At 46.9% G+C, this 140,000-nt stretch overlaps 3 protein-coding genes across 4 annotated transcripts in view; 2 read left to right on the top strand and 1 right to left on the bottom strand.

Annotated features, from left to right (window-relative positions):
• Nucleotides 1-31,571, top strand: part of LOC110531175 (semaphorin-3G) — a 76,333-nt gene extending 44,762 nt beyond the window's left edge. The window contains exons 5-18 of the mRNA XM_090184306.1: nt 5,135-5,142; nt 7,522-7,550; nt 19,653-19,709; nt 21,180-21,296; nt 21,540-21,682; nt 23,253-23,367; nt 23,471-23,540; nt 23,765-23,909; nt 25,362-25,593; nt 25,719-25,810; nt 25,954-25,995; nt 26,136-26,361; nt 27,742-27,875; nt 28,714-31,571. Coding sequence (XP_090040432.1) covers nt 5,135-5,142; nt 7,522-7,550; nt 19,653-19,709; nt 21,180-21,296; nt 21,540-21,682; nt 23,253-23,367; nt 23,471-23,540; nt 23,765-23,909; nt 25,362-25,593; nt 25,719-25,810; nt 25,954-25,995; nt 26,136-26,361; nt 27,742-27,875; nt 28,714-29,208 — 1,905 coding nt within the window. The 3' untranslated portion in view covers nt 29,209-31,571. The remainder of the gene's footprint in view (nt 1-5,134; nt 5,143-7,521; nt 7,551-19,652; nt 19,710-21,179; nt 21,297-21,539; nt 21,683-23,252; nt 23,368-23,470; nt 23,541-23,764; nt 23,910-25,361; nt 25,594-25,718; nt 25,811-25,953; nt 25,996-26,135; nt 26,362-27,741; nt 27,876-28,713) is intronic.
• Nucleotides 31,572-50,172: 18,601 nt separating this feature from the next.
• Nucleotides 50,173-118,887, bottom strand: LOC110532072 (semaphorin-3B). 2 transcript variants are annotated; one of them, XM_036987986.2, is made up of 18 exons: nt 118,091-118,887; nt 70,927-71,310; nt 69,788-69,945; nt 66,408-66,470; nt 59,207-59,326; nt 58,894-58,987; nt 58,535-58,654; nt 57,012-57,154; nt 56,638-56,752; nt 56,391-56,460; nt 56,075-56,219; nt 55,635-55,854; nt 55,269-55,360; nt 54,937-54,978; nt 54,608-54,765; nt 54,221-54,276; nt 53,565-53,704; nt 50,173-53,433 (listed from the first exon to the last, which is right to left on the bottom strand). In XM_036987986.2, the coding sequence occupies exons 2-18, from the start codon at nt 71,093-71,095 to the stop codon at nt 52,930-52,932; spliced, it is 2,409 nt and encodes an 802-aa protein (XP_036843881.1). In that variant the 5' UTR covers nt 71,096-71,310; nt 118,091-118,887; the 3' UTR covers nt 50,173-52,929. The 2 variants fall into 2 exon arrangements, with proteins under 2 accessions (XP_036843881.1, XP_036843882.1); XM_036987987.2 differs by lacking the exon at nt 118,091-118,887 and adding an exon at nt 76,066-76,425.
• Nucleotides 118,888-128,295: 9,408 nt separating this feature from the next.
• LOC149981226 (uncharacterized) lies at nt 128,296-129,451 on the top strand. The gene is given in 2 exon segments (XM_090185798.1): nt 128,296-128,996; nt 129,031-129,451. Coding segments are annotated over 2 exon segments (1,122 nt in total).
• Nucleotides 129,452-140,000: the final 10,549 nt, after the last annotated feature.

Raw genomic sequence — 140,000 nt, 5'->3', positions numbered from 1 at the left:
TGAATTGATTGCGGGTCATGTTTTATATATATATATATATATATATATATGTGTGTGTTTAGGAGTAAGACCGCCCCTTGTCTCTAGTCTGAGTCATATTGAGGGGAGACAGAAAGCAGCTGACCACAGGCCTATCCTGGGGAGGACTGGAACAGAGATGAAACACCCTGGGGGCCAAAGGTCATCCCACCCACGGCCTGACCTTGAAGGTTCACGACCAACCTTCTCAGAAGCGAGGGAAGGCAAACAGACGAGTGTGTTCCTAAATGAGTTAGTGACTGGTTAAATAAATGGAGGGTTCCCCGTGACTCTGCCCGCCGTAGGGTGGCATGGACTCCCAGGGTGCCGTGTAGGCTTGGTGCTAGTGACACACACACACACACGCTGGAGCTAGGAAAATAAAGCCCATTGGAGGAATGACAACATCCAGAGGTTCCAGCCTCTTACACACACACACACAACACACACACACACACACACACAGAGATAGGGCACGGTCACCGTCAGAGTCTCAACCAGGGCTCATCTTGCTCTCTTTCGTTCTATCTGTATTCCCCTCTTTACCTTCCATTTTTCTCTTTCTATCTCCGTATCGCTCGGTTCCTGTCTCCCTACTGTTCTGACTGTGGTGGTGGGCAACGTGAGGGATGGACAGAGAGCGGAGAGGACAGAGAGTGCATCTTTCGCACGCTGTCCCGCCTTAAAGAGATCATGAGCGAGGAAGCAAGCTGGAAAAGGAAGGAAAGGAGAAGGGAAAAGTTGTAGGTGCAGACAGAAGACAGAATACTCTTACTTGTAGAGCGAAAGAGAGTGAGAGAAGGAGGATATAAGAGCTGGAGGATGAAGATAGACACATTGACCCAAGGAGTAGAGAGAGAGCAGCTTAGCGTATGTGTGTGTGTGCTAGCGTGCACATGAATATGTGTGTGTGTGTGTGTGTGTGTGTCTGTGTGTGTCAGTGGCCCAGGTTCGGTAGTGGGGTGGCTGGGCTGTTTGGCTTGGCAGGGCTGAGTAGAGAACGACCTGGACATTCTTATCAACAGCAGACACGACCAGCACCAGTCTCCTGTCTCTACCATGAGTCAACACAGAGGGAAGGAGGAAGGGAGAGAGAGAAGGGGGTGGTAGAGAGAAAGAGAGGGAAAGAGAGAACTACGAAGTGCCTAGAGAGGGAGAGAAAGAGAGAGAGAGAGAGGGCGGGGAGAGGCAAACGAGAGTTGCTGAAAGAGTAAGGATGACAAATGAGGTATAGCCAAAAATAGCCATTATTGAGAGAGAGGGAAAGTGAGACTGACAAAGGTAGAGTTGTACATCAGAATGAGGAGAGATAAAGGATGGAAAAGGAAAAAGGGTTGAGAGCAGTTGATTATGGGAAAATATAAGTGACATTGAATTATGAAGATTCAGAACGCAGTGGAGAGACATAAGTGGAATTTGAAGATTGTCTGCTCACGATAATTACTAAATTGATTTGATACAAAAATAGTCTAGTGTGCGTGCATAGTACTGTGAACTGGAAGTGTGTGTGCGTGCATAGTACTGTGAACTGGAAGTGTGATGCCCAGAGAGTAACATCTGGTGTTTCTGTGTTTATTTAGATCACTGAGAGAAACAGCAGAGATCCTCTACCGCTTGCTAAAGGGAGAGAGAGAGACCGAGAGAGAGACCGAGAGAGAGACCGAGAGAGAGACCGAGAGAGAGACCGAGAGAGAGACAGAGAGAGAGTGAGACAGAGAGAGAGCAAGACAGAGAGAGACTGAGAGCGAGACAGAGAGAGAGAGACAGAGAGAGAGAGACAGAGCGAGACAGAGAGAGAGAGAGACAGAGAGAGAGAGACAGAGAGAGAGAGAGACACAGAGAGAGAGAGACATAGAGAGAGAGAGAGACACAGAGAGAGAGAGAGAGAGAGAGAGACAGAGAGAGACATAGAGACAGACATAGAGAGAGAGAGACATGGAGAGAGAGACATGGAGAGAGAGACAGAGAGAGAGAGACAGAGAGAGAGAGATAGATAGAGAGAGAGACAGAGAGAAAGAGAGAGAGAGTGTTACGGTGCGTGAATGAGGACCCAAAAGCGAATTAACTTAAACAGAGCTTCTTTAATTACCAAACATAGGTAGGCTCAGACGGACCGGCAGATTCCGACAGGACAAGACAAGGTTACAGCAAACATGACGACAGTCTGGTTCAGGCATGAAACACAACAAACAAGAATCCGACAAAGACAGGAGCAGAAACAGAGAGAGATATAGGGACCTAATCAGAGGGAAAAAGGGAACAGGTGGGAAAAGGGGTGACGAGGTGGTTAGGAGGAGACAAGGCACAGCTGGGGGAAAGAGGGGGAGAGAAGGTAACCTAACAACGACCAGCAGAGGGAGACAGGGTGAAGGGAAAGGACAGAGACAAGACACAACATGACAATACATGACAGTACCCCCCCACTCACCGAGCGCCTCCTGGCGCACTCGAGGAGGAAACCTGGCGGCAACGGAGGAAATCCTCGATCAGCGCACGGTCCAGCACGTCCCGAGAGGGAACCCAACTCCTCTCCTCAGGACCGTACCCCTCCCAATCTACGAGGTACTGGTGACCACGGCCCCGAGGACGCATGTCCAAAATTCTACGGACCCTGTAGATGGGTGCGCCCTCGACAAGGATGGGGGGGGGGGGGGGGAAGACGAGCGGGGGCGCGAAGGACGGGCTTGATGCAGGAGACATGGAAGACCGGGTGGACGCGACGAAGGTATCGCGGAAGAAGAAGTCGAACTGCGACAGGATTAATGACCCGAGAAATACGGAACGGACCAATGAACCGCGGGGTCAACTTGCGAGAAGCCGTCTTAAGGGGAAGGTTCTGAGTGGAGAGCCAAACTCTCTGACCGCGACAATATCTAGGACTCTTAGTTCTAAGCTTATTAGCAGCCCTCACAGTCTGCGTCCTATAACGGCAAAGTGCAGACCTGACCCTCTTCCAGGTGCGCTCGCAACGTTGGACAAAAGCCTGAGCGGAGGGGACGCTGGACTCGGCGAACTGAGATGAGAACAGCGGAGGCTGGTACCCGAGGCTACTCTGAAAAGGAGATAGCCCGGTCGCAGACGAAGGAAGCGAGTTGTGGGCGTATTCTGCCCAGGGGAGCTGTTCTGACCAAGACGCAGGGTTGCGAAAAGAAAGACTGCGTAAGATGCGACCAATAGTCTGATTGGCCCGTTCTGCTTGACCGTTAGACTGGGGGTGAAAGCCGGAAGAGAGACTGACGGAAGCCCCAATCAAACGGCAAAACTCCCTCCAAAATTGAGACGTGAATTGCGGACCTCTGTCCGAAACGACGTCTGACGGAAGGCCATGAATTCTGAAAACATTCTCGATGATGATTTGTGCCGTCTCTTTAGCAGAAGGAAGCTTAGCAAGGGGAATGAAATGAGCCGCCTTAGAGAACCTATCGACAACCGTAAGAATAACAGTCTTCCCCGCTGACGAAGGCAGTCCGGTGACAAAATCTAAGGCGATGTGAGACCACGGTCGAGAGGGAATAGGAAGCGGCCTGAGACGGCCGGCAGGAGGAGAGTTACCGGACTTAGTCTGCGCGCAGACCGAACAAGCAGCCACGAAACGACGCGTGTCATGCTCCCGGGTGGGCCACCAAAAACGCTGGCGAATGGAAGCAAGCGTACCCCGAACGCCAGGGTGGCCGGCTAACTTGGCAGAGTGAGCCCACTGAAGAACGGCCAGACGAGTAGGAACGGGAACGAAAAGAAGGTTCCTAGGACAAGCGCGCGGCGACGGAGTGTGAGTGAGCGCTTGCTTTACCTGCCTCTCAATTCCCCAGACAGTCAACCCGACAACACGCCCCTCAGGGAGAATCCCCTCGGGGTCAGTGGAGGCTACTGAAGAACTGAAGAGACGAGACAAAGCATCAGGCTTGGTGTTCTTAGAGCCCGGACGATAAGAAATCACGAACTCGAAACGAGCGAAAAACAGCGCCCAACGCGCCTGACGCGCATTAAGTCGTTTGGCAGAACGGATGTACTCAAGGTTCCTATGGTCAGTCCAAACGACAAAAGGAACGGTCGCCCCCTCCAACCACTGTCGCCATTCGCCTAGGGCTAACCGGATGGCGAGCAGTTCGCGGTTACCCACATCATAGTTACGTTCCGACGGCGACAGGCGATGAGAAAAATACGCGCATGGGTGGACCTTGTCGTCAGAGAGGGAGCGCTGAGAAAGAATGGCTCCCACGCCCACCTCTGACGCGTCAACCTCGACAACGAACTGTCTAGAGACGTCAGGTGTAACAAGGATAGGAGCGGATGTAAAACGATTCTTGAGGAGATCAAAAGCTCCCTGGGCGGAAACGGACCACTTAAAGCACGTCTTGACAGAAGTAAGGGCTGTGAGAGGAGCTGCCACCTGACCGAAATTACGGATGAAACGACGATAGAAGTTCGCGAAGCCGAGAAAGCGCTGCAGCTCGACGCGTGACTTAGGGACGGGCCAATCAATGACAGCTTGGACCTTAGCGGGATCCATCTTAATGCCTTCAGCGGAAATAACAGAACCGAGAAATGTGACGGAGGAGGCATGAAAAGTGCACTTCTCAGCCTTCACAAAAAGACAATTCTCTAAAAGGCGCTGGAGGACACGTCGAACGTGCTGAACATGAATCTGGAGTGACGGTGAAAAAATCAGGATATCGTCAAGGTAAACGAAAACAAAGATGTTCAGCATGTCTCTCAGGACATCATTGACTAATGCCTGAAAGACAGCTGGAGCGTTAGCGAGGCCGAAAGGAAGAACCCGGTATTCAAAGTGCCCTAACGGAGTGTTAAACGCCGTCTTCCACTCGTCCCCCTCCCTGATGCGCACGAGATGGTAAGCGTTACGAAGGTCCAACTTAGTGAAAAACCTGGCTCCCTGCAGGATCTCGAAGGCTGAAGACATAAGAGGAAGCGGATAACGATTCTTCACTGTTATGTCATTCAGCCCTCGATAATCTATGCAGGGGCGCAGAGACCCGTCCTTCTTCTTGACAAAAAAAAACCCCGCTCCGGCGGGAGAGGAGGAGGGGACTATGGTACCGGCGTCAAGAGCTACAGACAAATAATCTTCGAGAGCCTTACGTTCGGGAGCCGACAGAGAGTATAGTCTACCCCAGGGGGGGGGTGGTTCCCGGAAGGAGATCAATACTACAATCATACGACCGGTGTGGAGGAAGAGAGGTGGCCCTGGACCGACTGAACACCGTGCGCAGATCGTGATATTCCTCCGGCACCCCTGTCAAATCACCAGGCTCCTCCTGTGAAGAAGAGACAGAGGAAACAGGAGGGATAGCAGACATTAAACATTTCACATGACAAGAGACGTTCCAGGAGAGGATAGAATTACTAGACCAATTAATGGAAGGATTATGACAAACTAGCCAGGGATGGCCCAAAACAACAGGTGTAAAAGGTGAACGAAAAATTAAAAAAAAATGGTTTCACTATGATTACCAGAAACAGTGAGGGTTAAAGGTAGCGTCTCACGCTGAATCCTGGGGAGAGGACTACCATCCAGGGCGAACAAGGCCGTGGGCTCCTTTAACTGTCTGAGAGGAATGTCATGTTCCCGAGCCCAGGTCTCGTCCATAAAACAGCCCTCCGCCCCAGAGTCTATTAAGGCACTGCAGGAAGCTGACGAACCGGTCCAGCGTAGATGGACCGACAAGGTAGTGCAGGATCTTGAAGGAGAGACAGGAGTAGTAGCGCTCACCAGTAGCCCTCCGCTTACTGACGAGCTCTGGCCTCTTACTGGACATGAAGTGACAAAATGACCAGCGGAACCGCAATAGAGACAGAGGCGGTTGGTGATTCTCCGTTCCCTCTCCTTAGTCGAGATGCGGATACCTCCCAGCTGCATGGGCTCAGCACCCGAGCCGGCGGAGGAAGATGGTAGTGATGCGGAGAGGGGGGCAACGGAGAACGCAAGCTCCTTTCCACGAGCTCGGTGACGAAGATCAACCCGTCGCTCAATGCGAATAGCGAGTTCAATCAAGGAATCCACGCTGGAAGGAACCTCCCGGGAGAGAATCTCATCCTTTACCTCTGCGCGGAGACCCTCCAGAAAACGAGCGAGCAAAGCCGGCTCGTTCCAGCCACTGGAGGCAGCAAGAGTGCGAAACTCAATAGAGTAGTCTGTTATGGATCGATTATCTTGACATAGGGAAGACAGGGCCCTGGAAGCCTCCTCCCCAAAAACAGATCGATCAAAAACCCGTATCATCTCCTCCTTAAAGTCCTGATACTGGTTAGTACACTCAGCCCTTGCCTCCCAGATTGCCGTGCCCCACTCACGAGCCCGTCCAATAAGGAGAGATATGACGTAGGCGACACGAGCAGTGCTCCTGGAGTAAGTGTTGGGCTGGAGAGTAAACACTATATCACACTGGGTGAGGAACGAGCGGCATTCAGTGGGCTCCCCAGAGTAACACGGCGGGTTATTGATTCTGGGCTCCGGAGATTCGAAAGCCCTGGAAGTGGCCGGTGGATCGAGGCGGAGATGGTGAACCTGTTCTGTGAGGTTGGAGACTTGGGTGGCCAGGGTCTCAACGGCATGTCGAGCAGCAGACACTTCCTGCTCGTGTCTGCCTAGCATCGCTCCCTGGATCCCGACGGCTGAGTGGAGAGGATCCGAAGTCGCTGGGTCCATTCTTGGTCGGATTCTTCTGTTACGGTGCGTGAATGAGGACCCAAAAGCGAATTAACTTAAACAGAGCTTCTTTAATTACCAAACATAGGTAGGCTCAGACGGACCGGCAGATTCCGACAGGACAAGACAAGGTTACAGCAAACATGACGACAGTCTGGTTCAGGCATGAAACACAACAAACAAGAATCCGACAAAGACAGGAGCAGAAACAGAGAGAGATATAGGGACCTAATCAGAGGGAAAAAGGGAACAGGTGGGAAAAGGGGTGACGAGGTGGTTAGGAGGAGACAAGGCACAGCTGGGGGAAAGAGGGGGAGAAAAGGTAACCTAACAACGACCAGCAGAGGGAGACAGGGTGAAGGGAAAGGACAGAGACAAGACACAACATGACAATACATGACAGAGAGAGAGAGTTTGAGTTTTAAATACTCTTTATTGGGTCTGGGGGCCCACCACACAATAAATACTCATACAAAACCAGAGTTACACATCAATTAAAAACACAACTCCAATTCCTTCTCCACAGTAACTACACACAACAGCTTCTGAATACCCCATATACTCAAAAACAGATCAATATTGTTGACATGTTGATAATAGGCAAACTCAACCCTTAGTCTCGCTGCCAACATTCCCTCCAGCATTCCCACCACATCCACAGACCCCTGTCCCCGAATGCTGTTCTTTCGGGTCTTCCATATCGCTAATTTTGCTGCCCCTAACACAGAATTAAGCAACACAACTACACCCCTTTGACTGAACCTGTACTTTGGCCCAAATATATACAGTTGGGATGAGAAAACCTCTCCCAACCTTGAGAACCAATCAGTGATCAGTTCAATCATCCCAACCAACCTGGGACACAGTAAAAACAGATGTGCCAGAGATTCAGACTCAGCACAGAATGGACACCCCTCCCCAACAGTAGGATCCAGGTGTATCAGATGCATGTTAGTGGCTATAGCTCCATGTATTATCCTCCATTGGAGGTCAGCTGTCCTCTTATCAATAGGCAGTTTGTATAATGATCGCCAACAGCCTTTTGGAGAGGCACCTGGACCAAGAACATCCGCCCACCTCGTCGATTTTACCCCTTCCAGGGAAGTGGCATGGGACACCTTTACACATATTCTGTACATGGCCTTCTTTCCCACCTCCTTGAACTCCCCCAGCTCCAGGGTATCGAAGGAAAGCAGCATCCTCACGTCCTCTTCAAATGCCCCCATCGCAGCACTAACAATCAGTGCAGGGTACACATAATTCAGACCCTCCTTCCACCGATCAGAATTGGAAGTATCAGTCACATAATGCAGATTAAGCACTGGCAAGGAGTCACAGACCTCATCGACGACCTTCCTCAGTAGGCGAGATGATCCCCGCTCTTTCTCCCAGCTCCTGCTCCGCATCAAATGACCCAGCTTGGTACACCCCACGCCTAACAGGCATGAACGTAGGCTAGCTGAACCCAGAACACGGGACTGGATGGCAGTGTTATGAAAAAGAGGCTCTTCAAAAAGCCACATCCCTGGTGGTGTGCCGGCCTTACGGGACTTGACAAAGACTCCCCAAGCCTGCATAACAGACTCATAAAATGGAGTCAGGCCAGTCAAATCACCCCCCTCCAGCTTTAAGAGGAAAAGGTGCTTGTCTAAGCCCAAACAGCCCACTCTCCTCATCAATATGTAGGCTGTTTCGACCCAGCTAGAACAGTCTCTGTTCAACAATCTCTGGGCTGCTTGGAGCCGGAAAGCCGTGATCCTAGAGGAAATGTCCACCAGGCCTTGCCCACCCTCGTGCAGGTACAGGGCTGCAGCTTTAATCCAGTGTTGTCCAGACCAGAAGAAATTGACAAGGGTCCTCTGAAGCTCTTGTATCAGACCCTTTGGTGGCTGTAAAATCATTAGTCTGTGCCACAGGGTAGAAGCAGCAAGATTATTAGCTACCAGGACAGCTGGGGCAACACCCATTTCCACCTTGACAGTCTGGCACACACTTTCTCCGCTACACCCTCCCAGTTCTTTTTCTGAAAGACATCGGAGCCTAGAAAAACCCCCAAAGTCTTAATTCCATCTCTGCCCCACTGAAGCCCCCCTGGTAACCGTGGAGTGGACCCCATCTGGAGCTGACCTGCCCACAGCGCTTCACTCTTTCCCCAATTGACTAGCTGAGGAGGCCCCCTCATACACCTTTAAAGTGTTTGAGAGAACCTTAACATCCTCACCCCCTGTAATAAAAACTATCACGTCATCTGCATACGCAGACAGTGCTATCGTGGGACCCTTCATTACACCTGGCACAGAGAAACCAGTAAGCTTCGCTCTTAAAAAACAAAGCATTGGTTCAATCGCCAGACTATATAACTGCCCTGAAATTGGGCATCCCTGCCTGATGCCCATTTCGACAGGGATGGGGCAACTCAAGCCACCACCAACCTTCACCATACACGAGGCTCCAGCATACAGTAAATTCACCCAAGACAGAAAAACATCCCCAAACCCAAAGGCTTTCATTGTTTTAAACAAGTACTGGTGGTCCACACGATCAAAAGCCTTCTCCTGATCCAACGAAAGTAAACTCACATTTACATCAGACAGTTTACAAATGTCTAAAACATCTCTTATCAGAAACAAGTTGTCAACAATTGAGCGATCAGGTACACAGTAGGACTGGTCCTTGTGGATCAACAATCCCAGATACTCTTTCAACCTGTTTGAGAGACACTTAGAAACAATTTTGTATTCTGTGCACAGCAAAGCAACAGGTCTCCAATTTTTTATGAGAGCCAAATCCCCCTTTTTTGGCAACAGTGAAAGCACCGTACGTTGACAGGATACAGGAAGAGAACCCTCATGAAAAGATTCACACAGCACTTCATAAAAATCCTCCCCAATAGACCCCCAAAAGTGCTTATAAAACTCAGATGGTAAACCATCGATGCCAGGGGCTCGGCCTGTTGAGAGCTGCATAACTGCTGTGGACAGCTCTTGCAGTGTAATGTCAGCGTCCAATGCGACTCTCTGCTCAGGTCCCAATTGAGGAAGACCGTGTAACAACTGTTCAGTACATAAAGAGTCACAATCCTCCGCCTTATAAAGGGACGAGTAGAAATCCATGGCATGTTGACGCATTTCAATATCATTCGTGGTCACCTTCCCATCAGGGAGACGAAGGCAGACCATCTGTTTGCGTTGAAATTTCGACTGTCCTAGGTTTTTTTTTAAAGCGCTAGGAGCATCCATATCCTTGAGGGAAGCGAAACGAGACCTAATCAAGGCACCCTTCACTCTTTCATGCAGAAACGACCTCAGTTCATGTCTCTTGTCCTGTAAGTTCATGACTAGTCCAGGGTCGTTCTGAGTGAGCAGCTTCAATTCAATAGATTTGATGTCCTGTTCAAGGGCCTAGATAGTCTCTTTAACTTCAATTTGAGACAGAGCAGTATACTGTTGACAAAATACTCGTATTTGGGCCTTCCCAACCTCCCACCATTGTCTCAAGGACTCAAAATTCCCTTTTATACCCCTCCATTTTTCCCAAAACAACAAAAATCTGTCACAAAACATGACATCATGTAACAATTCAACATTAAAATACCAGTAAGGCGATGACCTTTGTGGACAGGACAAGTGAATATCAACAGTAACAATATGATGATCAGAGAAACCCACAGGAGTAATGGCACACTTTCCAACCCTACTACAGTATTGCTCAGATACATACAACCTGTCTAACCTTGCTGCACTGACACGACCTTCATTAATTTTTAGCCATGTGTACTGCCTAACTTTTGCATTCCTTACTCTCCACACATCAGAAAGCTCAAACTCAGTTAATAGACCAGACAGGCAAGTGGCTGACCGCAGGTGAGGTTCTTGAGCGGTGCGATCAACAGTAAAATCCACTGTACAGTTCCAGTCACCCCCTAAAACCATACACCCCTCTTGATCACACTGTCTTAAGGTTTCTTTATTTGATCAAATATAGCAATACGCTCTGTACCCTCATTCGGAGCATAAACATTCAAAAAAACAAACAAAAACCCCATAACATCCACCTTGACCAATAAAACCCGACCCGTGACAATCTCTGTTGTAGATACCACAGTCACCCCTAAGCCTGAGGAAAACAAGATTGCCACCCCAGCACTGAAATTAGTACCATGACTGAGTACATGCTGCCCCTCCCACCACATACCCCAGTCAACCTCATTTTCCTCATCGCTATGTGTCTCCTGTAAGAAAACTACATGAAGCTTTTTCTGTTTTATTACTTCTAATACCCAAGCCCTCTTATTCCTGTCCCTTCCCCCATTAATATTGAGAGAACCTACCCTTAGTACCTCCATATAGAAAAGAGAAAAGAAAAGCAGAAGAAACCACAGAGAAACCAACGAGAAAAAAGACACCCTATGAAGCATGATCATCATCATTATTTTTTTTTCTTCTCTTAACCTGAACAGGTTTCCCACCACCTTTTGCTGCTGCAACAGCAATAATACATTTCCTCAAGCGAAACCGCTTCTTCTCACTCAATTGGTCTAACCCCACCGTCTTCTGTAACATCACAGCTGACCTCACAAACTTATCAACATCAAAATAATCTGCCAATTTGACAGATTTCCCAAAAGTCTGATCCAGAAACTCATTTACCTCCTCTAGATCATAAACTGAGTCCTCACCAGCAGCTGTCATATCTAAAGAGATATCCATATCATTCTCCTGATCCTCAGCTGAGACCACAGACAACTGACTCCCCTCTACCACATCCCTTTCAGCACTCCCCAGTTGCACCTCATCACTCGTACCAGGCATCTCCTCCACTACCTGGGAGACTAGCCCCACCTGAACATCACTACTCATAGTGGGCATCTCCTCCACTAACTGGGAGCCTAGCTCCACATGAACCCCAGCACTCGTAGTGGGCATCTCCTCCACTACCTGGGAGCTTAGCTCCACATGAAAACCCTCCTGTACCTCATTACTCGTAGTGGGCATCTCCTCCACTACCTGGGAGCCTAGCTCCACATGAAAACCCTCCTGTACCTCATTACTCGTAGTGGGCATCTCCTCCACTACCTGGAAGCCTAGCTCTACATGAACCCCAGCACTCGTAGTGGGCATCTCCTCCACTCCCTGGGAGCCTAGCTCCACATGAACCCCCTCCTGTACCCCGTTACTCACAGTGGGCATCTCCTCCACTACCTGGGAGCCTAGCTCCACATGAACCCCCTCCTTTACCCCAGCACTCATACTGGGCACCTGCTCACCAGTCTGAGGAACTGGCTCTTCAGATACATCCTTACCTTCTACAACAATACTTTTCTGTAGCATAACTTTTCCCTCTAATACAAGTTGCAACCCCGTGCCCTCAACACGGATAACTTGTTCCTCAGCAACAGGTGCTTGTGGCTGCTCTACCTCTGTCGGCCCACCTCTCCCTACATCAGTGGGCCCAGGCGTTACGATGACCACCTGCGCCCCTCCCTTGGCCTTCTCCCTTTTCGGGCAAGCATGTCGCTTATGACCAACATCCCCACACTCAAAACACTGTTGACTACCCATACTAGCATAAGCCATATACAGTCTATTGTCATACTTGACTTTAAACAATAACTCTAAAGTCTGCTCCGGTGAATCCAAAAACATAAACACCTGTCGCCGAAACGACATAACCTGTTTCAGAGCCGGGTGTTTGAAACGACATAACCTGTTTCAGAGCCGGGTGTTTGAAACGACATAACCTGTTTCAGAGCCGGGTGTTTGAAACGACATAACCTGTTTCAGAGCCGGGTGTTTGAAACGACATAACCTGTTTCAACGCCGGGTGTTTGCAACCCAACGGGACAACCTTAATTGAACTGGCGAACTTCCCAAAGCCCCATAACTCGCGCTCCAATAGCTCATTTGGAATAATCAGTGGTACATTTGAAATCGTTACCCTTGTTGACGGAGAAAAAAGCGGCGTAACTTGAATAAACATTCCTTTAAGAAGTACACCATGCTCAACCATCCGATCAACCAGACACTCTTCTTTAAGAAGTACACCATGCTCAACCATACGGTCAACAAGACACTCTTCTTTAAGAAGTACACCATGCTCAACCATCCGATCAACAAGACACTCTTCTTTAAGAAGTACACCATGCTCAACCATACGATCAACCAGACACTCTTCTTTAAGAAGTACACCATGCTCAACCATCCGATCAACCAGACACTCTTCTTTAAGAAGTACACCATGCTCAACCATCCGATCAACAAGACACTCTTCTTTAAGAAGTACACCATGCTCAACCATACGATCTACAAGACGCTCTTCTTTAAGAAGTACACCATGCTCAACCATCCGATCTACAAGACGCTCTTCTTTAAGAAGTACACCATGCTCAACCATCCGATCAACCAGACACTCTTCTTTAAGAAGTACACCATGCTCAACCATACGATCTACAAGACGCTCTTCTTTAAGAAGTACACCAAGCTCAACCATCCGATCAACCAGACACTCTTCTTTAAAAAGTACACCATACTCAACCATCCGATCAACCAGACACTCTTCTTTAAGAAGTACACCATGCTCAACCATCCGATCAACCAGACACTCTTCTTTAAGAAGTACACCATGCTCAACCATCCGATCAACCAGACACTCTTCTTTAAGAAGTACGCCATGCTCAACCATACGATCAACAAGACACTCTTCTTTAAGAAGTACACCATGCTCAACCATCCGATCAACAAGACACTCTTCTTTAAGAAGTACACCATGCTCAACCATCCGATCAACCAGACACTCTTCTTTAAGAAGTACGCCATGCTCAACCAGACGATCAACAAGACACTCTTCTTTAAGAAGTACACCATGCTCAACCATCCGATCAACCAGACACTCTTCTTTAAGAAGTACACCATGCTCAACCATCCGATCAACCAGACACTCTTCTTTAAGAAGTACACCATGCTCAACCAGACGGTCTACAAGACGCTCTTCTTTAAGAAGTACACCATGCTCAACCATCCGATCAACAAGACACTCTTCTTTAAGAAATACCACCACAGCTTTATTCATCCGGGATGCATAAGCAATATTCTCATAGCCTACCTTCTCTCCTACGGCGACCAGAAACTCCTCCACCGTGACAGTAGCTTCAGTAACACACCTAAAGCCGTGCCGAAGTGACAGGGACGGCGTCCCCATTCGGGCTGCCATCCCCATTCGGGCTGCCATCCCCATTCGGCCTGAGGCCAAAATCAGGGTCATTTCCATACGAAAAACAAAATACTTCATTCTACCACAACAAAAAAATAATAACCTTAATCATGCACAGAAGAAAACCAAAAAATGCCACCAAGAAATAGCAAACCGAAAGAAAGTTGAGAATATCTAACTCTCCACAACACACACACTCCTTCACTCAAACAATTCCCAGCATGCACCAATCACTCCCAGCATGCAGAGAGAGAGAGAGAGAGAGAGAGAGAGAGAGAGAGAGCAAAAAAAACAGAGCAAACTAGAATGCTATTTGGCCCTAAACAGAGAGTACACAGTGGCAGAATACCTGTCCACTGTGACTGACCCAAACTTAAGGAAAGCTTTGACTATGTACAGACTTAGTGAGCATAGCCTTGCTATTGAGAAAGGCCGCCGTAGACAGACCTGGCTCTCAAGAGAAGACAGGCTATGTGCACATTGCCCACAAAATAAGGTGGAAACTGAGCTGCACTTCCTAACCTCCTGTCCAACGTATGACCATATTTCCCTCAGATTACACAGATCCACAAAGAATTCGAAAACAAATCCAATTTTGATAAACTCCCATATCTACTGGGGGAAATTCCACAGTGTGCCATCACAGCAGCAAGATTTGTGGCCTGTTGCCACAAGAAAAGGGCAACCAGTGAAGAACAAACACCATTGTAAATACAACCCATATTTATGCTTATTTATTTTCCCGTGTGTTCTTTAACCATTTGTTAATTGTTACAACACTGTATATATATATATATATATATATATATTACACATACAGAAGTTTCAAAACAATAAAGACATTGTCTTTATTGTTTTGAAACTTCTGTATGTGTAATGTTTACTGTTAATTGTTATTGTTTATTTCACTTTTGTATATTATCTACCTCACTTGCTTTGACAATGTTAACACACGTTTCCCATGCCAGTAAAGCTCCTTGAATTGAATTGAATTGAGAGAGAGAGACAGACAGACAGACAGACAGACAGACAGACAGACAGAGAGAGAGAGAGAGAAGAGAGAGAGAGAGAGAGAGAGAGAGAGAGAGAGAGAAGAGAGAGAGAGAGAGAGAGAGAGAGAGGAGAGAGAGAGAGAGAGAGAGAGAGAGAGAGAGAGGAGAGAGAGAGAGAGAGAGAGAAGAGAGGAGAGAGAGAGTGACATACACAGAGACACAGACAGACAGAGAGAGAGTGACATACACAGAGACAGAGACAGACAGACAGAGAGAGAGACAGAAAGAGAGAGAGAGAGAAGAGAGAGAGAGAGAGAGAGAGAGACAATACGTGCACATTAAAATTGGCAAGAAAATAACATAATTCTTCAACCAGGGGCGGGGCCTTCATCAGGGTTGCAATCTGAGCCCTGCATTCTTCAATATTTACATCAACGAATTGGCCACTATTCTAGAGAAATCCTCAGCCACTGGTGTTAGTCTCCACAATTCAGAAGTTAAATGCCTACTCTTCGCAGATTACCTATGCCTGCTGTCACTCATAGCACATGGCGTACAGCAGAGCCTGGACCTGCTAGAGCAGTACTGGCCAGAACTGGGCCCTGGCAGTAAACCCCAAAAATACTAAAATAATGATTTTCCAGAGAAGATCCAGATCTCAGGGTATTAGACCAAAGTTCTCAATTGGTACAAAATATATAGAGTACTGCACACACTACAATTACTTAGGTTTAAAAATAAGCTCAACTGGACACCTTAATGAGGCAGTGAATGAACTGAGAGAGAAAGCACACAGGGCATTCTACGCCATTAAAAAGCAAATTGAAATTGAAATACCTATTCAAATTTGGCTAAAACTAATTGAAAATGTCATTGAAACCAATTGCACTTTATGGCAGCGAGGTGTGGGGTCCACTTGCAAAACAAGATTTCATCAAATGGGAAAGACACCCCATTGAAACCCTGCATGCAGAGTTCTGTAAGATTCTCCTACATTTCTCCAGAGGAAAACTACAAACAATGCATGCAGGGCAGAATTAGGCCAATATCCACTAATAATACAAACTCAAAAAAGAGCAATTAAGTTTTGGAAACATCTAAAATACAATGCCAAGAGCTGAGCAAAGAAAAGAGTCCCCTCATCCAGCTGGTCCTGGGGCTGAGTTCACAAACCTGTTCTACTAACACACTGAAGCCTAAGGACCAGAACATCCAATCAATCAGGATAAACCAAATTACAACACAGTCAAAACATATATATATATATATATATCCCATATATTGCTTATTGGGAAAACACAACACAAGCACAAAACACAAAGCAAAATGCAGTGCTATCTGGCCCTAAATCGACAGTACACTGTGGCTAAATATTTGACCATGGTTACAGGCTCAGTGAGCACAGCCTTGCCATTGAGAAGGGTAAGACACAGGAAAACCTGTCTCCCTGTAGAGGAAAGGCTGTGCAACCACTGCACAACAGCAGAACCTGAGACGGAGCTGCATTACCTGACAAAATGTCAAAAATAAAAACAATTAGAGAGTGTCATTTCCCCAAATTTGAAACCCTTATTCAAGGTTTCAAAGACCTCTCTGATGAGAGTAGGCTACCCGTGCTGTTGGGGGAGGACGCAGAGAGCTGTGGGTTGGCAGCGCAGTACATTGCTGCCTGCCATAAGATGGAGACAGTGTCTGACAGACCAATCAACCTGCACATGTTACTCTACTGTATGCTTATTGTTATTGTTCAATGTATGGTTATTTTGACCCTTGGTTATTGTTGTTACTGTTGTCCTGTTGACAATTTGATTCTCATTTTTATATTGTAAATATCCCAAATAAGCTTTGGCAATATCTACATTGTTACGTCATGCCAATAAAGTGAATTGAGAGAGAGAGAGAGAGAGAGAGAGAGAGAGAGAGAGAGACAGACAGACAGACAGACAAGACAGACTACTGACTTAGCGAGGGAACTATTGACCTGCTGCTCTCAATGCTGGGGCCACTACATACCCTGGGACTGTCCCATATTCAGTATACTGTACATTACTGTACTGTTAATAGTGACCCTTCCTAGAGGTCAAGGCCCTGACATTCCACATGCAGAAACCATAGGAAAGACACATTGTGGAGATCAAAGTCAACCTTCAACCTCACATCCTCCTCACTGAGCATCTGTGACACAAGTGGAGGTGTCATAGTACCTCTGGGAATCCCTACCAGCTAGCACATTGAGTTCTGAGAACCATATGTTTCTTAGACCTTGGTGAGAGCATATTGTGCTATGGTTATTTTGCATACAATTGTGCAGGATACCCAGCTAACACAGAACATTCTGAGAACCATATGTTTCTTAGGTGGGAACTTCAGTACTTCAGCATAACGTTTCCTACAGGCTTCTTCATGGTTCTATTTAAAGGCATGTTCTCAGAACATTCAGAGAACGTTAAGAAACAACGTTCTTCTGTGGGAATTTCAGAAGACTTTAGTAACATTCTACAATCGGTGGACGAATGTTAATTAACAACATATACATTCCGGGGCATGGACTCTAGAAGGTGTCAAGCCTTCCACGAGGATGCTGGCACATGTTGACTACGATGCTTCCTACAGTATCAAGTTGGCTGGATGTCCCTTCGGGTTGTGGACAGTTCTTGATACACACGGGGAACTGCTGAACGTGAAAAACCCCAGTGGCATTACAGTTCTCAAACCTAGTACTAACATACCCCGTTCAAAGGAACTTGAATCTTTTGTCTTGCCCATTCACTCTCAGAATGGCACACATACACAATCCATGTCTCAATTGTCTCAAAAATCCTTCTTGAACCCTTCTCCTATAATTCCCCCCCGCAAATCAAATTAGCATAATAAAATCATCCTCATCAAAATCCGTTTGTTTAAACTAGAGATATCTGGTTTTATTTTGGCATGGGCTGCATCGCCATCCACCGCGTCCGCCGATATCGCCCTTCTGCATCTGCAGTGAAAGCGGTGTGTTTGTCAAGACCGTAAGACCTCTGGAAAATCAATCTTCTCACGGGAAACGTCTCAGTGCCCGAACGGTTTGGCCTAGAAACGATGATGATCACTATCGACTCTCACAAACACGATGGCGTTCTCCGTTTGCTCTGCGACCCCCGCGAGCCGGACTTGTGTGAAGTCGGGTACAGCCTCTTCTGCCAACTTCTGTCTGTAGCGTCCGGACAGTTTGGGTTACACACTAATGGAAAGGTGAGACTCTCACGAACACGTACCTGTCAGTTGTTTTGCTCACAACCCCATAAGACTTGTCTGAAGGTCTCCGTTACTCGTTTAAAAACCATTATTGGAAGTACTGTACAGTATATATGGAGATAGTTTAGTGCCTAAAATAAAGGGTTAAATACATGTTAAAAAAAAATACATAAAAATTGTTTCCTGGTCTTTTCTTATCTCAGATATACTGTAGGATCGACACTTTGGGGGACTATCTGTTGTTCCGTGTAGTGAATCTGTTATTCAATGCATTTCTTTGGGCTACTAGCAGTAATTCAATGTTTCATCAATATACATTTTTTTATATCTTGAGTGGTCTTAAAATTCAAAATCAAATAGCTAAATGATCCTTGTCATGACCATCTTAAAACAATTCTATATGTTAGCTTCAACTTAGACAGGGCTAAAACTCTAGGAGGGTTTCCTCTCCTTCATCTACACTGACTGAAGTGGATTTAACATGAGACATCAATAAGGGATCCTAGCAAATTAATTTTCCATGTATCCTATCTGTGCGTGTAGTTCCTAAACAGTTACCTAAGCTAGCAGTGTTATAAAGTGTCATTGAAACATTCAGTGAAAGAAGAGAAAAATCTAAATAACCTTTACATTTCATTAGAAGCGTTCACAGAATTCAGAAATATTCTCAGAACATTATTTAATTATCTTCAAATAACCTACAAATAACCTACAAACATCCCAGGAAAACTTTCAGGGAACCATAGTAAAACATTCTTAGAACCTCCCTGCAACCTAAAAATGAACGTTCTCAGAACAGGCAACATTTTTCACTTTACGTTCTCGTAACGCTTAAAAAAAAAAATGTTTTACCCGTCAGGAAACGTATGGCTTCATTCCCAGAACCAACGTGAAACCTAAAACGCACGTTCCACGACTTCCAAGGAATCAAATGTGCTAGCTGGGCTGTATGTGCCGAAGCCAAGGGAAGGGCACTTACTGGAAAGAGATATTAAATCAAGGAAATGTACAGCGTTATTTTATCATAATGTTGGGCGTTGCGTTAGTAAGTGTATTTTTATCCTGCTGACTTCAATGTCATACAACCAGAGGACCACAATGCTCCTATTGTCTGTACTTAGGAACTTACACCCAGAGCTGGAGACTAGTGGAGACTCACAGGGAGGACATTCATACTGGGTCCTGATTCACTTGGAGCTCATCCTGTCGTCCCAGCCTGTCTATATGTGTCCACACTCTCCCTGTGTACCCATGTCCTGTCCCTCACTGATGACATCACCACAGTCAAAGAGTCACTACCATCTGGGGCCCAGAGATGCATTCAATTAAGTGTTTTATTTGATGACGTACTAGAGCGATGTACTGTATCTAAATGTTGAAACACTTACAATTAGTTCAGGAATTGAAGCCAGTTTGCCTTAGGGCGCATAAAGGTAACATTTAAATATATCTTTAATAATATGTGATATCTAACTTTGCTAATACCCATGTTTTCCTAACAGCATGTTTTAGTGACTGCCAATCCAAAGCAAGGGGGAAGGTTCCTCACGACCCAGCCTCCCCTTGCGAGCACCTTCTATTGGTAGGTCCTGTCCTCTTTGTTATTAAATAGTATGTTTATTATCAATGCAACAGAGAGGTTATTGGCTCTGGGAGATATCACTGCAGTGAGGGTGTTCTTCTTTTTTTTTTTTTGTTGTCATTTGACATTTAGCTTGTGAATCCGTGATATATACACATGGACATGCAGGGTGAAAGACAGTGCGTGTGTGTGTCTTCCCACCCCGCTCGATCCACTTTGCGCCTGAACCCCACAAACCTGAGGATCTGTCCCAAGATGCATTTCATCTGGCAGGCAGACACACAGGGACGGCCAAAGGCCCAGCAGAACATTGGACTGATATACTGACAAATAACCCTACAAAGACAAAGACATACAGTATTCCACCAAAGCTCACTCACATACACTGTGTGAAGCTAGCGTGGAAAAAACCCATACTAAACATAGACACGCGCACTAACATAATGCAGATGCAAGTTACGTACATGTTTTACACTGTCACCCACACATATATTATCCTCTTTGTTCCTTCTGAAGGGACCTTCTAGTCAGGATGAAGGAAATGCTGCTGAGTCATGGCCGTTGAGTTCCAGGTTTTCCGAGGAGCTCTTGGCAGGAGGACATGGAGGTCAGACCACCTTATTCCTTCTCCTTCCCTCCTCCTCACAAACACACACATAAGCCCTGATGTATCTCTGGGTCAGCTATCATAAGAAGCTATTGCCTTTCGGTGGAGCCAAAGTCTGTATTAATCACACAGCTCAGAACGCGGTGGAACTAGGACCCAGACTGCCTATCTGTTTGTGCATACTCAGGGGTGTAAGGCAACCCCACTGTCTCTGCTATTACAATTCAGCTCCTTGGCTGGGATACGATCATTGGAGCCATAGACACATACACAGGCACGCACACACACACACACACACAGGCACACACACGCACACAGGCACATACATCCTCAGTCAGTGAAGTGATGACAGGGCTTAGGGAGCAGTGCTCTACCTGTGACACGGCTAATTTAGGCGAAGATGCTCTTGTTAGGAACAGGACCTGAGCTCTTATCATGCAGAGCAGGGATACTGTAGCATCTCATTTGATCCTAGTTCATTTGGGGATGCTGTCTGATTCAGTGGGAGTGCTTACAGACGGGTTGATCTGATCTCTGTTCAGTCTATGAACCTTCTCTAGGGAAGCAGGACATGTGGTTTGGGGTTCAGGAGGGGTAGTGTTTCACTATGTTGGCCACTTTTGCATTTCTCTCATCATGCAAGTTCTTCCCTGCCGTTCCTTATTTCCTCATCCTTCCACATCTCCTTTCTTTTCTGTTCGCTTCCCATTGTCCCCCCTCCCTCTCCCCACTCTTCTCTTCTCCTCACCTTTAATCATCTCTGTTGTCTTCTCTTTTTCTTTTCTGTCTCTGCTACCCCCCCCCCCCCCCCCCCCCAACCCCCCTCCTCCGCTCTCCCTCCATCCTGCTCACCCTGTCTGTTCCCAGGTGGGGAGCTTTACACAGGGCTGACTGCAGACTTCCTGGGTAGAGACTCAGTGATCTTCCGTAGTCTGGGAGGTCGCTCCACCATGAGGACTGAGACGGACCAGAAACTACTGCACGGTGCTGGAACTGTATTGTACTCACTGCCCACACTGAATACACACCTAAAACAAATACATTATAGACATATTTTATACAACTTGGTTCTTACAACTTCCATAGACACCACCTGGTAAACAAGTCAAACTAATTCCTGTTCTCGCTCTCTTTCCGCTTTCCCTCCCTCCCTCTCTCTCTCTCTCTCTCTCTCTCTCTCTCTCTCTCTCTCTCGCTCTGTCTCCTTCCCTCTCTCCCTCTCTCCAGATCCTAAGTTTGTTGCGGCCCACCTCATCCCTGATAACGATGACCGTGACAATGACAAGGTGTACTTCTTCTTCACGGAGAAGGCCATGGAGGCCGGAGACAGGGAGGGAGCCATCCACACCCGCGTGGGACGAGTATGTGCGGTAAGGGAACCATACATTCTCATGATTTATTATTGACTCTGGTGCCTGATGGTTCATTCTCCAGGTCAGCCTTCAACCCCTCTTAGACCATGTCATGATCTGGGGCTATGGGAACTGGATCATGGCTGTGGGTGATTTCCACAGTAGGGCTTCAGCCCTGACATAGTGAGAGTTTAACATTTCTCTGCGGGGAGCTGTGATTGTAGTATTGCCTTACAGAGAGGGTCTGTAATGGTTAATCCAGGCCACAGAGGCAGATGGAGAGGGAGAGACAAGCGTCCGGCTGGCGGGCTGGGGAGCTGACATTCCCCAGCAATTGGCGTCTCTCTATGTCCATACACACACAGCTGTCGGATGTGCTCTGGTATGGAGAGTCAGAGCGTGCATACCTCCCATCTCTCTCACACAGTCATACATCCCTTCTGACATGCATACGCACGTGCACATGCACATGCACGCACACCACAGCTAACTACAGGTGTCCCCAAGAGACTCTGCTCCGGAGTCGAGACAATAGAGTAGCATTCCTATGCTCACACTTAAAAGTGTATGGTTCACACACACAACACACGCACACACACACACGCACACGCACACACACACACACACACACCACACACACACGCACGCACGCACGCACGCACAGGCCCGCCAATCCCCCTCAAAATATCTCTCCGTACATATACAGTGTATTTCTTCCCCTGTACTCCTCCCCAAGTCATTGTTAAACACTGTCTGTTATTATCAGTTCCACCAGAACAGAACCAGATCCTGCCAAGAAAACAAGAAAGCAATTATCTGTGTTTGATCTGATCCCGGACAGCTCACACAGACCTGGTGTCTATTAAACAACCATGTCTGCCTGTGAGCTAGCGCTACAATAATACTGTACAATACAGTATGGAGGAGAAGAAAAGCTCCTGTGATTATATCTCCACAACCCGTGCTCTCTGGCATCCCCGCTGTCCAGCGTGTGGTTGTAGAAGGGCTTACGAGACAACTTTCCCACAGGAGAGGCCAGCCAGCGGTAGTTAGCCGTGTGCTCCTGTGATCTATTGTGTTGTTGTGTGAATGTGCTCTACAGGTGCTCTGCTCTGCTCTTTATGTGTCCTGCTGCTGAATAGATAATGGTTATTCTTTGTTTGTCTCGTATTGAGAATGATACTGTATGTCTAGACAGAGCCACTAGGCTCGCTCTCTCTGTCTCTCTCTGTCTCTGTCTCTCTCTCTTTCTGTCTCTCTTTATCTCTGTCTCTCTCTGTCTATGTCTCTCTCTCTCTCTCTCTGTCTCTCTCTCTTTCTGTCTCTCTCTATCTCTGTCTCTCTCTGTCTCTGTCTCTGTCTCTCTCTGTCTCTCTCTGTCTCTCTCTATCTCAGTCTCTGTCTCTCTCTGTCTCTGTCTCTCTCTGTCTCTGTCTCTCTCTCTCTCTGTCTCTCTCTCTCTCTGTCTCTATCTCTCTCTCTCTCTCTCTTGGTCGCTCGCTCGTGTGTTCTCTGCACGATAGAGATGCGTTGGTGACGGTGGTGACGATCACGGTGATGGTGGTGTGTTGTCTGTGTCCCCCTGCAGAATGACGCAGGTGGACAGAGAGTTCTGGTGAATAAATGGAGCACCTTCATCAAGGCCAGGCTGGTGTGTTCTGTACCCGGGCCTCATGGAATCAACACACACTTCGACGAGCTGGGTGAGACACACACCTCACACTTGCACAAATCATTAATGCAAATAATTTACTCTCGCAGGCACAACATCTGAACGCACTCACAAAAGTACTCTGTATTTCACAGAGGGTATTTTCCTGCTCAAAGGCAAGGATGAGAAGAACCCAGATGTTTACGCCATCTTCAGCACCATCAGGTGAGCGCCACACACACACGGTTGCACACATCCACAGCTCCGTCTAGGAATTTGAGAGCGGCTACATTTCTCCGGCTCCATCACTCGGCCGTTTACCAAAACAAGCGACAGGGCGGCCATTTTGTTGTGTTTCGACTCCCAGTCTGTAGCTTTAACATGTACCATAGAGGAAATCAACATTGGCGAAGTCAGTCACTGACATTATACGCTCCTCTCTCCCCTAGTAACGTGTTCCAGGGCTTTGCAGTGTGCGTGTATCGTATGGCAGACATCCGGGAAGCCTTCAATGGGCCGTTTGCGCACAAGGAGGGACCTGACTACCAGTGGGGGGCTTACGAGGGCAGAGTGCCCTATCCAAGACCTGGGGTGGTGAGTAGTACCCTCAGAATAACCTACTGCAGGCTACTGTGCCGTATCGACACAATAGCAATATATTTCAGCCTCCTTGTCAGCTTGCTTGTGTGAGAGAGAGAGCAGGTGTTCAAACCGGAGAGAGAGAGAGAGAGAGCGAGAGAGGGGGAGAGAGAGAAATGAGAAAAAAAGAGCGGGATAAACTCCAACAGAGGGATAAAGAGCTAGTCCAGCTGAGACCTTGTGGTTTCTGTTGGTCCTCCTGGTTTTCCTCTCCCCTCAGCAGCTCTGTCTCATGTTCTCCTCTCATCCGCATCGCTGTAATTTAGCCTCATTTAGGGCCCTAGTGTCAGAACAGTCTGTGGTTTTACTCCACACACACAGGCCTGATTAAGAAGAATGTCCTGGCCCAGAACAACCCAGAGAGAGAGGGAGGGAAGGAGGGAGGGAGAGCGAGAAACCTCACTATAAACCCCTGCCATCAAGTCACTCAGGGTTCCACCCTCACCCTTCTCTCTTCCAACCACTTTGAATGAAAACTCACTGGAAAGGTTAAGAGAAGAAGACACAATGGAAGCAATCTCACCTGGATTCCTGTCCAGGGATTCTGTCCAGCCTTTAGCTCCATTCACCAACAGAGCCTGGTTTTAGCTTGTTGTAGTTCATTCTGATATCCCACAGCCATTCTGATATCTCCCCAGGTCTACCCGCCCTCACATTGTTACTGTAAGGCTCTACCAGGGTTATCTAAATGGTCTTATACCGACACTTTCCTTATGCTGGTAGGGTGCCATAGGGTGCCATAGGGTGCCAGCTATCTCTGTTTTGCACTGTGGAGACATGTGGCTGTCATCTCTCGACCGCTAACAGAGAACACTGTACTGTTTCTGAAGGCTATTGTGTAATTGTGCACTTTGCTGTGATTTAGCGCTTAGTGGCTGTGCACACTTAGTAGATAGGGTAGATGAAATGTAGATAGAAATGCACCCGTTTTCACTTACTGTAGCTCTTTCCAGTGATTGCAAGCGGTTAGAGTGCTTAGTTACTGCTTGGTCAGACATCAGAGTTGGGATCAGTTCCTCATGAATTCCAGTCAATTCAGGAATTTAAAATAGGCTTCTGTGGTGAAATTCCATGTCAATTCCAACCTACACGAACTGAAATAATACGTTTCAACGCTGTCAAAAAGGCCTAATGGTTAGTCAATGTTATGGCAGGATTTGACGAAATCTTCTCAAGCACAGTGTTGAATAGGACTCCCAGCTAAAACGTTGTCAGGGAGTCACAGAAAAACACATTCCTAACTTACAATATGACATATCAGGTGACCTCTAAAAACGCCGCTGCGTAAAGCCTTCATGTCACATTCCCCGAAAACCCTTTTACGTTTCAGGCAAATCCTACGTTTATTTCGTGACATGATTACCTAAGAGCTCCTCTCTCTCTCTCTCTCTCTCCTCCTGTCTCCAGTGCCCCAGTAAAATAACCAACCAGCCTGGCAGACAGTTTGGCAGTACCAAGGACTTCCCAGACACAGTGCTTCAGTTTGCCCGGGGGCACCCCTTGATGTGGCGCCCGGTGTACCCAGCCATGAGGCAGCCTGTGCTGATCAAGGCCAACGTGCCCTACCGCCTCAAACAAATCGTGGTGGACCGCGTGGAGGCTGAGGACGGACAGTATGACGTCATGTTCATAGGCACAGGTCGGTCACAAATATATCCCACTTTTACCGTTTTCTGTCGTTAGACATAGCGGTGACTGGTGAGGAAACCAGGTTGTCTTGTGATTGCTCAGTTGACCGTTTTTTTTTTTTACCCTCGACCCCAGACACAGGCACGGTGCTGAAGGTCATCGCCCTGCGCAGCGGCAACTCTCTGGACACAGAGGAGGTCACTCTGGAGGAGCTGCAGGTCTTTAAGGTAACTAGATAACGCCGTACTTCTCCTCCTCCTTCTCCCCTATTCCTCCTCCTCCACTTCATATCCCCACTGTCTATTTCAAAGCCAAACCCTTTCACAAAGGCTGAATGCGAATTAAATGTAAGATTCTCATTTCTATCAAGGTGCCAACTCCCATTACCTCTTTGGACATCTCAGTAAAAAGGGTGAGGAAATCTTCATTCTTTGTCCCAGTTCACATTTAGTTTGAGAAGGCCAGAACGCACTGAAGCTTTATGATAAATCCTATAGCCTAGACTTTCCATTCTCATTCTCTGCTTGTACTCTGATCCCTTTCCCCACATAGCAAGCACTGTTCGTGGGTTCTCCATTGGGTGTGGCTCAGCTGAGGCTCCACAGGTGTGAGACGTATGGGAAGGCCTGTGCTGAGTGCTGCCTGGCCAGAGACCCCTATTGCGCCTGGGACGGCACCTCCTGCACCCGCTACACCTCGCTCAGCAAACGCCGCTATCGCCGCCAGGACATCAGGCACGGCAACCCGGCCCTGCAGTGTATGGACCAGAACCTCAGTGGTGAGAGAGGGGGGGGCGGGGGGCGGGGGCTGAGGGCGGCCGGCCAACTTGGCTCTGCAGTGTATGGACCATAGCCTCAGTGGTGAGGGAGGGGGAGGGAGAGGGAGGAAAGGAGGGTGGAACGAGGGAGTGAGGGGGTGGGGGGAGAAAGAGGGAGCAGTGACTTAAAGAGAAAGGGGGTGGAGGAGAGAAAAAGGAAGAGAGAGAGGGAAATAAAGAGAAAAGATTTGTAAAAAGGAAGGAATGTGGAAATTAAAAAAGAGTGAAGATGATAGAGTATGTGAAAATTAGATACAGTTCTGAGACAACAAGCCAAGTGCCCCTGTGGAAAAGTAGGGCACGCTAATATCCTGTTTAGAAATGGTTATTACAATGGTGTGTATACTGAGGGGTGGGGGGGTCTGGCTGTCATGGTGGCCAAGCGGAAATGAACCCAGAGTATTTGTTCCTGGAGGTCACAGAGGTCAAACTCGTCCATTGAGAAGCAGTTGACTCTGAGAGGTGAGGGAGGACAAACACCGGGTCTTTATCCCAAATGACACCCTGTTCCCTACATAGTGCACTACTTTTGACCAGGTCTCGGTAAACAGCTTATAGGTTGAACGACCCAAGGCCAGTGTAAATCATGTGTAGTGTATATTGTATAGCCCAATGTCAGGTCTAGAGGAAAGTTGTTATCAGCTGGAATACAAGCTGTGTTTGACTGAGGCGTGATGTCCATGTCTATCCCTCTGTAGGGACCCAGAGGGATAACAACATGAAACATGCTTTATGTTAACTCTCATTTGTATATACTGTACACAGACATTTAACACAACCTGGAAACACAGACGATCTCAAATATGCACACGGTGTGCTGTATTTTGCTTCCTTGTCCCTTTTGAGTATGAAACACACTTGAAATGCACACTCATACTGGTAATGCTGTATAGGAAATTACATGACACACACACACACATCTTGGGCTGAAGGAGAGGGTGGTCATTTGAAGGACCTTTGAATTGACCAAGTAATGTTTTGTTTACTCACCTGCGCTGAGACGACAGATCCTCGTCGGTCTGTCATCGTGTGAGAGAGGGGAGCGTCGCTTGAAAAGACAGAAATCTGTAGCAGTCAGAGGAGCGGAGGATGTTGTTTGCTCACCTGAAGACGTGCATGAGGGGTGATGAAAGTTCTCTCCCAGGTCAAGGAGTGGTTTCGTTTTGGATTGAGTTACGCTGACATGGAATAAAGACGCTATGAAGGGAGATTTAGTGTCTGCCATAGCTGAAGACGGCACCACCAAAGCCACAGGGCCTACTTGAGACCCCAACATGCTCTGCAGACCGCAGTTTTAAGTGTATGTGGTTTAATGCCTATTGTACCTATTGTGTGTTGCAGTGGAGGGATTGGATGTGACAGAGGAAAGGGTTGTGTACGGAGCAGAGAACAACAGCACCTTCCTGGAGTGTATCCCTCGCTCCCCCCAGGCCACCGTCACATGGCTGCTCCAACGGGACGACCGCAAGGAGGAGGTGAGAGAGAGCGATGGGTGGAGGGGGAGAGAGAGAGTGTGTGGAAGACAGAGGTGGAGGGATCGCGAGAGCGTTAGAGAGTGAGGCAGAGGGAGAGAGAGAGAGTCTGACGGAGGACAGAGCGAGAGATGGAGCAATACGGGGTATGAGAGAGAAAGAGAACTAGGGAAGAAACTGAAACGAGAGGGCCGAGTCAGTACTTCAGGGGACGATTTAAGGGGGTGTTTGAGAGAGACTGAGAGATGGGAAGTTTTAGTAGGAGCGGGAGTGAAGTCAGGTCCACTCCTGCTCAGTGACCTGTGACATGTACAGTAAAGCTCCAGTTTCTCCCATGGCAGGGTTTCTGCGGTTTCCCGAGGCTTAAACGAGTGTTTCAGTCAAGCATGTAAGTACAGTATTAAGGCATTAGAGCAGCTCTCTATTTCCCACCAAATAATCGTTGGCTCTCAGCTGTTCATTTGGAGAGAACAGGCTGCCCTGTTTGCTTTGGCACGCAACACATGCCCCGGCAGAGAGATCGGACGAAAAAACAAGAGTTGATGAATTTCATGGCAAAATTCTTCTTAGCCACCCAAGCTGAGAAAATAACACAAAAAAAAGCGCAGCTTGGACTTTGCCCCCTCCCCATCTCATCCCCCTCCTCCCCTCCTCCATCTTTGTGCCATACCTCATCATCCCTCCATCTCACTTAACCCCTCTTTCTTCTTTCTGTTCTTCTTATCCCAATACGTTCCCCTCTTTTCTCCCTCCCTCCCTCCCTCCCTCCCTCCCTCCCTCCCTCCCTCCCTCCCTCCCTCCCTCCCTCCCTCCCCTCCCTCCCTCCCTCCCTCCCTCTCAGGTGAAGCTAGATGAGCGGGTGATGCGTACGGAGCAGGGCCTGCTGTTCCGCCGTGTGCTCCGTCAGGACGAGGGTGTGTACGTGTGTCGCTCTCGTGAGCACGGCTTCACCCAGACCCTCACCCGCCTCTCCCTGGAGGTCCTGCAGGGGGACACACTGAGCGAGCTGCTGGCCCGTGACGACGCCCCCCTCGATGGTCCCCAGGGGGCGAAGGGCTACCGGGCCTGGCCTCCCTGCCACGCTCACAGGAGCACCGGCCCCCTCAGCCAACAGCGCTCCTGGTTCAAGGACATCATGCAGCTGATTGGCCCGTCCAACCTGCCGCACGTGGAGGAGTACTGCGAGAGGTTGTGGTGCAACGACAAGCTGCGGCGCAAACACAAGAGCATGCTGGACAAGTACCGGCAGGCGCAGGACAGCGCACGCAAGGCCCGCAACAAGGGCTCCGGGGAACGCAACCGGACGCCGCGGGACGTCAGCAGCCGACAGCCGTAGAGGGGAGGGAGGAACGGAGAGGGGGAGGAAATAGAGGACTGGGAGAAGGACCACATGACACGATAAATGAGAGACTGAGAGAGAAAAGGAAGAGGTGGTAGTTCCATGTATTGCAGGAAGAGAGACACTGCCAACAGTGGTGTTAAGGGTTGAGACTGATGTGGATGGGGGGGGGGGGGGGGGGGGGGGGGGGGGGGGGGGGGACTCATCAACTCTCCTTGACTTCATGAAGAAACCCTCAACTGTTTTCACCAAGGGACCCCTCCTCTCCATTGCATCATCAGTGACGTTGTATATGACTATTGACTGACTATACTGTGCTGTAAATACTGTGTGGGGTTGGACTGCTACAACTGATGACCTTTGACCCCTTATGGCGCCCATCTCTCTTTGGTCCGTGAGCCCATTCCACACGATGTACCCCTTATGGCGCCCATCTCTCTTTGGTCCGTGAGCCCATTCCACACGTTGTACCCCTTATGGTGCCCATCTCCAGTCTGTTTGCCTCACCCTGCACCTCATCATACTTCTTCTGGAAGAAATGGGGCTTAATATAATTTTTTTTAAAGGGTTCTGTGGCTCACTTCCTGCACAGTATTGCCTTCAAAGAGGTCCTAGAACACCGAAGCGCCGTAGTTTTTAGCAGTGTAATCCCATCACCCTGAAAGTCATTCACAACCGTACAGTACGTTCGCAAGCATGCAGTGTTGAGTGGACATCTAAGTGCACTCACACATCATCCATCACACACTCAGCCATAACAACGCACCAGAGCATTGCTTTAACTGAACGTTTTCATGAGACGATTGTTGACGGTTCAACAGAGAAAAGGCCTGTTTGTTTTATCAGCTAGACTCCAGTTCCCACCATTCCTAGTTGTGTCGTTCCTAACAATGGAAGGAGAAGAACGGGTCGTTGGAGCTGGCTGAATGTTCTGCTGGTGCTTTGTAAACACTGCTTCATTATTTAAATACAGGGTTAGCTATGATATTTCTCTCTCTGTTGTTATAATGCAATGTTTTCACAGACTTCGCTGAAAAGCGCTCCTTTCAAGGGCACTGGTTGTAGGGAAAGGTGGGGGTCAGAGGAGTGAAGGGACAGGGAGGATGGGACGGGGTGAGGGTATGAAATTGGGCTGGGTTCTAAATAAGGAATAGGGGGTAGTGAATGGGGTCGTAGAAGTTGTGGGTGGGTTTTTGTTTTTTTACAATGGGTGGTGGCGTGATATTAAATTAGTTGGGTTAATGTGGGTGGGTGGGGGTCAGGGGATAGCTATGCGATCCTCCTTGGTTGGCTTGCGAAGGCTAGCCAGGAGAAGTGTGGGGTTTAACAACTCCCACTTGCTCCCATGCCTTGGTTGCTTTCACTGGCATACAAACTTGCCTGTAAATGAGGAAGAGGTGGTGGTGGTGGTGGTGGTGGGGGGGGGGGGGGGGGGAGGAAAGGGTGGTGGAGGAATACGGGCACTGACAGAAAAAAAAGGAGAGCTTAAAGTGCCAGTGTACACAACACACAGTTCTGTAAAAATCCCGAATCCGTTCGTGTGAAGTAACTATTTGGAAATGTGGCACGTTGTGTCCTGCCCATGAGAGTGACTTCAGAATATGCAACGCAAGCATGGCTCAATCTTCCGCTTTATTTTCCTAGTTTGAGAAAAGTGAGCCCTGTTGCTTTCTCTCCAAATATTGTTTCTGATCGTATCTTCGTAAAACCAACCAGAATGTGACGGAGGAGAGAGCGTTGTTAAATAGCCCAAGTCCCCTAGGCCTTTTTTTGTTGTTGTCAATTCTTTCTAAATCCTAACGTTTTAGTTCATGATTGGCGTGTCAATGAGTTAACATGAGATAAAGCATTATATCTCGAGCAGTCGTCCCTTCTAATCATGTTTCTACTGTTGATGACTTGAGTAGATTAGGGCTGCTATACAGAGGCCCACCAGGTCTTATTCTGATATAGCCTTGGATAAAAGAGAAAATGCTTTGCTCCACACAACACAATAGCTTATGGTTCACAGCTATGGGGGAAAAAAAACAGTATTCAAGGGGTATCAACACAAATTGTACAGTGAATATGAATAAAACAATGAAAAAGCTGTTGCTGCCAAAATGTCATTTGTTTTTGCCTGTTTTTAGATTTTTGTGGAAAAAAATTGTGTTTCTGACATACTTTGTGTTCAAAGTGTCAATGTTGAACTGTAACAAAGTGAGAATTCCAGTCGTTGATGTGTGGTTTGTAACTCATTGGAGGGGACTCTTTTATAGGGCCTAATGTAAATGTTTGCTGTATTTATGTCTTATTTAATGAGCTCTCCTGCATGCGGTGTAAGTGTATGCTATTTAACATATTAATACAGTTGTTTGTTTCTAACGTAAACCTCTGACTCCGCATTCTCTTTCTGATTCCCAGACGTCTTTCTGTGGTCAAAAACTCTTAGGGTGGCGAGCTTTGGTGCGGTGACGTTAAGAGCCGTGGGTTTGTGGAGCTGGGTGTGGTTTAAGGGAGTGGGTTTCGAGCAGTTGTGGGAGAGGTGGGGGTTGAGGTGTGGGGTGTTGTTGATCTGAGCCAGGGATCCTGTATCACTCAGACAGACCAGACTCTGTGTGTGTGTGTGTGTGTGTGTGTGTGTGTGTGTGTGTGTGTGTGTGTGTGTGTGCGGGGGGGGGGACGATTGCACATGCGCTCGTGTGTGTACACGTGCGCCCACGTGTGTGTGCGCATGCATTCTTGCTTGCGTGCATCCATCCATGTGTTTGCAGTACTTATTTGTGTCTCTGGATCAGCGGCTGCTTTGTGTTTGAGTTTGTCTGTTGGTCGTCTGGCAGCGCAGTGTTCAATGTTTTGTCTGTTGTTGGCTCTGTTTGGAGCAGGCTAATGAAGCATGTCGAATCAATTTAAATGCGATCATTGAGCAGCGTCTCAATGAGTCTGAAAGAGACTGAATTGAGTCTGGGTTTAAAAAAAAACAAAAAAACAATTGGTTTAGGGAGAAGAAAAGAACCATTTTACTCCGTAAAGACCCATTTTATTCTGTGAATAAACACGGCTGCCAAAGCAGAGCTTGTCCACTGGCAATGAAGACATAAATAAGTAAATACAACGAAAGTGCCTAGAAATGAGCCTCTAGTTATCAACCATCTGTTTTAACAATGCTAAGCATAGAGACTATTTGAGTGTAAATCAACAACAACCTGCAAAGGTTTGGTGCATTTTCTGTTTGCTTTTCCCAGGATTTTCTTTTATGGTCACACTTTTCAACTCCCAGTTGGCGAACCCCAGCCCTCACCGTTGTCAACTAAGGTACCTGTGCATGTAATTGTAGCGTACTTGCCACAGTAATATGTGTATGACAGCTTCGAAGCAGTGGAGTTTGTTGTCGGTGTTGCGACAGGCATGCTCTCCTAGACCCGACCCCAAACCAACCACCTAAACGCCTTGACACACTGAGCATATCCACAGATCCTGTCCTGGAATGGCAAGACACCCTAGCCAATTCTGTCGCCATTCTCCACTGTGTGAAAGGAAGCTCCAGAGTGGCACAACGTTGCTGCCTTCGTCAAAGGGCCTTAGCGAGTTAGACCTACGGGCGGCAGAATGAACCGTAGAGGCTCCGTTGGACCCACATCCCCCATAAGCCCCCTTTAGCCACGCAGCAGCGGGTGATGGGAACTCCAGCTGCTGGAGCCATTTTTCACTTAAAGCCTTTAGCTCGTTACAAATCAGCCTTGCACACCGGTTACAGTCACAGCTCATTACCTGCCACCAGGGCTTAGCTTAAACAGGTGCGTCTCCTCCAATGCTTTTCCCTCTGTTGAGGAAGCCTGGGTGCTAGGGTGGGACAGAGCCTCTCGCACACTGTCCGAAGATGAAGCCATAACGCATTGAGAGATTTGCTAACATGGATGCTGTGGAAATGTTGTGTAGTGATATGCCGTAGTGATATGCCGGAGTGATATGCCGGACCACAATTGTCAACCTATTCCATTGCGTTAAAGACATATCAACTAAAATGTACTCTAAAAACTGTCTTCTGAGCAAAACAGAATAACAACGTCTTAACGTCCAAGCTAACAGTTTCAGGAGCGGGTTACTTACACAAACCCCTATCCCTGTATAACATCCCACAAACACACTTTACATAAACCCAATACCCTATAAAACACTACAATCCCACAACCACAGGTCCAATCAAGCATCCCTCAAAAGCACTCGTAAACTGTTGGTTGTCTCATAGACAAAACACACCCTGTCTGTTGATGCTGTCTTAATAAGAGATGCTGCTGCTCCGTGAATGTGCCGTGTTCAGACTAATGTTCACATTGTGGTTTACTAAGGTCTACAAATACCAGCGCGTTTATCTGCAACAACACGCCGTCATGTGTTTTGTTTGCCATCACTTTACCATAGAGTATAGCTTCATGAAAACCCTAGTAGTCATCGCTTTAACAAGAGTCAGTCAGTCGTGCCGCAGCGTAATCAATGAAAATACACCAGGGAGAAAGACCAACATCCACCGAGCCCAATCCAAACAGCCCAACAGTCTTTGACAACTGTGTAGTCTCTTAAGTCCTTAAAGTGTTCACCTTAATCAGACGTGAGAGGAGTTGAGGAGTCTGTTCCCGGATCAGATTTCAGTCTCAAGCCCCAACCTGCAGTCAAACTCACTGCCTCGTGTTCTGGCACACAGGAGATGGGGACAGAGTCCTAGGTCTAACAGTCAGTTTGTGTGACTGACACTTCACATCAGCCAGCAGAGCCAGGGGCAGACAGAGCCAGGGGCAGACAGAGCCAGGGGCAGACAGAGCCAAGGGCAGACAGAGCAGAGCCAGGGGCAGACAGAGCCAGGGGCAGACAGAACCAAGGGCAGACAGAGCCAGGGGCAGACAGAGCCAGGGGCAGACAGAGCCAGGGGCAGACAGAGCCAAGGGCAGACAGAGCCAGGGGCAGACAGAGCCAGGGGCAGACAGAGCCAGGGGCAGACAGAGCCAGGGGCAGACAGAGCCAAGGGCAGACAGAGCCAGGGGCAGACAGAGCAGAGCCAGGGGCAGACAGAGCCAGGGGCAGACAGAGCCAAGGGCAGACAGAGCCAAGGGCAGACAGAGCCAGGGGCAGACAGAGCAGAGCCAGGGGCAGACAGAGCCAGGGGCAGACAGAGCCAGGGGCAGACAGAGCCAAGGGCAGACAGAGCCAGGGGCAGACAGAGCCAGGGGCAGACAGAGCCAGGGGCAGACAGAGCCAGGGGCAGACAGAGCAGAGCCAGGGGCAGACAGAGCAGAGCCAGGGGCAGACAGAGCAGAGCCAGGGGCAGACAGAGCCAGGGGCAGACAGAGCCAAGGGCAGACAGAGCCAGGGGCAGACAGAGCAGAGCCAGGGGCAGACCTTTTTTTATTTTGCCTGAGTAGCCTTATTTCACTGGCAAAAATAAAACTCAACCATCTAACGAAATATCAACTCAATGTCAAATACAGGTAGCCTAGACAAATAATTATCATCCAATCACATTAACTGTTACTCTCGTGAGAATTCCACTAACTGTCCGTATGTTGCCAAACGTAGCTGCTGCTCATTCCATTTGCTAAAACATTTATAAATGGTTAAATACAGTGAGGCATAGACACACATACCAGCTCTACTGGTAGTACTGATACTACCAGCAGTACTACACCTGCACCTGTTGACGACACAAGCTGTTCTGCTTCCACGAACACATCCAATGCTAGCATCAGTAATTCTACATTTGTTGTTAGCCCAGCTAGCATGGACACTGACAGTTGTGAACCTGATGCAGCCAAAGAGCTACTGCCCCTTACGCAGGAAAGCACCGAACAACAGACAGGGACCTTCGAAGAGGTGCAAATATGATGAGAACTACATTGATTTGGGGTTCACTTATATTGGGAGTAGTGCCTTTCCTAAGCCACAGTGTGTTATATGTGCAAAAGTACTATCTCACAACTCGATGAAACTTCACACTTGAGCAGAAACAAAACATGCCAATTTGAAAAATAAGCCACAAGAGTTTTTTGAGCGAGAATTAAGACGACTTTCGAGTAGTAACACATGTATAAAAGCAACAGATACCATTAATAAGAAGGTGCTAGAAGCATCTTATATGGTGAGCTACCGAGTGGCTAGGACAGGTAAGCCCCATACTATTGTGGAGGACTTAATTCTTCCTGCTGCCACGGATATGGCTGGGACAATGCTGGGGGAAAAGGCCCAAAAAACTATACAGACAATGTCTTCATCAAACAATACTGTTTCACGACACATCGGTGACATGGCAGGAGATGTTTTGAAACAATTACTGCTTCTCATACAAGTCAGTGAATTCTATGCGTTACAGCTGGATGAATCAACAGACGTGGCAGGCCTGGCACAGCTCCTGGTATATGTCCGTTACGTTTATGGGGGGTCAATTAAGGAAGACATCCTCTTCTGCAAACCACTGGAAACCAAGACAACAGGAGAGGATATTTTTAAAGTACTGGACAGCTTTGTGACATCAAATGGACTTTGGTGGTCAAGATGTGTTGGTATCTGTACTGATGGCGCAAAAGCCATGACAGGGAGACATATACTTATATACATATACTCATTGTTTTTCCCGACGTGGCTTGGGTACACTGCAGCATCCACTGAGAGGCTGTTGCTACCAAAGGAATGCCTGACAGCTTGAAAGACGTTTTGGACACTACAGTGAAAATGGTTAACTTTGTTAAAGCAAGGCCCCTGAACTCTTGTGTATTTTCTGCACTATGCTATGATACGGGCAGCGACCATGTAACGCTTTTACAACATATGCTGGTTATCAAGGGGCAAAGTATTGACACATTTTTTGGAATTGAGAGATGAGCTTAAAGTTTTCTTTACTGACCATAATTTTCACATGTCAGACCGCTTGCATGATGACGAGTTTCTCACACGACTGGCCTATCTGGCTGATACTTTTTGAAACGTATCAAGCTGATACGCTTGAATCTAGGATTACAGGGACTCTCCGCAACTATATTCAAGGTGCGGGACAAAATTGAGGCTATGATTAAGAAGTTGGAGCTCTTCTCTGTCTGTATTCACAAGTACAACACACAGGTCTTTCAATCATTGTCTGATTTTTTTTGTGTGCAAATGAACTCAAGCTTACGGACAACGTCAAACGTGAATATGACTCAGGCTGCTGGAGCCAAATCTACATTGGGATTTAGGTTACATCCCAATGTAGATTTGGCTCCGGCAGCCTGAGTCACGAACTGTATCCCGTCTAGCGCAAAGTATCACATATAGAAAAGTATATTAGTAACGTAACTCATCATAGTTAGTCAGGTCCAAAGGACAAGAGCAAGTAAAGAGGTCCCCAGAGTGAACGTTATACGTCGGTCAGTCTATGGGACTGGGACTGATCAGTCTATGGGACTGATCTACTGGACTGATATGACATATTCCATCCCTCCATCCCTGATCCCAGGCCTGCGTTACTGTCACTGGGTCCAGGGCCACGTCCTCCCTCTCCCCTGCAGTTTGTTCTTAGTGGTGTGTGGTTGAGTGTGAGGGACAGATGACTGGGGGGAACCAGTAACATGAGAGGCATAACAAGTAATGGCTCTGGGTCTGTCAGACAGACAGAGCTGGGCTATGGGCCTACTGCCTCACAGTGAGTCGCTATGCAGGCTCCACAGTGAAAGATTTAAGATGAGTCACCATGAGGGGACAGATGGAAGGAGGGATGGAAGGCGGTAGAAAGGGACGTGGGGGTAATTCATCTCACGGAGGGGTCTGGTTTTTGGCCCCACGCCTCCCTGGAGAGAGCGAGGGAAGACTTTCACATTGCGTCACAAATTAGGGGGAGCGAGAACTGGGTCTGCTGTGGACAGCTCCTACGCACTCTCTCAATCTGTTCCATTATTAACACTGTGGTCATGCATGAGCAAAACATTCCTACTGTACAGCATTATGGCATCAGTCTCTATGGTCGACTGTAGTTATTATTCATTTGACCACTTACATTACTTTGGCTGTCTGTCGAGACCAGACCAACATATTGTGGTCATCTACACATGGCCAATCTGACCACATACATTTACTTTGGTTCTCAGTAGAGACCAGTGGAGGCTGCTGAGGGGAGGACGGCTCACAATAATGGCTGGAAGGGAGCGAATGGAATGGCATCAAACACATGGAAAACTTTGATACCATTCCACCCATTCCTCTCCAGCCATTGCACACAATCCCCGTCCTCCCCAATTAAGGTGCCACCAACCTCCTGTGGTAGAGACCAACATTGTTGTGGCCATCTCAGCTCTGTCTTCATCACACATCGACCACACAATCCTAACCCAACTCTGTAATTATTTCCCAACATCTCAGTGCCTTCGATAGAAAACCTCATGCTGTGCAACTATTGCTGAGGCGGAGCTTTTCGTACCGATAATGACACATTTTGGCTGTACATTCACCATTGATCATTTTTCGCAATTTCATTCTTCCTAGGACATGTCTTACTGGGAAGAACTCTTGTAATTTACTGACATGCATGTGTCCTGGGCCAATATGGGAATCTCTCAGTGCATGAGACTGGTAGTCAGTATACTGCGAACCGAGCGTCCTCCGTGGAGCCCTCCGGTGAACCAGAACAACAACCATAGCACCTGGTCCATTAGACAGCGTATTGGAGGTAAACATCGCCTGACTAAATTCTCTTACAGGAAGTCGATTAGACAACACAAATACTGTCGGCGGGTTGTTTACCGTCACACACACTTATGACCCACTTCCTGTTCTCTTCCTGTTTAGGGAACAGGGCACCTTGGGTCCATCAGGAGTCAGTTAATCACCCGAGTGGGACCCTGTGCGTGTGGCGTGCGCGTGTGCACGTGCGTGTGTTTTCTCAGGACTAATGACCAAAGTGGGCTGCAGGCTGGGTATAGTGAGAGAGCAGGAACAGGCAGTGTGTGACTCCAGTCCTGTGATAACTTCTGAGCAACAACACAGCCACCAATAGCGCAATTGACAATTAAAGGCAATATGGCTATAGTGGAGACTGCATTCACGGTAAACACTGCATATGTCGGCTCATTGGGAAATGATCTTTACATTTTACCCTCGGGTCTTCCGCGACACTTCGGCGATATGGATTGAATCCAGCGTTAATTCATTGCATTTTATTTGATTTATTTCACCTTTATTTAACCAGGTAGGCAAGTTGAGAACAAGTTCTCATTTACAATTGCGACCTGGCCAAGATAAAGCAAAGCAGTTCGACACATACAACGACACAGAGTTACACATGGAGTAAAACAAACATACAGTCAATAGTACAGTATAAACAAGTCTGTATACGATGTGAGCAAATGAGGTGAGATAAGGGAGCTGAAGGCAAAAAAGGCCATGGTGGCAAAGTAAATACAATATAGCAAATAAAACACTGGAATGGTAGATTTGCAATGGAAGAATGTGCGTAGAAGTATAAATAAAAATAATGGGGTGCAAAGGAGCAAAATAAATAAATAAATTAAATACAGTAGGGATAGAGGTAGTTGTTTGGGCTAAATTATAGGTGGGCTATGTACAGGTGCAGTAATCTGTGAGCTGCTCTGACAGTTGGTGCTTAAAGCTAGTGAGGGAGATAAGTGTTTCCAGTTTCAGAGATTTTATAATGAATGGCTTATGATTCAAATCATTTCCCCCACGTCAGTGTCGTCACAGCTCACTTAAGCGTTCTTCATTGTAGTCACAGGATGTGTCCAGTTCAGAGCATCACGTTCTCCTGCTACTTCCTTCCTGTGGGTGTGGGCACTGCCGTAAGCATTGTCCACAATAGCCATATCTTCCTGTCAAATCCATTACAGTAGCTCAAACACACTGCCCTGCTCTGTCTACTTTACACAGCACAGTTCAATGGAGCGAAAAGCAGCACAGAGTTTGTATAGCTTTGAAAAGTACATCACTGCACAAAGGTGAAGTCATTGGTGGAATGGATAGTTAGAGAATGCAACTTTCTCTGAGAGTGGGTGCCAGTTTAGTCTATCCACCATACAGTTCCATGCAGGAGAAAATATTAGTTGTATTAAATTGAGGCCACCGCCATGCAATCTCCATAGACAAACATTGACAGTAGAATGGCCTTACTGAAGAGCTCAGTGACCGCCATAGGATGCCACCTTTCCAACAAGTCAGTTCGTCAAATTTCTGCCCTGCTAGAACTGCCCCGGTCAACTGTAAGTGCTGTTATTGTGAAGTAGAAACGTCTAGGAGCAACAACGGCTCAGCCGCGAAGTGGTAGGCCACACAAGCTCACAGAATGGGACCGCCGAGTGCTGAAGCGCGTAACGCATTCAAATCGTCTGCCCTCGGTTGCAACACTCACTTCCCGAGTTCCAAACTGCCTCTGGAAGCAACTTCAGCAGAACTGTTTGTCGGGAGCTTCATGAAATGGGTTTCCATGGCCGAGCAGCCTAAGACTAAGATCGCCATGCGCAATGCCAAGTGTTGGCTGGAGTGGTGTAAAGCTCGCTGCCATTGGACACTGGGGTAGTGGGAAAGCATTCTCTGGAGTGATGAATCATGCTTCACCATCTGTCAATCCGATGGACAAATCTGGGTTTGGCAGATGCTAGGAGAACGCTACCTGCCCGAATGCATAGTGCCAACTGTAAAGTTTGGTGGAGGAGGAATAATGGTCTGGGGCTGTCTTTCATGGTTCGGGCTAGGCCTCTTAGTTCTGGTGAAGGGAAATCTTAATGCTTCAGCATACAATGACATTCTAGATTATTCGCTGCTTCCAACTTTGTGGCATCAGTTTGGGAAGGCCCTTTCCTTTTTCCACATGACAATGCCCCCGTGCACACAGCAAGGTCCATACAGATGTGGTTTGTTGAGATTGGAACTTTTGGGATGGATTGGAACGACCGACTGCCAGGCCTAATCGCCCAACAGAGTTTCCCGACCTCACTAATGGTCTTGTGGCTGAATGGAAGTAAGTCCCCACAGCAATGTTCCTAGTGGAAAGCCTTCCCGGAAGAGTGGAGGTTGTCATAGTAGCAAAGGGGGGACCAACTCCACATTAATGCCCCTGATTTTGGAATGAGATGGTCGACGGACAGGTGTCCACATACTTCTGGTCATGTGGTGTAACATAGTAAATGTATGTCCGGGATATGTTACGTTTGATATGGTTACATAAGACAGATGGTTACTTAAAGCAAAAACTACAGTAGAATGGATGGGTCGGCGTATAATGTGAATATTTAGCAACCCAAAGGTTGCGAGTTTGAATCTCATGACAGAAAACTTTATCATTTTAGCTAATTAGCAACTTTTCAACTACTTACTACTTTTTAGCTACTTTGTAACTACTTAGCTAACCCTTCCCCTAACCCTAACCCTTACCTTAACCCTGTGAGTTAACCCTTCCCCTAACCTCAACCATTTACCCTTTAACCTAACTCCTAAGCCACCTAACTAGAATTCGTAAAATATTATAATAACATATCATACAAAATGGGTGATGGACATCCACAAATGAATACATCCCACACGAAACGTAACATATCATTCAAGATAGATGGATTAACGTACAGCATAAAACGAAATGCTCTGAGACCAGGTCGGTGGTCTGTACCCAACCCTCAGAGATGAGACCACAGATACTCCATATCACAGAGAAGCAGACAGCTGGATGACACCACATTATTTCCCATGACATTACCCCCCCCCTCCCCACCAACTAACATCTATTCAGCAGCTCATCCATCCGATCCTTTAAGATAATGTTGTTCAAGCCCAAACGAAACAGAATCATTTAAAGTGGTAATTTGAGGTAAGGTTTCCATCCGTTCTGTGTAAACTGCTCTGGCGGCTGTGTAAGCACCCTCATGCTTCTCCCCGGCCTCTCCCCCCCCCCCACACACTCTGCTCTTTGTACTGTCCTCTCCTCCCTCTCCTCCCTCGCTCTCTGCCCACCTCTCCCTGTTTGTTTTTTGAAGAAACACTTTCTGTTGTGGTTTGGGTTGTGTGGCGTTGCAGCGGGCGGCAGAGCAGCCTGATCACTAGAAGTAGACTTGGATTTTGGTTGTTTGAAAAGGTCCTGGGAACGTCAATACATGCCTACCTCGGTGCTCACTAAAAAATAAAAATAAGAATTGCCCAGCACTGGGCGTGAACTCGCTTAGACCACTGTGCAGCCGCTTCACAATGCTCTAGCAAGCCATGAGAATACTTATAGCAAGTTGTTTTTTTTCATTTTTTGTTTTGTTTTAAGCCTTTCCCAAACCATAGCCCTAACCTTAACCAATCTGCATTTATAACTGCATTTATACTGAATTTATCCACTGAATTTCAAAGGGAACGTATGAGCTCTTGTTGGGCAGAGATCCGTCAGTGCTGCTCAAAGCCCAGGGCTTGGAGAGGGGAGTGGACTGAGAGAAGGCTGACACTGAAACCCTGTCTCCTTTATGTCAACACTCTCCCCAACACCACACAATGGGGCTAATCACTCCATCAAGAGGGAGGTAATTAATGCTAATTAGAACCATTAATCATTAGACCTGTTGCTGCATGGTCACTCCCTTTGTATAGCTGTGTGTGTGTGGGTGGGGGTGGGGGGGGGGGGGGGGGGGGTTGTTAAGTAGTTGTTACAATACACAAGTGAGTGAATGAGAGGGAGAGTGAGAGATTTTCCAGGGTTTTTTCCTGCTTAGGTTTGATGGCATTCATGCGTCCAGGTTAAGCATTGAGAGGAAAATAAAGCTTTCTGTCACGTTATAAAAACTGTCAGAGAGGCCTGTGGGAAGTTTGGTCCAGGTGCACAACGTGCCGCTGAACACTGGTCCTCTCTTTAACTTAACCAGAGAGGCCGGTGGGACTCATTCAAGACCAGTGACGTGCGGGGATGTCGGTGGGCACAGGCTATTATCAAAGGCAGATTTACTCACCAATAAACCTTGATAAAGCCCAAGTTCACCATGCAACAGATAGCGCCAACAACCAGAGGGACATAGGCTATTTAATGAAACTGACAAACAATGTTCACCAAATGTAAATACCAATGTAGCCAAGACACACAAGCGTTAGCTTTGAATTTCTCCGATGGCGGAAATACGTTTAATTTCCTTACTGTGAACTGCTTACTTTACAAGCCCTTCTTAACCAACAACGCAGTTCGAAGAAAATATTTACTATCTACTAAATTTAAAAAAAGTTACGCAATAAAATAACAGTAACGAGGCTATATACAGGGGGTACAGTTACCGAGTCAATGTGCAGGGGTAGAGGTTAGTCAACGTAATTGAGGTAATATGTACATGTAAGTAGGAATAAAGTGAGCCATTTGATGAACTGTTCAGTAGTCTTATGGCTTAGGGGTTAAGGAGCCATTTGGACGGCGTACAAATCACAGACAAACTGAATTGGTCCACCCACACAGACAGCATCGTCCTCAGGAGGCTGAAGAAATTTGGCTTGTCACCAAAAGCACTCACAAACTTCTACAGATGCACAATCGAGAGCATCCTGTCGGGCTGTATCACCGCCTGGTACGGCTCCCACAACCGTAAGGCTCTCCAGAGGGTAGTGAGGTCTGCACAACGCATCACCGGGGGCAAACTACCTGCCCTCCAGGACACCTACACCACCCGATGTCACAGGAAGGCCATAAAGATCATCAAGGACAACAACCACCCGAGCCACTGCCTGTTCACCCCGCTATCATCCAGAAGGCGAGGTCAGTACAGGTGCATCAAAGCTGGGACCGAGAGACTGAAAAACAGCTTCTATCTCAAGGTCATCAGACTGTTAAACAGCCACATTGAGTGGCTGCTGCCAACACACTGACTCAACTCCAGCCACTTTAATAATGGGAATTGATGGGAAATGATGTAAAATATATCACTAGCCACTTTAAACAATGCTACCTAATATAATGTTACATATCCTACATTATTCATCTCATATGTATATGTATATACTGTACTCTATATCATCTACTGTATCTTTATGTAATACATGTATCACTAGCCACTTTAACTATGCCACTTTGTTTACATACTCATCTCATATGTATATACTGTACTCTATATCATCTACTGTATCTTTATGTAATACATGTATCACTAGCCACTTTAACTATGCCACTTTGTTTACATACTCATCTCATATGTATATACTGTACTCTATATCATCTACTGTATCTTTATGTAATACATGTATCACTAGCCACTTTAACTATGCCACTTTGTTTACATACTCATCTCATATGTATATACTGCACTCAATACCATCTACTGTATCTTGCCTATGCTGCTCTGTACCATCACTCATTCATATATCTTTATGTACATATTCTTTATGCCCTTACACTTGTGTCTATAAGGTAGTAGTTTTGGAATTGTTAGCTAGATTACTTGTTGGTTATTACTGCATTGACGGAACTAGAAGCACAAGCATTTCGCTACACTCACATTAACATCTGCTAACCATGTGTATGTGACAAATAACATTTGTTTTGATTTGATTTGGTACTCCGGTACTGTTTGCAGTGCGTTAGCAGAGAGAACAGTCTATGACTTGAGAGGTTGGAGTCTTTGACAATTTTTAGGGCCTTCCTCTGACACCGCCTGGTATTGAGGTTCTGGATTGCAGGAAGCTTGACCCCAGTGATGTACTGGGCCGTACGCACGATCCTCTGTAGCGCCTTGTGGTTGGATGCCGAGCAGTTGCCATACCAGGCGATAATGCTCTCGATGGTGCAGCTGTATAACTTTTTTGAGGAGCTGAAGACCCATGACAAATCTTTTCAATCTCCCGAGGGGAATAGGCGTTGTAGTGCCCTCTTCACGACTGTCTTGGTGTGATTGGACCATGACAGTTTGTTGGTCATGTGGACACCAAGGAACTTAGAGCTCTCGACCTGCTCCACTATAACCCCAGTGATGTGAATGGGGGCGTACTCTTTTGTCTTGATCACGTTGAGGGAGAGGTTGTTGTCCTGGTACCACACTGCCAGGTCTCTGGCTGTCTCATGATTGTCGGTGATCAGGCCTACCACCGTTGTGTAGTTGCCAAACTTAATGACGGTATTGGAGTCGTGGGTCGCCACGCAGTCGTGGGTTAACTGAATAGTTTGCAACACAAACAGATTAACAATTCTTCCAATGCACACACACACACAAACACACACACACACACACACACACACACACACACACACACACACACACACACACACACACACACACACACACACAATACAATTATTATTATGTGAGATATTATTACACACACATAATAAAAACAAGTTCTCACAGTGTCACTGCAGAATTAGCCATTCATCCATGTTCTCCAAACGTTAACGGTTAGGTTTAGGCACTCATTCCGAATGGTTAAGGTTAGGGTTAAGGTTTGGGAAAGGGTTAAAACATTAAGTTTAGGCACTCATTCTGAATGGTTAAGGTAAGTGTTAAGGTTTGGGAAAGGGTTAAACACAAAAATAAAAAAAGCAGTGTCCACGACTGGGATCGAACACACAACCTTCTGATCCAGACTCATAGCCCATCCACATCACCCTAGCAAAACCCAAGCCAACTTGATGGTAATATCGCTCACTGTTGCCCCTAGTGGACGGTTTTCCGACGCCCACAGGACAAATTGAATGACCTGGCTGCATGATAAAGAAGGTTCTACTGAAATTTCCATATCAACAATTGAAATGACTGAAAAATGTCGTTCCAAACGTCAAAAAAGCTCTAAAACAAAATTCTAGCTTGATAAATCAAATGCATCAAAGGGATGTTCTGTATTCTCAGCTTCATTCAACAGTAGCATAACCGGCAAATTGCAAAGGAAATGCATTTAGGCTTCTCTATCCTTGCAAATTAAGTCCATTTGTCTTTCCTTCAGGGTGGACTCTCAGTGACAGCATTGTGGAAGACACAGCAGACCCCTTGTCATTGATGTAATTCTGCATGCAAACAGCAGGCCCACTTTCATATGGAAGGCGCATCCCCAATGCCTCATTTTATTCCATTTTCAAACTGACACAAAAAGTCACACACACACAAACAGTATCTCCCACTCAGCGAACAGGCAGGCAGTTTCATCCATTAGGGCATCCAGACGGTCGGAGAGCAGAATCATCCCGTGAGAGTGCACCCCCATGCAGCCACGCAAGTAAAATTGTTGTAGTCAGTCGCATCCATCGTGTAGAAGTCAAGGCTCTGGCCCGCATTGAGTGGCAGGAGAATCCCCATTCCCAGTACGTCCAAAGGTAAATGTCCAAGTCTGGGTAAAAGAAAAATGTAATTGGTAATGACTTTTCAGACAAGTATAACGTCCAGTCCTCACTGTTCACCTCGACAGCTGGCAGTGAGGGAGATGGTGGTCGCCTGTCATGAATAAAATGAGGAGCTCCTGTGTATATATAGTCGACGTTGCGCTCTTCGATCCCTACAACCTGGAGACATTTTCAGGTGCGGCATAGTGTCCATTTGTCAGGTTGTTTTTGTGATATATGAATAAATCGTCTCAATGCAACGAATGGAGCTACTTCAAGCGAGGCAAAGCAGCGACGCCTACGCTGACCCAGTCCCTCAGCAGTGACTGGAGTCAAGGACAGCTGTGCGTGTCAACGATTTGAATCGATTCGAATGACTGGAAAGGAAGGAATGAACACTGTGGCACTGAGGTTTTAATGCAGTTTTAGCACATTTGGAGAATTCTAGCTTAAAAACCACAATAATCATATTTTTATTTTTTATTTGAAAAACATAGGGTAAGCCCTGCCTACCCTGCCTACCCTGCCTGCACGTCACTGACTCAGACTGCACATTTAATTAAACCCATGGATACACACTGAAACGCACGTTTACATGTCCGCACCCAACATTCAAATCACATATAAACCAGCTCAGCACATTTCCTAGTCCATCCACTCTCACTTATTGGCTCTTTGAGTAATGAAAACAACAACAATAAGCTAAGTAAGTAAGCTACACTAAAAAGTCATGGAGAACCAGTGAGTAATACACAGTCAATGAAGAGACTTGGCCTCTCCTCAGGCAGTGAAGCACAGTGATTAAATAATTGAGTGAGAGACAGAGATGTCGTGATTCTTCTGGGTCTAGGATGACTGCTGGATTTAGAAGTCACTTGCCTCAGTCCCCTCTGTCTCTCTGCCAGATGACTCTCTCTCTCTCTCTCTCTCTCTCTCCGTCTCTCACTCGCTCTGTCTCTCTCTATATATATCATATGCCTGTGTGATTGAGGGGATGATGTGCCAGGCCAGGAAGCTGAGAGCTGAGATGAGGAGATGGCTCTCCTGGACAATGCTCCAACGGCCCAGTGAAGGACTCACAGAGCCTGGCACTAAAGTTTCCCCCTCTGCCTGCCAAAGCAGAAAGCCAAAAAATGTTTTTTGATAGGATGTTTTAATTTATTCTTAATGTATACATTTAGGGCAGTAGTTGTAATCATGTGCCATAGCAACAGTGCCATCATAATGATGAGTCCTTTATTTATAGGGGGAGATCAAGCTGACCCTGTTTATCAAAAGTGTTTGAAAAACTTGTCAATAATCAACTGACTGGCTATTTGGTTTCTGCTCAGGTTATGGATGTGTCACTGCTACCGTAAAGGTCCTAAATGATGTTACCACTTCCCTTGACTGTAAGAAATGTTGTGCTGCTATTTTTATTGACTTGACCGAAGCTTTTTAAATGGTAGACCATTCCATTCCTGTGGGTCGGCTAAGGAGCATTGGTGTCTCTGAGGGGTTTTTGGCCTGGTTTGCTAACTACCTCTCTCAAAGAGTGCACTGTATAAAGTCCGAACATCTGCTGTCTCAGCCATTGCCTGTCACCAAGGGAGTACCCCAAGGCTTGATCCTAGGCCCCACGCTCTTCTCAATTTACATAAACAACATAGCTCAGGCAATACAAGCCATTTACATGCAGATGATGCAGCCTTATACTCAGCTCGTCCCTAAATGTTGTGTTGAACGCTCTACAACACGTGTCAAACTCATTCCACGTAGGGCCGAATGTCTGCGGGTTTTCGCTCTTCCCTTGTACTTGATTGATGAATTAAGGTCACTAATTATTAAGGAACCCCCCACACCTGATAGTCTAGGTCTTATTGAAAGGAAAAAACTAAAACCTGCAGACACTAGGCACTCTATGGAATGAGTTTGACACCCCGGCTCTACAACAGAGGTTTTGTTTTGTCCAGCAAGCTTGCAAGTACTTTGGAGTACTTTGAACATATCAAAGCTGCTGGCTAAGGTTAAATCTCGACTTGGTTTCCTCTACCATAATCGCGCCTCTTTCACCCCAGCTGCCAAACCCTGATTCAGATGACCATCCTACCCATGCTAGATTACGGAGACATAATTCATAGATCGGCAGGTAAGGGTGCTCTGTAGTGGCTAGCCTCACTCCCCCAAATCTGAGATACCTACTGCAAACCTCATCCTCCACATACAGCACCCGTTCTGCCAGTCACATTCCGGTATAAGGTCCCCAAAGCACACACATCCCTGGGTCGCTCCTCTTTTCAGTTCGCTGCAGTTAGCGACTGGAACAAGCTGCAAAAAAAACACTCAAACTGGAAAGTTTTATCTCCATTTCTACATTCAAAGACTCGATCACACTGACACGTGTGGCTGCTTCACGTGATGTATTGTTGTCTCTACCTTTTTGCTGTCTGTGCCTCGCAATATTTGTACCACGTTTGTGCTACTACCATGTTGTCATGTTGTGTTGCTACCATGTTGTGTTGCTACCATGTTGTGTTGTTGTCATGTTGTGTTGCTCACCGTTTTGTGTTGTCAAGTTGTGCTGCCGCCATGCTACATACAGTATGTTGTCGTCTTAGGTCTCTCTTCATGTTGTTGTGGTGTCTCTTTTGTCGTGAGGTGTGTTTTGTCCTGCTTTAAAAAAAATCTCAGCCCCTATCCCCACAGGAGGCTTTTTGCATCTTGGTAGGCCGTCATTGTCAAGAAGAATTTGTTCAGATAAAGGTTAAATACAAATCAAGGTGCAATTAGATCCTTCATGATGTAGTTAGCTTTCTCTTAGGATCACTGAAACAGGCACTTACTGTCCTATTTTAACCAGTGAGGCAAATCAGCTGTAGAATTGTAAAAACGTTTAGAAGAGGTATGTTGGGGGGGGGCTGTTTGCCTCCCCGAGTGTGCCCCATAATTGTTCTCAGGTGGGGGGGCATGAGGTACTCACCTGCATGTTAATCTAAGCCCCTCTGTAACCCTGCGGAAATGAGTCCTCAATTAGGCCTGCTGGTCCTAGGACCCCACGGACCCCCCGGCCCATGAGTACATACATACATACCGATCCCTGCTCTACTAACAAGCAGAGTAAGGGACACAGAGGGGGGCTAATGGGTTCCCAGTTTGAGTAATACATGTGTTTATAACTGCATTCTGTGTGTGTGTGTGTGTGTGTGTGTGTGTGTGTGTGTGTGTGTGTGTGTGTGTGTGTGTGTGTGTGTGTGTGTGTGTGTGTGTGTGTGTGTGTGTGTGTGTGTGTGTGTATGTGCGTGCGTCCGTGCATGTGTGTGCACGCGCTCGTGGCTGTATGTCGCATGGGCATGAACATTCCAAACTGGGAAAAGTTGGGTTCAGCGGTGACAGCAGGGTCATTGTGATATTTCTATGAAGAATGTGAGTCATAATGTTTGGATGGTTGCTCCACTACCCCCCCCCCCGTTTCCCACAGCAGCCCCTCCTGGAGAATGTCAGGGAGCCAGTACTATGAAAGGTTAAGGGGCAGTGGTGGGATGTAAGGTGTTGGGGGACATGACAGCACAGATTTGTTTGTAGATAATGGGGAGAGGTGAGTCAAAAGGGACTCACAGTTCCTCACAGTACAGTCAACAGTCAACCTCTCTTCTGTTAACAGTGTTGGGGAGTAGTGACCTACATATAATTCAACTAGTGATTAGTAACTACATTTTGCAGTAGCTCAGTGGAAGTTGAACCACATTCAAACCTAGGTAGGTGTTTTCAGTGGTTAATTACTTTTTGTTGTTGTTGCCATGTAGCAGTGTAGCTAAACATGGGTGAAGTAGGCAAGAATCTCCTTTCCTTTTCGGCAACTTCAGTCAACTATTTTCTTCTTAAGGGTAGATGTAGTGTAGTTTGACTTCTTCCAAGTGTGAAGTCACTGGGTGTGTCTGAGTGGTAGTCGAGGAGTGAAGTCGGGGAACGTGCATTTGCGACAGCCGAAACTTGGACACTAATGTGGTTTTCCAACAGGCACTGCCGTTGTTTATATATATGTATTTAAAAAAAAAATCGTAACCCCTATATCACACAATCACAAACTGAAATCTTATGTGTGTACATTGTACACTCAATTTGTAAGAGAGAGCCTCAAACATCACATTCATTTGTATATATCCACTATATATCCACTGGTTTCAGTCATGTATTTGGTCACGCCTGCGTGATTCAAAAAAAAGAAGAATTGGTTGACAACAACGCCTCCCACAACGCAAGCTATGGCTGGCTGCAGGATGAAGTCGGTGGAGTGAAACTGCGGAAACTTGCAGTCAACTTCATGATTTTTGATCACATGATTTTTGTAAAGTTCATGCAGTCGGACAATTTTTTTCCCCATAATGCAACACACTGAAGGGCGGTGACTTGTCAAATGTGATCGCCTGGAACGGGCCTGGTAGCTTGATAAACTATATTTCCAGGTACATTCCCCAACTCTCTGTAAATACTGTGACGCCACCCTGTGTACGAAATAGGAATGTCATCCTTGTTGTCCATTAACACAAGGCAGCAAGCCTGAAGACCATAGACTGTGAAAAAAAGTGAAAAGTAAGTGAATAAGTGAAAAAAATATAGGAAATGGGCTGCCTGTGTGAATGCAGCCATCGTTGTGCTGTAATACTCAGTAGTGTATAAAACAGTAGATGTTAAGCTATGCCATATGACAATAAACTACTCAGACGTAAAGTAACTGGGCACTTTATTGTGTTAATCAAAAACAATCCGGCACAACAATCCACAAAGAACTCTGGAAGTAATACAGTGCACCATGTCAACTTTGGCCTCTGAACTTTGAACTGTTTCTACAGACTACCTCTCCTCCTAAGCCAAAATGTAAAGAGCTCTCCTTTCCTCCAAACACACACACACACGCACACACACACACACACACACACACACACACACACACACACACACACACACACACACACACACACACACACACACACACACACACACACACACACACACACACACACACACACACACACACACACACACACACACACACAGTTGGGGTGCGTAACATAGCATGGAATAGAAAGGATCAGCGGTTGGAGGGCAGCGTGAAGAACAATGATGCTAATTGGACAACCGGATCAACATTTAGAGTGTTTTTTTGAATGATGATAGCTTTTGCAGAACGTGTATGGTACAACTGCAAGGGCTCCACTCAATCGGTAAGGCTGTAGTTTAGCGTGACAGCTTGATTTCAATTTAAAAGCAACGTCCCCACATTAGCAGAGACTGCGTTCACAGTAAACACTGTCACCTCAATTGGAAATCGCCTTTAGGTTTCTGTCGCGCATTCTGTAACGCTTCATCGATACAGATTGAATAGAGCCCCAAGTCTCTACATGAAAAGAAAAAAAATATCCACCACAACATATCAGCTTATTTGTGCACATGAATACATAGGATAACCATATTGAACATATTGAACACAAGACCCTCTCGCCTCTCAAAGGGTGTCTCCCAAATGGCACTCTATTCCCTATATGGTGCACTACTTTTGACCAGGACCCTATGGGCCCTGAGTGCCATTCAGATAGGCAGCCAAAGTCTCCATTGTGCACCGTCTAGTCCCTAACCTTGGTCATGCAATTGGAGAGCACAAAACTACAGCCCACCTAACTTATTGGCCTCAGTCGTTCAAAAGTTAATAATTACACCTTTATTAAGCAGCTATAAATAAAAGGCGGGATTCCTTACATCTGTACGCTCTCACAGACTTCACTGGTAAAAGGAGAAACATTTAAAGCGCGTTTTTATTTTAAGAAGCCGACAACAGACTGTATTGAATCGTACCGTAGGAAGTCAACGGACCAGGCCTATACATGGAAAGGAAGCTAGGTGGCGATCTACTCACACCATTTCACCGAGGACAAATGTGTTTCGCTGAACTGAAGGCATCAAAGACATGCTGTAAAATTGACACTCAGAGATGGGCCTACAGACACAGCACAGGAGGGAGGGATGTTTATTTACGCACGCACGCACGCATGCATGCACGCACGCACGCACACACACAGCTACTGATCATTTACCTAGGCAAACAGTGTAAGCCTAAAAGAACCATGTATGTACCATTTGGAATAAAAAAAAAATCGAGATGTTTTCTTTTCACATATAAATATCATGCTTTTTGCCCAAAGTTGGGACGTCGTATTCAAAGCCCACTATTGTTTGGCCACGTCCACATTGATGTTGTGCAGCCTGTCACTTGAACCATCTCAACCATCTCCCCCCATGTCAATGTGTCAGCACACAACACAAGTCATCCGAGTCAGAAAATACACACAGATCATTTAAATAAATGACTAAATAAAACACAAAACATTTTTCTTGTCACCCCATAAACACACAGGTAGAACATCGCCCACTTCCTCTACCTTGTCACCCCATAAACACACAGGTAGAACATCGCCCACTTCCTCTACCTTGTCAGCCATTTTGTAAAATAGAATCACAATGGAACCATTGTGTTGATCCTGTACGCTCTCTCTCTCTCTCTCTCTGCTTCAGAATCTCACCTCATTGTAACAGCTCTCTCTATACCCTGGAATGACAGTAGTGCTTTCTCCTATCTGTAGTGGTTTGGACCAAAAAAAAGAATATCAAAGCCTGCATCTGTCACAAAGCACACTTCCACGTGATGCTCTCTTTGCAAAACACGTGAAATGTGATTATACCTAAGTTGATCAATGTGCGTTTGGAGGTCTGCGGAGCCCATTGTTTTTGTCCCATCTCACAATTTGTAGTCCGTGTCATCAAAGGTACTGTCATCTCGGGTTGTAAACGTGTATCACAGGAGGCTGCTGAGGGGAGGACGGCTCATAAACACGGCCGGAAACGGAGCAAATGAAATGGCGTCAAACTATTGGAAACCACGTGTTTGATACCGTTCCACTGATTCCACTCCAGTCATTACCACGAGCCCGTCCTCCCTAATTAAGGTGCCACCAACCTCCTGTGGTGTGTATGTGTGTCTTTTTCCATTCGGATATTCCGGTTACGAGCCAGTTGTAATTCCAGTTGAGAGATTGAGTGACATACACTGAGCCATCTTTTAACTTGGGGACTCTGTTCAGTCTGTTCTGTAGAGGTGAGGTCTCCATCAGAAGTTCTCCAGGAGAGTACACCCAAAGGGATTGAGAGCTGGGACAGAGAATTAAGATAGGTGGAATAATAAGGGGCGGTACAAGTTATTCAGGGGTCAGGGGTCAGGGCAGAGTGAAGCATCATGGGGCAGTAGCTAGTGGGGTGTCGGAAGATAAATATTCACAAAGAAGGAGGTGCTGTGTATGTGTTGACACCCTCCAGAAGTCCTTGGTCTCTATCAGTCTCTGTCTCTCTCTTTTCCTCTTCCCTCTCTTCCCTCTCTTCCCTCTCTCGCCACCCTCAGTCTCTCTCCTTCTTTCTCTCCTCTCTCTCTGTTGTCACTCCCCTGCGCTGCGTGGTGCTCGTGGGGAGGGTTTCCCGTCGTGGGTTCGGCGGTTCCTCCCCTTGCGGATGTCCTGCAGATGCTTCCACTTCTTGTTAGGGGGACGGACCACGGGACCGATGGGCGGGGCCTGTTTGTCGGGAGAAGACGGGAAGCTCTTGTCCGATTGGGCGCTCTTGCGCGCCCACACCTGCTCACAGATCTGATCCACGGTGCTGAGGTTCGGGTGGTCCACCAGTTGCATGAAGTCCCGGTACCACAGCTTCTGATTGGTGGAAGGTGGGCCGCCGCCTCCGCTGCGGGGGTCCAATCGAAGGAGAGGGTCGGCGGGCGGGGAGGAAGAGGAGGAGGAGGGTACTACCTCCAGGGTGATGCCCAGTAGGGTCTGGGTGAAGCCGTGCTCCATGGCGTGGCACTGGTAGAGGCCCACATCCCGCTTCAGTACCCTCCTCACCAACAGCCCCCGCTCTGTCTGCAGCACACGGTCATCCAGACGCGGCTGGATGACATCACACACAGACAGAAACACACACAGCGGAGTATTAGAGCTTGAAACAGTCAATGTGAACCAAAAATCCTTTGAATACTGTTGAAAACAGTATGTCTCTTAACTGTGATTTTGCCTTTTACCTCTTCCTTGGCATTGTGGGGTTGTTTCTGGAAGGTCCAGGTCACTCTGGCCTGCAGGGATTTGGGGATACACTCCAGGAAGGTGCTGCTCCCTTCCACCCCGAACAGCCTCCTCTCTGCCACCCGGTGCTTGTGGTGGTCTACAGTGGGCGATACACACCATCAGATAACGTGAGCTAATGTGAGATTACAATTGTATATTTATTTTACAGTCTTGAGGTGGCCAACATATTATTCCAAGCAGTAAAAAAGTGTAAGGCAATCACCATGTGATTGTGTGCCGTTTTGTCCCTTGTCACAGCCAAAGATAATCCCACTGGCCTTTCCCTGTCTTGCGCAACACCCTCACCGAGCACGATATGACATAATTGTGTGGAATCGTCACGTCATGCCGTTTGTGTAACTCGTCTAATACGGCCCAAAGAGAGATTATGGCACAGAATCACGCTAATCACCCTGCCCTCTCTGGGTGGGAGCATGGGAGAGAGAGTTAGCTCCTTGGCACAGTGTTTCCCGAATCCTAACTCGAAATCCGAGTGCGTAACTAAAACGTTTGTCTAGTCTCCCATTGACATCAGCATGATTTATGAGTCTGAGTTCAGAGCTCAGTTTGTGAGTCCTGAGTTCAGACTTAGTACAGAGTGAAAGAGTCTTACCTCCTGAACACAGGGTGTTGGGGTCTCCATTCCTCACGTCCTGACGACGGAAACGCCTGGAGAACAAGGACAGATAAGTCTGATCGCTTGGGATGATAGTGACTAGGGTTCTACCAGGAACCAAAAAGGTTTCTCCTATGGGGACAGCTGAAAAAACCATTTAGGAACCCTAACTCTAAGAGTGTAGTCAGCTGGGGTTTGTATGAGTAGGGTTTGGGGTGTTTAGATTTGGCTGGTTATAGCGGATCAGGTTTGGTGAGTTTACAGTTTTAAAGGTGGTGGAGGAAGTTGGTTATGGTTCAACAGTTGGATAACTAGCGTGTTTACTGTTTGGTGTTGGGTGGGTAGCATGCTGGGTCGTAAGTTTGAGTTTGTGTATTTGTTTACCGCTTGGTGTTGGGTAGGTAGCGGGTGCAGGAGGTGCCGTCCCAGGCGCAGTAGGGGTCTCTGGCCAGGCAGCACTCAGCACAGGCCTTCCCATAGATACTGCAGCGATGCAGAGGAACCTGGGCCAGACCCGTGTCTGAGCCCACATACAGCTGTTGCTGTGGACAGAGAGAGAGAGCGGAGGAATGTTAGTGGCCCACAGTCAAATTACTTGATATTAAACATCTTGTGATTACAGTATTAGAGAGCTGGTCACATGTTCTCTTTTAGCTTCTAGTTGTTGCCCTGCAGCCCCTAAGATGATACGTTAGGGTTTAGGAGACTCTTACCCGTTTTGAGGATATCTGCATGTTGATGACGGATGAGGCATCCTGTAGAGCAGAATAAACGGTTAAGTATCACACTCTTAAATAGAAACGTAAACATAGACTTGCATGTCATGAAATATACACATACAAGCCAGAGGAGGCTGGTGGGAGGGGTTATTGGAGGACAGGCTCCGTGTCAAGGCTGGAATGGGATACGTGGAAGGATATCAAACACGTGGAAACCACGTTCGACTGCGCTCAATGTATTCCATTCCAACCACAATGAGTCCTCCTCTTGCTCCTCCCACCAGCCTCCTCTGACGCCAGCAGAACGATGGACAGGGCCCCCTCACCTTGAACACCTCTAGCTCCTCCAGTAGCAGGTCCTCCATGTTGTTCCAGCTCTCTTTCGGTACAGAGATCACTTTCAGCACCGTCCCTTTGTCTGCGACACACCCACACAGAGTTTCAGACTGGATCCCACAATCCATCCATATTCAATATACACTCTGCTCAGTAATATACATTCTATTTAGTATAACACATAGAATCCTAGGGTCAAGAGTACCATGTGGATGGCATGAATGACCCTGGGTGCCAGTCTGTTCCTGCTGTTTGGCTCGACAATGACAGCAAATGGAGTTGTCGAGAGCACAAGCAGATCTGGGACCAGGCCAAGCTTGAATCTTCACGGCCACCAGTAAGAGTAAGGTGGTTACCTGTGCCAATGAACATGACATCATAATGCCCGTCTGCGGCGCCCACCCGGTCCACGGCGATCTGGGTGAAGCTGTAGTCTACGTTGGTCCTCAGGAAGACGGGCCGGCGGTTCAGGGGGTACACGGGGTTAAACATGAGAGGGTGGTGACGGGCAAACTGGATCACGTCGTCAGGGAAACCCTTGGTGGACTCGAAGCTGCCGAATGTCTTGCTGGGGCACTAAGGGGTCACACAGGGTAACAGTACGGAGAGGTTATTATGAGGTTATTATAAGATTATTATGAGATAAGACGGGTCACATGGGCTCAGCCCAGGGTTTAACATCGGCCAAACAGAGCTATCATACAATGGTGATTGTTAGTATAGTTAATGAGCTAAACTACTGATGTTAAAATGTCCTATTCAGTAAATTCCTACAGAACTGATGTAGGCTACGTACCATGCCAGGGCGTGGGTAGGGGACTTTGCCCTGGAAGGGGACCCACTGGTAGTTTGGACCCTCTTTGTGGGCGAAGGGCCCCAAGAAGGCCCTGCGGATGTCATTCATGGTGTAGATACACACGGCTGATCCCTTGAATACACTGCTGCTGGGAGGCAGGGGACGCACAGTTAGAGACATAGCCTATTATAAAACACACAATCACAGTCAGGAACACAAACACACAAACACACACACACATGCACTAGCACTCATATGCACACACAAGCACAAGAGCACACAATAACTCAATCCATCCCCTGGTTTGAACTCTGACCTGGAGGTAGAGAAGACAGTGTAGACCAGAGGGTTCTTCCTGTCCTTGGTCTGCAGCAGGAACACATCCCCTGTGGGAGGAACACCGGTCAGAGGGTAGAGGTCAAAGGTCAGAGAAACACAAACATAACCTCCGGCTCTGTCCATTTAGCTCAGATGAATCTTCATTGGTTGAATCCCGTGCTCTGGCGGGGCCTGGGGCGACAGCTAGGATCAGATAACGCACTCGGAGTGTAGCGGCTACTTACGGAGCTCGTCAAAGTACGTGTCACTGCCGTCACTGCCCGGCACAGAACAGATGAGACGAGTCTTCAAGAACGTGGTCCACTTGTTGACCAGACTACGCTGGCCACCCATATCATTCTGCAACAACATTATAGACCAAAGTTCAAAGGTAAACATTCCGGTGATACTAAATCATTGCCGCACATACTTAAACATCAAAGAATTTTATGTACGCAAAAAAAAAAAAAGTGCCATTGAGACAGCATAGGGTATGTGTACGCCAGAGCCTAAGGAAAAGGTTACGAGTGTATGGCTATAGTATTAGCTACGTTACAATACGCCACACTTTAAGCTACGGTGTAATACAGGCACGGCGTAATCTGAGCGGCGTTCTCACCCTGCAGAGCTGTCCGATACGGGAGTAGGTGGACTTCCCCAGGCCCTGAGCCTCCACCGCCGTCTCCCGGAAGAAGAAGAAGATCTTATCATCGTCTGGGTTCTCACTCTCCGGCACCCAGAACGAACCCACAAACTTAGGCTCTGGTGGGGAAGGATATAGCGAGGGTTATTGCTCTAACAATTGTATTAGGCACTCACCGTGCATTCGGAACGTTTTCAGACCCCTTGGCTTTTTCCACATTTTGCTACGTTACAGCCTTGTTCTAAAATGGATTAAATCGTCCCCCCCCCCTCCCCCCCCGTCATCACGATACCCCATAATGACAAAACAAAAACAGGTTTTTGGAAATTGTTGCAAATAAAAACAGTTACAGCCTCGAGTCTTCTTTGGTATGACGCTACAAGCTTCTCCCATTCTTCCCTGCAGTTTCTCCCATTCTTCCCTGCAGATCCTCTCAAGCTCTGTCAGGTTGGACGGGGAGCGTCGCTGCACAGCTATTTTCAGGTCTCTCCAGAGATGATCAATCGGGTACAAGTCCGGGCTCTGGCTGGGCCACTCAAGGACATTCAGAGACTTGTCCCAAAGCCACTCCTAAGTTGTCTTGGCTGTGTGCGTAGGGTCGTTGTCCTGTTGGAAGGTGAACCTACGCCTCAGTCTGAGGTCCTGAGCGCTCTGGAGCAGGTTTTCATCAAGGATCTATTTGTGCTTTGCTCTGTTCATCTTTCCCTTGGTCCCTGCCTCTAAAAAACGTCTTCACAGCATGATGCTGCCACCACCACCATGTTTCACTGTAGGGATGGTGCCAGGTTTCCTCCAGATGTGACGCTTGGTTTTCAGGCCAAAGAGGTCTTGGTTTCATCAGATCAGAGAATCTTGTTTCTTTTACATAGGAGTGGCTTCCGACTGGCCACTCTACCATAAAGGCCTGATTGGTGGAGTGCTGCAGAGATTCTTGTCCTTCTGGAAGGTTTTCCCATCTCCACAGAGGAACTCTAGAACTCCAGAGCTGTCTCTGAGCTCTATGGACAATTCCTTCGACCTCATGGATTGGTTTTTGCTCTGACATGCGCTGTCAACTGTGGGACCTTATATAGACAGTTGTGTGCCGATCCAAATCATGTCCAATCAATTTAATTTACTACAGGTGGACCCCAATCAAGTTGTAGAAACATCTCAAGGAGGATCAATGGAAACAGGATGCACCTGAGCTCAATTTCGAGTCGCATAGCAAAGGGTCTGAATACTTTCCAAGTGCACCGCATGATACAGACACAATCAGACAAGGGCCGAGATATGCTGACAAATGTGCTCTCATAGGAATTTTCCGAAAAGTATCCGCGACACTAACTTACATAGGTACACACACACACTTTGACATACAGTACACACACACACTTTGACATACAGTACACACACACACACACACACACACACACACACACACACACACACACACACACACACACACACACACACACACACACACACAAACACAAACACAAACACACACACACACTCACCGTTGAGCCAGCGTGAGTCGTGTTGTTCGGTGCGAATGGAGGGTCGTCCCCCCAGACTGCGGAAGATGGTGAAGTCTCTACCCATGAGGTCAGTGGCCACGCCCGCATACAGCTCGTCACCTTGGAGACGGGAGGAGAGGACGACAACATGAGGTTGCTATGGACAACATGAAGTTGCTATGCTACCTGTGTAAGTGACTGCAGTGCCATTTAGAACCACCAAAGGGACCTCTGATCTAGGATCAGATTAACCTGGCTACTTCCCATTCTAAACCGTTAGGAGGAGGAAAAGGATTTGACTCTCTATTAGCAACTTCCACCGACTCCGTCGGAGAGGGGGACTGAGGGGCTGGGCTCACCTATCAGCACCGAGGCTGCAGGGTGACGGGGGTCGTATGGACTCTTCCCTTTCCCATCCTCCATTTTGGACGGGTCGATCCTGAACACGTGGTCCTGGAGGCAAGAGAGAAAGGGGGGGGGGGGGGGGGGGGGGGGGGGGGGGCAGTGTGTAGGAGGAGATGGGGTTACAGGGCTGAGTACAGCCGTAGACACACAGATTGAGCTCAGATAGCTGCTCCTACATGGTCTCTACTGTGTGGATGAAACAAAGAGAGCCAGGGAATAGTAGGAGGGCAGATGAGCTGGAGGTGTGTGTGTGTGTGTGTCTCTTACCTCCATCTTCTGTCCCACCTCTACGAAGGCGCAGGTGGGATGGAAGGCTCCGGTTCCACAGGTGTACAGGTGAGTGCGGTTGTAGTGGTGGACCATCTTCACGTAGTTCACACAGTCTGTCTGCAATGCGAACACATCCGAACACAGCGGTTTAACAATGTCCCTTCTCCCGTCAGCTACCAGCATCCCCTCGTTAAACCTTGACGTTACACCTTCACAACACATTCAACGACGGGCATTCTTCACGTACCGTACACTGTCTGCCTGTACAAACATGATTGGGTTCTCTCGTCCTGTCTCCACCACATTGTTTTTGTGTTCCCTCCTCCCTCCTCCCTATCCTCAGATCCACTTTCGCCTTTCTGTCTGACATCAACTGTCCCCAACTGTCCCCTTCTTGGTTGTATTACATAGTGATCCTGGTCATCAGTGGACCATGGTTAGTTATAACTGAGTGGCTTCCTGGCAGCGATATCAGCCCAGATGAAAGAGGAGAGGGAGAGGAAAGAAGAGAAGAGAAGAGATGAGAGAGGAGATGAGGAGAGAAGAGGAGAGAAGAGGAAATGAGAAAGGAGAAGAGAGGAAGAAGAGAGGAGAGAAGAGAAGAGAAGAGGGGAGAGGAGAGGAGAGAAGAGGAGAGGAGAGGTAGGGGAATGACGAGCAGACCTAAAAAGAAGCAGAAGGGAGCAGCTGAGAGGGGAACCTGGGCACAGTGACTACCCCTGACGGTGACTACCCCTCACGGTGACTACCCCTGACGGTGACTACCCCTGACGGTGACTACCCCTCACGGTGACTACCCCTGACAGTGACTATCCCTCACGGTGACTACCCCTCACGGTGACTACCCCTCACGGTGACTACCCCTGACGGTGACTACCCCTCACGGTGACTACCCCTCACGGTGACTACCCCTGACGGTGACTACCCCTCACGGTGACTACCCCTCACGGTGACTACCCCTGACGGTGACTACCCCTCACGGTGACTACCCCTGACGGTGACTACCCCTCACGGTGACTACCCCTGACGGTGACTACCCCTCACGGTGACTACCCCTGACAGTGACTACCCCTCACAGCAACGACTCCTGAGGGTGACTATCCCTCACGGTGACTACCCCTGACAGTGACTATCCCTCACGGTGACTACCCCTCACGGTGACTACCCCTCAAGGTGACTACCCCTGACAGTGACTACCCCTCACAGCAACGACTCCTGAGGGTGACTATCCCTCACAGTGACGACTCCTGACAGTGACTATCCCACACGGTGACTATCCCTCATGGTGACTACACCTGACGGTGACTACCCCTGACGGTGACTACCCCTCACGGTGACAACCCCTGACTGTGACTACCCCTCACAGCAACGACCCCTGGCGGTGACTACCCCTCACGGTGACTACCCCTCACGGTGACTACCCCTGACAGTGACTACCCCTCACAGCAACGACTCCTGAGGGTGACTATCCCTCACAGTGACGACTCCTGACAGTGACTATCCCACACGGTGACTATCCCTCATGGTGACTACACCTCACAGTGACTACCCCTCACGGTGACTACCCCTGACGGTGACTACCCCTGACGGTGACTACCCCTCACGGTGACAACCCCTGACTGTGACTACCCCTCACAGCAACGACCCCTGGCGGTGACTACCCCTCACGGTGACAACCCCTGACGGTGACTACCCCTCACTGGCCTGTCGCCCCCAAAATGGCCCCTCGCTGGAGCATAGCAGGGTTCCTACAAAGTTGGATCCGCAGGCCCAGAGCAGAGAGGGTAGGCAGGGTGGAACACACAGCACAATGGGCCCTGAGTTACATGTCGTGACTGAGCCACACACAGGGAGGGCTAAGGAGAAGAGGTTTAATATGACCCCATATTACCCCATACACCCCCGTTTAGCCCTACCAGACTGACCAAGGCCTTTACCTCTGATTGAGACATTCAGAGAGGTTAACAATCGAGGTTAACAACCACCCCCCTCCTCCTACCCTCTTCCCTTCATTCTGTCCCTCAGCGCGGCACCAGCTGTTCTGTTCTCCACTCCCCTAATGTAATTATCCATGGGGCCATCCAGCCCAACGTTCCCCTCTTTCTTTTTCACTCTCTGTTTCTCAGAGCAGGTCCTTGGTCCCCCCCCCCCCCAGACACCAGCTACTGAACCACGCACACAGAGACACACACAGAACGTACGAACGCACACACACACACATCACATCCGTCTCTCCAGAGTCAGGTTTCGCCCCTCATCCCTCTGGACCACCGGGGAACATCGGAGACGAGGTTTACAGAGAGATCTGGCACGGCGCCGTGGAGATGTCTCTTCTCTCGCTCGTGTGTGTCGACTGGCCTTTCTGTCAGTGTCTCTGTTTGCCCAAGTCCTGCTGTTCACTGGATCCACTCCTTGTCTGCAAATACGTGAACTTTGTGTCTGATTCGGTCCTGTTCTCTGTGATCAGCCAGTGTCAGCGTCCCTCTAGGTCAACCTGAAGGTTTATAAAGCCTGTATCCTTCAGCTAGAGGATTTATGCTGAGAGGAAAAACATCTGAGGAGCCTTTTCACCTTACTAAATATAACACACTGAGTAGTCCACGTATCATCGGCAAGTGTGTGTGTGTGTGTGTGTGTGTGTGCGTGCGTGCGTGCGTGTGCGTGCATGCGTGTGTGTGTGTGTGTGTGTGTGTGTGTGTGTGTGTGTGTGTGTGAGTGTGTGTGTGAGTGTGTGTGTGTGTGCGTGTGCGCGTGTGTGTGTGTGCGAGTGCGTGTCACTAAACTTTAAGCCTGCCTGTGAGTGTTTGATGTTGAGCCGCAGTTCAAACATGTAATTTTCTGTTAACCAGACATGTCTCTGTTTTCTTTATTCAGTCTATATCCCTGGCTGGCTGCCCTGCCCTAGTGAGTGACAGACACCGTTGTGTGCCCAGTGACGCTGCAGCCAAGCCTGGCCCTGTCGGCTAACCGGAGTTCTGCCCCATTAGCCCAGACACACACAGCCCTTCTGCCCTGGAGCAAGGGGCTTCCACAGAGCCTGGAGGGTTAAGAAACCGGCCTCTGTTTATCCAATAAGGGGGGTACCTCTCCACACCATCTTTTAATGCGCTGCACACCCCGCCACCTTTTCCCTATCAAACCACCCTACCCTACCCGCACTCCCTACCCTACCCACACTCCCTACCCCAGTGACACACACACGCCCGGTGGGCAGATGGAGGGAAGCCTTGATGTGTGGTCATGTGATGAAGGGAGTAGAGCGAGAGAGAGAGAGAGAGAGAGAGAGAGAGAGAGATGACTACCCCTCACTACTACTACTCCTCTCCTCTCCTCTCCTCTCTCTTTCCTTCTCTTCTTTCCTCTCCCTCTCCTCTTTCATCTGGGCTGATATCGCTGCCAGGTTGTGTGTGTGTGTGTGTGTATCTGTGTGACTTAGGCAGTGTCAGAGTGAAAGCCATTATCTGGTCTCCTGGGTCTAGGCTCTGTCCTTGGTGTTTAAGTAAAGCCACAGTCTGACTACGCTGAGCATCACTGATAGGACGTGGGGGGGGGTCTGAATGCACCGTGGAGGATGAAACACAGCTGTTTGTCCTCTCTCTCTCTTTCTCTTTAATTCATTCTGCTAAAGATAGAGGTGAGGTTATGATTCATTTTGAAAGGTCTTGGGCTTTATTTGACTTAGGAAAAAAAGGTGGCCTGTGGTATAGACGGTGTGTGTGTGTCTGTGTGTGTGTGTGTGTGTCTGCCTGTCTGTCTGTGTGACTCCATAAGCTCTCAGGGTGGTGTTGAGTTTAGCTGACTATGAGGTCTGTCACATGAGAGATTCACACACACACACACACACACACACACACACACACACACACACACACACACACACACGGTGACCTCACTCTTGACCCTAATTATAGTGATGTGTGTGTCTCTGGAGGGCAGGGAAGACACAATTGTTACTGTGAATTTTGAAGTTCTCTCTCTTTCTCTCCTTCCCTCTTTCTCTACATGTCCCCTTTTCCCCTCATGCTCTCCTGCGCTAGACCGCTCCCAGAGAAACAAAGACACTTATTTATTTTTATGGCCCAGACCAGGAGTCTCTTTGTCCTCTCTCTCTCTCTCTCTCTCCCTCTTTCATCGAGACAAAACAGGCTCCGTTTTCCTCTCACAGCCCAATGCCGTCGAAACACCCACCAGCTCAGCTCATTAAGCGTCAGAGTAATATACCGCGCTCACTTCACACAGCCAGTAAAAACAGGTCACAACGGACCAGTTCGATCTGTTTCAACGACTGCCGCCTTTCTGTCAGACTGCTTAGCCTGCAGTCCTAGCCAACAGTTCTGGTACAGTGCCTTGCGAAAGTATTCGGCCCCCTTGAACTTTGCGACCTTTTGCCACATTTCAGGCTTCAAACATAAAGATATAAAACTGTATTTTTTTGTGAAGAATCAACAACAAGTGGGACACAATCATGAAGTGGAACGACATTTATTGGATATTTCAAACTTTTTTAACAAATCAAAAACTGAAAAATTGGGCGTGCAAAATTATTCAGCCCCTTTACTTTCAGTGCAGCAAACTCTCTCCAGAAGTTCAGTGAGGATCTCTGAATGATCCAATGTTGACCTAAATGACTAATGATGATAAATACAATCCACCTGTGTGTAATCAAGTCTCCGTATAAATGCACCTGCACTGTGATAGTCTCAGAGGTCCGTTAAAAGTGCAGAGAGCATCATGAAGAACAAGGAACACACCAGGCAGGTCCGAGATACTGTTGTGAAGAAGTTTAAAGCCGGATTTGGATACAAAAAGATTTCCCAAGCTTTAAACATCCCAAGGAGCACTGTGCAAGCGATAATATTGAAATGGAAGGAGTATCAGACCACTGCAAATCTACCAAGACCTGGCCGTCCCTCTAAACTTTCAGCTCATACAAGGAGAAGACTGATCAGAGATGCAGCCAAGAGGCCCATGATCACTCTGGATGAACTGCAGAAATCTACAGCTGAGGTGGGAGTCTCTGTCCATAGGACAACAATCAGTCGTATATTGCACAAATCTGGCCTTTATTGAAGAGTGGCAAGAAGAAAGCCATTTCTTAAAGATATCCATAAAATGTGCCGTTTAAAGTTTGCCACAAGCCACCTTGGAGACACACCAAACATGTGGAAGAAGGTGCTCTGGTCAGATGAAACCAAAATTGAACTTTTTGGCAACAATGCAAAACGTTATGTTTGGCGTAAAAGCAACACAGCTGAACCCACCATCCCCACTGTCAAACATGGTGGTGGCAGCATCATGGTTTGGGCCTGCTTTTCTTCAGCAGGGACAGGGAAGATGGTTAAAATTGATGGGAAGATGGATGGAGCCAAATACAGGACCATTCTGGAAGAAAACCTGATGGAGTCTGCAAAAGACCTGAGACTGGGACGGAGATTTGTCTTCCAACAAGACAATGATCCAAAACATAAAGCAAAATCTACAATGGAATGGTTCAAAAATAAACATATCCAGGTGTTAGAATGGCCAAGTCAAAGTCCAGACCTGAATCCAATCGAGAATCTGTGGAAAGAACTGAAAACTGCTGTTCACAAATGCTCTCCATCCAACCTCACTGAGCTCGAGCTGTTTTGCAAGGAGGAATGGGAAAAAAGTTCAGTCTCTCGATGTGCAAAACTGATAGAGACATACCCCAAGCGATTTACAGCTGAAATCGCAGCAAAAGGTGGCGCTACAAAGTATTAACTTAAGGGGGCTGAATAATTTTGCACGCCCAATTTTTCAGTTTTTGATTTGTTAAAAAAGTTTGAAATATCCAATAAATGTCGTTCCACTTCATGATTGTGTCCCACTTGTTGTTGATTCTTCACAAAAAAATACAGTTTTATATCTTTATGCTTGAAGCCTGAAATGTGGCAAAAGGTCGCAAAGTTCAAGGGGGCCGAATACTTTCGCAAGGCACTGTATATACTGTCTGGAAAACATGGGATTCATTTGGCAATTGCTTAGGAGAATGGATGCTACCTGGCTTCGGTGAGATTGTGGAACGGCAAAATAATTAGCCAGCCAAACTGCCAGAAGTAACCTATGTGTTTTGTGATTTTTATTATGTTTTGTGATTTGTGATTTTTATTTTTTAAAATTTAAACTCGATCTATTTCCTTCTACTGTAAAGTGGTTCCACCTCCGTCAACATGGGAGCAGTCTGCCACTGTGAACCGTATCATTCTTAGCCATTCACTTAATGAAAGAAGTTTCCTGGATGATCTCTCTACCCTGGTTCTCACAGAGCTCCAGTGTACTAGGTACCGTCAGTGTACTAGGTACCGTCAGTGTACTAGGTACCGTCAGTGTCACTCTCTTACTGTAAAACATGACTGAGTTCTCTCCTCCTGTCTCCACCACATTGTCTTCGTGTTCCCTCTATCCCCCTCCTCCCTCCTCCCTATCCACTGTTGCCTTTCTGTCTGACATCAACTGTCCCCTTTGGTATCTTGGTTGTATTACATAGTGATCCTCGACATGGTTAGTTATGACTGACACACACACACACACACACACGCACGCACGCACGCACACACACACACACACATGCACACACACACGCACGCACACACACACACAGCCACACACACACATACCACCAAGCACATCCACGCAAACAAACTAACATGCATATACTGCACGTGAATACATACATACACACTCACATACTGATACACAATTAGCTTCCAGTGAGGGAGATAGATGAGTGTGTAAAGTGTACATTTTGGTGGCCTGAGGACTTTGTAGGGTGGGTCAGTGGAGCCCTACCCTGCCCTGCACCCAGAGGAAGGAGTGCTAAGGCCCCAGGGCCAGACAACACAAACAGCCCAGTCTACCAACCCTTTACAGTAGTTCACTGGAACATAGCACACACTGCGGTGACTACCACTTCCTCTCTATATGACTGGTTGAAAGACAAAAGGAGGATTGGGAAATCAGTGTGAGATGTGTCTGGATACACTGCGGCTTTAGCTGGGTGGTGATACTGAATGAGAGTGGTGTTGGGAAGCTGGTTTAGTTCCGTCTGAGAAGTCCTGCATCCTCAGTGTCTCCGTGAGATTCAGTATATCATGATAAACAGGACTTTGGAAAGTATTTTAAAAGCTAAAAAGAAAGTATTTCAATTGCAGTAATAGTATCAGCGTTTGTCACTCACGTTGATGTCCTTTCCTGCCCAGTTACACTCCTCCCTCCAGTCCACAGGGGCCGGCCAGTAGATCTGAAACACAGAGGTCAGAGGTCAGGGGTCAAGGGAGGCAGCAGGATGGAGGTATGTCTGGGGTCGCGACCTCGAGCAGGAACAGGCCCGCCTGCCACCCTCAGGGGAATGTTTCTAAAGGAGCTTTCCTCCTCTTCTCTGTCTCTCCTCTATCTCTCCATCTCTCATCTCTTCTATCTCTCCTCTTCTCTATCTCTCCTCTCCTCTATCTCTCCATCTCTTCTCTATTTATCCTCTTCTCTATCTCTCCTCCTCTCTATCACTCCTCTACATCTCTCCTCTCATCTATATCTCTCTATCTCTCCTCTCCTCTACATCTCCTCCTTTCTATCTCTCCTCTCTCTCTCTCCTCTCCTTTATCTCTCCTCCTCTATATCTCTCCTCTTTCTCTCCTCCATCTCTCCTCCTCTCTCTCCTCTATCTCTACTCTATCTCTCCTCTATCTCTCCTCTATCTCTCCTCTATATCTCTCCTCTATCTCTCCTCCATCTCTCCTCCTCTCTCTCCTCTATCTCTCCTCCATCTCTCCTCCTCTCTCTCCTCTATCTCTCCTCTATCTCTCCTCCATCTCTCCTCCTCTATCTCTCCTCTATCTCTCCTCCATCTCTCCTCCTCTCTCTCCTCTATCTCTCCTCTATCTCTCCTCTATCTCTCCTCTATATCTCTCCTCTATCTCTCCCCCTCTCTATCACTCGTCCTCCCCACCTCTTCCTTTTTTCTCCCCGTCTCCGCCACCATGGTGGAGCCGAGAATCCACATGTCACACCGTAAAAAAGCACACGACCAGGGGCCAAAACAGCTGTAATGACAGGAGGCGAGCCACATGTCCCAGTGTGAAAACACGTTGTAAATCACATCACACCAAATCAACAGAGTCAAACAATCTTCTCTGCACTCACATTTCTCTGGCCTGCAAGAGCGTACAGACCTTGTACAGTGTAGGGTTAAAGGGTGCACGTTAGGTCAGTTATAGGGTATGGGTTAGTGACTTACATGTACATTTGAAGTCGGAAGTCATTAAAACTCGTTTTTTAACCACTCCACAAATGACTTGTTAACAAATTATAGTTTTGTCTACTTTGTGCATGACACAAGGCATTTTTCACTTATAACTCACTGTATCACAACTCCAGTGGGTCAGAAGTTTAAATACACTAAGTTGACTGTGCCTTTAAACAGCTTGGAAAATTCCAGAACATTTGAGCCATTTGGAGGTGTATTGGAGGTGTACCTGTGGATGTATTTCAAGGCCTACCTTCAAACTCAGTGCCTCTTCGCTTGACATCATGGGAAAATCAAAAAAAATCAGCCAAGACCTCAAAAAAAAAATTGTAGACCTCCACAAGTCTGGTTCCTCCTTGGGAGCAATTTCCAAACACCTGAAAGTACCACGTTCATCTGTACAAACAATAGTACACAAGTATATACACCATGGAACCACTCAGCAGTCATACCACTCAGGAAGGAGTCACATTCTGTCTCCTAGAGATGAACGTGCTTTGGTGCGAAAAGTGCAAATCAGTCCCAGAACAACAGTAAAGTACATTGTGAAGATGCTGGAGGAAACAGGTACAAAATTATCTATATCCACAGTAAAACGAGCCCTATATCGACATAACCTGAAAGGTCGCTCAGCAAGGAAGAAGCCACTGCTCCAAAACAGCCATAAAAAAGCCAGATTACGGCTTGTAACTGCACATCGGGACAAAGATTGTACTTTTTGGAGAAATGTCCCCTGGTCTGATGAAACAAAAATAGAACTGTTTGGCCATAATGACCATTGTTATGTTTGGAGGAAAAAGGGGGATGCTTGCAAGACGAAGAACACCATCCGAAACATGAAGCACAGGGGTGGCATCATCATGTTGTGGGGGTGCTTTGCTGACTGGTGCACTTCACAAAATAGATGGCATTATGGAAAATTCTGGGAATATATTGAAGCAACATCTTAAGACATCAGTCAGGAAGTTAAAGCTTGGTCGCAAATGGGTCTTCCAAGTGGACAATGACCCCAAGCATACTTCTAAAGTTGTGGAAAATGGCTTAAGGATAACAAAGTCAAGGTATTGGAGTGGCCATCACATAGCCCTGACCTCAATCCCATAGAACATTCGTGGGAAGAACTGAAAAAGTGTGTGCGAGAAAGGAGGCCTACAAACCTGACTCAGTTACACCAGCTCTGTCAGGAGGAATGGGCCAAAATTCACCCAACTTATTGTGGGAAGCTTGTGGAAGGCTACCCGACACGTTTGACCCAAGTTAAACAATTTTAAGGCAATGCTACCAAATACTAATTGAGTGTATGTACACTTCTGACCCACTGGGAATGTGATGAAATAAATAAAAGCTGAATTGAATCATTCTCTCTACTATTATTCTGACATTTCACATTCTTAAAATAAAGACAGGGCATTTTTACTAGGATTAAATGTCAGGAATTGTGAAAAACTGAGTTTAAATGTATTTGGCTAAGGTGTATGTAAAATTCCGACTTCAACTGTATGTGTGTGTGTGTGTCTTTGTGTGTGTCTGTGTGGGTGTGTTTGCATGTCTGTGTATGCATGTGTCCACGTGCGTGTCCGTCCATGTTAGGGTCTGTGATTCATATGTCAATGGACAGGTTGTGTTAAAGTCTGTGTGTTACCCTATTCAGTCTATCAGGTGCTGGTAAATCTGAGGCTAGTTATCTCATCCAAAACATAATAGAGGACCACTACGGAAATAATCAGTTACTAACCTTTTCCTGTCCTGTAATGGGAAACATCAGGCATCAGAGGACAGCAGTGTGTGTGTGTGTGTGTGTGTGTGTGTGTGTGTGTGTGTGTGTGTGTGTGTGTGTGTGTGTGTGTGTGTGTGTCTGCCTCAGCGCGTGCCCGTGCGTGTGCGTGTGTGGGACAGAGAGGTGTTGACAGGTTATCAGAGATTGTGTGACCCCCCCCCAAATCACCATGTTAACCCCCTGACCCCAATCTCTGCCCTGAGTGGATGAGAGTGAGATGAGATCCATCGGTCTGTCACCACAGCTCTGACGTGCTAAATCACCGCTGAGTCACCATAACACAGCGTGGCTCAGAGCCCTATCTCATCCATACCATCATCTACCACAACAAAGACATCTGAACGTTATCATAGCATCATATTCTCTACACACTGGATCGTGGAACCATCCATATGTATGTCAAACAACAGAAATATTCCTGCCAAAACATTTGTTGAGTATCATGAAAATATCAAAATGATGACATTCACTATTGCTCGTGTGAACACATTCACATAGCACACCGTTAACTGATCCATTGACTGACAGGCAGACTGACCTTGTGCTCCTGCTTGGCAATGTTATCCAGGCTGAGTGACAGCAGGAAGTTGCGTGAGCCCACGAAGAGCCGTCCCCTCTCCTCGTCCAGCAACAGGGCGCTGAAACAGCATGAACGCTCCAGCTCGAACCGGCGCACGCCGTGGAACTGCTGCAGCTCTGAAACACAACACACCCGCGGCGAGTTATACACACATTACGTTAAGACAATACAAGATGTCTACAGTCAAACGTTCATACGCCATGGCATTTAAGTGTTTTTCATAAGAGCAACTTTTCCAACACTTATGTTGATAAATGAGACCCAATATTATCCAAAAGTCATGCAGTTTTATACAAGTCCATATAACATGTTTTATTATTTGTCTCTACTGCCAGGGTCAAGTCAGGGCAGTGGTTTCAGTAGTCAGAATGGTCTTTGTTACAGCTTTAGAATCAGCTGTCTCAGCCGGGCTGAGTGGGGCTTATAAGATCTAGAGGAGTGAAGCCTCCTTTCCTTTCCTTTCCTTTCCTTTCCTCTCCTCATGCCTATCCCTAATCTCCTCTCTAGGCTGGGGAACCCTGTGAGTGTTCCACTGTAACCGTGGAGACGGGGATACCCCATGGTTTAATGGCATGGGCCTGTGTCACCGGAGATGAGCAAGACTACAGTAGCTACTTTCCTGCTGGACTTACATCGCTCTCAATTTAAATTCTCTCTCTCTCTCTCTCTCTCTCTCTCTCTCTCTCTCTCTCTCTCTCTCTCTCTCTCTCTCTCTCTCTCTCTCTCTCTCTCTCTCTCTCTCTCTCTCTCTCTCTCTCTCTCTCTCTCTCTCTCTCTCTCTCTCTCTCTCTCTCTCTCTCTCTCTCTCTCTCTCTCTCTCTCTCTCCACTGTTGCATTTGTGTTCTGAGCATGAAGGAAAAGGGCCTAGATTGTGTGAGTTTGATCGTCATCGATCTGCCGACCTTACGTTGATGCCGCTCAGGAGACAGAACCCAACACCGCTCCAGTGAGCCCGGTCAGGAACAACAGTAACCGCACATGCTCATAAACGCATCCGAGGTGTTTGTGAAAAGGACATGCCTCTAGAGCTGGAGCGTAGCAGGGCCTGGGGGTACCGAGGAGGATACTCTCAAAGTTGTTGCTGATGTTCCCTTACCTTTGTAGGAGAGCTTCATGCGAGGGGAGGATGAGGAAGAGGAGGATGGGTGTGAGGAGAAGGAGGGTGAAGAGGAGGCGCTGGTCTTGGGGATTCCGCTGGATGAGACCTGGGAGGCCACGAGGAGCAGGGAGCCCCACGTCGTCATCATCGTCACTGCCATCATCATGGTGTCCTGGGGTTGGCACTAGCCTGGCACGCCTCGGGTTGAAATGGGTCTGGTTGTTGTCGTAACAACAGACGGCTAGTTGTCGTCGCTCTCCTCTCCAAAACGGATGTCAGCCTTCGGGGCGTTGTGTGGCGTTCCCCCGTTCTGCGTCTGTCGTACTGCACACCTCTCAGCTCCAACGGGACTGAAAAAGCTTCTCACAGTGGCACTGGAACCTAAAAATAACCAAGTAGAGAGGGACTCGTTAAAAAGCAGGCCGGGCAACGGAGATCACTGCCTCCCCTTCCCTCCTAGCACCAGGAGGTAATTTTAGCCAGAGAGGCTAATGGCTGATGCCCAAGACCACTCCTGTTAAAGCTTCTACAAAGACCAGCTGTAATCGCTTCACATTACAGGACGCCATCCCAGGCCCATCAAACACCCAGCCCCGGTCACCTTTATGGGGGTAGGGAGTTAGGAGGACGGGGGAGCTGGAAGGGGTGGAGGGCCCCTGAAAGACATGTGGGGTGAGATATGTGGGGTGGCCCAGTGCCATGCCCGGTTTAATCTCCAACACAAGCGCCCGCTCTGTGGCAGTGCCAAACCCTGGCTGGGATGGCATATTGTCTTCTCATTCCTCTCTGTCTCTGCTATCCAAACTGACTCCTCCCCATTACCGGCCAGCACTAATGAAGTGCACTGCAGATGAACAGGCTGGTCAAAGTGATTGGGTGCTTAATGTGATATGTGTGTGTATAGACAGTAGCTTACCAGGCTTCTAGCATGTGACACACATACTGTACAGTACACATTCTCACAGCCTTACAGTGTATGAACTTCCACACTCACATGCACACACACATGTACACACAGTCTTGTACAGCTAATCTTATGGGGGGGGCACAATTCAGTCCCATTCAAAATCCTATTTTCCTTAACCCCTAACCCCAACCCGTACTCTTACCCTAACCTTAACCCTAACACTAAAACTAACCCTAGCTCCGAACCCTAACCCTTAACGTAATTCTAACACCTATTCTTATCCTTAACCCTACACCCCCTGTTGAAACAGCAATTTACCTTGTGGGGACTAACAAAATGTCCCCAGTTGGTCAAATGTTGGTTCGTTTACTATTCATGTGGGGACTTCTGGTCCCTACAAGAATAGTTAAAAACGTCCACACAAGCACAAGCTCACACGCGCGCACACACACACACACACACACACACACACACACACACACACACACACACACACACACACACACACACACACACACACACACACACACACACACACAAGCACGCGCACACACACACACACACACACACACACACACACACACACACACACACACACACACAGCCAAAATCTTTCACCTCTTTTTCCTCTGACAGCATTTATTTCAGTGAACATACTGCAGCCTACTTCATTACAGAACCTCAGTAACCTCCCTGCCGGCACACCTTCACTAATACAGTGTGACTCTCTCTGTCGTTCTCCTTCTCATTCTTTCTCCATGTCACACTCCATCTTTTTCTCCTTCTATCTGCCTCTCTGCCTCTCCCTATCGCTCCATCCTTCTCTCTGTCTCTCTCTCTCTCTCTCCATTCCCCTCTCTCTCTCTCTCTCTCTCTCTCTCTCTCTCTCTCTCTCTCCATTCCCCTCTCTCTATCGATGAGCAGTACGGCGGTGGGTTCAGAGGGAGAAAGAGCGAGAGGAGGAAACTCAATAGTGTGCAGTTCTGAGGAGCTCCAGTCTCTCTGTGGGTCAGTGAGGAGGATGTTAAATCACAAGTGGGGCCCCTGCCCCCCAGGGAGATGGACGGTCGGTGGCCTCATGCTTCCAGCACACGGTCATCTGCTGCTCTTATCTAGTTCCCACGGGAATCATCACCAGTAGCCAGGACATATTGAAGTCATCAACCGGACTAATGTGGACCTGAACTCTGAATCACTGGATCTCTGGCTCTACCTGTTACTTTCTGTTAGAGTGATGCCCCCTAAGCCAACCCCATCAGGCTTGGCTTACACAGGTGGTAGACCTTTGACCTTAGGGGGGTAGGCAGGGAGTGTGGTCCCAGTACAGAGTGTTTAACCGATGGGAGGGATGGAGAGCACGTGTGTGTGTGTGTGTCTGTGTGTGTGTGTGTGTGTGTGTGTGTGTGTCTTGCTGCAGCAGAGATGGGGAAGGGATTGTTGGGAGGTGGAATATTATTCTGAATTTTTCTCTATTATCCACTCAGCAAGCCTTCAAGTCCGCAGAGGCACACAAAGACACACACACACGCACACACACACGCACACACACACACACACACACACACACACACACAAACACTGTTTTTCAGGCTGCCTGACAGGTTTTTGCTGCAGTCATACATTTTTAAAATTTAGAATCTGTCACATTCTCTGAGCGTACCCTCGTCTCTCTGAGGACAGTGTTGATACAGGTCCATGGAGGGTCTGCCTGCCTTCCATTACCTTATACATCACCCCAGACCTCTCTATATAACGAAGCTCCGAGACAGTCCCAGAACACTGGAGAGCAGATGAACACACAGGCCCGTATCTGAGTCCCAGTAGCTCTCAGGCCTGTATCTCAGTGCTATATCTCAGTCCTGTATCACAGTCCTATATCACAGTCCTATATCTCTGTGCTATATCTCAGTGCTATATCACAGTCCTATATCACAGTCCTATATCTCAGTTCTATATCTCAGTTCTATATCTCAGTTCTATATCTCAGTTCTATATCTCAGTGCTATATCACTGTCCTGTATGTCAGTGCAATATCTCAGTTCTATATCTCAGTTCTATATCTCAGTGCTATATCACAGTCCTATATCACAGTCCTATATCTCAGTTCTATATCTCAGTTCTATATCTCAGTTCTATATCTCAGTGCTATATCACTGTCCTGTATCATAGTCCTGTTTGTCAGTGCTATATCTCAGTCCTATATCACAGTCCTATATCTCAGTCCTATATCACAGTCCTGTATCACAGTCCTATATCACAGTACTATATCTCAGTGGTATATATCAGTCCTGTATCACAATCCTATATCACAATACTCTATCTCAGTCATGTATCACAGTCCTATATCACAGGCCTATAACACAGTCCAATATCACAGTCCTGTATCACAGTCCGATATCACAGTACTATATCTCAGTCCTATATCTCAGTGCTATATCATCAGTCCAATATTACAGTCAAATATCTCAGTCCTGTATCGGAGTCCCAGTAGCTCACAGTCCTATATTAGTGCAGGAGTCAGTGTATGGTCTCAGCACAGCAGAGTATGAATTCAGCTCCCAGAGCCGAGCCGAGCCGACAAGAGAGGGCCCAGAAATAACCCATTGGCTCCCACACAGAGTACTCTACTCGCACTCAGCTACGTCTAAGTTATGCAGGGAACCTCTCTGTGTGGATCTGTACGGGTCTGACACTCTTGTGTATAGATACACCACAGAACATCTGCCACAGCGGAAGCATTGCCCATGAATATGTGCTACGTGTTTAAAGGAGTGGCAACTTAGATGTTAATGAGTAGACTGCAGAGATGGCATCATTGAAAGGGAGGGTAGGGTCCGTAGTAAAACACACACACACACACACACACACACACACACACACACACACACACACACACACACACACGCATGTGCACGGGCACATACAGAGTGAAAGGGAGGGGGCAGAAGCAAAGTACTTCAACTCCTGTCCTGAGATATAAAGGAGAGGCCGGGTCCCATTGTCTCCTTAAGCTCCTATCAGTTGAAGGGTACTATTGTCGGCCCCTTGAAGCACTACAACACATCCGCCCTGAGCTCTGAGCTCCCCCCACACACACCACAATGCATCTTAATGAAAGCCTATAGCCGCCTGACACTTGTATTCATTTCAGCTTCAATAAGCCACGAAGCCGCATGAAGCAGCCCCTGCCAAGAGCTGTGGATTAAAAACAGAGAGAGAGAGAGAGAGAGAGAGAGAGAGAGAGAGAGAGAGAGAGAGAGAGAGGTTAGAAAGGGAGGGAGACTCAATTGGGAAGAAGGACGTGCTGTACTGTCAAAAACACCCAAAATAGAAAAGACAGGGACAAAGTCCCTCCTTCAGGCAAGAGATGTATGAAAAAGGGAGGTCAAACTGGTACCAATCCTAAATCAATACAAAAAACTGTTAACCCGAGGCCCAACACAACGAGAGGTGTGACTAAACACAATAGAGGAAAGAGAGCAGGGAGGGAGTGAGCAGAACACAGTTAATGTTGTACCGTGTATTTCAGCCCGACTGCCTGGGGGGGGGGGGGGGGGGAGCCGATTGTTCTTTGAGGAAAGAGTTTGGCTGGCCCCCGACCAACAGCCTGTAGCCTTAGCCTCCTGCGCAGGAGTAAATACAAGCAGAGGAACAGAAAGCAGGGAAAAGGCAGCACTCACATGAAGAGGTTTAGGAGGAGAGAGAGTGACACAGAAAGCCTGACGGACGGTGACTGGCGGCTTTTTCTCCTGTGTATCTGCCCTGAGGGGAGAGAGAGCCAGGGAGGCTGAGGGGAGAGAGAGCCAGGGAGGCTGAGGGGAGAGAGGCAGGGAGGATGAGGGGAGAGAGAGGCAGGGAGGATGAGGGGAGAGAGGCAGGGAGGATGAGGGGAGAGAGAGCCAGGGAGGCTGAGGGGAGAGAGGCAGGGAGGATGAGGGGAGAGAGGCAGGGAGGATGAGGGGAGAGAGGCAGGGAGGCTGGGGGCAAAGAGGGGAACTAGAGTCAGGAATGCAGGAGGGAGAGAGGGGAGAGAGAGCCAGGGAGGCTGAGCGGAGAGAGGTAGGGAGGATGAGTGGAGAGATGCAGGGAGCCAGGGGCTCCTGGCTGGTGCCTGATTGGTGTCTGGATCCCAGACATTTGGCCAAGCTTGGACACACTCAGAGAGTAGCAAACTTTAGCTGTCTGAGTGGAGGAAGTCCAAAGCCCTAAATTCCCCCAAAGGAACTCACCTCTCCTTCTGTATCCAGGGCAACCGCATTCCCTCTCAGCGTCCACCTGACCCAGTAATGGTCCAAAGCACAACGTGTCCCATGGATACGTCCTCAACACTACTTTCCAACAGGTTGTCTCTCTATTCCAGGACCAAAATCTGTGCTCCTCCTTCTGTTTCTCGGTGCGCATACACACTTATTGACTCATTCACACACACTGTCGTTTACACCATTTCACACACATGTACACATACCCCCACACACTCTCCGATACACTGTATGGAATCCACACAAACCCCAGAGGTGGGATAAGAAAATCCTTCAGAAGAACCGACAGAATGGTAAAGGTAGAGTCCTCGCTGAAACAGTAGGTGTACCAGCCGCAGGGGCGGGACAGCAAAAGAAAGATGCTATAAAAGCTGGGGGCGGGGGGGGGGGGGGGGGAATCCAGTGAGTCAATGCAGGCAAGGCTGGTGGGTGAAGAGATGAGACGAAGCCAGGCCCAGTATTCCAAGAGTCAGCAGGAGCAGCAAGCACTGCAGTCCACTCAGAAAAGCATACCTCTCCACTATACACTTCACTATGAAGAGGAACAGAGCCCGTGCACAGGGACTCCGGGTGAGAGGTGGACAAGAATAATGGACTTAATTCAAGAGCAGCGAGAGAGATAAAGAGTGAGAGAGAAGGGGGGGGGGGGTGAGCGAAGAAAAGGTGGGAGTTAAGAGGAGTGAAGGGGAAAGGGGCAGGGAAATGCTCTGTTGTTGGGTGAGTGTGGGAGAAGTGAGAGAGAGGCAGGAGGGGAGTTCTACTCTTGATATCTTAGCAATCCAGGGCTGAAGATGTGCACCGTTTGTACACGGCTCACAACGCATGCAGCCCGTATACACACAGCTAACTGGACTGATAGGAGGGGACCACAAAGCCAGGTCCAAACCGTCTGTCTACGAGTCAGATCTTATTTTAGATCGAGACCACCGCACACATACATGGTAGATTGGCACGTCCCATACACACAGGGAAGACGAATACTTCCTACAGTAGTCATACGCAGGTATCACGAGTAGGGCTCCTACTACTACTGAAGACGTGTATATGGTATACTATCCACTAGTGTCTAGGTGCGTACGTTTGGGTCCCCTGTTACACACAAGCACACGCAGGTATATTCAAGAATGCCTAGCACATCTGATGAGATATGTCTGCTCCTCTCTGAGCCGCCTGGGGCCAGGCAGTGTCTGTGTGTCTGTGTGTGTGTCTGTGTGTGTGTGTGTGTGTGTGTGTGTGTGTGTGTGTGTGTGTGTGTGTGTGTGTGTGAGCTTGTGTTTGAGCTTGTGTGTTAGTTTGCGTGTGTGCGTCTGTGTGTGTGTGTGTGTGTGTGTGTGTGTGTGTGAGAAGGAGGGTCTGGCAGAGTGCCAGGGAGGGTTGCCAGGTGCAGCCCCCCCGCTGATGGTATGAGGGACAAAGGGAGGAGAGAGCAGGCACAAAGATGCCCCTTCCCCTCCGCCCCTGTCCTGCCCCTCTGTCTCTGGACCAATGAACCCCCTGATGGGCGCCCTCCTGACCCCTCTCTGTGGCCATGGCAACCCCTCCCTGGTGAGAGGGACTTTGGGTCCCCTGTTGTCTTGTTGTCCTTCTGCCAACTACATCATAAACCTATCTTATTACCACTCATAGTCCTCCTATAGCCATCCTATAACCATCCTATAGTCATCCTATAACCATCCTATAGTCCTCCTATAGCCATCCTATAGTCCTATATCCATCCTATAGCCATCCTATAGTCCTCCTATGACCATCATGTAGTCCTCCTATAACCATCCTATAGCCATCCTATAGTCCTCCTTTAACCATTCTATAACCATCCTATAAGCATCCTATAGTCCTCCTATAACCATCCTATAACCATCCTATAGCCATCCTATATCCATCCTATAGTCCTCCTATAACCATCCTATAACCATACTATAGCCACACTATAACCATCCTATAGCCATCCTATAGCAATCCTATAGTCCTCCTATAACCAGCCTATAGTCCTCCTATAACCATCCTATAACCATCCTGTAGCCAACCAATAGTCATCCTATTGTCATCCTATAACCATCCTATAGTCCTCCTATAGTCATCCTATAGCCCTTTTTGGTTCCACGTAGAACCTTTTTGGGTTCCATGTAGGACCCTTTCCACAGAGGGTTCTACATGGAACCAAAAAGGGTTCTATGTAAAACCAAAAAGTGCTCTCCTTGGGACCAAAAAGGGCTCTCCTATGGGGACACCCGGAGAACCCTTTTGGAACCATTTTTTTCTAAGAGTGTATGTGCTGTGAAATTGACCAATAGTGCCTTGTTTCTCTATTCAATTGTCTCAACCTTACTGGTTAACTGTATCCAGTCTAAAAGAATGTCTGGTGTTGGATTGGAAAAGGAATCTCTGTTTATAAATCACACAGCTTGTTTTTTACCAGTGGGGTTGTGCGAGAGTCAACGCTGCGTTGAGTTGAGGTTACCGTCACAGCTAATTAAGTCTCCCTGTCCTCCCAGCACGTCACACGTGCGCAACATAACGCACAACAAGACTCCTCCAGTCAGTCAGTCCCTTCCCAACAAAAAAAACAAACACCTCGCCTGGCCGTGTTGTTCCAAGCACCACAGCTCATCCACTCTCCCAGTAGCAGCACTTACTCACAAGTACTGTACAGTAACACGTTTGGAACACAACCTCCCTGAATGAAAAGACCGAGCACCATAATCTGACATGTGATGCCTGATTGGCTGGCTATGTGGATAGGCTGCTAGGATTCTTGTGGATAGTGGACGGTAATCATGTGATTATGTCTAGAAATAGGTCAAATCAAATCAAATCGGAATTTATTGGTCACGTGCAAAGGATACAGTCGGTGTAAACAGTACTTGCCAGCAAGCTCTTCCTCAACAACGTAGTTATACTAAATCGTACAAAATGAATACAAACGAGAAATAAAAAATAAAAAAGTAGATATATGAATAAAATAAATACCTACAAAAATAAACACAATATACAAGCTATAATACAGTCTGATCAAAATGACCCAAAGGTCACGGGCTAGAAGGATCCGTTGGATTACATCACAACTGTAAAAAAAAAATGTATATATATTTTTTTACATTTCACCTTTATTTAACGAGGTAGGCTAGTTGAGAACAAGTTCTCATTTACAACTGCGACCTGGCCAAGATAAAGCAAAGCAGTGCGACACAAACAACAACACAGAGTTACACATGGAATAAACAAGCGTACAGTCAACAACACAATAGAGAAAAAAAAGAAAGTCTATATACAGGGTGTGAATATGGCGTGAGGTTGTAAGGCAGTAAATAGGCCATAGTAGCAAGTAATTACAATTTAGCAAATTAACACTGAAGTGATAGATGTGCAGATGATGATGTGCAAGTAGAAATACTGGTGTGCAAAAGAACAGAAAAGTAAATAAAAACAATATGGGGATGAGGTAGGTAGATTGGATGGGCTATTTACAGATGGGCTATGTACAGCTGTAGTGATCAGTTAGCTGCTTGGATAGCTGATGTTTAAAGTTAGTGAGGGAAATATAAGTATTCAGCTTCAACGGTTTTTGCAGTTTGTTCAAGTCATTGGCAGCAGAGAACTGGAAGGAAAGCAGCCAAAGGAGGTGTTGGATTTGGGGATGACCAGTGAGATATACCTGCTGGAGTGCGTGCTACGGGTTGGTGTTGTTATCGTGACCAGTGAGCTGAGATAAGGCTGAGCTTTACCTAGCAAAGACTTATAGATGACCTGGAGCCAGTGGGTCTGGCGACGAATATGTAGCGAGGGCCAGCCGATTAGAGCGTACAGGTCGCAGTGGTGGGTGGTATATGGGGCTTTGGTGACAAAACGGATGGCACAGTGATAGACTGCATCCAGTTTGCTGAGTAGAGTGTTGGAGGCTATTTTGTAAATGACATCGTCAAAGTCGAGGATCTGTAGGATAGTCCGTTTTCCTAGGGTATGTTTGGCGGCGTGAGTGAAGGAGGCTTTGTTGCGGAATATATACAGTACATACGGAAATATACTACTGTCACATTTAGAATGATGGAAAAGGGGTTCTAACGCGCATTCCAAAATATAAGGACGCCGGTAGCTAAGTATTATGAGTTTAGTCATTTAGCTCCAATAACAACAACATTTATGGCAATAAGTACAGCTTGCATATAGCTGGACTGTCCTTCCTTATGGCATCCCTCATACAGTCATGTTCAGACGCCTGTGAAATTCACAATAGCAAATGCCAGCAGGATGACCAAGGGGGCAATGAGGGCTTGTGGGTGATTTGGCCATCAAACAAATAATTGAAATAGTAATCAGCTATTTATATATAGGCTTGCGTGCATAAGTACACAGAGGTGTAGAGGGAGGGCAGAGAGAGGGCAGAGGAAGAAGAGAAGGAGGGCAGAGGCCGGAAGGGACACCAGTTGCGCTCGAGGACCGTTTCCCAAATATGGCTGCCAGGAGCGGCTAGCTAAGCCGTGGCTAACGTCCGTGAGCTCTGCGGACAGGGCAACACGACATAAAACGATTTATTGGACTAAGTGGATCATCAGCACCGTGGTGACCGCAGTCATTCAGGCAGCTGTGTAACCTCGCATTATCTCATCACAACACCCACGCCTGATTGGCCCAGGACACAGAGCGACACTGATTGGTTGACACTGGGCCATTCAAGCAGACAGGCAGGCCAAAGGCCCGGTCATAAATGACTCGGGGCGTTTATCTGTGCCTGTTTTATTACGGCCAGAGCCAGGGCACAGAAAACAAATGAGATGAGGTCACTACCGCCCAGGGAGGGTTGAAGGATTAAACAGACAGAGTGCTCAGTGTTGTAACGATAATGTGACGTGACTGAGTGTGTGCGCTGCCTTGACACAGATTTTAACCTGGAGCCACAATTCTTCCTCTGTTTTCATTCGCGATCCATTGACAACGTTAGCTATAAAAGGCGGTAACTGCCCATATGAACTCTCACTTTCCTCATCTCTCACTGTTCAGCTCCCTCTAGGCTTCTACTTTCTCCACTCCCCACGCTCTCCATCTCTCAATCTCTCTGCCATGATGTGGGTATCCTGGGGGTCATCTACAGTATGCCAGGGGCCCCTGAGCCCAGTCTGGTCCCAGTGTCCACCACAGGGATAATCCCCCAGTTAGCAGGGGACAGGGTCAGCCTGGGGTGGGGGCTCATCCCCATCCCCTTCGATGTGTTCAGGCTCTGGGGTGGGTGCTGAACATAACAGGGGCTTAGTGTCACGACCCCCCTCCCCCCAGCCTCTACCCTCAACCAACCCCAACCCTACCTTCCTCCACCCTCCTAAATATTCACAGTCACAGGGGTGTGAAATGTGGCAGGTCCCCTCTGGAATGTGGTTCAAAGATCTCCCTCATTTCCCACAACTGATGGTTAAATATGCAGCTGGCTGCTCCTCTCTCTCTGAAGCACAGGGCCCTGCAGCAGGTGATGACGGCATCTTGATCTGACGGGGATCGGAGACGAAACATGGGAAATCACCTAAGAGGGATGTTCAACTCTTACCACCCACAGGAGACACACAATTGTATTAGGTATACCACCTCATTCACAAATATGTTGTTCGCTCCTGCAGACAGTGAATCAGACTACTGTTTGACAGCGTTCAGTTACTGTTTGATTGAACGTTAGAATGGGCACAACGAGTGACCTAAGCGACGTTGAGCGTGGTCTGATTGTCGGTTCCAGTATCTCAGAAACGACCCAGCCTGGAGCGCAGAACGACATCTCAGAACACACAACTCGTCGGTCCTTATCACAGATGGGCTATTGCAGCAGACAACCACTCCTATCAGCTAAAAACAAGAAGAAACAGTTCCTGTGGGCACACGATCACCAACACTAGACAATTCAGGAGTGGAAAAACATTGCCTGGTCCGACGAATCCCAGTTCCTGCTGCGTCATCCTGACGGCAGAGTCAGGATTTGGCGTACGCAGCATGAGTCCATGGCGATACAGGCTGGTGGCAATGGTGGAATAGCATGGGAAATGTTTTCGTGGCACACGTTAGGTCCCTTGATTCCGGAGACAAAGTGGGGTCTGACCCGGTGCTAGATGGGTACCTAATGTACCTAATAAACTCGCCACTGAGTGTATAAGTGGGTACATACACACGTGCGCTAGCAAGCACGTACACCTTCCACTACCCACCCTTCGGCTCTGGCACCTCCATGAGATGGGATTATGTTTGATTGACAGCAACTCTCAGCAGGCCTCCCCAGGTGAAATGATGCTAATATGGCAGCCTCAGCCCAGCTAACTCTGTCTCCTCGCTCTTTCATTTCCTCCCATGAAGCCCTGCTGCATTTCTCACAGGATTATGGGCTGGAGATGTTGAGGCCACACTGAGGCAGGCAGGTTGGGAGAGCTCTCTCTCTCTCTCTCTCTCTCCTCTCTCTCTCTCTCTCTCTCTCTCTCTCTCTCTCTCTCTCTCTCTCTCTCTCTTCTCTCTCTCTCTCTCTCTCTCTCTCTCTCCCTCTCTCTCTCTCTCTTCCTCTCTTTCGTGGTGTATTTTTTTGTCTTTCTCTCTCTCATTCTCTCTCTCCCTTTCTTTCTCTCTCTCTTCTCTCTTTCTTTTCTCTTCCCTATCACTGTTTCTTCCTTCATCTCTCCCTCCCTCCACTTATTTTTTCCACATCCATCTAAGAAGCTGGAAAGTGTTCTCTCTCTCGCTCTCTCTACTCTTGCTCTCTCTCTCTCTCCTTCTCTTGTTCACCTAATGTATTTAATTCCATCTGGGAGGGTGATGAACTTCCAAACCTCCCTCTGCCCTCTCCCTCTCTCGTCCAGGCCAAACACTGTGGCCCTGATAGGAGCAGAAACATGCACACGCACACGCACACACACACGCACACACACACACACACACGCACACACACACACACACACACACGCACACACACACACACGCACACACGTGAAGTATGTGAAAGTCATTCTGTCAGCTTAACCTAAGGGATAACCAGCTGCCATACAGTCAGAATGACATACAGCCACACATTGAAACACACAGTGAGAACTATCCGTGTAGAAAATGCCTAAAGCACACTGTAAAGCTATGCTGAGGATTTGTAGCAGTGCAACAGTGCTCTGAAGGCTCCACAGGCTGCAAAGCTGTCCTGATGATCCTAGTTATCCCCATTCCCTACACTGCAGGCAGGCAGGCAGGGCTGTCTAGTTAAGGCCAGACCAGACAGGCGATGGCAGAGCAGGCCAGCGAGACGCTCATCCTGATGGGCAGTGATCCGGGCAGACAGGTTGCTTTCAGCACCACTCCGAGACAGATTAATAACCCCAGGCTCTGGAGCCACAGCAAGCCACCCCTGGGGAAATCTGTGTGTGTGTGTGTGTGTGTCTGCGTGTGTGTGTGTGTGTGTGTGTGTGTGCGTGTGTGTGTCTGTGTGTGTGTGTGTGTGCGTGTGTGTACCCGAGGGAAAGTGTGTGTTGCAGTCTAAAAACCTCCCATTTCAGACAGGATGAATAACTCTACTGAACCCCACTACACAGTACTATAGCAACTTGAAAATACAGTACATTAGTAATACCAATGCATATTAGAAATATGTCCAAATGCACAAATGGCCATGCAAATGATTAGAACCTTTAGACACATACCATCAACAATGCACACAGATTTCTGTTTATTATGGCTGCAGGGGCAGTATTGAGTAGCTTGGATGAAAGGTGCCCAGAGGTGCCCAGAGTAAACGGCCTGCTCCTCAGTCCCAGTTGCTAATATATGCATATTATTATTAGTATTGGATAGAAAACACTGACGTTTCTAAAACTAGGATTCCTGGGAGTGCATTCTGATGAAGATCATCAAAGGTAATATTTATAATGTTATTTCTGATTTCTGTTGACTTCTGTTGACAAAAAAAAAAAATTCTGAGCACCGTCTGTCATGGTTTGCGTTTTCCGTAAGGTATAAAAAGATCTGACACAGCGGTTGCATTAAGGAGAGGTGTATCTATATTTCCATGTCTAACAATTGTATTTTCATCAACATTTATAATGAGTATTTCTGTAAAATGATGTGGCTCTCTGCAATATCACCGGATGTTTTTGGAACTAGTGAACGTAACGCGCCAATGTATAGTGAGATTTCTTTATATAAATATGAACTTTATCAAACAAAACATGCATGTATTGTGTAACATGAAGTCCTATGAGTGTCATCTGATGAAGATCATCAAAGGTTAGTGATTCATTTTATCTATATTTGTGCTTTTTGTGACTCCTCTCTTTGGCTGTAAAATGGCTGGGTTTTTCTGTGAGTTGGTGGTGACCTAACATAATCGTTTGTGGTGCTTTCACTGTAAAGCCTATTTGGAATCGGACACTGTGGTGGGATTAACCTGTTGAGTGTAGGGGGCAGTATTTTGATGTTTGGATGACGTACCAAAAACGTACCAAATGAAACTGCCTATTTCTCAGGCCCAGAATCTAGAATATGCATATAATTTTCAGATTAGGATAGAAAACACTCTAAAGTTTCCAAAACTGTCAAAATATTGTCTGTGAGTATAACAGAACTGATATTGCAGGCGAAAACCTGAGGAAAATCCAACGAGGAAGTGCCTAAGAGAAATTAATCTCCCTGTTCCATTGCATTCCTTCCCTCCATTTAAAGGGATATCAACCATTTTCCTTTTCCTATGGCTTCCACATGGTGTGAACAGTCTTTAGACATAGTTTCAGGCTTTTATTCTGAAAAATGAGCGAGAACGATCATATCGTGTCAGTGGATGGCTGGGTGCCAGCAGAGTTTTGCATGCGCAACAGCTTGGAGCAGACATTTTCTCTCTCTCTCCTATTGAAAAACTACGGTCCGGTTGAAATATTATCGATTATTTATTGTAAAAACAACCTGAGGATTGATTATAAAAAAACGTTTGACATGTTTCTACGAACTTTACGGATACTATTTGGAATTTTCGTCTGCCCGTCATGACCTGCACGAGCCTGTGGATTTCTGAACAAAACGCGCCAACCAAATAGAGGTATTTGGATATACAAATAATCTTTATCGAACAAAAGGAACATTTATTGTGTAACTGGGCGTCTCGTGAGTGCAAACATCCGAAGATCATCAAAGGAAAGCGATTCATTTTATAGTTTTTCTGACTTTCGTGACCAATCTACTTTGCTGCTAGCTGTTTGTAATGTTTTGTCTGCTGAGAGAGATGTCCTAACATAAACGCTTGGATAGCTTTTGCTGTAAAGCTTTTTTTAAATCTGACACGCCAGGTGGATTAACAACAAGCTAAGCTGTGTTTTGCTATACTGCACTTGTGATTTCATAAATATTAAATATTTTTAGGAATTTAATTTGAATTTGGCGCTATGCAATTCAGCGGATGTTGACAAAAATGATCCCGCTAACGGGATGGGTGCGCCAAGAAGTTAACAACAAGATGACCTTTAAAACGGTATAAGATGTATGTTTGAGGAATTTTAATTATGAGATTTCTGTTGTTTTGAATTTGGCGCCCTGCACTTTTACTGGCTGTTGTCATATCGATCCTGTTAATGGGATTGCATCCCTAAGACGTTTTAATTGACAGGCATGTAGGAAATTCAGAAAGATTCACTCACACTTCACCCACAGTGCAACCTCCAGCCTGTGGCTGACACTGTAAGAGGCAGACTAAATGGTTGATTGGCAACTTGTTTTTTATATTTGGGCTATAAACGCCTTCTGCTCACACGTACACACAAATGCATGCGCGCATACGCGCACACACACACAATGAGAGAGGGAATTCCTGTGCGCTAGGTATGAAGTGCTGTCTCGCCGGGGCAGAAATCCCCTCCATTAAAGTGTAATTGAAGGCAACCAGAAGCCAGGGCTGATGATGGATGAGGTGCCCAAAAGGAGGAGAGCATACTGGGGGAAAGGAGGAGCTCAGACCCCCCACATCCACACCATATCCACCTCCAGCTCCACCTTCAGCTCCACCTTCACACAGCTGAATTAAAAAGAGGGCAATCAGCAAACTGCACAGCCACACAGAGAATTTCAAAGCACAGTACAGGAGCAGGATCTTAATTTTAATTCTAAAGCAGGAAAATAATCCTGCAGCGACAGGAAATGTGAATGATTATTTTCGTAAATGGAAATTACAAACTTCAGGAGCCTTCTGTTGTCCTGCAACAGGGTGATCAAATTAATATCTGTAGCACACACAGATTTCTAAAGAGATCCTATGTACAAATGTATATATACACACAAATGCAAGCAACCGATGCACACACATGTACCCAAGCTCAAAAACAGGCACTGCCACACGCACGCACAAACCTATGCACAAACACATGCAAAAGCGCAGTGCCCTCCCTCTTTTGACAGGAAATTGACAGAAGAAAGGTGAGTGATTTACTGTCGCCAGCCCATGGAAACACCCCACTGGAAATCACCCTATATCAGAGTACCAACAGCTGTCATTAACATAGCCCAAAATCAAAGAGAACACACACACGAACACACACCAACACTAAAGCGAAGACAATAAAAACGTAAAGGATGTCTGGAATCCATGTAGACTTGTACAGAACACGCAGCGCCTTTTCATCTGATGCCAAGGATAGATTGATAAAACAGCTTTCCTTTCACAACACACATCGGCCTGCGCACGAAAACACACATAGGCCTGCGCACGGAGTATTAGCTGTTACAGAAATACTATTACATTGTTCTTCTAATCTCTCTTGACCACCTTTTCTCACTTGACCCAGTTTTCTGACTCTCACTCCCTGATGTTTTCTCTCTCCCTCCTTCCCTCCCTCCCTTAGGTTACAGGTATCCTGCCAAGAGCAGAGTCTAGTTTAGAGGAGTGTTCTCAGTTAATGACTGTTCGTTCCGTCCACAAGGCCAATTCTTCTGTCATCTGCTCCTTGCCCGGCCCAGCCTCTCCTCCTCCTCTCCTCCGCTCCGGGCCAAAGTGTCAGAGGAAAAAACAAAGCTGGTCAAACTTTGGGATACTAACAGCAGTAACCTGATGTAAGAGCAGGAGAGAGAGAGAGAGAGAGAGAGAGAGAGAGAGAGAGAGAGAGAGAGAGAGAGAGAGAGAGAGAGAGAGAGAGAGAGAGAGAGAGAGAGAGAGAGAGAGAGAGAGAGAGAGAGAGAGAGAGAGAGAGAGAGAGAGAGAGAGAGAGAGAGAGAGAGAGAGAGAGAGAGAGAGAGAGAGAGAGAGAGAGAGAGGAAAGAAAGGGATAGGGAGAGCAATACTTCCTTTCTTCTTAACCCTGATTTAGACACTGGGTAAAGACACATTAGTGACTGCCAGTACCCTACTCTAAGTACATCCACAGTGGGACAGTCCACCAAGTACAGACATACACATCCTGTTCCCATTGCCTTTCTCAGACATACTCACTCATTTCCAGCCAATGTTGGTTCACCTAGATACACTGTGCCTTCTATGCGACAAGCTGGCTTATGTGCTCTCACTAGCTGGAACTGTAGCTGTCTTTTACTGTTAAGTTGAACCACCTGAGCATCCATGAAACAGTCAGAGAACATTCTGGAACATTCCTGACCTACGTACTGTACCTGTCACTAATCGAGACCACTACACCTAGTAAAGAATCCAGAGAGGGGCAGTAAAGTCAGCCAGGTCAACCGTGATACAAGTCAGTATTCGACCTCCATCCATGTCTGAGGAGGTCGGAAAATTACGTGGAAACCAGCCACTAGGGGCAACAGCGAGTGCTGTTACCGTCAAGTAGGTGTTGGTTTTGCTAGGGCGTTGTGGACAGGGATGGCTGATAAGTATAAGTATAAGTATAAGTATAAGTATAAGCATCTGCCAATGGTTCAAATTCAGCAATAGAACGTATTTTGTTGTTGTTGTTTTTTTAAGCCTATCACAAACTTGAACTCTTACCTTAACCATTCGCAGTTAATGCCTAAACTTAACCTTAAACACGTTTGACGTTTGAGAAACATGGGATAAACATCTAATTCTGACGTGAGACTGTGAGAGCTGGTTGAGTAAAGTAGACTATCCCATCGCTGACTAGAACAGCTAGTGTCGTACAGTAGAGCTTCCATCCCAACTGGCCGATGTGTCACTCACTCAGGCACACACAGCTGACTAGAATAGCTACAGTTGTACAGTAGAGCTTCCATCCCAACTGGCCCGATGTGTCACTCACTCAGGCACACACAGCTGCTGTTCTTTTTGTGGGATTCTCCCGCTCTGACTCTCTGTTTCTCTTACTCTTTCATTCTTTCTCTTTCCATTTACTTTTCCCTTCCATCTCTGACTGTCTCTCCCTCTTTCACTCCAGCCATTTTTCTCTTTCTCTTTCTAAATGATCTGTGTCCTACGGGTGAAAGAGGGGAAAGAAATGCCACACTCCCAAACATAAAAATACTTATTGGGGGGGAAAACACAGTAATGAAAGTTTTATTTTTCCATAGTAAACTCTTTCTTAACCTAACATAAACATACAGTACACGGCTCTGACCGCAGGCTAATAAAACCATAAAATATAATTGGATGCACACGACCTCACATAACCCTATGACAAAGCTGGCCAGGGGAACATTGAGGACACATTCTGGGTTAACTCTGTGCAGCGACATACAGCGAGCATGGCTTGCATCCTGTTGGACAGGCAAACCACAGCGCTGCAGAACTCAGCGTGGGATTGGTAATCAATCACAGGTCTCCTCTTTCACAGACAACACACATTTTACCAGACAGTCCTATCCAGGGTGACTTACAGGAGCAATAAGGGCACTTCAGCAAGCTTTTTGTCTAGTCGGCTCAGGGATTTGAACCAGTGACCTTTCAGTTACTGGCCCAATGCGCTTAACCTCTACGCTACCTGCTGCCTCATGTGGGCAACAAACGTATACACGGTCTGACCTGGTGGCAGATGCAGCTTAAGGCACACGGTCTAAAGCTGAGTAAATACATCACCTAATCATCTCTAAACACCTGTAGGGCTGTAGGACAGACTTCTGGGGGAAAGGGGACTGGAGTCCCAGACAGACAGACAGACAGACAGACAGACTCATATGGGATATCCATAGAGGAAGCCTAAAGAGGGATGACAAATGCACACAGAGGGAAAGATGGATACAGATACAGGGAGGGATAGAAAGATGGCCCAAAGGAATAAGCACAGGAACGAGGAATAGCTCTTCTCACAAATCACCTCTCCCCCCCCTCTCTTTTCCCCTCCGCTCACAAACACACCGTCACCTGCACAATCCATTGAGCCAAGATAAAAGAGATACTTGCCAACTGCCAATCACATATAATGGGGGCCTCAACTTGAGCCAATGGGAGGGCCGGATGTCTTAATAAATCTGCGTTGAAGTGGCCCTGAGGGGGAACAGAGGATAGGCTGGGATTACCTCTTCCTAAAACCACTGGAGCATTTAAAACAAACACACACTCATACCGACGACAACATACATGCACTGACACACACACACACACACACACTTCCTATGACCGTGGTGACTAATGAGTGGAATTGTGGCTTGACCGTACAAGGCCATGGTCTGGTCTGACCGCTCCTCGTCGTTCCCTCACGGTTCCCCCATAGAAGTGTGTTTGCGTTACGGCGTTCGACCACCACTGTGGAGCTGAACAGTAGGGTGCCATGGTCAAGGTTAAACCAGCTCAATCCAACCATACGGTCAAAGCAAACTCATTCCCCTGCTGCAATGCTGCAACGCGTGCTGGCAGAGTGGGGACGGCCCACAGAGTCCCAAACCTTCCCTGCCCCTAATCCCAAGCCCAACTCTCACCGCCTGAACCCCCCCCCTACACCCCCTGATACTGACCTCTACCTGCACATACAATAGACCCACCCACCCACCCCAACACCCACCCCACCCATGCTCTCCACATGAGTGACTCACAGAGACAGACACGCATGCCGGAACCCTGGGATCCTAAATGGAATCTGAGACAGTTGCTCTCTGAGGGCCAAACCAGAAGTTACGTTTCTCCATTTCTGGTCAAATAGAGAACGGAGAGACACGCACGTTACACATGCCTGCGCACATTCACACACGCAGCCACACACACAAAGAGAGAGAGAGAGAGAGAGAGAGAGAGAGAGAGAGAGAGAGAGAGAGAGAGAGAGAGAGAGAGAGAGAGAGAGAGAGAGAGAGAGAGAGAGAGAGAGAGAGACAGCCACGGTAGGGTCTGGTGTCCCAGACACAGAGACAGACAGGGGAGTGGGACAGGGGAGTGGGACAGGGGAGTGGGACAGGGGGACAGGGCTATTAGAGCTATTAGTCTCCGTAATGAAAACAATACAATCCACCCGACGCTAATTGACTTTTTAACTGGGCCTATACTGTAATTAACCGTTACAATGAATCCCGCTAATTCCGTCCCAATGTATCTTTCCTATTGTCTAGTCAATTCAGTCAACATGAGACACAATGGTCATACTATTTCATGGTTATTTTCATATAGAAAACGTTCTTATTTTGCAGTTAGTTCTGGAGTAAATTCACATATTTGACCTGAGAGGGAATATATGATTTAGTGTCGTGTTGCATAAGGTTATGTCATACATGTTGACTAGACAGACTCCTAGAAATGAATGGTATATCTATTCACCCAGGGCTGAAAAACAGCAAAATAACGTTGTCTAAGCTGGAACACTGGCACGAGCCCATAGCAAATGAATGGAATCGAATGTTCGCAGAGCCTGTTTGGACTGGAGCGATGCTTAGAATTCCATTTTGTCTAAATGGCACAAAAAATGTTTAATCCCTTTTTATTTTACCACTACAATCTGTTCGTCGGACGAAACTGGAGAAAAAAGGAAAGTAAACATCCGAACCTCGGTGGTGTCAAACCGTGCTTATGTCTACGTAATGAGAAAGTAGGGAGAAAATGAAAACGTCTGACTATCTCTGGTCTAGTGATCATTGAGAAATGAGCACGCTGCCCAGACTTACATAATTACAAAGATGAGATTCTCCTGATTAAAATGGTGCCCGACTTCAAAAAGTCTAAATATACACATTGTGAGATATTTGGCAAAATAGACAGACATGCCTCTCCATAGGAAAACAATGGGAGGAGCTTAGTGTTCCAAGTACTTTGGGGCTAGCATTTGATGACAACCGAGCTCGCGGCCCAGACTTACATAATTAGAAAGAGGAGATTCTCATGATTGAAATGGCATCGGACTTGAAAAAAATCTAAATATACACATTTGAACTATAAACAACGTGAACAGGTCTCATCGCCAACAATAACAAATTGTGACGTTGGACAATAAGCTGGGAATAGAACGTCCGAAAAGCGAGTTGATGCCACTGTGCTCAATAGAACTAATAGGAGCTGGCAGGGTGAAAAATGCCCTAAAATAAGGCCTGTTTTTTTCGTGATTACTTCAAAACGACGGCAAGCAGCTGGGACATATGGTCATATTATGAAACTAGGCTCCACGGCGGATGCAACAAACTAGTTTTGATGAGAAAAAGATTTGTTAAAAATGTCATGTGTCCAGCCTATTAATGCTCCATTCATGAGACAGACCAGACGGACAGCAGGGTATCAATATGCGGCGGGGAATCACAGTTAACACACACACACACACATAGAGAGAGAGAGAGAATACACATTAATATTCAAACATAATTTACACAGAACAAAGCATACATGAACAGTTAGTGTCTACGGAAGAAAGTAAATGGAGTGTCCCATGTTTCCATTGAAGCTGCTGATAACCAAGGCTGGACCTAGGTAGAGGGGAGAGGGGTACCTCCATCTGCCTCCACACGGTACTGAAGGCTGAGCCTCTAGTCATTAAGGACCTGGGGCTGCTCAAGAAAGTCTGCTGTTCGATAGAGTGAGATTAGAGAGTGAAGGGCTTTGATAGTGCTAAAGGTTTACCAACACTAGAGTGTGTAGTATGGAACACGTTGGAAAGATAAGGTTGCCTTAGTCATTTCATCAGAGGGGATCATTGATCCCCTCCCTATGCCACATATATAGGTGATTACTGGGAGGGGTGCACAGACTGTGGATGAAGGCTTAGCAACTGGTAATGAGACTGTGTGTGGCACTGCCACAGTTGACAGTGCGTATTGCATACACGCACACACACACATAGACACACATACACACACACGCACACACACGTGTACACACACACGCTACAGCCTGACAGCTTGGAGAGAAACAGCAGGAGTGGTTACACCAGCAGGCTGCTCAGAACGACAGGATTAGAGGGTATCGTCTGTCACAGAGACATACACACACACCTAGTCACATAAACACACACACACACACACACACACACACACACACACACAGACAAACACACACACACACACACACACGCACACACACACACACACACACACACACACACACACACACACACACACACACACACACACACACACACACACACACACACACAGAGACAGAGAGAGACCAGTAGCTGATAGGTGCAGTGAGAATGCTGACTCCACAGTAAAACAGAGGGAGGCAGAGAGTGAGACAGAGAGTGGCCCAGGCCGGTCCTGCCCTCCAGAATGCCTGCTGTGTATGGAAGCTTACTTGAAGGATGCAGGCTGGAATTCATTTAATTGTCTAAACTCCGTCTTCATGCCCACCTCCATAAAAATGTATCACACTGGTCTTTGTTCTCTCCTTCCCTGGGCCTTCCTGGCACCTCAGCCTCCCCTCAGCTTCCACTCAGGCTGGCTGTGTGTGCCTCATGCTGGGGTTGGTTGTAGTACTGGCCTGTAGATTCCTGCTCTGCTTCCAGTTGCACCTCTTATACTCAGGTCTACTTCCCCAGGGCTGGGCCTCCCTGATGGGCCTATTAGAGCTGGGTGACAGGCCTCCATCTCTAGGTAGCTGGTGTGTGTCCCCGTGTGTGTGTCCGTGTGTGTGTCCGTGTGTGTGTCATGTATTGAGTTACAGAGGGTTCTCTACAGTCTAATAGTAAAGGGCTCCAAAGGGAGTTTCCGGCTGTCCCAACAGGATAAGCCATGTTGGTTCCAGGTAGAACCCTTTTTTGGTCCCAGAGAACCCTTTTGGGTTCTTCAAAGTTCTTTAACGGGTTCACTTATGGGGACAGCAGAAGTACCCGTTTAGGTTCTAGATAGCACCTTTCTTTCTAAGATTGTAGGTACAGCTCTATTAGATCCCAATGATAAAAGCTATAGACAGGACACACAACAGTTGAAATACTCCACTGACACACTGACACACCTATACAGTACATACACATACCACAGACTTCCATTCATATGTAAGAAGACATCTTGACACACATAGAACACACACACACACACACACACACACACACACACACACACACACACACACACACACACACACACACACACACACACACACACACACACACACACACACACTGTTGACACACATCGACTGGCACAGACACACAGGCGACAGGTCAGCACCTGACACCCAAATCAGATGTCACTAATTATTTACGCTGCCTCCCTCCATCCCACTGAGAGTGTATATTTCACCTTCACCTAGCGTAAGAGCCTATTCGCCCACATGATGCAGAACAGCACACAATGATTCACTTCTCAAATAGCAGAACCTTTAAGCTCCCAACCTCTTGTCCCACATCTCTGTGTCTCTGTAGATTTCAGAAGGGGGATGTTAGCAGTAACAGCGTGATGTGTTCTCCCCTTCTCTGTCCATTCCATCTATTCTCCTGCTCTGGCTTCTCAGCCATGTTCCATCATTTAGAACCTGGAGGGTGTGTGTTAGGGTGGGACACAAGGCCTTAGAGAAGCCAGATTTAGACATTGAGTATGATTTAACAGTTCCATTTCACTCCATGCTGTTCATATGAATAATTTATCATAATTGACGGGTTTCTGGCAGTTATTCATCGCGGGATAAGGAAGCGGTTTTGGGTGGTAAATCCCAGTAAATCTCGGTAACCGGGTTCCCGCTATTTAACCCTAACACACACACATATAAATGCATTTCACACTTAAACGCACTCACACATACACACAAACACATGCGTGAGCGTGCACACACACACCCTGTACACACACACACACACCCTGTACACACACACACACAAACACACACACACACACACACACACACACACACACACACACACACACACACACACACACACACACACACACACACACACACACACACACACACACACACACACACACACACACACACACACACACACACACACACGCACACAGCCCCGTGCTCCCTGATGATCTGACACACATTAGCTAATGCATAGAGACGGTCCAGCAAGATTATGTACAATGACCTTTTGGTGTCCGGATCTGAGAGGAGGGCTGGAATTAAGAGCAGGGTTTGGATCAGCCGACCTCCTCTCTTCTTCCATCTCTCTTTTACTGTCTGGGATGTTACTCGGTTTCTTCCCCCATTTCACATTGTCTCACTATGCCAACTCTATCTGAAGACACCATAGTTTGCAGTGTGCATGTGTGTCTATGTGTGAACATCAGTGGGTGTCGACGTGAATTGATGGGTCTCAAGTTAAATAAGAGACACTAAGCAGAAGAATGATGATGTTAACCCTTCCCCTCCCTGTGCCCTGCAGGTAAGTGGGACAGACAGGTGATGAGAGGCCCCAGAGTGGAGGGAGGGAAGGAGGAATTGGTGGAGGTTGGGAGGGAGGGAGGTGGGCTCTCACCTGTCCAGGGTGGGCTCTGCTGTATGTCAGTGTATGAGAGGAGACCCATAGAGCCTATAAAAGTCAACCTCTTCTGAGGAAAGGGAAGTGTGTGTCTCTGTGGGATGGTATGCCTACAGTTTGTGGGTAAGTAAAGGAGCGGATAGGTACACTCTTAGATAAAAAGGTGCTATCTGGAACCTAAAAGAGTTCTTCAGTTGTACCAATACACTCTAAAAACAAGGGTTCTACTAAGGTCCTCAAAGTTCCTTGAAGAACCTCATGATTGTTGGCTCTGAAAAATGCCCCCGGAAAGGTTCTTCCGAGAACCCCACAGGAGGAACTTCTTTAGTTGGTGGGGGTTCTTCCAGGACCCTAACTGCCCAACTGAAACTGGTTTTGAATTTGAGATGACAGCAGGTGCGGCATGTCCTCGATGTAAGGTAAGGTTTCTCCATTGTAGGATCTAAATTGATATTGTTTTAAGATGATACCATCTATCTTTTCATATTTGTGCAAATGGCAGTGTTGTTTGACACTTTGTCCCTTTTTAAACGTGTTTAGAAAAACAGAAAATGGACACAATTCAATGAATATCAATCAACAAAGAGGTAAGAATATGTTAAAGGCTACTGTATAGTTGCATTGGTTGCAGATGACTGAAATGTTTCTCTTTGTGTGTGTCTGAGTCTGCAGGTATACTGATGAGGAGTCATGCAAAGCTATGTACAATTGGTATTGGTATCTTGTGCAGATCACATGTATCATCTACAACTTCGGTTTCTCTAAACGCTTATAGGACTCCGTCACATCAGCCATCTTCCTCCTCTCTGACCTCTTCAACGAAAATCCCAGAGGCCTCTACATTATGGACAAGGTACAGTGCATTCGGAAAGTATTCAGACCCCTTGACTTTTTCCATATTTTGTTACGGCACACCTGTATTTGGGGAGTTTCTCCCATTATTCTCTGCAGATCCTCTCAAGCTCTGTCAAGATGGATGGGGAGCGTCGCTGCACAGCTATTTTCAGGTCTCTCCAGAGATGTTCGATCTAGTTCAAGTCCTGGCTCTGGCTGGGCCACTCAAGGACATTCAGAGACTTGTCCTGAAACCACTCCTGCGTTGTCTTGGCTGTGTGCTTAGGGTCGTTGTCCTGTTGGAAATAGTAAAGATGGTGCCGGTAAACATGGCAGCTCTGCCGCTATCTCTTAAGCAACTTGGCAACATATATTTTTTTGTGTGTGTGTTATTTATTACATTATTAGCCCAGAACGTTTTTTTGTGTTATTACATACAGACGGAAAAAACACGTTTCAAATCAGAGCGACGGTAACTCACCAGCATTACAATGAGGAATACGATTCTCCAATTGGATACTTTGTTCGTACCCACCAGGGCAATTTAACTTATCCCAGAGGCTGCTCCAAGACGCCACCGGCAGAGAAGAGCTATTCGGAGTGGACTTCTAGTCCGACTCAGGAGGCACGCACAACACCCACCACTTCCGAGTATAACACTCACTAATGTTCAGTCTCCTTCCATATAGGAGACTGAATGTCCCTGATGTCTCCTTCCAGAGAGACATCAGGGTCTGTAACATACTTGCGGAATCATGGCTCCTTCTGGATATACTGTCCCCGTCCATATAGCCAGCTTAAATAATGTTTACATACTGCTTTACTCATTTCATATGTATATACTGTATTCTATTGAACTGTATTTTAGTCAATGCCAATCCGACATTGCTCGTTCTAATATTTATATTTATTAATTCCATTCTTTTACTTGTAGATATTTGTGCATTGTTGTGAATTCTTAGATACTACTGCACCGTTGGAGCTAGGAACACAAGCATGTCGCTACATCCACAATAACATCTGGTAAAAATGTATACAGTATGTGACCAATAAAATTGGATTTAAACCTTCGCCCCAGTCTGAGGTCCTGAGTGCTCTAGAGCAGGTTTTCATCAAGGATCTCTCTGTACTTAGTTCCGTTCATCATTCCCTCGATCCTGACTAGTCTCCCACACCCTGCAGCTGAAAAACATCCCCACAGCATGATGCTGCCACCACCATGCTTTACCGTAGGGATGGTGCCAGTTTTCCTCCAGATGTGATGCTTGGCATTTAGGCCTAAGAGTTTAATCTTGGTTTCATTAGACCAGAGAATCTGGTTTCTCGTGGTCTGAGTCCTTTCGGTGTCTTTTGGCAAACTCCAAGCGGGCATGTGCCTTTTACAGAGGAGTAGCTTCCATCTGGCCACTCTACCATAAAGGCCTGATTGGTGGAGTGCTGCAGAGATGGTTGTCCTTCTGCAAGGTTATCCCATCCCCACAGAGGAACTCTGGAGCTCTTTCAGAGTGATCATCAGGTTCTTGGTCACCTCCCTGACCAAGGCCCTTCTCCCTCGAGTGCTCAGTTGGGCCAGCTCTAGGAAGAGTCTTGTTGGTTTCAAATTTCTTCCATTTAAAAATGGTGGAGGCCACTGTGTTCTTGGGGACCTTCAATGCTGCATAATTTTTTGGTACCCTTCCCCAGATCTGTGCCTTGACACAATCCTGTCTCGGAGCTCTACGGACAATTCCTTCAACCTCATGGCTTGGTTTTTGGTCAACAGTGGGACCTTACATAGACAGGTGGACTCTAATCAAGTTGTAGAAACAGCTCTAGGATGATCAATGGAAACAGGATGCACCTGAGCTCTATTTCAAGTCTCATAACAAAGAATACTTATGTAAATAAGGTATTTCTGTTTTTTTATTTTGAATACATCTGCAAACATGTTAATAAATGTTTCATTATGGAGCATTGTGTGTAGATTGATGAGGAACATCAATTTTAGAATAAGGCTGAAACGTAACAACATTTGGAAAAAGTGTTTAAAAACATCAAAAGTTTTTTTCATTCACATTTACAAAAAAAAACAAGGTATGAATACCGCCACGTGCACGTTTCCTTTTCATCATCTATTTGATTACTATTTTTTGGATTCACACACTTCACCCTCCCTACACCTCTGACGAATATAACAGGAAACCTGTTTAATCACCACGCACTGCAAAATCATTCTGGCTATGGACACGGAGAACATCAACACATTAACATCAACACGCCAGAGGATATAGCCATTGGACTTGGGGCTCCGCTGGGAGTTTACCTCTCTGACCTTTTACCTCTCTTTGGTTTATTCTGCTTTGCCACTAAAACCATTCTAAACACTGACATCTAAAATATTGTGTTATTGTTGCTACTGTTATGCGTAATATTATTAATAATAGGGGAGGGGGAAGTTAAAAAATGTACCCCAAAAGGGCCTTCAAAAGTTTCTTCGGGGATCCATTAAAATAGGTTCTTTGAAGAATCATTTTAAAGGGCTGTTTGAAGAATTTATAGCGGTTTCCCCAAAGTTTCAATCTGAAGAACCCGTAAAGGATACTCCGGGAACCCTTTCAGAGTGTAGGAGAGTGTAGGTAGAATCCTTTTAGTTCCAGGTAGAACCTTTTTGGGTTCCATGTAGAACACTTTCTATAGAGGGTTCTACTTGGAAATAAAAAGGGCTCTAACTGGAACCAAAAAGGGTACCCTTTTTTCTAAGAGTGTATGCCTGCATCTGGTTAGAATTTACAGTTACCGTAACAAGAGTTACATGATTATTTCTGGGAATGCAAATAAGAGTGTGTGTAGTGTTGCATGAGTTTGTTGAGAGGTATGTATGTGAAACTGACTGTGTTGTCAGATGACTCTGAACACCCCCCGCCCCCTCCCCCTACACACACCAACATTTTGGTAGGCTATTTGTTAGTCAACTTCTCTATAATTAGATACATGCAGCTTCTCTTCTGTCATTAATTGTTGCCCTAGAAGACTAAATAAACCCTTTCTTATCAGAATAATGTCATACAGTGACAGAATGAATGCTTCAATCTAGTTGACATCGGTAAAGTTAGTTCTCTCTTTCCTCTTTCATCGCTGTTTTTTTCGCACCGCAAAGACGTTTAGGCACCGCAGAGTAAATTCATTAACTCAACAACAAAAAAACTGGAAATATTTTCTGAGCAAAATGTTCAAATGATATCAGTTTGACTGGTTTTAAGTACACTTAAAGCCATTTAAACAACCCAACATGTTTCTGATAAGATTTCAGTTCGGCTTGGATGCATATTTTATGTGGTGGAAACACTATCAGCTTTTATATTGCTGATAAAAGATAGCACCTTTACAGACGATCCCTAACCAAGCATCCATTTTCTCAAGATTCTGAAAGAAATACATATTTTTTTCTCCACATCTGTTCCCGAGTCTAAATGTACATTTGGTGTGTAATTTTACTTCAAGAAGCCCTTCATTCTGCAGGAGTTAAACATAACTTAGTCGGGCACTGCTATCATCCTGTTTTACCATTTAAGTACATCTTTCAGAAGTATTAGACTACTGTTCTGGCCATTCTATTCATTTTCCAATCTCCATTTCACAGCTTTTCTCTTATTGAATTAAACTAAAAAAAACGTTAAAAAAATTAGCCCAAGTTCCCAAAAGTATTTTACGTGCTACAGTCATGCCCTAAAGCTTAGGCTACGCACTAACGGCAGATAAAAATTATACATGTATGGATTTTTAATGCATTGTTTTCTCTTTATTCAACCCGCCACCCCTTCATCCAAACAATATATCATGACCCTAAACCCACCCCGCCCAGCAGATATAACCACAGGGAGCGTGGGTTATGAGTCAAACCCCACATCACTAATGACCTCCAGTGGAAGTCATCATTCAGAGTACTAAAGGTCTATCAGGGGGGAGGTTAAAGGTGAAGGGATGCGATGTTTGTTTGGCTAACTCTGGGAGGATACACACTAGGACCTGCTCCCTCCACTCTATCAGACACCCACTCTGTCCATCCCAATTTACCACAGGGAACGAGGCGGAACGACAGGATGAACACAATGACCAAACTCAGGCTGGGAAGGGATATAAGCTGGGCTGGACTAGCCTGCGACAACACATCTCTAATCAATCTGTCGCTGTCCCCTCTCCTCCCTGTTCTCCCTCATTCCTCTCCTCCTCCTCCGCCCCAACACTTCCCAGTGCATCCGTCAGCGGTCAAATTCCTCACACAAGCAATCCATCGCAGACGCTGTCACACACGCGCGCGCACACGCACCCACCCACCAACCCACCCACCCACCCACCCACACACACACACACACACACACACACACACACACACACACACACACACACACACTCCCTGTCCCTTTAATCAGCCAGGGAATGCACGTTTCAGACGGTCGTCATCTCCACCCCAAACACACAGGCGCTCCTGCGGGCCATGTTTAATGAGCTTGGTCTCTGGTAGGGGTGTGTCGTGACTCTGGTAAACAAACTGGCGGTGAGGGACACAAAGGGCCCCTGTGTTTGGCCTCCCAATCCCCACTCATTGTCCCTTTCACATCTCACCGTCAAGGACCGCATGAAAAGACCCCGCACCACTTCCCTTCTCTTACCTTCCCTGGGCCCCCACCCTGAGAGAAAAGCATGTCTGTCTATATGTGAATACCCAGCTGCATAGCTGCCATGCTTTCTGCCCTGGGGAGCATGGACAGCACTTCAAACGCGGACAGGAACAAATAGACACTTAACGTAAATGGGTAAGTGTAAGTACTTGTGTTGTACCATCACTCACCCCACGTACAGCACCTGCTTTTCTACTGGTGTCAATAGTATGATGAGGTTATTCCACAAGTCTTTCTCATTATTTATTTCTCTCCTGCTCTCCAAAAGAACCAGCCCCCTTGTCCACCTACAGATGTAGGATGTCTTCATTTGATCACCCTGTTGCAGGAAATGCAACACTTGTAGTGTATTTGAGGTTTAAGAATGTTAGTAGCTTCCAATTAAAAATGTCAGACTTGATTTTCCTTCACAGAAAATGCATGGAGCCTTACAAAATGTCCATTAATTATCATCCACATAATAATTCACAATTCCCGTTGCTGCAGGATTATTTTCCTGCTGTAGACAACTGGCTCAAATTAAGACCCTACATCTGTACCATACCACCATATACAACAGAATATTTTGCTGCCTGGATTTTATTATAACCTCTTGCTATTTATTTGTTCATATTAAGTAGCCTATAGTAATGATGTGTGTTGTTACTGTACTCCCCACCCCTCGGTCAATCCTCTCACCATGTCTCCGCAATGCAGGCTGGTCTCTGTAATGCTTCTTAGATTAATTTGCAAACAGAAAGCTTGATATGCATTTCTTTGCTGTTGCTGTGTAAGCTCTTAGTAGCAGAAACACAAACACGTATGTACATTATACACACACACAGCTAATGTAGGTCTAATACACGTAGGTAAACGGACCCCAATGTGATTACTGTCAATACATGTGCCTGTTCACTATTGTCTTTTCGAAGCCCTCCACATCCATTGCTCTCAAGCAAATACCCACCTCCACACACACACACACACACACACACACACACCTCAAAAGGGCCCTCCGTCCCTCCCTCTCAATATAGGGTTCACCTTCAGAGAGTCTGTTTCTGCTGGCTGCAGCTGGGTACACTAAGCCCTCTACTGCTGCTTCGGCTTACACTGAAATAAATGTGTGTTTCTCTCTGAGTGTGTGTGTGTGTGTGCTCGTGTACACTCAGGGTGTGTCTGACTGTGACAGAGAGAGGAAGAGGTAGAGAGCGATTGAAATGAAGGAGTGGGGGTGCTGCTTTATCAGGAGGAAAAGACAAATTAAAAATGTGGCATGATCCCCCCCTCCTGGGATGGGATCTATTAGCAGGCAAGAAGTCTGGGAGAGAGACTGGGAGTCTGGGAGGCTGGGAGAGAGGCTTGGATAAGGGCCCAAAAGCCATCTATCTACTCACCAGCCACGGCCTGGGCACATTCATTACGCACCACCATCACCCTATGCACACACACTAGGGTTTAATATTTTCCTGTTATTTTACAAATGTCCTATCCCGAGAATAAATCACTTTTCTCCTAGGTAACCCGGTATTTCCCGCCAAAACCGGAAGTGTCATTCAAAAGCATTATGAAGCATATAAATAGGCCTATATCTGGATTTGATTAGAGCTTGGATTGAAAATTCAAACCCGATGCTACCTGAGCCTGATGAGCCATACATTAAATACATTTGATGAGCCCTACAGTAAAGACATGTAATGAGCCCAAGCCCAAAATAGTCTAAATGATTGTGTCGTTATCCAATACATATATGATACAGTCTACTGCACATTACACAGGGCAGAAAAACATAAAAGCCCATAGATGTAGCTAGCTACAGTTGAAATCGGAATTTACATACACCTTAAGCCAAATACATTTAAACTCAGTTTTTCACAATTCTTGACATTTAATTCTAATAACAATTCCCTGTCTTAGGTCAGTTAGGATCACCACTTTATTTTAAGAATGTGAAACGTCAGAATAATAATAGAATAATAGTAGAGAGAATGATTTATTTCAGCTTTTATGTCTTTCATCACATTCCCAGTGGGTCAGAAGTTTACATACCCTCAATTAGTATTTGGTAGCATTGCCTACATTGTTTAACTTGGGTCAAACATTTCGGGTAGCCTTCCACAAGCTTCCCACAATAAGTTGGGTGAATTTTGGCCCATTCCTCCTGACAGAGCTGGTGTAACTGAGTCAGGTTTGTAGGCCTCCTTGCTCACACACGCTTTTCAGTTCTGCCCACAAATTTTCTATGGGATTGAGGTCTGGGCTTTGTGATGGCCACTCCAATACCTTGACTTTGTTGTCCTTAAGCCATTTTGCCACAACTTTGGGATCACGGTTGGGATGGTGTTCCTCGGCTTGCAAGCCTCCCCCTTTTTCCTACAAACATAACAATGGTCAATATGGACAAACAGTTCTATTTTTGTTTCATCAGACCAGGGGACATTTCTCCAAAAAGTACCATCTTTGTCCCCACCGTAGTCTGGCTTTTTTATGGCAGTTTTTGGAGCAGTGGCTTCTTCCTTGCTGAGCGGCCTTTCAGGTTATGTCGATATAGGACTCGTTTTACTGTGGATATAGATAATTTTGCACCTGTTTCCTCAAGCATCTTCACAAAGTCCTTTGCTGTTGTTCGGTGATTGATTTGCACTTTTCGAACCAAAGTACATTCATCTCTAGGAGACAGAACAAGTCTCCTTCCTAAATGGTATGACGGCTGCATCGTCCCATGGTGTTTATACTTACATACTATTGTTTGTACAGATGAACGTGGTACCTTCAGGCGTTTGGAAATTGCTCCCGAGGATGAACCAGACTTGTGGAGGTCTACAATTTATTTTCTGAGGTCTTGGCTGATTTCTTTAGATTTTCCCATGTTGTCAAGCAAAGAGGCAGTGAGTTTGAAGGTAGGCCTTGTAATACATCCACAGGTACACCTCCAATTGACCCAAATTATGTCAATTATCCTATCAGAAGCTTCTAAAGCCATGACATAATTTTCTGGAATTTTCCAAGCTGTTTAAAGGCACAGTCAACTTAGTGTATGTAAACTTCTGACCCACTGGAATTGTGATACAGTGAATTATTAGTGAAATAAACAATTGTTGTAAGTCTATAAATAATTGTTGGAAAAATGACTTGTGTCATACACAAAGTAGATGTCCTAAATGATTTGCCAAAACTATAGTTTGTTAACAAGAAATTTGTAGAGTGGTTGTATAAACTAGTTTTAATGACTCCAACCTAAGTGTAAGTAAACTTCCGACTTCAACTGTATATGCTCTCTTTGGTAAATACTGTAAATTAAACTAGCTCCAATAGGCTAATCTTTTTTTAGTGTGAACTGAATTACTGTGCTAACCATGATAAGGCAGGGAGAAAACATGCGATTTTGGTGTAGCACATGCAGCCTACAAAGTTACAAGACAGTATAGGCCAGCAAATTAGATTTGAGTTTTAAAATAAAATAGGCCTTATTTGTATAATTAGTAGGCTAATGCATATATAGGCTACCTTTCATAATATTTCCCCTAATATTAATAGCTGTCACGGCCGTTAATAAAAGAACTGGACCAAGGTGCAGCGTGGTGAGCGTACATTTTCGCTTTTTTTCGAAATGACGCCGACAAAACAATAAACAATACAAAACAAACCGTGAAGCTTAAGGCTAAGTGCCATCAAACAAAGTTAACCTCCCACAAACACAGGTGGGAAAAAGGGTACCTAAGTATGGTTCCCAATCAGAGACAACGATAGACAGCTGTCCCTGATTGAGAACCACACCCGGCCAAAACATAGACATAGAAAATCATAGAAACACAAAACATAGAATGCCCACCCCAACTCACACCCTGACCAAACTAAAATAGACATAAAAAGGATCTCTAAGGTCAGGGCTCAACAATAGCCTACCTCCTCTTTCTCTCTCTACTGTTGCTTCATTCCTTCCTCGCTTTCAACAGTTAATTGAAATTGTTGTCCTTATTTTCATCATTCTAATGACATCCTTGAATAATATTGGACTAGAATTAGATGCAGAAGGCTTTCACATCACTTCACGAAGATTGAACAGTTATGGGTCTGAATAAATAACTGCTATAGCCTATCGCCATCGGGAGTTCGTTCTTCTTTCAAACTACCCCTGAGTTCTATTGGCTGCTGTATTTAACATTCAAAAAACAAGAGCAAACAAGAGCCCCTTTTCGAATAGTCTATTGGTATAAGAAATACAAAAAAAAAGAATGTCCAGCAAGCTATTCTAGCCTAGCTTTTCCTGCATGGGACTCCAAGAGCTAAGGACCGTTTTTTTTAAAGGAGAAGAGGCCAGCGGAGCACAGCTGTGTGCGTATTGCGCAAGAGACAGAGGCTATAAGTTAGAAGCTTATTATGCATAACCCATCATTCATTAGCTAAATAGAAGGCTAATATTGCATTACGTGTGTTAACTGGAAGAGGTTGTCTAAGACATCTATATATAGGGATATATGTCAATCTAGAACAGGAATATCTATTTTCGATGCAATTTGAATGGAATTGATGGAGAGAGAAAGACTGTGAGAGAGTGCTCGTGTGCGCACTGATTTAAAGCTACGATATTCGAGGGATAGGCTGTTTTAATACTCGGCAGCTGCAATTAAATTTAAAAAAAGTTATTAAATAAGGTGACCCCCGAAAGAGATGGGTAAATTAGACACACATTCTGTATTTCTATTGCTATTGCTGTAGCATTGACACAAGAAAAAAAGTTACCATGATGAGATGACAGGTCTACATGCAGTGTTCCATACATACTCCATAGGGTTGTCTGTCCCCACCCTGAGAGCTGATGATTCATCATGAAGAGGCCTTAGAGAAGCCAGATTTAGACATTGAGTATAATTTAACAGTTCCATTTCACTCCATGCTGTTCATATGAATAATTTATCATAATTGACGGGTTTCTGGCAGTTATTCATCGCGGGATAAGGAAGCGGTTTTGGGTGGTAAATCCCAGTAAATCTCGGTAACCGGGTTCCCGCTATTTAACCCTAACACACACACATATAAATGCATTTCACACTTAAACGCACTCACACATACACACAAACACATGCGTGAGCGTGCACACACACACACACACACACACACACACACACACACACACACACACACACACACACACAAATCACACCCCATCACACAGGACTGTTTGGATAGCACAGACTAGAATATGTTCTGGAATTCATCCAATGGGATTGAGGAGTGCACCACCTCAGTCATCAGCTTCATCAATAAGTACATTGTTGATGTCGTCCCCACAGTGACCGTACGTACATATCCCAACCAGAAGCCATGGATTACAGGCAACATCCACATCGAGCTAAAGGCTAGAGCTGCCGCGATTGAATCCTACTACACTGGCTCTGATGCTCGTCAGATGTGGCAAGGCTTGAAAACTATTATGGACTACAGAGGGAAACCCAGCCGCGAGTTGCCCAGTGACGCAAGCTAAATGCCTTTTATGTTCGCTTCGAAGCAAGCCACACTGAAGCATGCATGAGAGCACCAGCTGTTCTGGATGACTGTGTGATCACACTCTTGGTAGCCGATGTGAGCAAGACCTTTAAACAGGTCAACATTCACAAAGCTGCGGGGCCAGAAGAATTACCAGGACGTGTACTCAAAGCATGAGCGGACCAACTGGCAAGTGTCTTCACTGACATTTTCAACCTCTCCCTGACCGAGTCTGTAATACCTACATGTTTCAAGCAGACCACCACTGTCCCTGTGCCCAAGGAAATTAAGGTAACCTGAATAAATAATTACCACCCGTAGCACTCAAGTCAGTAGCCATGAAGTGCTTTGAAAGGCTGGTCATGGCTCACATCAACACTATCATGCCAGAAACCCTAGACCCAATCCAATTCATATAACGCCCCAACAGATCCAAAGATGACGCAATCTCAATCGCACTCCACACTGCCCTTTCCCACCTGGACAAAAGTAACATCTATGTGAGAATGCTGTACATTGACTACAGCTCAGAGTTCAGCACCATATTGCCCACGAAGCTCATTGCTAAGCTAAGGACCCTGACTAAACACCTTCCTCTGCAACTGGATCCTGGACTTCCTGACGGGCCGCCCCCAGGTGATAACAACAAGTATGCCACGCTGATCCTCACCACTGGGGCCACTCAGGGGTGTGTACTTAGTCCCCTCCTGTACTCCCTGTTCACCTCATGACTGCGTGACCTGACACTACTCCAACACCATCATTAAGTTTGCTGACTACACAACGATGATACAGCCTATAGGGAGGAGGTCAGAGACCTGGCAGTGTGTTGCCAGGACAACAACCTCTCCCTCAATGTGAGCAAGACAAAGGAGCTGATCGTGGACTACAAGAAAAGGTGAGCCGAACACCTTAACATCAACGTGGTTGTAGTGGAGCGGGTTGAGAGTTTCAAGTTCCTTGGTGTCCACTTCACCAACAAACGACCATGGCCAAAACACACCAAGACAGTGGTTAAGAGTGCACTACAACACTTTTCCCCCCTCAGGAGACTGAAAATATTTGGCATGGGTCCCCACATCCTCAAAAAGTTCTACAGCTGCACCATCGAGAGTATCCTGACCGGTTGCATCACCGCCTGGTATGGCAACTGCTCAGCATCTAACCGTAAGGCTCTACAGAGGGTAGTGCATAAGACCCTGTACATCACTGGGGCCATGCTTCCTGCCATCCAGGACATATATACTAGGCGGTGTCAGAGGAAAGCCCCCGAAAATTGTCAGAGACATTGTCATAGACTGTCATAGAAGTCATAGACTGTTTTCTCTGCTACCGCATGGCAAGCGGTACCAGAGCGCCAACTCTAGAACCAAAAGGCTCCTTAACAGCTTCTACCCCCAAGCCATAAGACTGCTGAACAATTAATCAAATGGACTATTTCCATTGACTATTTGTTTTGTACACTGCTGCTACTCGCTGTTCATTATCTATGCATAGTCACTTCACCCCTACGTCCATGTACAAATTACCTCGACTAACCTGTACCCCTGCACATTGACTTGGTACCGGTAGCCCCTGTGTATAGCCTCGTTATTGTTATTTGATGGCAGGGGAGAGGAATGTGGTTGAGAGAGAGGGAGGAGGAGTAAGAGAGAGAGGCAGGGCGGGAGGACATGGGCTCTGATCCAGAGCATCTGGGGAACAACAGTGAGTGAGAACACAGGTGGCTAGAGGAAAGACGAGTAAAGAGGAAGGAGCACATTAATGGAAGAGATCTGCTCTGCTTGTCACTACTTCCATATTCATATCTTCTATTCCCCCTTCTATACCCCACTGTGTTTTCTTCTCATATTCACAGCTCTTCTCTCCCTCCCTCCACTCTTTCCCTCTTTATCCTCCTCTGTTGTTCCTACATCACCCTCCCCTCATCTCTCCCCTTTCCCCTTTCCCCTCCTCCTCTCCCTCTCATGGCCTTTGTTCTGTTATGATGGCTAGGTGCAGCTGATGGTTCTTGTATCAACCCGACACCAAACCTATGCCTCTGACTTCCCTTGAATCTTGCCTCTGAATACCAACAGCTGTAACTTTGACTGGCACTGCCACAACAGGATGGGAAGGAGAAGAGAGAGGACTGGGTGGAATATCAGGCCTGAATGGGGAAGCTGAATGGGCTTATCCTAGAGAGGTGTGAGTATAGTGAGTGGAAAATATTGAACTGCATAGTGTGAGGCTCACTGAATGAAATACCAGACATGCCGCAAGAGCATGCATATGTGTGTGTGTGTGTGTCAGCCTGCATTCATTTCCTACCTACGTGTACTGAGAGGTTTACTGTGAGTTGTCGCACACCAAACTATAAAAAAATTATGCAGTTGCACGCTTATACACTCCTTCAGCTCTGTGGTAGGCCAGTGTGTGTGTGTGTGTGTGTGTGTGTGTGTGTGTGTGTGTGTGTGTGTGTGCGCATGTGCGTGTGCGTGTGAATGCATGTGTGTGCGTGTGTATTTGTGTGTGTGTAAGCATGAGTGTGTATTAGTATGTGTATGTTGTCAGTATATGTGTGTATGCCTTTCGGCTGGTGGTACCAGTGTGACAGGCGAGGAGTGATGGGTAAGGCACATGCACATGCTCAGCAGCATAACAGCAGGCGTGGCTGTTTCGTTATCAGGCAGGCACCCAGCAGAGCAGCCAAAATCCCCTCTCTAAGCCCCCGAGGTGGGCGAGATCTCCCTCTCCCACAGCCGTGGGGGATAACTAGGGGGGGGAGACTCGTTACTTTCTCACCTTCTACTGTAAAGCCATCTACATCTCCTCTCCTTCACCTCTGGCTTTTTCCACGTGGTAGAGGGGATGGATGCTCTCCTGCAGCCTGAACCACACACACAAACACACACACAAACACACACAAATACACACACACACTGCCGCATACAGGATGCATGCACACATGATGCTGCCACATACAGGATGCATGCACACATGATGCTGCCACACACAGGATGCATGCACACATGATGCTGCCACATACAGGATGCATGCAAACATGATGCTGCCACATACAGGATGCATGCACACATGATGCTGCCACATACAGGATGTTTTTTTTAAACCAAGTTTGCTGTTCACTTGCGCTATATTAGATGGAAGGGAGTTCCATGCACTCATGGCTCTGTATAATACTGTATGTTTCCTTGGATTTGTTCTGGACCCGGGGACTGTGAAAAGACCCCCTCTGGTGGGGTAAGTGTGTGTGTCAGTGCTGTGTGTAAGTTGACTATGCAAACAGTGTGAAATTTCCAACACATTATTTTTTCTTATAAAAACAAGAAGTGGCACAGTCGCAAAACACCCGTCTCAACGTCAACAGTGAGGAGGCGATTCCGGGATGCTGGCCTTCTAGGCAGAGTTGCAAAGAAAATGCCATATCTCAGACTGGCCAATAAAAATAAAAGATTGAGATGGGTAAAAGACTCTGGACAGAGGAACTCTGCCTAGAAGGCCAGCATCCCGGAGTCGCCTCTTCACTGTTGACGTTGAGACTGGTGTTTTGTGGGTACTATTTAATGAAGCTGCCAGTTGAGGACTTGTGAGGTGTCTGTTTCTCTATCTAGAAACTCTAATGTACTTGTCCTCTTGCTCAGTTCTACACCGGGGCCTCCCACTCCTCTTTCTATTCTGGTTAGAGACAGTTTGCTCTGTTCTGTGACGGGAGTAGTACACAGCGTGGTGCGAGATCTTCAGTTTCTTGGCAATTTCTTGCATGGAATAGCCTTCATTTCTCAGAACAAGAATAGACTGCCGAGTTTCAGAAGAAAGTTATTTGTTTCTGGACATTTTTAACCTGTAATCGAACCCACAAATGCTGATGCTCCAGATACTCATCTAGTCAAAAGAAGGACAGTTCTATTGCTTCTTTAATCAGGACAACATAATTGCAAAAGGGTTTTCTGATCAATTAGCCTTTTAAAATGATAAACTGGGATTAGCTAACACAACGTGCCATTGGAACACAGAAGTGATGGTTGCCACAAGCCCGGGACAATCCACGGTCCCAGCCACATCGCCCTCAAAAAAACCTGCTCGCTTGATATGCAGGTAGCTAGCAGATATGCTAGCTGCTACACCAAGCAGCTCCTCAGACTCGGCCTTGGTAAGCAGGATGACTGGACAGATAGTAGCGGTCCCAGCAACTGAGTCGCTGGATCCAAACTCAAAAGGTAGCTAGCTAGTAACCAAACTTTTTCAATAGACTTTCAAAACAATAAACTTTCCAAAACAGCAAACCGAGCTCTCCCTTGTTACGCTTTCCGCGTTCAACAGGAAGTGATTTGTTGTGGCGGGCTGCTCCGATGCGGTGACAGACAGCTCTGCACGTTAAGGCAGACGATAGAAGAAGCAGAGGTGAAGAAAGGAGGGGAAAGACGCATGAGTGTCCAAGACAAGAATGTATTGTGACTCCAGCCTGCTAAAGAGCGCCTCATCCACCCGCCCCTACACTCCAGACTGTTAAGTCCATGTTAAAGTCACTTGACTCCGTCGCACTGAGCCCACAGAAGTCCACACCGGCCGCTATGGTTGATATACATATTAGAGAGAGAGGAAGATCTAAAGATGCTAAAACACTGTTCTGGGCTGTCTTTACCCTAAAGATTCTGATTCTGAACTCAGATTGGCCCTTCTGGCCTCTGCCCCCCCCCCCCCCCCCCAGGCTACTGTGAATCAAATCAATATCAAATCAAATGTATTTATATAGCCCTTCGTACATCAGCTGATATCTCAAAGTGCTGTACAGCCTAAAACCCCAAACAGCAAGCAAAGCAGGTGCAGAAGCACGTTGTCTAGGAAAAACTCCCTAGAAAGGCCAAAACCTAGGAAGAAACCTAGAGAGGAACCAGGCTATGAGGGGTGGCCAGTCCTCTTCTGGCTGTGCCGGGTGGAGATTATAACAGAACATGGCAAGATGTTCAAATGTTAATAGATGACCAGCAGGGACAAATAATAATAATCACAGTAGTTGTCGAGGGTGCAGCAAGTCAGCACCTAGATTATGTCAGTTGGCTTTTCATGGCAGATCATTAAAAGTACTCTACCACTCCTGCTGTCTCTAGAGAGTTGAAAACAGCAGGTCTGGGACAGGAAGCACGTCCGGTGAACAGGTCAGGATTCCATAGCCGCAGACAGAACAGTTGAAACTGGAGAACCCCACATGGTTGCACTGTGGTGATGATCTCATATTACTAGAGGACTAGGACATTTTCCTGGTTAGGTCACGTGGTCAGGGAAAACTGATCCTACTGTACCTATGAGACTGTGTTAATTACACAGTGATTGTAACCAGGGTAAATCAAATGATGAGCAGGTGATTATAACCAGGGTAAAACAAAGGATGTGCAGGTAATTATAATCAGGGTAAAACAAATGATGAGCAGGTAATTATAACCAGGGTAAAACAAAGGATGTGCAGGTGATTATAACCAGGGTAAAACAAAGGATGAGCAGGTAATTATAACCAGGGTAAATCAAAAGGATGAGCAGGTGATTATAACCAGGGCAGAACAAAGGATGAGCAGGTAATTATAACCAGGGTAAAACAAAGGATGAGCAGGTGATTATAACCAGGGTAGAACAAAGGATGTGCAGGTGATTTTAACCAGGGTAGAACAAAGGATGAGCAGGTGATTATAACCAGGGTAGAACAAAGGATCAGCAGGTGATTTTAACCAGGGTAAAACAAAGGATGAGCAGGTGATTATAACCAGGGTAAAACAAAGGATGAGCAGGTGATTATAACCAGGGTAAAACAAAGGATGAGCAGGTGATTATAACCAGGGTAAAACAAAGGATGAGCAGGTGATTATAACCAGGGTAAAACAAAGGATGAGCAGGTGATTATAACCAGGGTAAAACAAAGGATGAGCAGGTGATTATAACCAGGGTAAAACAAAGGATGAGCAGGTGATTTTAACCAGGGTAGAACAAAGGATGAGCAGGTGATTATAACCAGGGTAAATCAAATGAAGAGTAGGTGATTATAACCAGGGTAAAACAAAGGATGAGCAGGTGATTTTAACCAGGGTAGAACAAAGGATCAGCAGGTGATTTTAACGAGGGTAGAACAAAGGATGAGCAGGTGATTATAACCAGGGTAGAACAAAGGATGAGCAGGTGATTTTAACCAGGGTAGAACAAAGGATCAGCAGGTGATTTTAACCAGGGTAGAACAAAGGATGAGCAGGTGATTATAACCAGGGTAGAACAAAGGATCAGCAGGTGATTTTAACCAGGGTAAAACAAAGGATGAGCAGGTGATTATAACCAGGGTAAAACAAATGATGAGCATGTGATTATAACCAGGGTAAAACAAATGATGAGCATGTGATTATAACCAGGGTAAATCAAATGATGAGCAGGTGGTTATAACCAGGGTAAAACAAAGGATGAGCAGGTGATTATAACCAGGGTAAAACAAATGATGAGCATGTGATTATAACCAGGGTAAATCAAATGATGAGCATGTGATTATAACCAGGGTAAAACAAATGATGAAGCTTATGTAAATGGTAATCTAATTTCGTTCTGCAGTCAACCGAACTGTAAATCTACAGGAGACAGCACATTCAGATGGCTTAATACTACTGAGAGAGCACCAAACACACACACACACACACACACACACACACACACACACACACACACACACACACACACACACACACACACACACAGTTTACATGCCCTGTGCACACACACACACACACACACAGTTTACATGCCCTGTGCACACACACACACACACACACAGTTTACATGCCCTGTGCACACACACACACACACACACTCACATTTGAAATACTTTATTTGAATTCACCAATCAAATTGCCATCAAAAAAGTATCCAAACATTTCAAAGGTCCCTGTATGCATGGTACTCAACGGTACAGAAAGCACCTCCTTCTCCAAATAGCTAGGTTGCCCACGACAGCTGAAACAGAGTAGTACCTAGCAAACTGCTTTGCCCTAGTTTTTGGCAAGCCTCCAATTTGGAGGCAACTCACTGTAAGCTTGTGTACGTGGCCGAGACAAATATCAGCGTCACCAGCTTGCACCTACACCCGAGGCTGTCCAAGCTTGCCACGAGGAGCATGCATACACATGCACGTGTGCGCAGACACAGAGTTACATGCACTGTACACACACACACACACACACGCACGCGAATGAGTACCTTACACTCATCAGGAGTGAATATCATATCAAATGCCTGTATTGTTATATATATATTCGACTTGATTGAAAAAAAGCTGATAACATTTGAATGATTACAGCATTTAGCTTTTTATGTGAACGAGAGAACAACTTTAGTCCCCTCCTGCAACAGCAAAACAAGTCTATATTTCAAGAGAGCAGCAGCACTCGTACATATTTCAAGCAAAGAAAACTGACATTGCTACCTTCTATCTTTCTTCCTCTCCATCTGTTCCTCTCAGTCTCTCTCTTTTTCTCTGTCCCCCTCCTTTCCTCCTTCTCTCTCTCTCTCTCTCTCTCTCTCTCTCTCTCTCTCTCTCTCTCTGTGATGTGCAGGGCTGTAGCGATGGTCTGACTTTTATTGAATTGAGGGTGTGGGGTGTGTTTTGCAGTTTTCAAAGCTAATTTCCTGCAATTCTCCACGTTTCGCCATGATTTATGCCATACTAATACGATATCTGAGTGAGAGTGACTGTCACGCCCTGACCTTAGAGAGCCTTTTATTCTCTCATTTGGTTAGGTCGGGGTGTGACTAGGGTGGGTACTCTAGTTTTTGTATTTCTATGTTGGCCTGGTATGGTTCCCAATCAGAGGCAGCTGTCTATCATATTTTTTGTGGGATCTTGTGATTGGCTGGTTGCCTGTGTGCACGCCATAGCTTCACGTTTTGTTTGCTGTTTATTGTTTTCGTACGTTTCACAAATCAAATATGTGGAACCCAGATCACGCGTGCTTAGGAGGAGAGGGTATCCTGGGCCTGGTAGGATATCCAGGAGGTCAGGATATCCTGGACTTTTATTTTTTTATTTTTTATTTCACCTTTATTTAACCAGGTAGGCTAGTTGAGTACAAGTTCTCATTTACAACTGCGACCTGGCCAAGATAAAGCATAGCAGTGTGAACAGACAGCAACAGAGTTACACATGGAGTAAACAATAAACAAGTCAATAACACAGTAGGGAAAAAAAAGAGTCTATATACATTGTGTGCAAAAGGCATGAGGAGGTAGGCGAATAATTACAATTTAGCAGATTAACACTGGAGTGATAAATGATCAGATGGTCATGTGCAGGTAGAGATACTGGTGTGCAAAAGAGCAGAAATGTAAATAAATAAAAACAGTATGGGGATGAGGTAGGTAAATTGGGTGGACTATTTACGATAGACTATGTACAGCTGCAGCGAACGGTTAGCTGCTCAGATAGCAGATGTTTAAAGTTGGTGAGATAAAAGTCTCCAACTTCAACGATTTCTGCAATTCGTTCCAGTCACAGGCAGCAGAGAACTGGAAGGAAAGGCGGCCAAATGAGGTGTTGGCTTTAGGGATGATCAGTGAGATACACCTGCTGGAGCGCGTGTTAGGGGGGGTGTTGCCATTGTGACCAGTGAACTGAGATAAGGCGGAGCTTTACCTTGCATGGACTTGTAGATGACCTGGAGCCAGTGGATCTGGCGACGAATATGCAGCGAGGGCCAGCCGACTAGAGCATACAGGTCGCAGTGGTGGGTGGTATAAGGTGCTTTAGTAACAAAGCGGATGGCACTGTGATAAACTGCATCCAGTTTGCTGAGTAGAGTATTGGAAGCCATTTTGTAGATGACATCGTCGAAGTGGAGGATCGGTAGGATAGTCAGTTTTAATAGGGTAAGTTTGGCGGTGTGAGTAAAGGAGGCTTTGTTGCAAAATAGAAAGCCGATTCTAGATTTGATTTTGGATTGGAGATGTTTGATATGAGTCTGGAAGGAGAGTTTACAGTCTAGCCAGACACCTACGTACTTATAGATGTCCACATATTCTAGGTCGGAACCATCCAGGGTGGTGATGCTAGTCGGGCGTGCGGGTGCAGGCAGGGAACGGTTGAAAAGCATGCATTTGGTTTTACTAGCGTTTAAGAGCAGTTGGAGGCCACGGAAGGAGTGTTGTATGGCATTGAAGCTCGTTTGGAGGTTAGATAGCACAGTGTCCAAGGAAGGGCCAGAAGTATACAGAATGGTGTCGTCTGCGTAGAGGTGGATCAGGGAAGAGCAACATCGTTGATATATACAGAGAAAAGAGTCGGCCCGAGAATTGAACCCTTGTGGCACCCCCATAGAGACTGCCAGAGGACTGGACAACATGCCCTCCGATTTGACACACTGAACTCTGTCTGCAAAGTAGTTGGAGAACCAGGCAAGGCAGTCATTAGAAAATCCGAGGCTACTGAGTCTGCCGATAAGAATATGGTGATTGACAGAGTCGAAAGCCTTGGCCAGGTCGATGAAGACGGCTGCACAGTACTGTCTTTTATCGATGGCGGTTATGATATCACGGCTGAGGTGCACCCGTGACGGGCTCGGAAAACAGATTGCAGAGCGGAGAAGGTACGGTGGGATTCGAGATGGTCAGTGATCTTGTTTGTTGACTTGTTGACCGTGTTACCTAGCCTCAGTGCAGTGGGCAGCTGGGAGGAGGTGCACTTGTTCTCCACGGACTTTACAGTGTCCCAGAACTTTTGGGAGTTAGAGCTACAGGATGAAAATGTCTGCTTGAAACAGCTGGCCTTTGCTTGGGAAGAGATAACGGCAGGAGACGAAAGCCTTCCATGGAAGCAGACACAAGCGGTGAAGGAAGGACAGCGACGACGCCGAGGTTCGCGGCCACAGAGTAAGCCCAAAATGTTTTTTTGGGGGGTGGAGGAATGAGGAATGAGCCAGAGACCGTCAGGGAGTCGAAGGAGGAACTCAACGAAAGATTCCGGAGAGAGGTGTTGGCGATGAGAGTGCTGCAGAGCGGGCGTGCTGAGAAGCGAGACACCAGTCCGGTGTCATCTGCACCAGTTTCACGCATCTGGCCTCCAGGGCGCCTCCCCAGTCCGGTATGTCCTGTGTCTCCTCCACACACTCACCCTGAAGTGTGTGTCACCGTTCTGGTACAATTTGTGCCGGTTCTACACACCAGGTCTCCAGTGCGCCTCCACAGCCCGGTACGTCCTGTGCCAGCTCCCTGCACTTGTCGTGCAAAGTGTGTCATTGTTCCGGTACAATTTGTGCCGGTTCTAAGCACCAGGTCTCCAGTGCGCCTCCACAGCCCAGTACATCCTGTGCCTGCTCTCCGCACTCGCCCTGAAGTGGTGTCACCAGTCCGGTGCAACCTGTGAGGGTTCCAAGTCCAGAGCCTCCTGTGAGGGTTCCCAGTCCAGAGCCTCCAGCGAGGATTCCCAGTTCGGAGCCACCTGCGAGGGTTCCCAGTCCAGAGCCTCCTGTGAGGGTTCCCAGTCCAGAGCCTCCTGGATCCACGGTCCGGTTCCTCCGGCGAAGATCTACGGTCCGGTTCCTCCGGCAACGATCCATGGTCTGGTCCCTCCGGCGACGATCCATGGTCCGGAGTCTCTGGCGATGATCCACGGTCCGGTTCCTCCGGGGGCCATTCCGCGGTCCGGTTCCTCCGGCGACGATCCCCGCACCAGAGCCGCCATGGAAGCTGACGTCCCGCACCGGAGCCACCGAGGCTAGATGCCCACCCGGACCCTCTCCTATAGAGTCAGGTTTTGCGGCCGGAGTCCACACCTTTGGGGGGGGGGCGGGGGGGGGGGGGGGGGGGTACTGTCACGCCCTGACCTTAGAGAGCCTTTTATTCTCTAATTTGGTTAGGTCGGGTGTGACTAGGGTGGGTACTCTAGTTTTTGTATTTCTATGTTGGCCAATCAGAGGCAGCTGTCTATCGTTGTCTCTGATTGGGGATCATATTTAGGCAGTCTTTTCCCACTGGATATTTGTGGGATCTTGTGATTGGTTGGTTGCCTATGTGCACGCCATAGCTTCACGTTTCGTTTGCTGTTTATTGTTTTTGTACGTTTCACAAATAAAATATGCGGAACCCAGATCACGCTGCACGTTTCCAACAACGATCGTGACAGTGACTAACAAAATTGGTTGGTAATTTGGCCATGTTTACGAGAAGTTTAGATTTCTGGCTAGACTAACTAGACTAATTAACCAATCTAAAATGTTTTAACTAACATGGGCTAATTGAGTGACTGTCAAGAGGAAAACTGCTGATTCACAACCAAGTTTTAATATTGCACCTTATGTATTTACACACACACACACACACACACACACACACACCTACACACACACACACACACACACACACACATAAAAGGAATGCAATAAAATAAAATAAATTACACAGGTCCGGACCTCCAAAGTGATGGCCCGCACTCACACAGCACCTCAAGGACAGACAAAAGCAGAGACAGAGAGAGAACGAGAGAGAGAGAGAGAGAGAGAGAGAGAGAGAGAGAGAGAGAGAGAGAGACTGACACAAACCACATAGATCTACAGTAGATACCTCCAAAGAGACACAAGTACAGAGTCTACCGTTTAGCTCAAGTGCTCCAGAATGTTCAGTCAAATATTCAGGGGGAGATGTGGTCTTTGAGTACCAAGGACACTGGGTTAAAAGGGCGAAGGTCCCTGTGGGATTATTGGAGATCACAGATAAAGCAGATCTGTTTCAGATATTAGCTGCCTGAATGTACTCTGCGCTACTTTAGAGAGGCAGAGAAAGAGAGGAATAAGCTCCCTTCGTTCAAACGAGCCCTTTACAAAACGTGCAGAAAGGAGAGAAAAGCCCGAGCTAAATGAGATTAAAGTGACAGCGTGTGGAGGGTGGGATAGGGTAGGGACGGAGGGACGGAGGGACGGGGGGAGGGAGGGATAGGGGGAGGGAGAAGTGGGGTGTACTGGATTTCAGGTGTTGAGAGATTATTCTCTTTTTTGTTCCGCTGGTCACTCTCATAAGAAATAACCTGAACAGGCAACTGGAAATCTGTACTAAATGTGTTTACTTTTACTGGGACTGACTTGATCTTTGTGCAAAAAGCACCACTTGGCTATGAGCAGGGCAGCCATACGTCTATAAATCACCCACCAGTACACTGACCCGTCCACTCACACTCACACAAACAACCACACACACACTCAGCTTCCAACAACTGTTCAGATAACAGACACTTTAAATTGCACAGATAACTATGATAAACAACCCCCCCCCCCCCCTCCCACAGGGAATTAAAGGAAGGGAATGTCTTACCTTTGTACTGTCTTGCTATCTGTGTGTTCCTGGCAATGTGGCGCTCCTAGGTCCGTGATTCTCTGCCCGTGACAGGTGCCATGGTGTAGCAGTAGAGTCCAGAGTAAAGAAATGTAGAAAGAATCTCTCCCGCTCTCTCTCGCTCTCTCTCTCTCTCACACACTCTCTCTCTCTCTCGATCTCTCAGAGTTATTCCCGCTGTGAACGATCCAAATCACCACAGAGACCGTGCATGAGTGTGTATGTGTGTGTAAGTGTGTGTGTGTGTGTGTGTTGCTCCAAAGGTTTCGAATTCCAGAGTCCTGAGCTAGTGTGTGTCCCCTCTCTTTTTCTCTCTTCTCCTTTCTTTTTTCTTTCTCTCTCTCTGTTCGGGGCTGGCTTCTCAGGACTGTAGGGGAGGCGAAGACCAGTCAGGGGGTGGGACAGCGCAAAGAGGCTCTCTCAGACAATCTTTCGCTCTCTCTCCCTTTCAGCCTTTTGGATCTTTCTTTGACTGATACTCTTTCACTCTCCCACTGCTCAACGTTTCTCTCTCTCGATCTCTCTCTCTCTCTCTCTCTCTCTCTCTCTCTCTCTCTCTCTCTCTCTCTCTCTCTCTCTCTCTCTCTCTCTCCCTCTTTCTCTCTCTCTCTCTCTCTCCCTCTCTCTCATGGTCCAGAGGTAAAGTCCTCCCCCGCTCCTTCTCGCTCTCCTTCCCTCTTTCTTCCTCTATTTCTGTCATTTCCTCCCTCTTTCACCCTCCCTAGGTCCCACATGTTAATTTGCTACATGTGGCTCTTTGATCTCTCTGTTTCTGCTCAGTGGTGTGAGTGACTGAATGCTGTGATCTCTGTGTGGCTCTATGTGCATTGTAGTTCCAGGGTGGAAATGGCAAATGTGGCATTTGGAGTTGTTGGACTGAGACTGAGGGTAAGAGTTAGGGGAAGTTAAGTGACTGGCACTGGGTTGGAGTCCAGGTCTGGGTCTCTGTGTCTCACTATAAGTCTTTCAAGAGGTAAACCATTAACCTTGTTGTTCACAGTCAACTTGGAGCCACAGCGACACATTAACTACACACACACACAGACACACACACACACATTCACTCACAGTATTCTATACTCTCATTTACTGTATCTCTCCTCAGACATAGGGGCGCGGCACAGTATCAGTAGCTAGCCAATCTGACACATATACACCACGACACGCACACACACCTGCTACAGGGACGTACACACGCTGCCGACAGGCTGGCGTCTCACTGGGACCGGGCAGACGCCCATCTTTAGAGGGTGTGGAGCGAACCAGCCAGAAATGCCAGTCAACAGTACTCATTATCACACACACACAACAAGGTCCTTGGGGACAGAGGCCACACTAAGGCTGATAACCTAAACGTGAGTCCTGCTGCTCTTACAACTCAAGCAGCTGGTCTTGCCCATAAGCAGAGTTTACAGCAGGGTTCATGACCACATTTGGAGTGGCCTAGGATCTATTTTCAAACACAATGTCGTAGAATAGTGAGCAGGGAGAAACACCTGGCCTTGAGCATGAGACACGCAATCACTGATCCCGTTCATGTATTGGCCATCTAGCAGATGCTTGGACCAGCAGGTGTTCGTGTGTGTGTGTGTGTGTGTGTGTGTGTGTGTGTGTGTGTGTGTGTGCGTGCGTGCGTGCGTGCTTGCGTGCGTGCGTGCGTTCAAAGTAGGCCTACGATATCCGACACCAGACTCGGGGACGATAAGCTGTAAGGACCACTGATGTCACAACTCGGACGTAAGCGTGTGAACGTGTCACACCACCGTCCCAATCAACACAATCACAGCAAAAGCATGGCTTTCTATCCCGACCACACACGCAGACACAGCCATGGCGGCCTACGTTTTTCTTCAGTACGGCTAATTGAAGTATTTTGAGGCGCATTCTACTTTGGGTTTTCAATGCTATCCCTAATCGTGCTTCATTTATCTGAATTGATTTGCGAGGTTTTTTGTGTGACCCGTGCCGTAACTGTTAATACTTGTTTGATTGATTTAGTCCTAATATGGTCTGTTGTTCCAGAGGCAGACATGTCCCCCATGGCTCCAGACCCAACCCGTACCGCTTCATCCAGCTCGACCGTACCCGCTCAATACTCCGGCAACACCCAAACCTTTGCACAAAGGAGCCAGTCTCAACCGACTCCCTCCCTCTTTCAATTTCTCTCGACCACCTTTCGCTCTCCCTCCCTCTCTCTCTCCCTCCGTTGATATATTCAGGGCCTCAATAAGCAGACTTCTCAACCCAGCAGTCCGTCGTCAACACTGATGTCTGTCTGTCTGTCTGTCTGTCCGTCCGTCCGTCCGTCCGTCCGTCCGTCCGTCCGTCCGTCCGTCCGTCCGTCCGTCCGTCCGTCCGTCCGTCTGCCTGCCTGCCTGCCGGTTTGAGTCAAAACCTACAGGACAGTAGCTTTGCGGGAACAGGATTGGAGAGGCCTGCTATAGACTCTCAGACACTCATGAAACACACAAAGGTCTCAGGTACGCTTGACTTCTTTCTGCCACCGTAGTCAGTGAGTGAGGGTGTATTGAAAGAGGCACAGAGGGAAGTCTCACACTGTATAGCTGCCCGATAACATCCCACATCCCAAGCGTTGTATGAAAAAGACACGTGTACAGCTATTATCCCCCGTCATTGGTTGACATGTTTATGCCTACCGTTTACCCTCTTTCCACCCCACACAAACTTTACCAAGGGCATTCCTTCCTCATTCTCTCTCCCTAAAGTACCATCCTCTCCAGGACTCATGTTTGCCTCCTATATGAATATTTAACGTCTGGACTTAAAAAGGCTTGCATTTTACACATCAAACACTACCCTCGCCGTCTCTCCCTTACAAAGGCCCAGGACTGGCCAGTGAGAAGGAGAGAGAGGAGCCGTCTCAGAATCTCAGATAGAACTCGTCATGAATGATTCATGTAGCGACCGCGGAGGAGAGGAGACTCTCTTTATAGCTCACAGCCATAATATCGCTATTGAACTGACAGAAACCTACAGAAGTAACAATAACGTGGTAGCTACAGTATGAACGTTTTGGGATACGTGTCTGTGGTTGCTGTGAGAGCAAGGTAGTGTCCCTATTCTTTTTACGGTGCACTACTCTGACCGGGGCCTATTGGACTCTGGTCCAAGTAGTGCACAAGGGAATAGGGTTCCATTTTTTGGGATGAAACAGAAATCAGAGGAAAGACTTTGGAGTGTAAAGTTGACCAGCTGTGACCTTGTGGGTTCACATTCCCACCCTAAAGGTCTTTGTAGCCAGATTGTGTTTAGCTGAGTTAGTAGAGTGTTAGTGCCATCAAAGACCCTCCAGGCTTTTACAGCTTTGGCCATTCCACAGCTGTGTCTCTGAGAAATCACGCAGGTGGTCAACAGCTTCCTCCTGGACTGGATGTGTGTGTTCTCAAAAAGAGGATGATGGAAATCTGAAATACAGGTGTGTGTGTGTGTGAGAGAGAGGGAGAGAGCAAGACTTTTAGAATGCGTGTGTATGTGCAGTTCCCGAGAGCCTGATTGTGCCTCCACATGATTCTAGGCATACATGGATAAACGGGTGTCTGGGAGACCCTTGACATTCCGACATTTGAGCCCACCACAGACCAGGCAGTCCAGATCATTTTCTCTGGGAGTTGGAAAACACAATGATCTGGGAAAGGGGACAAAGAGTTCCCTGTGCTGTGGTCCGGGCGGTGCTCCCGGGGCGAGGACGCACCAGGAACCAGGAATCAGCCAGACCAGAGTTTAGCCCTCCTTCTCGCCCCCCCTCTCCCTGTAGATCTCCTATACTGACACGCTACACCTCCTCTCCACTACTCCGCTCTTTTTTACGATCCCCTCTTCCTCCACCTTGTGCTACTCGTCCTACTTCCTTTCCCCCACCTCTACACCATCCCACCACCACCACCACCACCCAACTACCCTCCTTTTCATAACCTTCTGAAAGTAGCTTCCAATTGGGTAAGTCCAAACTCTTCTCTCCCACAATACATATTTCCTCTCCTCTAATTAGTCCTGGTCAGTAGTTTATCTCCAGGGCTGTCCACTCCTAAACAGACGTTAAAGGCCTAATGCAGTCCAAAACATTATTTTTCTGTGTTTTATATACAGCAGTAGGAACACCTGCTCTTTCCATTACAGACTGACCAGGTGAATCCAGGTGAAAGCTAGGATCCCTTATTGACAACACCACTTCAATCAGTGTAGATGGAGGGGAGGAGACAAGTTAAAGAAGGATTTCTAAGCCTTGAGGCAAATTGAGACATTTTTTGTATGTGTGTATGTGTGCCATTCAGAAGGTGAATGGGCCAGACAAAAGATTGAAGTGCCTTTGAACAGAGTATGGTAGTAGGTGCCAGGCGCACCGGTTTGTTTCAAGAACTGCCACGCTGCTGGGTTTTTCACGCTCAACAGTTTCCCGTGTGTATCAAGAATGGTCCACCACCCAAAGGATATGGAGCCAACTTGACGCAATTGGAGTCAACATGGACCAGCATTCCTGTGGCACGCTTTCGACACCTTGTAGAGTCCATGCCCCGGCGAATTGAGGCTGCTATGGGTTGGCAACTCAATACACAGAAATTATACCTAATGGTTGGTGTACTCAGTGTATATTTCCGCACTATGAGGTTGGAATAATACTCTGAAATTGTTAGAATTATGATAATGCCATTTTAGTGTAAGAGCTGTTTGAAAAGACCTCCTGAAATATCTGCCTGTTTTGGTGTAGTGGAGGCTCCTCAGAGGAGGAAAAGGAGGACCATCCTCCTCAGTGAATTCCATAAAAATAGTGAAACATTCAAAAAGTTATCCTTTTTAGATAAAACTGTACTAAATATATTCACGTCACCAAATCATTCATTAAACAGACTGTTTTGCAATGAAAGTCTACCGTAGCCTCAACAGCAGGCACCACACTGTATTTTTTCCCCACTTTCACTTAGCTAGTGAGTGCAGCTAGCTAGTTTACCCTACTCAAACACCCAGCTCAAACAGAGATAGATGCTATGTTAGCTAGCTGGCTATGGCTATCCAACACTGGAACTCTTCCAAGTCAAGGTTTTATAAATGTATTGCCCCCGGGGCCCGCCGGTGTACCTGCTGAACTGCTTGCTGGCTGTAAAATGCGCTGCATGATTGCAAGTGGCCTAGCCAGAACCTGGACTTGAACCCAATCAACAAAGTATTGAGTAAAGGGTCTGAATACTTATGTAAATGTGATATTTCAGTTTTTTATTTGAATACATTTGTTAAATGTCTAAAAACCTGTTTTTGCTTTATCATTATGGGCTATTGTGTGTAGATGAGGGGAAAAAGTGATTTAATCCATTTTAGAATAAGTCGTAATGTAACACAATGTGGAAAAAGTGAAGGGTCTGAATACTTTCCGAATGCACCGTAAGACTGCTAATTCAGTGAACTCTCAAAAGGTTAAATATCTCCGGGAACGAGATGAAGAGATAGGACCACTATTACTGTAACACCACCGTTGCATAATTCCACTTGCCAAATTCCACGACGGCTATGACCGAAAAGCATTTCAGGGGACAATAGGATTTTTCTGTGAGAGAGTATCTTTACGGTTTGCGCTTAAAAGTGTGTGTGGTATCTCTTCTGCATACTCACTCTCTGACATTGTCTCCTGCGGTGTGGCTGTATTGTATGAGTGCTGCAGTCTTGACCTTTGCTCCCGTGGCCCCCTGCCCTGCCCTGGTGGCCCTGTGGCCCTAGAGGCTGCAAATCCCCTCCAACACAAACGGGGCTGTTGTGACACGACAGAGATAAGCCCTGCCGCTCCCAGACAAAACACACTCACAGGGCCGTGGGAAAAGAGAGGCCAGCTGCAATTTAGGAGAGTGTGTGGGTATAACAATGTGTGTGTAGGGTCTGTGTGTGTGTGTGTGTGTGTGTGTGTGTGTGTGTGTGTGTGTGTGTGTGTGTGTGTGTGTGTGTGTGTGTGTGTGTGTGTGTGTGTGTGTGTGTGTGTGTGTGTGTGTGTGTGTGTGTGTGTGTGTGTGTGTGTGTGTGTGTGTATGCATGTTTGTTTGCGTGTGGATGTGTGTGTCCATGCACGTGTGTTTTTTTCTGACTGCGTTCACACCTTGCCTGACTGCGTTCAAGGTTCCTCTGGACGTGGGCACCGTAAGGTTGTTTTGTCCCGTGCTTGAGCAACACTTCCACACACACTGACCGACTACTTCCTGGTTGACAGTGAGAGTGGATATGAAGATAAACCGAGGAGGGGAAAACAGAAAAGGAAGAGGGAAAAAGGAGCAGAAATAGAGGGATGTGGCCCAAGGACAAAAAGTGGGAAGGACTACGTATACGTATACTACATAATACCCAGGGGAAAGGAAAAGAGACTCATCTCAATGCACAGAGATCCATTGAATCTTACAGAAACTCCATAGGGGAATGGGATGGGTGTATTGGGGAGGAATGGATCTGCTGGAGGGAGGGAAAGAGAGAGAGGGAGGGAGGAGACTGTGTTACGGGGATAAGGAATCCTCCTAAGGGGGATAGGGACGTGTGCCAGAGGGATTGAACAGAGAGGCGTGTTGTGTTTTAAGGATAGGTAAGCCTGCTGGAGCAATGGAGAGAATGCGTTAGATGAGTAGGTGTGTTCGAGGGATAAGGGAGGGGTGTGTTGGATGGAGCGAGGATGAGGAAAGGAGGAAGAAGATGGGGGGATCCCCTAGGGACAGTAAATAGGCTTATGTAAGCCCCCCAGCCTAGCAGATGAGAGGAGAGCAGAGCAGCCAGTCACAGAGGGTTACTTCTGTTGAAATGAGCATGCAGACACCAGCAATGCTGGCCAACATCCCAGACAGCTCCCCTAAGTCTACACACACACACACACACACACACACACAGACACACACACACAGACACACACACAGACCCAGACACAGACACACAGACAATCCCTCACACAGACACACACACAGACACACACGCCCCAGTACCACTTTCTCATCTTTCACACTGCTACCTCAGATCCAGACCAAATGAGAGGAGAGTTAGTTCTACACCCTCACACACACCGCTCTGTCATAAAACACACACCGCTCTGTCATAAAACACACACACCTGCTGAAGTTGGTGAGAGGGAACAGGTGCACTCATAAGAGCAGCTTTAACAAGAGGAAAATCCCCTCGTCACATGATACGGTTCTCTTAGCCAGAGAGGTTCACTTACAGCTCATCTGTGAGGTGATTTACAACCAAAACAATGTTCCATAGGGATACACACTGAGATCCTCAAGAAAACGTTCACTCCATTTAGCCTGCCTCCACGATAACCGTAGCAGATCCCTAACCAGATCTCAAAGCAAAGCTCTCACTCCTCCCCATTACACACCTACGTTACCCCAACCATGTCCCAATCATGCAACCCCCCTCGTCATACCCACACACACACCAAACACACACGAACAGGCACGCACACACACGCACGCACGCACGCACACAAGCACACACACACACGTTCTCATACTGCCCCCCCCCCCCCCCCAAACACACTTCAAACGCCGCACTCGCAAGGAGTGGCCACGAAAGCCAGAAAGGTATCGGATGACATCATTCCATTCATTTAGAGGGCGGGGAGGAGCGAAGAGGGGAGAGGAGGAATGGGAATCATTAGAGGAGGTTAAAGACTAGCATGTGCTGTGTGAGAGACGGCAGTGCGATGCAGGCTGCCAGTCACACGGCCAATCACATCGGCCCCAAGACAGACGCAACGAAGACACAGAGAAGCGACAGACCGTCAGACATCCGCAGAGGCACCATCCACGTGTGTGTGTGTGTGTGTGTGGAGGGGGGGCAGGGCAATGTCTGCATTATGTCCACGTGTTTGTGTGTAGCGATGTTGTGTCATACAACGTAAAACACCAAATAATGCATGCAGAGCAGAATTAGGCCGATACCCACTAATGATCAAAATCCAGAAAAGAGCCGTTAAATTATACAACCACCTAAAAGGAAGCAATTCCCAAACCTTCCATAACAAAGCCATCACCTACAGATTGATGAACCTGGAGTCCCCTAAGCAAGCTGCTCTGTTCACAAACACAAATACACCCCACAGAGCCCCAGGACAGCAGCACAATTAGACCCAACCAAACCATGAGAAAACAAAAAGATAATTACTTGACACATTGGAAAGAATTAACAAAAAAACAGAGCAAACTAGAATGCTATTTGGCCCTAAACAGAGAGTACACAGTGGCAGAATAACTGACCACTGTGACTGGCCCAAACTTAAGGAAAGCTTTGACTATGTACAGACTCAGTAAGCACAGCCTTGCTATTGAGAAAGGCCGCCATAGGCAGACATGGCTCTCAAGAGAAGACAGGCCATGTGCTCACTGCCCACAAAATGAGGTGGAAACTGAGCTGCACTTCCTAACCTCCTGCCCAATGTATGACCATATTAGATTATTAGATTATTAAGAATTCGAAAACAAATCCAATTTTGATAAACTCCCATATCTACTGGGTGGAATTCCACAGTGTGCCATCACAGCAGCAAGATTTGTGACCTGTTGCCACAAGAAAAGGGCAACCAGTGAAGAACAAACACCATTGTAAATACAACCCATATTTATGCTTATTTATTTTCCCTTGTGTACTTTAACCATTTGAACATTGTTACAACACTGTATATATATATATACAGTATATATAATATGATATTTGTAATGTCTTTATTGTTTTGAAACTTCTGTATGTGTAATGTTTACTGTTCATTTTTATTGTTTATTTCACTTTTGTATATTACCTACCTCACTTGCTTTGGCAATGTTAACACATGTTTCCCATGACAATAAAGCCCCTTGAATTGAGAGAGAGAGAGAGAGAGAGAGAGAGAGAGAGAGAGAGAGAGAGAGAGAATCAGTCAAAGAAAGATCCAAAAGGCTGAAAGGGAGAGAGAGCGAAAGATTGACTGAGAGAGCCTCTATGCGCTGTCCCACCCGCTGACTGGTCAGGGGAGAGAGAGTGAGTCATGGAAGACTAGCAGGAAAGTAGCTAAATGAGGGAGTGGTTGAGCCTGTGCGTGTGCGTATGCGAGCATGACAGAAGCATCATCATGACAATCTTTCTCTTACACACGCACACACATGCAAACACACACACACGCACACACAGACACACTGTGTCCATCCTGGGTTAGCCAGTATAGGCTTCTACCCTGAGGAACATCACTGTCACCTCCTCTCTCTGTCATCCTTCAGAGAACACGCAGCATCCGTCTGCATGGCTGTTGATCAGAGGAACCATGGACCATAACAAACCACTCAACTGGACCACAACTGGACCACACTGTGACTTACCCTGAGGACACACACACACACACACACACACACACACACACACACACACACACACACACACACACCCCGATGAGCTCATCATCGCTTGGTAAATGAAACCTGAAGTGTTTCTGATTTGAAGAGAGTGACACACAGCGAAACCACCAAGAGCAAGACCAAACGGAAGGGTCATGAAAGATTTCAACCGAAATCGATGAGTCACTCGCCCACTTTTTAATATCTGAGCCATCAGCTCCACCCATATGTACCGTATTCCTGTTAAGTGCAGAATGATTCATTTAACTACATGGTATGTTCCCCGTTTTTCAGACCCATTTCCCTTGCTTTCCGTCTCTTAATCTCTTCCACGCTCCTCTCTCTTTCATGTCTTCATCAATGTTTCTGTTCCCCGACTCACCTCTCTGAACTGGTGCCGGCGTGGGTTTTAAAGTGCTGCTTTTAAAGATTAAAGCTGCTTTTAATTCACAACATTGAATCCAGACTTCAGACATGGGACACCCAGAAAGCAAAGCCCTGACCCCTCTCCTTTTTCCACATTACCTGCTTCATGACAGCTGGGTATGGGTGGGGGGGTGGGGGGGGGCACGGACGAAGGGCACTGACACTCAATGATGGCAAACGCCTCCCATCCATCGCCCTATGTGTCCGACTCCCATCCACATTTTCTCTCACTTCACCCCCCCTCACCTGCTTTCCTTTCCTCCTCGTTCTCTTTCTCTCTCTCCCTCCCGTCGTTTTCGATCACCCCGCGGGATCCTTTCTTCTCTGGTCTTTCATCTATTTTCCTGATCTCTTCCAGAGGGACGTGTGTGGGCCCTGATCTAACCTGCTGCTGTTTCCCTACTGCCGCACACAATGCCTTACCCTCAGCCCCAGCCTCACCCGTACCCTCTGCCCCAGCCTCGGCCTTACCCTCAGCCCCAGCCTCACCCGTACCCTCTGCCCCAGCCTCGGCCTTACCCTCAGCCCCAGCCTCACCCGTACCCTCTGCCCCAGCCTCGTCCTTACACTCAGCCCCAGCCTCGGCCTTACCCTCAGCCCCAGCCTCGGCCTTACCCTCAGCCCCAGCCTCACCCGTACCCTCTGCCCCAGCCTCGTCCTTACCCTCTGCCCCAGCCTCGGCCTTACCCTCAGCCCCAGCCTCACCCGTACCCTCTGCCCCAGCCTCGGCCTTACCCTCAGCCCCAGCCTCACCCGTACCCTCTGCCCCAGCCTCGGCCTTACCCTCAGCCCCAGCCTCGGCCTTACCCTCAGCCCCAGCCTCACCCGTACCCTCTGCCCCAGCCTCGGCCTTACCCTCTGCCCCAGCCTCGGCCTTACCCTCAGCCCCAGCCTCACCCGTACCCTCTGCCCCAGCCTCGGCCTTACCCTCAGCCCCAGCCTCACCCGTACCCTCTGCCCCAGCCTCGGCCTTACCCTCAGCCCCAGCCTCACCCGTACCCTCTGCCCCAGCCTCGGCCTTACCCTCTGCCCCAGCCTCGGCCTTACCCTCAGCCCCAGCCTCACCCGTACCCTCAGCCCCAGCCTCGGCCTTACCCTCAGCCCCAGCCTCACCCGTACCCTCTGCCCCAGCCTCGGCCTTACCCTCAGCCCCAAACCTCACCCGTACCCTCAGCCCCAGCCTCGGCCTTACCCTCAGCCCCAGCCTCACCCGTACCCTCTGCCCCAGCCTCGGCCTTACCCTCAGCCCCAGCCTCGGCCTTACCCTCAGCCCCAGCCTCGTCCTTACCCTCAGCCCCAGCCTCGTCCTTACCATCAGTCCCAGCCTCGTCCTTACCCTCAGCCCCAGCCTAGGCCTTACCCTCAGCCCCAGCCTCGTCCTTACCCTCAGCCCCAGCCTCGTCCTTACTCTCTGCCCCAGCCTCGTCCTTACCCTCAGCCCCAGACTCATCCTTACCCTCAGCCCTAGCCTCGTCCTTACCCTCAGCCCTAGCCTCGTCCTTACCCTCAGCCCCAGCCTCGTCCTTACCCTCAGCCCCAGTCTCGTCCTTACCCTCAGCCCCAGCCTTAGCCACGCAAAGGAAAGTAACCACCTTCCCTTTTCTCTGTTTCCCCTCCCCTCGTCTTCATCTGTGTTGTTTTTGCTTCCTTTGCTGAAGTGATCACCTTTAGGCCTTCCCTCTCCTATCTGACCAGCACATGGTTGTAGATGTGAGAATCAGTGCGGAATAACATAAACTCCCCAAGGAGAGGTAGAGGAGCAACCACCGCCCAACCACCACCACCCAACCACCACCACCCGACCACCACCACCCAACCACCACCCAACCACCACCACCCGACCACCGCCACCCAACCACCACCCGACCACCACCACCCGACCACCGCCACCCAACCACCACCACCACCACCCCCTAACCACCACCACCCCCCAACCACCACCACCCGACCACCACCCGACCACCACCACCCGACCACCATCACCCGACCACCACCACCCAACCACCACAAAACCACCATCACCCGACCACCACCACCCAACCACCACAAAACCACCACCACCCGACCACCACCACCCGACCACCACCACCCAACCACCACCCAACCACCACCCAACCACCACCACCCGACCACCGCCACCAGACCACCACCACCCAACCACCACAAAACCACCACCACCCGACCACCACCACCCGACCACCACCACCCAACCACCACCCAACCACCACCACCCGACCACCGCCACCAGACCACCACCACCCAACCACCACACGACCAGCGCCACCAAACCACCACCCAACCACCCTGATCTTGGGGAGCACCCCTGCGTATGAGTCCATCTGGACCTGTCAGCACTCCAAACACACCGTCCAAATATCCAAATGATAAGGCAGAGACTATTTACTGATATAACAGAAACGTCTTTACTACAAGCAGCTGCATGGGGAGATCTACCTCTGATTTCACAGGGAAGAACTCCAAGAGTAAATGGCTCCATGTCCCTTATATAGTGAGAGGTGGTAATACAATCGTTTTGTTTACACAACAGTTCTTTCAATACGTCCACAGTTCCGGAACACAATGGCCTTGTGCTAAGGTGCAGACATACCAGGCGTCATAACACCACAGTCCAACTCAGAACATAATCCCTTGAGAAGTTACAACAGCTCACCCCAAACTCTGCCACCACAACACTTACACAACCCACATCAAAACAGCCCGTCCCGACCGACAAACACACACGCACGCATGCACGCATGCACGCACACACACACACACACACACACACACACACACACACACACACACACACACACACACACACACACACACACACACACACCTGGGAAGGCTCCCTCATCTGCAGTTTATGCCTAGTCTTTCCTGGCAGACCAGACTCCATTACTCGATAATAGTAATAACCATATAACTGTAGAGCTGAACACTGAGCACCTGATCTCCATCTCCACCGAGAAACATTCTTCGGCTCCACTTCCTGCCTGTCAGCCAATCACAGGCCAGGGAGGCACGTCTGCTCTTATCAGGAGGAAGATCCCGCCCCTGTCTGGCAAACGCTTCCACCAGATGGCTGGCAAGGTGAAACCAATGATACACAAACGACTGCAGCATCACATGTCCTCATGTCCGCATTGTGAGGACTCCACATCATCATTTGGCCATTTGGTGTATTTCATATCCTTTCCTTGTTTTAATTCTCTTTTCCTGGGCCCTTCCATCACCTTAATCCTTCACCTCACCGTGACCACTGTTTCTTTATCACTCTCCTGCTCCCTAAACCATTCTCCCCCCCCCCCCCCATGCTCTCCGCTCCCTCAGTGGTTAGCTGTGATGGGTGTGTGTGTATGGCGTCTCTCTGTGTTGAAGAAGTTAAACTCTCTCTCCGTCTGACCCTCATTGGTAAAGCAGATGTGTGCCTGGACCCTCCATTAACGGCAGGTCTTAACACTCTCCATCTTTCTTCCCTTCCTCCACTTGGTGTGTGTGTGTGTGTGTGTGTGTGTGTGTGTGTGTGTGTGTGTGTGTGTGTGTGTGTGTGTGTTTGTGTGTCTGTGTGTGTGTGTGTGTGTGTGTGTGGGTGAGGGGGTGAGGGGGTGGGTGAGTGTGTGTGTGTGTGTGTGTGTGTGTGGGGGGGTGGGTGGGTGGGTGTGTGTGTGTGTGTGTGTGTGTGTGTGTGTGTGTGTGTGTGTGTGTGTGTGTGTGTGTGTGTGTGTGTGTGTGTGTGTGTGTGTGTGTGTGTGTTCGTGCGCATGTGTGAGAGAGAGCAAGAAAGAGATAAGGAGAACTTGCTTCGTCTTTGATTTAAAATGGAGGCAACTCAAATGCTATTGGCCTGTGTTGAGAGAGTGGACTTGGCAGACAGGGGCCTCTGTGCAGAGACAGAGAGAGAGAGAGAGAGAGAGAGAGAGAGAGAGAGAGAGAGAGAGAGAGAGAGAGAGAGAAATATGGATGTAAGCGCAGTCACAGGTCATTGTCAGATGATTTATATATTCATACATTCTCCATTTAAAGTGCAGATCAATGGCAGTAACGTTTCCATCTCCTTTGGCATAGTGTCATTAAACACACACACATGCATACAGACACACAAACACACAGAGACACACAAACCCCGATTTGCCATTCCTTACAGTCAATTTGTCCTTAAAGAGGCGTATTCCCTTGTCCCACACTGTCACTGCTACAGTCTGAGCTCTGAGGTAGGCCCAGATACAAGGCGACACCTCACTGAAGCACTATGTTCTGCTAGATGTGCTCCGATGGCCCATTAAATGCATATTTTAAGGGGAGCGGAGTGAATCTCTTCAGCACTGTAGCCTCTGCCTTAACCCCATTTCAACTCCTCTCTACCCCACTTGACTCCACAGCAAACAGAAGCACAGTGACTGTCACCACAGGAGAACTGTAGCACCGGCGAAATGGCGTCCCCAACCCGTGTCTCTAGTCTCCTCGGAGTGATGACTGTACGTCTCTGTATGTCCCTAGCTATGTCTGTGGGTCCCATGTGTTGAGTATTATCAGGGTGGCTCATCTGTGACCAATCAGGCCAAACAAACAGCAGGATATTATATTTCCCTGGGCGTGTGGCCGGCTGGCGGGGATAAAGAGTCTGCCATCTAACCCCAGGGCTATGCAATGCAGTCACACAGTCACAGTCACAACCCCCCCCCCCCCCCCCCCCCCCCAAACGCTTTCTCTCTGCAAGAGTGTGTCGTTCAGCCCGGAAGGCAGGTATAAAGCCATACATGACAAACACAACACACTCAAACAGAGTCTGGCCAAACTGTGATGCGTGCCACCGCATCGCGCACCGTGTGTGGTTGTCTGAGCCGGCTGCCTGCGTTGCCCGGTGGAGGTGGTGAATCAGGAGCATGAGGTCCACATGTTGTATTGCACGCTCCACACACACACGGGAAACCATCCCATACAAATAAAAAGCTGGAGCACACCCAGAGGAAATGATCTTGTGTGGAGGTGATGACCAACGCTGAATAAACTGTAAGCAATTGTAAGCCAAATAAAGAGAGTCGCACACTCTGTATATATATATATATATACATATATATATATATATATATATATATATACAGTGCCTTGCGAAAGTATTCGACCCCCTTGAACTTTGCGACCTTTTGCCACATTTCAGGCTTCAAACATAAAGATATAAAACTGTATTTTTTTGTGAAGAATCAACAACAAGTGGGACACAATCATGAAGTGGAACGACATTTATTGGATATTTCAAACTTTTTTAACAAATCAAAAACTGACAAATTGGGCGTGCAAAATTATTCAGCCCCTTTACTTTCAGTGCAGCAAACTCTCTCCAGAAGTTCAGTGAGGATCTCTGAATGATCCAATGTTGACCTAAATGACTAATGATGATAAATACAATCCACCTGTGTGTAATCAAGTCTCCGTATAAATGCACCTGCAGTGTGATAGTCTCAGAGGTCTGTTAAAAGCGCAGAGAGCATCATGAAGAACAAGGAACACACCAGGCAGGTCCGAGATACTGTTGTGAAGAAGTTTAAAGCCGGATTTGTATACAAAAAGATTTCCCAAGCTTTAAACATCCCAAGGAGCACTGTGCAAGCGATAATATTGAAATGGAAGGAGTATCAGACCACTGCAAATCTACCAAGACCTGGCCGTCCCTCTAAACGTTCAGCTCATACAAGGAGAAGACTGATCAGAGATGCAGCCAAGAGGCCCATGATCACTCTGGATGAACTGCAGAGATCTACAGCTGAGGTGGGAGACTCTGTCCATAGGACAACAATCAGTCGTATATTGCACAAATCTGGCCTTTATGGAAGAGTGGCAAGAAGAAAGCCATTTCTTAAAGATATCCATAAAAAGTGTTGTTTAAAGTTTGCCACAAGCCACCTGAGAGACACACCAAACATGTGGAAGAAGGTGCTCTGGTCAGATGAAACCAAAATGTAACTTTTTGGCAACAATGCAAAACGTTATGTTTGGCGTAAAAGCAACACAGCTGAACACACCATCCTCACTGTCAAACATGGTGGTGGCAGCATCATGGTTTGGGCCTGCTTTTCTTCAGCAGGGACAGGGAAGATGGTTAAAATTGATGGGAAGATGGATGGAGCCAAATACAGGACCATTCTGGAAGAAAACCTAATGGAGTCTGCAAAAGACCTGAGACTGGGACGGAGATTTGTCTTCCAACAAGACAATGATCCAAAACATAAAGCAAAATCTACAATGGAATGGTTAAAAAATAAACATATCCATGTGTTAGAATGGCCAAGTCAAAGTCCAGAACCTGAATCCAATCGAGAATCTGTGGAAAGAACTGAAAACTGCTGTTCACAAATGCTCTCCATCCAACCTCACTGAGCTCGAGCTGTTTTGCAAGGAGGAATGGGAAAAAATGTCAGCCTCTCGATGTGCAAAACTGATAGAGACATACCCCAAGCGACTTACAGCTGTAATCGCAGCAAAAGGTGGCGCTACAAAGTATTAACTTAAAGGGGCTGAATAATTTTGCACGCCCAATTTTTCAGTTTTTGATTTGTTAAAAAAGTTTGAAATATCCAATAAATGTCGTTCCACTTCATGATTGTGTCCCACTTGTTGTTGATTCTTCACAAAAAAAATACAGTTTTATATCTTTATGTTTGAAGCCTGAAATGTGGCAAAAGGTCGCAAAGTTCAAGGGGGCCGAATACTTTCGCAAGGCACTGTATATATATAAACTCCCAGGAATTTATTGGGTAAAACACTCAAATAAAATACTGGGTGTTTATATATATTTTTAGAGCAACCAATCCCATACACACACCACACCACACGTACAGGTTATAGGTTCCCCAAGTCACACATACTACAGTCCCTCTGTATGACCAGAGATATGTTGAATAACAGCTATCTTATTATTCATCATCGTCATCTTTTTATATCAAACCCATAATTGCTATGTAATCGGGAGAGAAAAAGGAGATGGACAGTAAGCGTGTACCCAGTTAGTCAAGCAGTTAAGCTGGAGAGGGAGTCGTAGGGAGTGCTGGTCAAGTATCTATGCATGTGACACCTGCACCATCTGACTGGCCCGTGTGTGTGTGTGTATGTATTTATTTTATTTAACCTTTATTTAACCAGGAAAAGGCCATTGAGATCCAGCGTCTCTTTTTCAAGGGAGACCTGGCTAAGGCAGCAACAATCAATACATTACATCATTAAAACATACAACAACAAGATCCAGCCTAAAAAAAAGCATTTACACTCCTCTGTAACAGAGACTCCCATCAATATTTTAAATTCATTCAGTGGCACTAACATATCTCGATCAAGTGCAGCAGGTGTTTATTGCAAAGGACCACAGGAGGAAGCAGGTAGCTGGGTCCAGGGGCAGGCAGAAGGTCATACACAGGGGGTCCAAAAAGCCAGCAGTCCTGGCAGGGTAAAGGCTGGTAACGTAGTCCGGGAGATCAGGCAATAGGTTGATAACAGGAAATCCGATAGGCTAAAGTACAGGCAGGGAATAGGCAAAAGGCGTCGTTAGTGAGGCAGACAAAAACTATCATACACGGGAGGAGTAAATCAGAGGAAACCCAGCGATCCAAAAGCCGTGTCACAAAACAAACAATACCTCACAGTGATGGGGTGCAAAGACCTGAACTAAATAGTGTGTGATAATGACATACAGGTGTGTGAACAGGTGATCAGAATTCCGGTGATCGGGATCTGGAGAGTGAGTTGCGTTCAGGGGATCTAGGTGTTTGAGGGTGTGAGTTGGAAGCAGATGTTACACATGGATTGTAGATTATTCCATGCATCTGATGCACACAAAGAGAAGGCAGTCTTGCCTAATACTGTGAATGTCCTGGGGACTTTAAGTAGCACCCACCTAGCAGACCGGGTATGGTAACTGCTGGTGGGGAAGGAGACCAGAATACAGAGGTAAAGAGGGAGTTTACCCAAAAGGGCTTTGTAGATGAACACATACAAATGTATCTTTCTGCGCATATAAAGTGAGGTCCAACCTACCATTTGGTACAATGTGCAATGGTGGGTGAGTGACTTTTTGTAATAAACCGCAAGGATGCATGATAAACAGAGTCCAGTCTCTGTAAGACGGAGGAGGTTGCATGCTTATACAACAAGTCGCCATAATCAATTACAGAGAGAAAAGTGGCCTGAACAAGCTTCTGTCTAGCCATAAGCGGGATGCAAGACTTATTACGAAAATAAAAATCCAATTTAAATGTAAGATTTGTCACAAGATTATCCACATGAACTTTCAAGGACAACTTGTCATCCAAACAAATACCTAGGTATTTGTAGGATGACACTTTGTCAATGGAAAAGCCACCAGATGTGACAATGCTAACCTTCTCTGGAAAGAGTTCTAGCTCTGGTAAAAGTCATGAATTTAGATTTTTGTACATTCAAGACGATTTTTAGATCATAAAGGGAGGCCTGCAGAGACTGAAAAGCAGTCTGGAGCTCTTTAACAGCCTGAACCAGAGAAGGAACACATTCATACTGTATCATCTGCATATAGATGTAACTTTACTGGTTGCATCCCATTTCCCAAATCATTAATACAAATTGAGAACAACACAGGAGCTAAAATGGAACCCTGGGGCACACCTCTGTTAATCTCAAGAAAGCTAGACTTGTGATTGTCAGTATATACACATTGTGTTCTGTCAGAAAGATAGTTCCTAAACCAATTTACTGCCCCTTCACTGAGACCAATGTTTAGCTAGCAACAATTCATGGTCAACTGAATCAAAGGCCTTTGATAAATCCACAAACAGAGCAGCACAACGTTGCTTTTTATCAAGTGCATTAATGATGTCGTTGGCCACTGCCATAGCTGCAGTTGTGATGCTGTGTCCCGGTCTAAAGCCAGACTTGAACCCCACTCAGTGTGTTCTTATCAATGAAGACGTTTTTTAACTGTGAGTTCACTAGGGATTCATAGACTTTGGCCAGGATAGGGAGTTTAGAGATAGAACAATAGTTATTAGCATCTGAGGGACCTCCACCTTTTAGCAGTGGGAGGACATGAACTGATTTCCAAATGCTGGGTATGGAATTGGTCAAGAGACTCAAGTTGAAAATGTGAGCTACAGGTTCAGTAATAATACCAGCTGCTATCTTTAAGAGGTAGGGGTCCAGGTTGTCTGGACCCGCAGACGTTTTAGTGTCTATTGCCTTTAGTGCTTCATAGACATCAGTATAAGATACAGGCTGAAAGTTAAAATGGTTCACATGAGGTCCTATATCACAGTTGACTGTAACAGAGCTTACATTAGAGGCCTGGGCCCCACCGTTATCAAAAACTGGACAGGCAAATATGAAGTGCTTGTTAAAAAACCCTACAATATGGGCTTTATCCTTCGCTTCGTTAGAATCCATCATTAAATGGTCAGGAAGGCCAGAGGATACATTAGAACCAGACACTGATCTGATTAGCTTCCAGAACTTGGTAGAGTTGTTTAGGTTCTCTGTGACTGCATTTCAACAGTAATCTGATTTGGACTTCCTGATCAATCCTGTGCATTTGTTTCTTAGACCTCGGAAGGAGGCCCACTCAACAGGAGCATTTGTGTGTCTAGCTTGAGCCCAAGAGATATTTCTCTTTCTAATTCATTCTGCCAAGTTATCTGAAAACCAGTGATTCTAAATTTCTTCGCAGGGGAATGCTTATCATAAATCGACACACATTTCATATAAAAATTGTCCCAGGCAGTGTCAACATCGGGAATCAGTCTTACTCTGTCAATATTATGGTACAGATCATGTAAGAACACATGCTCATCAAACTGTCTAAAATGTATTTTAAAAATAGAACGGGGCTTGGCTTTGGTCATTTTTGTATTTCTAACACAAGCAATTGCACAGTGATCACTGACATCATTACAGAATATCCCAGTTGATGTGTATTTGTGAGGGGTATTCGTTAGAATATTGTCCAATAAGGATGATTTGTTAGGTGCTCTGGGATTCAGTCTTGCAGGCACATTCATTAATTGAGCGAGTTTCAGATAGTCACACAGTTCTTTAAAAGAGTCCGATACAGTTGTAAGAGAGTTACAGTTGAGGTTGGAAGTTCACATACACTTAGGTTGAAGTCATTAACCACTCCACAAATTTTTTGTCAACAAACTATAGTTTTGGCAAGTCGGTTAGGACATCTACTTTGTGCATGACACAAGTCATTTTTCCAACAATTGTTTACAGACACATATAACTCACTGTATCACAATTCCAGTGGGTCAGAAGTTTACATACACTAACTTGACTGTGCCTTTAAACAGCTCGGAAAATTCCAGAAAATGATGTCATGGCTTTAGAAGCTTCTGATAGGATAATTGACATAATTTTAGTCAATTGGAGGTGTACCTGTGGATGTATTTCAAGGCCTACCTTCAAACTCAGTGCCTCTTTGCTTGACGTCATGGGAAAATCTAAAGAAATCAGCCAAGACCTCAGAAAGTTTAGACCTCCACAAGTCTGGTTCATCCTCGGGAGCAATTTCCAAACACCTGAAGGTACCATGTTAATCTGTACAAACAAGAGTAAGCAAGTATAAACACCATGGGACCACACAGCCATCATACTGCTCAGGAAGGAGAAGCGTTCTGTCTCCTAGAGATTAACGTACTTTGGTGCGAAAAGTGCAAATCAATCACCGAGCAACAGCAATGGACCTTGTGAAGATGCTGGAGGAAACAAGTACAAAAGTATCTATATCCACAGTAAAACGAGTCCTATATGGACTTAACCTGAAAGGCTGCTCAGCAAGGAAGAAGCCACTGCTCCAAAATCGCCATAAAAAAGCAAGACAACGGTTTGCAACGGCACATGGGGACAAAGATCATACTTTTTGGAGAAATGCCCTCTGGTCTGATGAAACAAAAATAGAACTGTTTGGCCATAATGACCATTGTTATGTTTGGAGGAAAAAGGGGGAGGCTTGCAAACCGAAGAACACCATCCCAACCACGAAGCACGGGGGTGGCAGCATCATGTTGTGGGGGCGCTATGCTGCAGGAGGGACTGGTGCACTTCACCAAATAGATGGCATCATGAGGCAGGAAAATTATGTGGATATATTGAAGCAACATCTCAAGACATCAGTCAGGAAATTAAAGCTTGGTCACAAATGGGTCTTCCAAATGGACAATGACCCCAAGCATACTTCCGAAGTTGTGGCAAAATGGCTTAAGGACAACAAAGTCAAGGTATTGGAGTGGCCATCACAAAGCCCTGACCTCAACCCTATAGAGAATGTGTGGGCAGAACTGAAAAAAGTGTGTGTGCGAGCAAGGAGCCCTACAAACCTGACTCAGTTACACCAGCTCTGTCAGGGGGGAATTTTGGACCATTCCTCAACTTATTGTGGGAAGCTTGTGGAAGGCTACCCGACACGTTTGACCCAAGTTAAACAATTTAAAGGCAACGCTACCAAATACTAATTGAGTGTATGTAAACTTCTGACCCACTGGGAATGTGATGAAATAACAAAAGCTGAAATAAATCATTCTCTCAACTATTATTCTGACATTTCACATTCTTAAAATAAAGTGCTGATCTTTACTGACCTAAGACAGACATGTCAGAAATTGTGATAAACTGAGTTTAAATGTATTTGGCTAAGGTGTATGTAAACTTCCGACTTCAACTGTAATTGTACCTCCCGAAGCCGAGGGCGATCTGTAGTAGCCGACCACAGTGATGTGGGAGTCCTTATATATGTTCACTTTAACATCAAGCAATTCAAAACGTTTGGCTTTGGTAATCGAGAGAATTTCAGAGTTGTTCAACTCGGATTTCACATAAATTGCAACCCCTCCTCCTTTACTCATCCGATCCATTCTAATAAAAAACATGTGTCAAATCGAGTTATTTGACACATTTCTTTAGCCAAGTTTCTGATAAAACCATTACGTCTGCTTTTTGTCGTTTTGGCCCATATTCTAATCATGTCTATTTTTGGAAATAGTCTTCTGACAGTGCAAAGAGGCCATAAACCTGCTCTGTTTTAAAATCCTAGGGAGTTGGTAGGGATTGCATGGCGTCTACCGGCCCAGAGGTTGGTCGCACATTACCAGAGATAAACA

Source organism: Oncorhynchus mykiss, chromosome 9, assembly GCF_057628025.1.
Source record: "Oncorhynchus mykiss isolate SJ-2025 chromosome 9, ASM5762802v1, whole genome shotgun sequence".
Taxonomy (NCBI): Eukaryota; Metazoa; Chordata; class Actinopteri; order Salmoniformes; family Salmonidae; genus Oncorhynchus; species Oncorhynchus mykiss.
Note: the sequence above shows the minus strand (reverse complement) of the source record. Positions and strands in the feature narration are given on the sequence as shown.

Bases quoted from the DNA above. Each gene is read 5' to 3' on its own strand.
- LOC110532072 (XM_036987986.2), bottom strand. From the start codon at position 71,095: ATGATGATGGCAGTGACGATGATGACGACGTGGGGCTCCCTGCTCCTC. The intron at 56,220-56,390 runs GTCAGAGTTCAA...GCCTCCCAGCAG, and splicing joins ACTGTCTTCTCTACCTCCAG to CAGTGTATTCAAGGGATCAG. The intron at 53,705-54,220 runs GTAAGACTCTTT...CGCCCACTGTAG, and splicing joins CAACACCCTGTGTTCAGGAG to ACCACCACAAGCACCGGGTG.